Below are 142,004 nucleotides of genomic sequence, written 5' to 3' on the forward strand. Positions count from 1 at the left end.
TCTTTCAGGTCATAGTGCAAATAAAGACCATTTCATGACCTCTTCCCTACTCTAAACCTCCAGATTAATTTAGATTACCCTCTGGTGTTCGGGATTTTTCTTTCTTTTTAAATTAGTGAAATGCTGAACGTTTGGCATTTTGGCGTGGCTGAGCTGGGTTTGATTCTCCCGACCCATCCTCCAAACCTCCAAACATGTTCCCTTCTCTATCTGAGCTGCCTTTTCCTCCCCAGCATGTGAGGCCGGCTTCCAAGCCCTGGAGCAGACCTCCTGGTACTTCTCTCAAATTATTCTTGGGTGTTCGACTCCCATTCTGTTACTTTATATTTGATGCTCGAGATTTTTCTTTCATGCTCGTTTGACTATTTTTCCACATGAGATAATACTTAAGAAAAACACTTTGTCTCATTCACAAAGGTCCAGTCCGTCTGTTTTTTCCGAGCACCAAATCCTTGGAACAACGGTCGTCACTTAGTGAGCAGCAATGAATATTTGATGAGAGAATAAAAGCTTGTTGCTCTCTGCGGTCAGGAGTTACCAGCGCGGTCCCTGGGTCTGGCGCATCGGCTTCGTCTGGGAGCGTCTTAGGAAGGTCATGATCAGGCCTCATTGCAGATGCAGTTTATTACACGCGGGAGTGGCTCTCCCTCCCCTGCTCAGGTCTGTCGTGGGCCACACTCCTGGCTTGCGGGCCGGGCGAACCATAAGGGGCGCTGGGTTCGGACCCTGGGTCGGCCCCTGCAAGGCGAGCGCGCAGGAGCCCTGCCTGCGGTACTACTGCTCCCTTTAGGGATCCTGGGCTGGTTTTTTTTTTAATTAAAGTTACAAAGTTACTCATGATTGCGCTTCAGTCCTACCGCGTTCCAAGACCAACGCCTTCGCCAGTAACCACTTACTTCCTCCCACCCAAGCCCCCAGTGTCCCGCGGGCCCAGCCTCCCGCCTCGATGCCTGCTTTTCAGCTTTCCGTCCCCCCCCCGAGTGTCCCTTCCCCGGCCGATGCCCAGGCGGCGGCCAGGCTCTGTGGCAGGGGCGGCAGCCACGGCCTCCCTGCCCGGCTCCGCGTCGGGCAAACCGGGCTGGGGGGAGGGGCAACTCCGGGCTGGGGGGCCCGGCCGGGACTCGGGCTTCGCTTCCCACCTTCACCCCCACCACAGCAGGGCCGGCACGGACGCCCCCGCGAGGGCTGGGCGCGGCGTCCGCCAGACGCGCGCAGCGAAGAACCGAAACAGAAAGCGCCGCTCGGACGCACGCGGAAGCCCCGTCCGCGCCCGAGCCAACATGGCGGCGGGGGCGGGGCCGGGCGGGCGGGGCGGGGCCCGGCGGCAGCCGTCACGGAGGCCCCGCCCCTCCCCGCCTCTGCCCCCGCCCCCCGCCCGGCTCGATTCCGGATTGGTCCGGTTCCAGCGCCGCAGCCCGGGCGGCCGCGCCGGCGCTCGCCACTTCCGGCGCGTTGGGGCTGTTGGGTGGGGGCGGCCGCGAGGCGCGAGCTGGAGGCTCCGGGCGGGCGGGCGGGCGGCGCGCAGGATGCTCCGGGGGGCGGCGGCCGTGCGGGCTGAGGCGGCGAGGACGGCGCGGGCCCGCGGGCCTCTTCCCTGAGCGCGCCCCGCTGCCCTCCTGCTCCGCGCCCTCGGCCCCGGGCCCGCCGGCGCTGCGGAGCGCGGAGGCCGGGGATCCCCTGCCTGGGCCCGTCGCCTCCCTCGGGGGTCGGGCCCGGGCGGGGGACCCCCGCGCCGCAGCCCCTCCTCGGCCGAGCCCCGCTTCCTGTTCTTTTTTCCCCCTTTTTATAAATTCATTTTCCGGGGAGAGCGGCGGGTGGGTCTGGATGAATCGTTCCGGGGGTCCCCGATGAGGCGGCCCGGGGGCCCGCGCTCGTGTTAGAGGGTCCCCGCGGGGCCCGGCGGGGGAGCGGTTGTCGGGGCCTGGGCGGGGGGCTTGGCGAGCCCGCGGGGACCATGGCCTGAAGCGTGCGAGCGGGACGCGTCCGCCGAGCCGCCCCCTCCCCGGCCAGCATGGTAAGTGTCGCCGTCGGGGCCCGGCCGGACCCGGGCGGGCTGGCGGCGGGGCGCGGGAGGCGCGTGCCGGGCCGGCCGTGACACTTGCGTGCGGCGCTCCCTCCCCTCCCCTCCCCTCCCCTCCCCTCCCCTCCCCCCCGGAGCCAGGCCCGGACGCCGTGCCCGCGAGGCCCCGGCCGGTGCGCGTGCCGCGGCGGCCTCCCAACGGGCGCCCCGGCTCGGCTCTCGGGACCCCCGAGGCGGGGCGAGCGATCGAGGCGCGCAGCCAGGGGCCGCCCAGGTCAAGGTCACTTCTTGGGCGGGTGGGTGGCCCGGAGGGACCAGGGGCGCGCGTTTGAGGTCGCGCAGGGTGGGGGAGCCCGGGGAGAGAGAGAGACGCGGGGCCTGATTTGCAGAAGTCGCCGGATCTGGAGCTCGGTGGGGGAGGCAGGGCCGGCAGGCAGGAAGGGGTCTTGTTCCGCGCCCTCCCGGCCCTGCTTTTCTTCCTGCGACGTGGGCTTCTGGCCTCCCCCACCCCGCTCGGACCTGGAACGTGGACCTTCTGTTCCACTTCCAGCTCTGACGGTTCTTAACGCAGTTGCCCCGGACAGGTCTTCCTGCGGACTTGGGTGCCCACCGCCTGTTTTGAAGTGTCCGTCTTGTCGCTGTAATTGCCTCTGAACCCCATCTGTCTACTGCTGTAGAGACCCTCGAAGATGAACCGGTCTGAACCTGTATCAGTTCCTACTCTTAGCACATGGCCAGCCCTTGGGGATTGGGTGATTTCCCCAAGTCTGTATTTCAGCGCCTCCGCCGACAACTTTTCTGGTTATCTATTTTACAAACCCCGGCCGAAAGGGACACGCTGCTGTGTTCTGTGATGCAGCACTTCACACCGGTGATTTTGATTTATTTTTAATTATGATTTCCAAAAAATTAGAGAGGCCTGTGAGCTCCTGATTTCTGAGCAGAAGCAGCCCGTGTCCTCTCTGGTTCATGGCCAGATAAAACATCAGGGCCCTGGTTTGGCTTTTGCAGTTTCAGTTTTGTGGTCAGTGGTGGTCCTTAAATATTACAAGCAAGGTATTTTGAGAGAAGCACCGTATTCACCCAACTTTTGATAGTTATGATTGTTAATCTGTGGTGCCTATTTATGAATTAGCCTTTATCATTGGCACATATGGGTATATACGGTTTGGTAGACTATACCTCTAGGGATCCTGGATTGTGCTTGGTGGAATTGCGGGTAACCAATCTGCAGCAACAGATAGGATAAACTCCTGGAGTTACAGTTGCTTCTGTAACATGTGGAGATGGGAATTCTCTAATGAGTCATTCAAGGTATCAGAAACAGTATTCAGTGAGTGATGAAAGTAGTACTTAGAAATTATTCTTCGTTGATTAAAAAATTTGAAAAGCAGATTTACATAAAAGGACTGGAGAGAAAGCAGAGGGGTTAAGGTGTTTGTCGGGCATGGGCTAATCCTGGTTCCACCCCTGCCCCCCGCCCGCAAAATGTACCTTTTTAATAATTTGTAAGTGTGGTTCGGTAGCATTGAGTACTTCTACATTGTTTTGCAGCTAGCCAGCCCAGGGAGCTTTTATCATTTACAAAAAATGGAAACTATCCATTGAACAGCAATCTGGTGTTACCACTTGATTTTATGAATCTAAGTTCGATCTAGGTGTGTTCTTTTGTAAGGGGATTATTTCACCCAGCAGTTTTCCAGTTTTATCCATTGTGTACCATATGTTAGAATTTCCCTCTCTTTTGAAGGCTGAATAATACTCCATTGTGTGTGCTGTCTATGCCAAGTCTGCTTATTCATCTGTTGGTGAACATCTCCGTGATGGCCGCTGTTCGCCTGTTCTGGGCTGTGCTCTGTGAACATGGAAGTATGAATCTCCCACTGAGTTTTTCACTCACCGCTGCTCTAGGCCAGACTTTAGGCAGTGCAGAAGTGAACCAGACAGTCTTCCCGTGAGGAGTTCCCGGGAGCCTCAGCTAGAACTTCAGTGCTTATCAATTAAGCTGGCTCAGCGCTTACTTGTTCAGGTTTCATTCATTTGTAGTTTTATGTGGTGCTGGGGACTGGGCCCCACACGTGCAAGGGGTGTGTGCTACCACTCTGCCCAGGTTTCATTTTAATTGGCAATCAGCATTCTGAAAATGACAACCGCCGAGCAGTTTAAAAGTGCCTTGATCATTATGTATGTTTTTTTTTTTTTTTTTTGTAGCCTAGTGTAGACTTAATTGGAGCATGTAGGGAGTGGCTGCCTGAGAGTGAGGCGAATTCTTCCTGCTTGCGTGACGCCATCCTTTCCTGTAGGTGTCCCAGGTTGGTTCTCAGAATGCAAAGAAAACAAAGTCTGTCTGTATCTTTCCCACCCAACCCTCTATTTCTTGCTGACTTAACATTTTTTGGTGTTTGTTTTGGGGCCACCCCTGGTAGTGCACAGAGCTTACTCGGGGCTCGGGTCAGGGATCACTCCTGGTGGTGCTCAGGGGACTGACCATAGGGGTGTGTTGGGGGATCCAGCCAGCATCAGCCACATACAAGGCCAGATGCTTTACTCCCCATACTGTCTTTCTGGGTCATGACTTTTTTTTTTTTTTTTTTTTTTTGGTGGGGAAGGCATGGGGAGCACATCCAGCGAGGCTTAAGGAATTACTCCTGGCTCTGAGCTCAGGAATAACTCCCGGTGGTGCATGGAGGACCATATGGGATGCTGGAGATTGAACCCAGGTTGGCTGCTTGTAAGGCAAGGACCCTCCCTACTGTATTATCTCTCCAGCCTCTGACTTCACATTATTTTTTCTCTTTTTGGGTCACACCCAGCGATGCACAGGGGTTACTCCTGGCTCTGCACTCAGGAATTACCCCTAGCGGTGCTCAGGGGACCATATGGGATGCTGGGAATCGAACCTGGGTCAGCTACGTGCAAGGCAAACTATGGGATGCTGGGAATCAAACCCGGGTCTGCCACGTGCAAGGCTATTGCTTCAGCCCTGACTTTACATTTTTAAGAATATAGCACAGCGGTAGGGCATTTGCTTTGCCCGTGGCCGGCCTGGCTGAGCCGGGTTTGATTCTTCCGCCCCTCTCAGAGAGCCCGGCAAACTACTGAGAGTATCTCGCCCGCTCAGTGAAGCCTGGCAAGCTACCCGTGACGTATTCAGTATGCCAAACACAGTAACAAGAAGTCTCACAATGGAGATGTTACTGGGCCCGCTCGAGCAAATCGATGAACAACGGGAGGACAGTGCTACAGTGCTAGTCGGTATATAAAGATTATAACAGTCTTTTAAAACTAAAACTCTATTATGAGCATGGTATAATAGGATAAAACTAGTATTTATTGAGTGCCTGTTATAAGCAAGCTATTTTTCTTTTAGTCTCAGTTAAGTACATCAGCCCTGCCAGGTTTCATTATTAGTATTACTGTGAGAGGGGGAGATTAATGGGGCCAGTAGTGGGATTTTTTTTTTTGGGTCACACCCAGCGATGCTCAGGGGTTACTCCTGGCTCTGCACTCAGGAATTACACCTGGCAGTGCTTGGGGGGCCATATGGAATACTGGGAATCGAACCCTGGTTGGCCATGTGAAATACCCTCCTGCTGTTCCCTCACTTTGGTCCCAGCGGTGGGATTCTTTATTGACAAGTGCTGGAACGTGTTCCCTGGCCCCCAGGTGCTGCTGTACTCCAGAGCTTAGGCTCTGCAGTCTTCACGTGGCAGGTAATTAAGAACGTATTCAACAGTCTTTGGTTTTGAGAGAGTGAAGGAGGTTAGGAGAAAGTGGGAATTTCCTTTAAACTGCCCTTCTTAGAAGCAGGATCTTGTAACCTCACACCATTTAACAGTTTTGTGCTTGCAGTCCAGAACAGCTGGATTAGTTTTGCTGTCACTACATTAGGTCGACTCAATTTGGGTTGAGAACTCCCATGAGTTCCTAAATGGGGCAGTACCTAGGAGGTTCTCTCTCAGAAAAGTTGGTACTTAAGAGTGAATAAGCTGTTGCTTATTATGGAAATTTTGTATGAAATAGAATTTCTCATTTGAGGGTGGGCTCCCAAGCAAGCCCTGCTCAGGAGGCTCAGGGGCACTTCCTGAAGACCAGTGGTTCAATGTGCATCCTCAGACGAGGCGCTGCTTGGGTCCTACAGTGTCAGGGATCAGCTGTGCCACCCCAGAGCTGCTTGGGACCACTAGTGCCCCTTGCAGCCGTGCTTGGGGCTTCCGGGGCTGTTCTGGAGATTCTCAGGGAACATGTGGTCCTGGAGATTGAAGTGGTGGGTTGGCCACAAGTGGGGCATGTACTTTAACCCCTGTACTTTCTCTTTGACCCCCATCTGACATTTCTTCAGTCATCAGAAACTTGGTTTGCTTGTCAAGATTTTTTTTGGGGGGGGGGTTGGGGGTGAGGGCCACAGCCTGAAATGTTCAGGAGTTACTCCTGACTCTGCGCTCAGGAGTCATGCCTGGTGAGGATCAGGGGACCACTTGGGATGCTGGGGATTGAACCTGGGTCGGCTGTGTGCAAGGTGAGCACCTGACCCACTGCACTATCTCTCTGGCATTGCTCTTGCCCATGACTTCTTATTTTTGAATGTCCTCTTTTGTGAGTAGCTCTTGTAGTGGAGGCAAAACCAATCCTTAACTTAAACTACTCTTGTGGGGTGTCACCCACTTGGCGTGGCATAGGGAGATGACAGTGAAAGGTTCAGTAATTCTCAGAGGACTGTAGCATTGGTAGCACTGTCCTCCCGATGTTCATCTATTTGCTCGAGCGGGCACCAGTAACGTCTCCGTTGTGAGACTTGTTACTGTTTTTGGCAAAGCGAATACATCACGGATATCTTGCCAGGCTTTGCAGTGCAGGCAGAATACTCAGTAGCTTGCCAGGCTCTCCAAGGGGCGGAGGAATTGAAACCGGGTCGGCCGCATGCAAGGCAGACACCCTACCCGCTATTCTATTGCTCCAGCCCTCAGAGAACTGTAGTCTCCGTAAATTGGGGTAGCTGGGGAGACAGATTACATATCAAGAAATGACTTTAACAGTACTTTAAAGAATTAGTTCATGACTTGGTTCAAATGATGAGATTACTGGATAAAGTAAAACAAAAAAAAAACTTTAAAAAACCTTTCCGGGGTTTGGGTGGCATCCAGCAGTTCTCAGGAACTATTCCTGGCTCAGTACTCAGGGGATGCTAAGTGATGGTGGGGATTTGAACCTGGGTCAGTAGAAGGCAAGCACCTTAATATCTGCACAGTCTCTCCGGCCCCAAACCAAAAAACTATTAGTGTAATTGAGAGAAGTAATTCTCTACAATAAGCTAGAGCTTTTTTTTTTTGATTTTTGGATCACACCTGGCAATGCGCAGGGGTTACTCCTGGCTCTGCACTCAGGAATTGCTGCCGATGGTGCTCAGGGGACCATTATGGGATGCTGGGAATCAAACCCGGGTTGGCCACGTGCAAGGCAAACGCCCTACCTGCGGTGCTATCGCTCCAGCCCCAAGCTAGAGCTTTTTAGTACCTTGGTTGGGGAAATATGAAAACTTCCTGCAATAAGATTAAAAATCCCAGGGCTATGGATATGAGGCTTAGTGTAGCACTAGTATAGCATACATGCTGGATTCTTTACATGTATTCTGTATCACTTGAATCTCTGTCATCCTGCTCATTGATTTGCTCGAGCGGGTGCCAGTAACGTCTCCATTTGTCCCAGCCCTGAGATTTTAGCAGCCTCTCTTTACTCGTCCTTCCCAACGGTGCCATATTGGAGGCTCTTTTAGGGTCAGGGGAATGAGACCCATTATTGTTACTGTTTTTGGCATAGCGTATATGCCACAGGGAGCTTGCCATGTATTCTAACAATTCTAAATGTCGGCGGGAGATAGAAATTAATTTAATTTTCCATTTTATAGATGAGAACAATCAGGGCAAGAGAATAAGGCATCGCTTCTCATGGTCACACTGCAGCCCAGTGATAGAACAGGGACTTAAATCCAGCTGGCTCCAGAGTTGGTGCTTCTTGGTTTCTTTTTGGGCCACACCTTGGGCCAGCAGTGCCCACTTCTGGCTCTACTGGTGGTGCTCAGGGGATCCTGTGGTATTGGTAATTGAACTCGGACTCCTGCTTGTGAAGCTTTCAGCCAGCTCGTTTGGCTCACCACACCAAGAAAATTAGTGCTTTAACTGTTGTTATTTTCGTCCCTTAAGAGTGTGTAATGCTCCTGCTTCTAGGAGTCAGTTTGGTGATGAAGGTACGCCATCTCACGAAAGAGTCAGGGTAGAAATAGAACACTTGACTACAAGCAGTCTGCTGGAGCGAGGGGAACTGAGGAGGGGCCAAGGAAGACCAAGGAATACTTCCCAGGAGGAGTGCTTCACGACGGAAGGTTAAGGGAGAATTTGACAGATGGAGGGAAGGAGGCCCAAGGGCCGAAAGGCTTGCTGGGAGAGGTACTGCTAACCAAGTAAAACAACTGAGAACCAATGGATTCTGGGGTGGGGTGAGAGGTGCCTTGGGAAACAAGCATGAAGGGCCGGGCAGAGTACAGCATTTAGGCTTTCGTGCCCAGCATGTGCCCAGCCTGGCTTTGATTTTGTTGTTGTTTTGTTTGGAGGCCACACAGGATTGTGCTTAGAGCTTACTCCTGGCTCTGCTCAGGAATCACTCCTGGCAGGATTCAGGGCACCCGAGATTGAGCCTGGGTCAGCCATGTGCAAGGCAAACATCTTACCCACTGTGCTGCCTTAGGTCTCCGGGTGATGTGACACTCAGCACCCCTTATCCCCACAGCATCTGGGTTGCAGCCCTGGAGGCCCCTGAGCACTGCCTACTTCTTCATCCGCAGTGGTGCTGGCCCGCACGGGGGGAAAGGTTGGACACCCCTGGTCTGACACCTTGGCCGTAGTTGCTGGTCAGGGGCTGACAAGCAGGCCAGGTGGGGCCTGCAGGTGTGAAGAGATTGAAGGGCACAGCTCTGCATTTCCCTTGAGGACGGCTCCATTCTTCTATTGCTTATGCCAAGACCTTAGGGGTCAACTGTGACCTTTTCTCTCACATCCTCTTTAGATCATTAGCAGGGAAGCAAGTTGTTTTTCTCTTTCTGGTTTTTGAGCCACACCTAGAAGTGCTTGGGAGCTGCTCCTAGCCCAGTGCGCAGGGCTTTGAGGGGGCCATATTTGGTACCGGGGAACGAACTGATTGTGTACATGAGGCTTCACCCCTGTACTATTACTCTCTGGCTACTATTAAGACTTTCTATATGCTCAGCGTTATTTATAAGGTCCATTTTTTGTTGACTCTTTCTGGTAAAATATTAACTCCTTCATGCTCTGGATCTTTGGTTTGTGCAAAGTGGGCCGTTGCTGCTGTGTTTGCGATAGCCATTGGCATTGGTCAGAATAACAGGATCTTGACGATTTTTGATATTTGGATTTTAGGCTGTGCATACACGGCAGGAAAGAGGGAGAGCACAGCTGGGGGTGAAGAGGAGGGCAGTTCCTGACAGTACTGCTTTGCTCAGTCTCTGCTTAGCCAGGAGATTCTCTCCCTGCCAGGCACCCCTCCTCCCCCCATTAGTCCCAGGCCAGCCACCAGTTGACTTTTTGTCCTCTTCAGAGATCACCTTTAATCTCTGTGCTGCATTCAGCTTTACTAGCCCTTCTGGCCCTTCCTTCTGCTGCTGGCTTCTCTTTTGACAGCTGCTGTGCTCCTTTTTTTCTCCCCCTGAAACCTTTTTTCTTCAGCTCCCTTAGCTTCCACAGTATTGGCTAGTTCAGTCTTCCCTTTTACTGTTTTTGTCATTCTTTGGTTTTGTTTTGGGGCCTCACTTGGTGGGACTCGGCGGGGGGGGGGTGGTTCCTTTCCAGTGTGGCTGTGTTTAGGGACTACTCCTACTTGGTGCTGGTAGGGTGTTGCTGCCCAGTGGCGCTTGGGGGACGCTGTGGAGCTGGGGTTGGACCCCGGCTTTTGGCATGTGAAGCATGCACTGCAGCCCTTTGAACCCTCCCCCTTTTATTTCTCATGGCTTCGACTGTGACCTGTGTACTGGGGAACCTTCCTCTCCAGCTTGGACGTCAAATAAGGGAGCAGTTTTGTTGATGACTTTATCTGCACCCGGATGATAAACCTGCCTTCACTTGCGCTTCCTCCTCTTCAGCCTCCTACTTCTAAAACTGTTGGTGTTTGTGGTTTCCTCTCCATTCCCCTGTTTTTCTCAGCAAGTTCTGGTCCTTTGCTTTCATCATCAGTATCGCGACAGCTTCGAGATACCTTACTAGCCTGTGGTCTAGATTCCTCCTGGAGTTGCTTTGTGGAATTCAGGTGCTGCTTGATCCCAAATAATTCCTAGTGGAGGGTCTCCATTGTTGTTGGGCCCGAGTTTCTATCCTGTTAGAGTTGGAGAAAGCACACGGATCCCGGATTTCCAATGTCACTCTGCAGATGATTTGGGACATACTTTCAAGACTTCTCAAGTTATACCTTGTTCTTGAGCCACAACCAAATACTTGTCATTTGTGGAACAACGGGTATGTTTTCATATCTCTATGCAGCAGGCTCTTTCTCTGCCTGAAAATCTTTTTCTTTACTTTTGCACAATTTCAAGGTTTTCAAAAACCAGTCTCTTTGGGATTTTCAGGTCACTGGTTTGACAATTTCTTTGCTTGTGTATAGGGTTTTAGAATTTTCTCTCCCTTGTTTTTGACAATTTCTTTGTTTATAGCTAGGGTTTTAAAACTTTTTCCCCCTTGCTTTTGGGCCACACAGCTGTTTCTCAGGGCTTATTCCTGGCTCTGTGCTCAGGAATAAGCCCGGAGGACTTGCATGCAGTACTTTATAGCTCCAGGATTACAGCACAGAAATTTAAAGAGCAGAAAGTGAAAGTCTCCCTTCCATCAGCTCCCACTCCTCTATTCCCACCCTCTAATGCTACTCCAAGTGGGTGGATTAATTCTCTCTTATGAGTTCATATTGGGGATGAGTGTTACTCTTTGCCTAGTAAGGTTTCGGAGATGTTTAGGTGTAGCCAAGAGTCAGGTATGAAAATCTAAGAAGGGTAAGGAGCACCCTTGAGGTTAGTAAATGATAGGCTCTGGCTCTGGGGGGGAAAGTGGTGAGATTGAAGTAGGGTATGAATACAGAAAGTACCCTGTGTTTCCAAAGTCCTCAAGCCAGTATTTTCTCAAAGAACAGTATTTACTTGGTTTTGTTTTTGGTCTTTGGGCCAGACCGTGTTTTCCCCTTGGGCAGAAGTGGGAAGCAGATGAACCTAAGGAGTTGTTAGAACAGATGCTCTCCACTTGCGGGGAGGCTCTAAAAATTAATTACTATTGGAGAACTTCTGGGGACACCTGGGAGTCAGATGGGGTGGGGAATGAGGTGAAGGAGTCGGGGCTGTTATCTGCAGAAACCCCCACAGCAGAGAAGGGAGGGATGGGAAAGGCAGCTGGGTGACTGACAGGGTTTTGTTTCCTGATTACCCTCTGCCTGCTCTGGACTGCTGATAGTATCTTGTTTTATCTCTTACAGACACCTGTAGGGAAGGTATTAACATCTGTTTCCATGGTAGACTTGAGTTCCCAGTTCCCATGGCATACTGGGATTTAGGGAGCATAATGTTAGTGGCTTGTTTAAAGTTCTGTAGCAAATTGTTAAACCCAAGGTTTTAACTTCTACTTTTTTCTATGTCTTGAATTTTCTTCTCAGCCTGTGTGTGCTTATACAGAGGCAGATTTATTGAAATGTAACCCAGCTGGGGTCTGGGATTACCCAGGTCTGCCGTTTCCGGGAACACGCCTGGCTATGCTAGGAGGGTCCCCAGGACTTTCCCTAGTAATGCTCAGAATGAAGATGGAATCAGGGTCTGCTACATTCACCCCTAAGCCTCTGCTCTTTCTGGCACCTCTAACTTTACAAAACTTAACCTCGTGTTGAATGGGGCAAGGTGGTAAAAGTTTATTGATAACAAATACAGAAACTGAGTATCTGTACGGATCCTCTGGTGTGATAGAAAAGCGGGACTATTGGGCACAGTGGTGACTCGACCACACTATGGGACTGCAACAGGAAGGAAGGTGGTTTGATTTCTTTGTGTACTTCAATTCATATAAACCCTTTATGATTTAACAGCCTTAACCTAGGCAGTACTTCATTTATTAGAGTATGCACTGCTGTCTTAGCAGGAAGTTGTAATGAAAAAGATCCGTGATCTCATATTCCCTTAAAAGGTAAAGTTATTTTATGAGCTAACTGCAGCTGAAAAAAAATGGTCTCAATTTTCTAAATCAATTCTGGAAGAAACAGCTGGATAAATACTTTTTCTTTCTTTTTGGGACACACTTGGCGTTGTACAGGGGTTACTCCTGGCTCATGCACTCAGGAATCACTCCTGGCGGTTCTCTGGGGACCATATGGGATGCTGGGAATTTAACCCGGGTCGGCCACATGCAAGGCAAATGCCCTACCCGTTGTGCTATCACTCCAGCCCCACAGCTGGATAATTTTTATAAAATTACATGCTCGTTGAAAGGAACTGAGGAGCAGGGGAGTCCGTACAGTGGGTAAGGCGCTTGCCTTGCATATGCCCTGCCTGGCACCCCGATGGCCCCCCTACTCTCCCATGAGTGATTCCATGAGTGATTAAGTGCAGAGCCAATAGTAAGCCTGAGTACTGCTGGTATGGCTGAAACCCCCTACCCCACAAATGTTAGAAGGATCTTAAGCGTTAACAAAAATTACATAGAATATGGCAAAAAAGTCATCTCAAATCACACTGTTTCTATTTATGGAGCTGTGGATGGAACCCAGGGCTTCATGCATGCAAGGAAAGTATGATGGTACTGCTGAGCCATACTTCCATCCTGAAGTTAGGCCAAACTGTGATAAACATTTCATAAGTTTGTGTGTGTGATTACATACATTTTATTAATATACACATTGATAACGTGGGTTTGTACTTAAAATTGAATACTTCCATTAAAGTGTAAGATTCTTTGGGTCTTATTTTAAAAATAAAAAACAATTTATTATTTACATTAAAAGAATGTTTTGAAATAATTGTAAGCATACACTTTGTTGTAGAACAAGTACAGGAAGTCCCAGTGTACCTTAACCCAATATTCCTCCAGCGGAGGCTTCATATAACTAATATCAAAACCAGGAAATTGCTACTGGTACATGTTAGTTATGGACCAGACTATGTGCATGTTCAGCTTTAACTTTTTAAAAGCATTTCAATCTTTTCATTTTTTTTGAGGGAGTGGGCACATCAGTGTGCTTAGAGTTTATTCCTGGCTCTGCACTCAAGGGGTCACTCCTGGTGGGGTTTGGAACCATATGGGGTGCCTGGAATTAAACCCGGGTCAGCCATGTGGAAGGCAAATGCCCTGTCCACTGTACTATTGTTCTGGCCCCCAAGACATTTTATTTTATATATTCATTCTGGTGACAACACCCAGCAATGCCAAGGAATTTACTCCTGACTCTGTGCTTTGGAATTACTTCTGGTGGTACTCAGGGGACCATATGAGATGCTGGAGATTGAACCTCGGTTTGCAGAGTTCAAGACAAGTGCCTTATCAGTTGTAATTTCTTCACTCGTTCCACCCCCCGCCCCCCAAAAAACCCCCAAATTTTAGTATTTAAATTTATAAACCTGTAGATTCCTGGGTGGTGTGGGAGAAGAACCTGGTAACACCAGGTGACACCAGAAGAGCTTGGCAATGATTCCTTGGTGACACTAGCTTATGGACTGCCAGTGCTGGGGGTGGAGGTGAGAAGGTAACTGGGATTGAACACAGTGCCTTGAACACATGTAAGGCATGTGCTGTGTATCACTTTAGCCACATCCTTGGCCCCAGTTTTTACCACATTTTTTTTTTTGCTATACCCGACAGTGCTCAGAGCTTACTCCTGGCTCTTTGCTCAGGGATCACTCTTGGTGAATTTGGAGGACAATTTGGGTGCCTGGAATTGAACCCGGGTTGGCCTCTTGCAAGGCAAGTGCCCTACAGAGGTGGTATTTTTCCAGCCCTGAGTTTTCGCCACTTTTTAACTTGTGCTGCTTATGTCTCTGCACTCTTTCCTGTATTGAGTCATGTAACTGCCACCACAGTTGAGGTACAGAGCTAGCTGTCCATTCACCACAAAAGAACTCCTTCATACCTAGTACTTTTTGTATTTGTACTTTTCCTTCCTTTTCTCCTAGCAACCGCTAATCTGTTCTCCATCTCTATAATTTTGTCATTTTGGAATTGGAATATGAATGTAATTGGCAGCATGTGACTTTTTTTCGCTAAGCATAATGCCTTTGTGCACTATCCATTTCACTTGATCATAATAACAGAAAAAGAAATAAGTGAGACTGCAAGATGAAATTGTCAGATTTCAAGTACATTTTTTGGTTCAGTAATTATTTTTGATAAATCTCCACAGGTTAAAAGGAAAAATATGAAAGAATTAAATTTTTATTAGTGAAACACCATGAAGTACAGTTGTAGACTTACAAATTTTTGTGCTTGGGTTTCAGTTATACAATGATCGAATACCCATCCCTCCACCAGTGCCCATTCTCCACCACCACCAGTCCCAGTATCCCTCCCTCCCCCCATCCCACCCTACTTCTGTGGCAGGGCATTCCCTTTTGAGTGCTGTGGTTTGCAAAAGAGACATTGGGTGGCAATCTTGTTCGGTCTATAATCTACTCTCATCACGCATTTCCCATCCTGGGAGGAACCTCCCAACACCCTTTATTTGGTGCTCCCTTCTCTATCTGAGCTGTCTTTTCCCCTAGTGTGTGCGGCTGTCCTCAAAGCCATGGAGTAATCCTCCTGGTACTTATCTCGGCTATTCTTGGGTGTTAGTCTTCTATTTTGTTACTTTATGTTCCCTATCCATTGGTTCTTTTAGCCACGGTTGTTTTAAAAAATTTTTTTGCATTCCTGAAGTCTTTTTTTTTTTTTGCCTGAAGTTTTTGATTCATTTCTCTATTTTATTGCCAGATTTGAAAAAGGATGTCTTATTTGAGGGTATTAACTGTCTGCCTTTAAAATCGAAGGATATCTTTGCTAGGAGTGAAGTTGCACTATTTGTCCAATCTTGTAGACTTTATTGTCTGGGATTGAATGTTGTTGATTCTTTTAATCCCCTCAGTAGTGATTAGCTGATCATCTTTTTCCAAAATGTTAATACTTATGGGCTCCCTGTTTCCTTAGGAACACGGTAAAGACAACTAGGAAAACCCAAAAGAACTCCTGCTTGCGTTGTTCCTTGAATCTTTTCACATTTTATAGGGTCCGTTTTATCATATTCATAAACAGTAACCTGACTGAGTATAATTCATGCTTTCCTCAAAAATTTGAGAGGGGACCTGGGCGATAGCGGAAAGGACTGGGGCACATGCCTGACGCGCAGAGGATCCCGTTTTGATCCCCTTCCTGGGGTCGTCTGCACTGAGTGGTCAGGCCCGAGCAGGAGGTATCTGGTCTAGACAGGTGTGCTGAGTCTCTCCAGGAGTCTTTCCCTGAGACCCTGTCCCGCCAAACCCATCAAATTCTGTAGCTATTTCTCTATTGCTATTTCTCTGTTATTTAAACATTAAATAATGTTTACAAATACATGTTCTTTCTCTTTGTACCTCTTGTCTTTCTTTATTCACCCCAGACTTTAAGAAATTAAAGATCTAGGGCTGAAGAGACAGTACAGGCATGAAAATGTTTGCCTTGCATGTGACCAGCCTGATTCAGTCTCCAGTATGCGCTGACTCCCCCAAGTATCACCAGGAGTGGTTACCGAGCACCGTGGGTGAGGCCCAACCTGTCCTCTGTCTGAAAGAAATCAGGCTCGTATGCTTAATCTTTGAGGAATACCTGATGCTCTTCCTCTATCTCATTTTGCTGTGGGCCTGGGGTGGGTTGTGTGTGTATGTGTCCATGTCTCCAGAACTTTGCAGAAAGACTTTTCTAAGAAATTACCTTCTCAAAGGACACTTTGCATGAAGAGGAGAAAATCTGAAGTCTTTGGAAAAAAACTCAAAGACACAGAAGGAAAACATACTGCTTTCCCTGTACCTCATGGTGTTTCACTGATAAAAATCTAAATTAAAAAAAAAAAATACTGCTTTCCTACCTGAGAAGCGAACAGGTAGAAAGCGAAAGGACTTTGAATTCACAGCTTTTATTCACAGGCTCAGTAGACTTAGCACTCGTGTTGTTTGATAATTTTCCAGTTACCTCCACAGCCTTTGGTAAATAACCGTTACTGTAAAACTAGCAGTGTCTTCAATTTGGGGCTTTCGGGAATTATATAAGCCTTCATGACTTTTTGGAGGTTAATCCCCCAAGAAAATTCAACTAGTGGAGTGGTGATGCAAATGAAAGCTACGAGGAAATGAAAGTTATATGTAAACTGAGCAGTAAAATGTTAAAATGTGGTGTCTCGGATCCTTCTAGGTGTAGAGAGAAGGGCGAGTGGTCCTGCTGCTGGCTGGCTGCTGGCCCATGGCACACCTTTACAGAAAGCTGAAAAGTCGCCTTGCCCTGCCTGTCTGTGACGGAATTGAATGTGTGTCACTAGTAACCTTTTGCTGAAATGAAAACTCAGCGGCCTGGAGAAAGCTTTGTTGAATTTTGTGTCTTCACTTGCAGTACAGTTGCAGAGTAATTAAAAATTCATTTGGTTTATGGCTAAGAAGTATTGACGAAGTTCTTGTTATATTTATTAATTTTCTCAACTTCAGCAGAGCATCCAGAAGTTTAATCCAGGTTGAGGATGGGTCCCTCATTCAGCAAGTGATTGTGGTTGTGGGCATACTGAAATAGCACCTTGAAGAGGAACAGCTGTACTTAAACCAGCCTGGTGGAGTTGGTGGTTGTGAGTGGTTGTACTCAGGAAGGCTTTGTGAAGGAAGTGACAACTGAGCTGGGTTTCCAAGTAGAGTAGAAGTCACTGGACAAAGAGTTTGGGATCACGGTAGTCAGGGGAAATAGCTCAACGGACTGGCAATATGCTTTGCAAGCGGGAGCCCTAATTTGGTACTCTGCACTCTGGATTCGTTCCCCAGTACTGCACGGTCCCGAGCATTGCTTCACCCTCCCTCCCCCCGAAAAAAAAAAACAACCCAAAAAGCACCTGGTAGTAGCCCCAGAGGACTGCTGGGAGTGACCCAAAAACTAAACCAAAAAAACCCAAGAAAAAGATTTTGGAACCTGAGGTGAAGAAGCAAAGGGGTGTTCTACGATAGACATGGAAAGGTGAAGAAAGCTCCGTGTGTTAGTTGGGTTGATGAAGACAAAAACTGTGTTGAAGAAAAAGCACAGATGGGTTCTGGTCCAGGAAGGACTTTTATTTAGTTCGTGAGGAGAGGAGAAGCCTTGTGTTTTAATTATCATCTTTCTGCTTTTTTTTCCTTAGAAAATGACAAATTAAGTGTTCTCTCAAGGATTTATTTAATTTAAACATTGTTTTTGGATATTAGACTTGCAGAAGAGTTGCAAAAATAGTAAAGGGATTTCCTGTATATTCTTCTAGCATTCAGATTTGTCAGAACACTCCCCCCCACCTTCCCAAGCAAAACTGCAGTAGCCAAGTGTTTGAAATTTTTTGATGACCATTGTTTCAGCTGTTTCTGTATCATCTTCATCCTACATTGTTTGGTCACGGAATCTCTGCTGCTTTTCAATTTTGGTTATTTTCCTTATAGTGAAAAGCATTTTGAACTCTAGAATATTTAATGTATATGAAAAAAGACAAAAAATTGCCATCTGATTAAACTCTAATAACATTTTGTTCTGGTTCTTCTAGTCTTTTTTTTTCCTCTATCTACTCTTAAGAATGTAGTTGAGATCGCACTGTAAATGTACATTTTTTTCTTTTGCCTTTTCCAGTTAACGTTGTCACATAAGTGGTTTTCCAACCATTAAATACTTTATGAATTATTACAATGGCTGCATAATAAATTGCATGGATTCTTCAGAAGTTAGATTTTTTTCTATTTGCCGTTTCTGCATTTGCCATTGTAAATAATATGTGATTAATGTTTTTGCAAAAAGCTTTTTCTGTGTCTCAAAAATTGCCTTAGGCTAGATTCCCAGAATGACCCAAGGGTATGAACTTTTATTTTCTTTTTAAAAAATCACATTTTTAATTTTAGAATGGGTTTAGATTTAGTATGAATATTTTAGAGTCTCATAAATTCTAGATGTCTCATAAATTGTAGGTTACCTTTTGTAACTTTGTGCTTATTACCTTACTTGAAAGCTTTCAGGTGATATTAAAAAAATAGCTGATGACTGGATAGATAGTACAGCAGGTAAGGTGCAGTACAACTGACCTGGGTTCAATTCCCTGGTACCATGTATGGTTCCCTGAGCACAGAGCCAGGAGTAAGTCCTGAACACTGCCAGGTGTGTCCCCAAACCAAAACCCCAGCAGGACTGGGGAAGATAGCTCAAAGGTTGGGAGCATGCCTTGTATGCCTGTGGCCCCAAATTGTGTTGTTACTACCACATGGGATGCCCTAGCATCTCTGGGTAGGGCACTAGTGAACCGCAGGACATTGACTGGCCTTAGCATCGAACCGTCTGGCCAGGTTGCCAAGCATCACTGGGGATTGGTTCCTGGCCCCTTGAGCACTGCTTACGAGTCCCTGTCCTTTCTTGTTCATCCCCTTAAAAAGAAAAAAAAAAGCCTAAGAACTAAGGAATGTTTTGTTGTAATGGTATCTAATACAATAGAACTTAAGGAAAGGGTTTTATTTGCTTAAGGATGTGATGGTGTGGGGTTAAGGGCAGCTAGAGGGGGTTTGAGGTGTCTCAGTTTGATATCATCTCTAGGGGTCCTGGATGGTGGGCCGGTAATGTATTTCCAGATGAATTGTTTTCATTTTTAAGTGAGAATGAGTCCTTCAGAGACTGACAAGGCATCTTCCTAGATGCAGGGCTTGATGTAGCAGGAGCATTTATGGAACCCAGTATAGCTTCTATGGTAAAGTCGTAGGTGGGAATGCCAGTCTTGATCAGTCTGTTACTCATTTTCCTGGGGCCTGACGCTCTTGAAAAGGGCTGTGATGCAGAGCCGTGATCAATCCCCACGTAAGTAGTGGCCTTACTTATTTCTTTCAGCAGTAATTTGTGATTAAGCAATGCTGCATGGGAAGAATTCGCAGCAAGTCATTAGTAAGCCGTCCACAGCGGTGCTCACTGATTTCAGTGTATTCAACGTGTGGTTGAAGGAGAAGGACAATACGGCCTTATGTGAAGGGCATCAGAGTGTGGGTCCTGTCATTTACAACAGTGCGCCTGGTTTACAAGGGTCTGCCTGCGCTTCCCCTCCAGGCAGTGGGATTGCTGGGAGGATTAAAGGAGCCAGTTTTTAAATGGTCAAGTTTTGGGCATTCCTTCCAGTGTTAAGTAGATGCTGGCCCTTTAAATGCCACCACGGAGACACTAGTGTACAGCCTCACTTGCTAGAGGATGATTGCTGCAATAAACAAACGAAGTGCCTGCTGTGCCTTCTACTCTGGGAAGGCAGAGGAGCCTCGGAAGCAGTTTGTGCCTAGGCATTCCCAGCTGCTTGGGGATACCAGAGTATTCCCTTACGGATGATGAACACTTTTCTGTAGGCCTGTTATTTTTTTGAGGCAGTGTGATTTACAGTTTACACGTGTACTTGATGATAGGGTTTCCCTCATACCATGTTCCAGTTCCGTGCTCTCCACCAGAAGCTCTTGTCTCTCTCCCCACTGTTTGAGGTTTTGGGTTCCCTTCCTGTCCTGCCCTCCCACCCTTCGGAAGTTCAGGACTATAGACTAGTTCTTAGGTTCAGTTGCCTTTGCTCCCTTGTCACTCCCTTACTATGTGTCTTCCTATTGCACACGAGAGATCGTTTTGTACCTGACTTCTCTCAGCACGGTGCCCTCTAGTTCCCTCCACGGAGCAGCATGATTTCATCTAGAGCTGGGCAGTATTCCCGGTGTGCACACTCGACAGTTCCTTTGACCATCTCTATGTCTTATTTGAGAGTCTGTTTTTCAGTTGCAGAGTTTTGAATGCTTTGTGTATTTTTTAGATGTTAGCCTGATGTATGGTGTGGGGATATTTTCTCTCCATTCAGCGGAACTTCTTTGCAGTTTTAACCAGGTACAAAAACTTTCCTTGTCCAAAAACTTGATGTAATCCCAGTTGTTTATTTTTGGCCAGTGGTGTTGGTTCTTTGAAGACATCTGTTGTAAGTGTCTTGGATATGTTTTTCTAGTCAGGAGATTGTGTGTGTGTGTGTGTGTGCGCGCGCGAGCGTGTGTGTGTGTGTATGTGTGTATGTGTGTATGTCTTTAGACCCATGGAGGTGTCATAGTGCTGGTCCTATTCCCACCTCCCGTAGTTGAACTGTTTTTGAGTCTCTGCTGCACTTAGGGCTCCAGGAAATTCAAATTTCCTTCCTTACATCCTCCCTCCCTCTGAAACAAATCCTAAACCCGTTTTCCTGAATACAAACAAGCTTGGAAGACTTGTGTCAGGCTTACATTCTTTGCTTTACTAATAAGTATGTATAAGAAACTATTAAAAAAAAATGAGTGAGGACAGTTGGCAATTCTTAGGATTTTGTTTTTTGTTTTAGAATTTAGTTGACTTATATGGGATTTTGGTTTATGACAGTGCTGTTGACTCACCAGTGAAATAGATAACAGTGTAGTAATTTTGCTGATTTATGGCTAAGGGCACCAAGTGATTAACATACGTATGTCATTTACTTTCATTACTGACTTATAGGGCGTTTGCCTTTGCATGCGTCCAACCCGGGTTTGATTTTTCTGTCCCTCTCAGAGAGCCCGGCACACTACCGAGAGTATCCCACCCACACAGCAGAGCCTGGTAAGCTCCCCATGGCGTATTCGATATGCCAGAAAGAGTAACAACAAATCTCACGATGGAGACGTTACTGGTGCCCGCTTGAGCAAATTCATGAACAGTGGGAGGACAGTGCTACAGTGCTACTGACTTATAAGTGCATTTTGCAAGGGAAGATCCTTGAGGCCCTGAGACATTGAGCAATTTACTCTGGATAAGGCAAATGTGAGTGTGAAGTAGGACGTTGCTGACCTGTGACTGACTCCAGAGATGTCTACCTTTGAGGAACACACATGGGGCATGTGAGTGGTCCTAGGTGGATTGTAGTCCTTGCCTGTGGCCCAGAGGGGAGGAGCGTAGCAGGGATAATCAGAAGCAGTGCTTCTCCTTCCTTTGTCCTGGGGCAGGGTTGGTGGGAGGGCGAAGCCGTGCCCCAGTGTTTCCTGGGTGGGGGTAGGGGGCCAGTGTTGCACTGCATCATCCAGGTGCGTTGGCAAGGCTAGGATTCTGGACAGGACGGGGAGTGGGGCAGGGGCCAAGATCCATTTCCACCTCTTCAGAAAAGCCAAAACAATACCTTGTACTGTATTGCTTTTTATTTATAGTTCCCATGCCAGGAGTGACTGACCCTAGAGTGCTGTTGGGTGTGCCCCCCCCCCCCCCCCCATGTTGCTGTAGCACTGTCCTCCCGTTGTTCATCCATTTGCTCGAGCAGGCCCAGTAATGTCTCCATTGTGAGACTTGTTGTTACTGTGTTTGGCATATGGAATACGTCACGGGTAGCTTGCCAGGCTTTGCCATGCGGGTGAGATACTCTCAGTAGCTTGCTGGGCTCTCTGAGAGGGGCAGAGGAATTGAACCCGGTCGGCCAGGCAGGTTGCATGCAAGGCAAAGGCCCTACCGCTCTGCTATTGCTCCAGCCCCCCAATGTTAAAGTTTTTTAAAAATCATAGTTTTGACTGGGCTGGAGCGATAGCACAGTAGGTAGGGCTTGCCTTGCACGCAGCCCACATGGCTGACCCAAGTTTGATTCCTCCGCCCCTCTCGGAGAGCCCGGCAAACTACCGAGAGTATCTCGCCCGCACAGCAATCTGGCAAACTACCCGTGACGTACTCGATATGCCAAACACAGTAACAACAAAGTCTCCAATGGAGACGTTACTGGGCCCGCTCGAGCAAATCGATGAACAACGGGAGGACAGTGACAGTGACAGTTTTGACTACCAAGCATACTATTGAAAATTGTCCTGACTAGTTGTGCTGTGTAGTCCCTCGCTGGACAGAGTTGGCCTCCCCAGGAGCGGTCGTGTTTTCTTCCTCTTTGATGTTGGGAGAAGCACTTTGAACCTCCCAGATGAGTAAGAATTTCTTCCAGTGGACGGAACACAGATCTCTGTCCGTTTACAGAGCATCTTTCTGCTTCCTCTGTAGTGTAACCCCTTGCAGGACCCTTGGGATACTGGCCTGGACATGGTTTTTGTATTGGGAGAAGTACATTAGCCCTACTCAGCAGTTGATCATGATACTTAAGAGAACCTGATCATGGGGCTGGAGCGATAGCACAGTGGGTAGGGCGTTGGCCTTGCACGCAGCCGACCTGGGTTCGATTCCCAGCATCCCCTGTGGTCTCCTGAAGATCGCCAGGAGTAACCCCTGTGCATGGCCCAGTGTGACCCAAAAAGGAAAAAAAAAAAGAGAGCCTGATTGTGAATTAAAAAATATTAAGGTGGTGGTGGGTGCGTTGAGAGAGATACTGTTTATGGTTTAGGGGACTTTATAATAGCCAAGCCAAGCATGCAGTTCAGGTAACAGAAACTTGGAGTATGGGAGGAATGATGCTAAAATCAAGGTGGAGTGTACTTATACCTGATTGCTTTTAGAACAGAGATGTGCTAAGAGCTGGCAGAACTTGAGTGAGGTTCCCCAGGCTAGACTCAGTGATGTAGGACCGAGTCTAATCTGGGATGTTCTCTGTCTGCCAGGCTGTGGCCTGGAACTTCTCTGGTAGGTAGCCCTGGCCCCCACGAAGCCTGTTTGTTCTCTCATTGCTGGTGTAGAGAGCTCCCTTTCTGTGTGTTTTGATTTCTGCCTTGGCAGACATGGGGAGGGTGTCATGTACCCTAAAAAGGGAGCCGTGTTGAAGTCCATTCTTTCAGACTTTGTCTTTCCCCTCTCATATCTTCTACCCACAAGTGACTTGCTTCCTGTTGTAGGCTGATGGGTGCATTGGGGAGGCCTAACGCTACTGGCTCTCTTCTCTCAGGGCAAAGTTGCTGCGTCAGAATGCTGCTTTGTCTGGACTTAAATCCTCACCTGTTTTTCCTCAAGAGAGACTTGTGCTCCTCTGTCCTACTGTCACTGGCTCAGCCTTTCTCCCGATGCCTGGGAGGGTGGGGCCTGTGCAAGATGGGAAGAGGAGGTTGGCAGCTTTGCCAGTCATGAAGGGGAACTAGACCTTCATCTGCACTTGGTTTTGTTGCCTGAGTCTGCGTAGCAAGCGCCTATAACATGGAGGAAGGCGTCAAACATGCCCAGATCCCAGCAGTCTGTGATGCAGTCCAAAATTTTTGCCAAAATCAGACCAATATTATTTTAACTTGTTTTTTAAAATGCCAGTTCTCTCTGGGAATATTCAGGAAGAGGAGGAGTTTGGGTTTACACTAGGCTTGCTTTTAAACAGTGTTGGTGGCACTGTCACTGTAGCACTGTCCTCCTGTTGTTCATCGATTTGCTCAAGCGGGCACCAGTAACGTCTCTCAACAAATTGTGAGACTTGTAGTATTGGTGGCAATAACAATTATTTACATATAGGCTGTAGTGTTAATCGAGATTTTTAAAAGGCACCTCCTCTCCTCCCCCCTTCCCTTGGTTGTTGTTGAAGTGGGGGTTGGGGGCTGCACATGGGCTCCCTCCCTCCCTCCCTCCTTCCTTCCTTCCTTCCTTCCTTCCTTCCTTCCTTCCTTCCTTCCTTCCTTCCCTTCTTTCCTTCTCTTTTTTTTTAATTGAGCCAAACATTTTTATTGGAATGTATCTGGATTTACAAGTACCATGGTTCCCTTAAGGCACAAGCCCTCTTTCTCAGAACACAAGGTTGGGTGGAGGTGATGGGGCAGGAGTTGTGAATTGAGGAAGGACTTTGGAGCCAGAGGAGAAAGTGGATCCTGCCCTGTGACATGAAACCTTTGGCACCACTCACATCAGCTTGTCCAGGTTAGTGGCAAGTCTGGGCCCAGGTACGTGGTGTTCCTCCGGCGGAACGGCAGCAGTCCTGTGCTAGCCCCTCCCCCAACATGGCCAGGGCAGAGTGGGCGTTGTAGGTCATGAGGGTCAGCATGAGCCCATAGCTCAGGAGCACCTGGAGGACACATGTAGCCAGGTGCGGCCAGCTCAGCAGCTGCTGCTGGTGGCCATACTCTGCCCTGCATAGAAATTTCTCTCGAGTCAGCTTGAGTCCTTCATAGTGGAGCGCCCGGATGAACATCACCAGGACAGCGAGGACCACATAAGTGGGGCTGTTTACCACCAAGCCTGGGAATAGCAGTTTCACGTTCTGGAGCCAGAGTAGAAGGTGGTGGACATCATCATGTTGCCGCGTGTACCCTGCTCTCAGAGTGTAGGGGCCCAGGCGTTAGAGGGGTGGTGAACTCGGAGGTCTCTGGGGCCCATGAGATGGCAGTCACCTCCATGAGGTGATGTAGATGACTTGAGGTAGCAGAAGGGGTGTCTTCTGAAGCCAGAAAAGCGGTTGGTTCCTGTCTGGTGCTCAGGTCTCCTAGATGCCTTGTTCAGTCCGGCCCTGTGTTTCTGCAGGGGAAGAGAACCCTGGCTGAGCGAGAGCTCTTGTATTGCTCATGGCTTGGCTTGGCCAGTAGCTGTTTGGCTTTGGGGCAAGTTTCATTTTCTTCCTCTGTAAAATGAACTTGGACTTGATGTTCTCTGGGTTTGTTTATTTTTGTCTTCGGATTCTGTGATTCTGTTTTAGGATTTCTTGGTAGCTTGCCTTGTGTTAATGTGCTCAGTAAGTGTCTTCTGAGTTTAATTGACTAGGCACGCCGATAAAAACATTCATCCTCGGGGGATGTGTACCTGGGAAAGCAGCAGATGGGTTGTGAGGAGAGCTCCTATTCTTGGCTGGCTTCATTTACTGTAGATGCTTTCGTACAGAAGAACTATTTTTACCACATTTTTTGGCTGTCTAATTAAAGCCTTCTTGAGTATAAATAAGCATGAAACATATATGTGTTTTAGCTTCTAGTGGTTATTGCCCAGTGAGAAGTTGCAAACACTTTAGTGTCTAGACTGTGTAATATCTCTTCTCAAAAGCAGTTTGATGATAATCTAGAGAAAAGTTAATTTCTTTTTTAGTGTGTTCTTTTCTCCTTTTCTCTTTTTTCTTTGCCTAGCCTCTCTTGGAACAGTGAGGAGAAATCAGATGAGATGTTATAAAAATTTTTATTTGGAAGTAATTTTAAGCTGAGATTGCCAGGAATGAGCATTATAAAGAATACTCTTAATATTTCTACTTATCCATAGTTAATGTTGTGCCCTCTCTATTTTATTATCTGTACTTAGAATTTCTCTGTGTACAGAGAACAAATAATTTTTTTTTCTTTTTGTTTCTGGATCACAGCCAGGGGTATTTGGGGAACTACTCCTGGCTCTGTGCTTGCAGGTTACTCCTGGCAGTGCTTAGGGGACCATGCAGTTCTGAGGCTCAAACCCAGGACTCCCAAAGTCCAAGCATGTGTTCCAGACCCTGAACCATCTTTCTGACCCAATGCAGTGTGTTTTTTTTCTTTTTCTTTTTTTTAAGAGAAAGTAAGTTGCTTTTGTCACAGTTCATTTCTCCTATAGGATATGTTTCCTAGTAGGTATATTCTTCCACAGTGGTCAACTTCAGGTCAGTGTAACATGTATTCTGTGCTTTTGTCATATTTGCTGCCTGCTGGTGAGCCAGTTTGGTTACTTGACCCTTTTGTGTTCTTTAGACACAGTTGATAATTTGGTTTATCTTTTACTTGTCATGACTAATCTTAGATCTTTTTAAGAATCTTGAAGCCTTGTGCTAGTCCATTAGTAGCTAAGTGGCACTGAATAGGTTACTATCTTTTGTGTACTAGATGTTTTCTCTAATTGGTCCCCATGGGGTCAGATACATTGTCTCAACCTATCACTATCACAGGGGGACCCTAGGGACTTTCTGGCCCAGACACCTGGCACTCATCCTGCTTCTCATCCATGTTCCCAGCAGTAAACAGATCCCTTTTGTTGGTGGAAGGGACAGAATCTGACTGGGCACTTTGTGCAAACCCAGGAAATACTGTGGGAGTGGTTTGCCATTGGTCAGCTTTATGGGAGTTTTATACTAATGCAGGAAAGTGCCTCTTAATGACTGGAATTAGGTTCAGGTGTAGCCAGAGTATACATTTTCATCAAAAATAAGTGCATGATAATACTGTCGTGTGTTTTTTTCCCAAAGGGCACGTATTGTTCAATATTGAGCTAAAGTCAATATGAGGAGTCCTTCAGAGGCAAATGTATCGCTTCATGTCCAGACATGTTCCTAGAGATGGCCAGGTGGAACTGCCCTACTTTGGACCAACGTGTGCTCTGTTTTGTCGCTCAGTAGATTTTTTTTTCTGTGCCTTTTGTACCTAACTTTTATTTATATTATTTTTAATAGTTTCGTCATTTTATTTTATTCATTTATTTTTGGGTCACATCCCGAGATGCTCAGGGGACCATATGAGATGCTGGGTTGGCCGCATGCAAGGTAGATACCTACTCAGTGTACTGTTGCTCCAGCTCCTGTACCTAACATTTATTTATTTATTTTTACTTTTTTGGGTCACACCTGGCGATGCACGGGGGTTAGTCCTGACTCTGCATGCAGGAGTTACTCCTGGTGGTACTCAGGGGACCATATGGGATGCTGGGAATCGAACCCTGTCGGCCACGTGCAAGGCAAACACCCTACCTGCTGTGCTATCTCTCCAGCCCTGTACCTAACTTTTTGAGTTCCTGGTTTTTTCTCTGTCTCTGCCTCCAGTGCACCTTGCCTCTCCTGATGTGAGAAACAGGCAGAAACCGAGAGGTGAGTGTGGAGGGGTTGCGTGCTTGGCGCCCCAAGTTGCCTGCACCTTCACAGCTGGACTTGGAAGGCTCCTCTGGCCTCACCAGTTTGCTTTTAGAGAAAGTGAGATGAGATTTCTGCCCAGTGGTGATGTGTTACTAGGTGCTTTCTGCAGTTTGAAACACAAAAGAGCAGTCACAGGAAAGGTGGGAAAACTCATCTTGAATGTTGGACCTGGGCTTCCTGTTTGCTTTCTAGCTTTTTGAGCTGACTTAGGGGGCAGATAGATGTTCCTTTGCTTACTTTATTTCCCCTTTTGTTTCCCTTGTATACTGCTACTTTAAGCTTAGCACGCCATCTATACAGACCCACAGACCTGAATTTTCTCCCTCTTTTTTTGCTTTGCAGTGGAAAAAAGGGTAAGGAAGAGTGATTGTTCTTTTGGGTTTTGATACCTGTGACAATCCCTTAAGATTCTGAGGAGGTTGATTTTCTTTGCCAATGTCATCAGTTCTAACACCAAGGATGTTTTGATACTTTGTTTTTGTTTCTTGGGCTACTAACACCCCTCCCCCCTTACTCTTGGCTCTGTGCCCAGGAGTCACTCCTGCAGGTTAGGGGGGACCATATGATCAGACATGAGTTAGTGCTGTGCTGTTTCTCCAGCTCCCGTTTGACACTTTCGTTAACCTGGTCTACAGCTAATGTGGGATCACTGTTAGCAGTAAAGCAATACAACTTTTTACATGCCACAACTGCAGCGTTGAATTGGTACTCTGGATTCTAGTTCTCTCTCTCTCTCTCTCTCTCTATCTCTCTCTCTCTCTCTCTCTCTCTCTTTAATGAGGGAACAAGCTCACAACCTGTTTTATTCAGCTTGATATAGGATCCATTTGTGGAATAGATGATTGATTTAGACATGTGACTGAAACTCAGCTGAGGAGCCCGGCGAGTGTGGTCTCCCTTGCATAGTCCTCATTTTTAAAGGACGTTGTGGAGGTCATGGCCTGAATATGGGAGTCTGAAGGATTTGCCAGTTCCTTGTAGGTTATAGAAAATGTTGCTCCTGGAAAAGAGAGCAAAAATGCTTGCTAAATGCTTTTAAAAGAAGTAATTTTCTTTCTAATACTAGTTTTATAAAAAGTTTACGTGTGTGTGTGCGCGCGCGCGCACGTGTATATGTCAACATGGGTTTGGTGGGGTGGGGTGGGGTGGGTGTTGTAGAGACAATTTGGTAGCATAGCACCGTTTCTGGTGTGTGTATCAGGGATCAAACCCAGGGACCTACACATGGAAGGCAGCCTGCATTCCCAGCCCCACAAAGCACCATATTATTCAACTTAAGTCTGTGTTTTTTTTTTAAGATAAATTATTAGCAGGCCCCTGGTTTTTATTTTTATTTATTTATTTTTTTTAAATTTATTTTTTATTTTTATTTTTTGTTTTTTTTTTTTTTGGTCACAGCCGGCGATGCTCAGGGGTTACTCCTGGTTCTGCACTCAGGAATCACTCCTGGTGGTGCTCAGGGGACCATATGGGATGCTGGGAATCGAACCCGGGTTGGCCACGTGCAAGGCAAACGCCCTACCCGCTCTGCTATCACTCCAGCCCCCGGCCCCTAGTTTTTTAAAAAATTAAACATTTATTTTTTAATTTTGAAGCATTTTTATTGAGTGTCTGTGAGCAAAGGTCATTACGATTAGAACTCTTGAAAGGGGAAATTTAAACAGAGTCATGTGTGTCTTGAATTGGAGGAACTCCCAGTATTCCTGAAAAACTAAGTGATGTTAACAGTCTTCTTGTTCCTTTTACTCTGGTGACTTCAGTCTGCCAAATGTCTGGGTACCAGACCCCTGATGACTGATATAGAAAATGCAAACCTCTTCGACAGGGCGTCTTTCTAGGCAGGGCTTGTTCTGGATAGGAAGAGAGGCCTATGTCCATGGTGTCCTAGCGGTTTACTGACTCTCACCCTTTCCTTTATTCCTGGCACTGTGTTTACTATAGGCTTTGGATTTATTTAACCCTCAGACCACACTGTTAGATCTTATCCTTAGGTATGAATAAGAGGAAAAAAAGAGCAACACATTAAGTCACTAGACAGCAGAGGGGGAAACATTGTGATTCAAACCCAAGCAACCTGACACCACTGCCTGTGCCATTTGATTGTGTTTTTGTGAAATGACCAGCACAATGCCTTGGGCATTTAGTAATGGAAGATAAAACTAAAGATGAAAACAAGAAGGAATCCAGACTGTAAATGCAGTGAGAAGTTTCTAAGTTAACTAAAGTGAAAGTTAAAGGGGTACAGGCTTTTTTTTTAACGATGGCCAATTGTGTATTTTAAAAGAATTTATAAAATTATGAATTTCACAGTTATATAAATTGGAAACAATTTTTTTTAATGTAGGAGTACTGCTATTTATTCAGCCACTGATTAGCTGATTGAATTGGGCATGAACTCCACCTTACTTTTTTTTTTCCCATTTTTTTATAATTTTATTTATTGAATCACCGTGAGAGCAGTCACAAAGCTTTCTCTCGGAGAGAGAAAGCGAGAGAGAGATTGAGTGTACAGGTCTGGTTGATCTAGCAGCAGCTCCTTAGTAAGGAAGGGCGTCAGCAGTGCCAATGCTGTAAGAGCCAAGACACCCACAGGAGGGTGTCTTCTGCTCTGCAAATTTTTAACTCTTTCTGAAACAGGAAATGGGTTTCTTTTAGGTAAATGCATATTTTCTAGAGTGTATCTGAGCCAGGTTAATTCATTTCCTGTCCCAAGGATTTTAATTTGCTGTTGAGGTGAGCCAAATTTCCCCAAACTCCTGGGGGAAATCATAGACTTACGGGATTGTAGTACTTGGTGTTGCCACGCTGGTACTTGTGTAAGCAAGTACGTGCTGGTGTCTAGAAAGGCAGGCCTCGTGCACTCAGACTTTGCCTGCACCAGAGCAGCAGGCTCTCCACCTTACTCTTATAATAGTTGGCCTAAGGCAGGAAAAACAACGACAAATTTGCTGTTTGGAAATAATGAATAAATGTTAAAAGTAAGTATAACTGTAAGCTTAGGCAATTGTCTCTGTACAGAGAAATGTCACTATCACTGTCCTCCCGTTGTTTATCGATTTGCTTGAGCGGGCCCAGTAACACTGTGAGACGTGTTACTGTGTTTGGCATATCAGATAGGTCACAGGGAGCTTGCCAGGCTTTGCTGTGCAGGCGAGATACTCTCCGTAGCTTGCTGGACTCTCCGAGAGGGGCATAGGAATTCGAACTCAGGTCGGCTGGGTCGGCCGCGTGCAAGGCAAACGCCCTACCCACTGTGAGAGAAATATACACATTCTAATGTACACATGCTCATGTAAAGTGGTCATCTTTGTATAACTCATGAATTCAATAGAGTATTGCCAGCACCCCTCAGACTCCCTTCTCTCTAAAGACAACGACTGATAACGTCATAGATCTGTATAGCTTATTGTGTTTTTAAACAACCCCCCCCCCCCCCCCCAGTTCTTCAGGTCATACCTTGCAGAGATCAAGATCTATTCCTGGTTCTGTGTTTAGTAATGATGTCTGTGGGGCCATTTGTGTTACTGGGGATTTGAACTAGGGTTTCATTGCATGCAAGGCAAGACCTAACACTGCTATCTCGTCTGCCCTGTTTAGCTTATTTATAAAGAGTGCCATGAAAATGAGAAAGGGAAGATGTGCTTTGGTTTCCTTTATTTTCTAATTTATTATAGTTAGGCTAATGTATTTACAGGGTTGTGGAGGCTTCTTTTAACTCAACATTTGTGAGCTTCATTTGTGTTGTTCCTTGTAGCTAGATTTATTTTTGCTTCTTGTAATATTTTCTCTTGAATAAACTGATGATGATGATGATGGTGGTGATGATGGTGGTCATTTAGGCTCTTTGGCCTTTCTTGGGATATTATGAATAATGGTGCGGTGAAACTTTGTGTGCAGTTTTGGGGTATAGATTTACAGATTTTCACTGGCTCTCTGATCAAGGAGTAGAATTGCAGGGTTCTACATGAAGTATGTATACATACAGCTACCAGATGGTCTTCCAAAATGCTTCTACTCGTCTCTGCCCCTTGCAGGGGTGTATTGTGCATGTCTCAGATGCTCTGTATCCTCTTCACTTCTTACTATTGCTTTTTTTTTGAATTTTTTTTTTTGTGAAGGCAGATAGTTTTTATTGAAACTTATTTAGAAAGATGTGAGAGTTGAGGAAGGGAGAAGTGTGTTCAAGAGAGAACACAGGCTTCTCCAAAGTGGAAATTAGGCAAGCAAAGAAACACAGACAAGCACAATCATGAGATTAATGTTCAAGGAAGAATATGGCCTGATGAACGAGCTTGTTACTCTCTTTTGGAGACTGCTTTTGTTTTTCTGGGCCATAACTAGTGGTGCTCAGAAACTACTCTGGCCTGTGCTCAGAGCTCAACTTTAATCCTCAGCTCTGGGTTCTTAATGATTTCTTTATTGTTCATCACATTTGCCTCCCTGTTCTTCAGGGGCTCTGGTGGTTTGTATATTCCTGTTGTACTAATCCAGATGTTCTCTGGTATGCTGTTCATTTCTTTTCAGACTGTGTACGGCTGCTTATGTGGCCGCATACTTCAGGAGCTGGGGTGTGGGTGCTTCAGCATGGTGCAGGTAGGGTAGGGAGGGGCTCTACCTCCCAGTCAGTGGAATAGGTCCATTGATGTCAGCGGGAGGCAAGCCTCACCTGGGACTGTGATTAGCAAGCAGGCCAGGTTCATGAGCTTTATTTTATTTATTAACTTTTTTATTAGTGAAACACTATGAGGTACAGTTGTAGATTTACAAATTTTTGTGCTTGGGTTTCGGTTATCACTTATCACTTAATCCCCGTTATTCATTGATTTACTCGAGCGGGTGCCAGTAACGTCTCCATTCATCCTGGTTGCGTGCTAGCGTAGCCCAATGGTATCTGTTCGTTCTAGGAACATGCAGAGCCTCAAACCGATCATTCAGGGTCTTGACGAAGAAGTCTGACCATCTTGTAGGTGGGCGTCCACGTGATCTTTTGATGTCCCGTGGAATCCAATCAGTAATGGCTCTAGTCCAGCGGTTGTCTGTAAACCTCATTACGTGTCCAGCCCATCTGATTTTTGATGTCTTGGCAAATGAGACAGCGTCCCTGATTCTTGAGCGTTGACGAAGATCAGAACTCCGGATTCTATCTCTCATTTGAGTGAATCATGGTATTCCAAGCATAGCTCTTTCGATTCCTCTTTGAGAGACCCCAATAGCGTTCTCATCCTGTTTTCGTAGGGTCCAGGTCTCTGAGGCATATGTTAATGTAGGAAGAACAGTGGAATCAAAGAGATGTGCTCGTAGCTGGAGGTTCTTTGTCCTTTTAGTTATTTCTTCAATGCTCTTGAAGGCATTCCAAGCTGCTCTCTTCCTCCTGCGCAACTCAGGTGCCAGGTCATTCATCATGTTGAGTTCTCGACCTAGGTATATATAACTGTTGCATTCGGAGATGGTGGTTCTGTTGAGAGCGAATGGAGTGTCAGGAACAACAGAAACAGGGTTTCGGTTATACAATGATCAAATACCCATCCCTCCACCAGTGCCCATTTTCCACCACCATGGGTAATATCCCCCCCCACCCCCATGAGCTTTAAAGAATGCTTTTTAGTTGTAGTTTAACAGGTTACAATGATATTAGTGTTGTGACTTTTTAAAAATACAAATTTACGTTCACCATCGTTAACCTGTCCAAGATCTGTTGACTTCTTCCCTATCCCTGGTCTGGTTTTGGGGCCACACCTACTGGTACTCAGAGCAGCTTTTAGCTGGGCTGCTCCTTTGGTGCTCTGGAGACCCTGTGGGGTTGGGATCAAACCTGGACCTCTTGTATGCAAAGCATGTGCTCCAGACTGTTGATCTAGCTACCAGCCTCTGTAAGGGTTTTTAAAAATTAAAAAATATTTTCTTAAATTGCAGTATTAGTTATTATAGTTTACAGTACTATTAAAGTCGTATAGGTACAGAGCTATTACACCAGACTCTTCTTCAGTGTTTCAAGATCTCTAATTTGCCAGTTGAAACGTTACATCTTTTGTTTTTACTGATTTGAGGAAATTATCTTACATTCTCTCTCTTTTTTTTTTTTTTGGTGGGGGCACACCCAGTTGTGCTCAGAGACCTCTCTTGGTGGGGCACAGGGTACCGCATGTGGTGTTGAGGATCAGACCCTGGTCAGCTGTGTTATTTGCTGTAATATGTCTCCAGCCTCAGCATTTTGTATTCTGATATCAGTTCTTTGTTCTCACTTTTGGAAATGACCTTTTCCCATTTTGTGGCTTGTTTCTTTATTCTCATCGTGCCATCTGTTGGTCATTCTAATTTATCAGTGTTTTCCTTCCTGTTGAATGCTTTCATATATCCTCTTTAAGAAAGCCTTCTCTCTTCTGTGGTCATGAAGATCTTTTAGCTATCTTCTAGATGCTTAATTATTTTTACCTTTCTGGGTCGACACTCCCTTGGGATTTGATTTGTGTGAATGTCGTTCACCTAGTTTAAGACTAATCTCCCTCCTTTGCTCCCGAAGGTGTGAGCTGTGAATCCCAAGCACCAGGTCAGAAGCTGTCACGTGTGTATCTGAGTCCTGAGAGTTTTTCATAAATTAGCGCAGTGCTTGGAGTGCCTTTGGGAATTAACATCTTCTCTCCCTGCCACACCATGGTATGAGGTTTTTGTTGTTTTATGTTCTTGGTTCTTTGATTGATTGAGAGTGTTGTCTGTCACCACGTCCTCACTTGCCATTCGTTCCTAATCCTATTGCTGTCTGGATTCTGTTTCACTGCCTGCTTCAATAAGTTGACAGAGGTTCCAGTGGCTTTCTTGTTCAAATCAGGGACAATTCATCAAAGTTCTCCTCAGGTCGCCTCAACACACACACATACACACAAACCACACACACATTTACACACACACAAACGTATGTTTATGTGTTTATGTAATTTTCTTTTATGTCTCTACATCTTTGTATGACCATGGCAAACTCTCAGCTTTCTTTACTTCTGTAATCTTGCATGGTTTCATTTCAAAATCCAATTGGAAAAGCCCCACTATATTTGTTTGGGACAGAGCCCTTAGGCCTTGAGAGCAAGAATCTCCGGTTTCAAAGGAGGTCTGACCACTTCTGTTGTTTTGCTTAGGCCTGTTTTCTTTCAGTATTCAGGTCCAAACACAAATAATAGCAGCTGTAACTTAGAATCAGATAATTCAGTAGAGTCTTTATGGCAGCTTTATGATTTTATTTGTTCCTCAAATATGTTAATACAGAATTATGTATGTTAGTATCGCATTTATAGAACTGATGAACGTGGTTTTTCCTCAGGAGAGACACCCGCTGATGCCACAGATTAGATTGGGAATTCTTTTTCACAAGGCGTTTGGTGAGCGCATCCATCCATCCTGTGATCCTTGTGGATACTTTTTATCTGTTGGAATGCTTCCTTCTCAGCTGGAGCTGGAGGGAAAGGTGGATGGGACTAGTGATAGGGCTAGAGTAAATTCTTTGGGGAGATTGTCATCAGCTTGCCCAGAGGCTTTAAAGCCTGACCTGGACGCTGGAGCGAAAGTATAGTGGGTAGGGTGTTTGCCTTGCAGCCTTGCATGTGGCCTGGATTCGATCCCCAGCATTCCATATGGTCCCCTAAGCATTGCCAGAAATGATTCCTGAGCACAGAGCCAGAAGTAACCCCGAGTATTGCTGGGTGTGACCCAAAACCTTTAATCAATAAATCAATAAAGCCTGACCTGTAAGTAAGCTCATAGGCTTCAGTGTCCAGTGTCCTCTCCCATTGGGAGTTGGTGATCTGAGCATGAGGAGCCCAGGGCTTTGCTTTCTAGGCTAAGGAGATTGGCTACCAGAAAAAACAGTGGGTGACCTGACAGATCCTTGGTTTTTCAGGGACTCATTTTGACTTTGGAAGAGTTAGTGATTTATTTTTACCAAATAGCTGACCCAAATTCAACACATTACTCTTGATTTCTTTGTAATTTTTGCCAGTAAGTTACTTGAACATGAGATTTTGCTTTGATTCTTAGTATGTCCCAACAAAGTTCTTTCTATTTTATTTTTTGGATCTTTCAAGTTGTGCCTAGGAGTCCCGGCTGGTTCAGTCTGAGAGGGCTGAGCCTGCAGTGCTGAGGATTCCCAGGCCCACATCTGGGGAAGTCTCGAGGCTGTACCTGACAATGCTCAGACTATGCGATGCACAGCGTTCACCTTGACCTCTGTACTATTTTCTTTGGCCCCCCAATGTTTTCTTTTTTTTTTTTTTGGTGGGGGCCACACCTGGTGATGCTCAAGGGTTATTCTTGGCTCTGCATTCAGGGATACTCCTGATGGTGCTGGGGAACCCTGTAGGGTGCTGGGGATTGAACCCGAGTTGGCGTCTTGCAAGGCAAGAGCCCTAATCACTGTACTATTGCTCTGGTCCCCAAACTTATTTTTAAAACAGCAAATTCTTTTTTTTGGGGGGGGCAGCTCTTGAGGAGTGCTTGGGGTTGGGGGTGACTCTGGTGATCCTTGATCTACTGGTCAGCTGGTTGAATGCTAGGGCCTAAGAATGTGATGACTCTTAGGGACCATGGGACCACAAGGGCCACACCTGGTGGAGCCCAGAGACTTCTAGGGTTACTTGCACCTGTGCTTGGAGCACCATCCTGCACGAATAAAGCATATTCCTGATCCTGTGCTGTCTCCCTGGTTCATGTAGTATAAGTCGGTCCTTTTTACAAATGGTGTACTGAGTGAGTTTATGAAGCAGACCAAAACATTCTCATATTTAACAAGCCCCTTAAAAATTTGAATTCATAGCATTTACTTAGAAAGTTCTTCAGTGAGAACAGTGAGTCTCGATTAAGGCAAGCACTGAAAGCAGGGTAAATGAGACGGCAACGCTGGGCTGGGAGATGGTACAGATGCTGTTTCTGGGATACCCAAGATCCATCCTGGGCACTGCATGATCCCTGGGACACATCCAGGTATGGTCCCTAAACCAAACCAAAAACCAAACTGCAGCCTTTATTCTTTCATTCCAGTGATTTCTGTATTTGAAAAAATGGTCTCTCTCTCTCTCTCTCTCTCTCTCACTCACTGAAACAGCTTAACTGTGTTTTTCAGTTGAGTTCAAAAAGGTGTTGGTTTGAAAAAGGAGTAGTGAGCTTGTTTTTGTTATAAGATTTAGACACAACCTCACACTCAAGTGCTCAAGCACTCTCTGTGTTAGAGCTTAGCCATCACAGTTGCCATTGTGCTGTGCCTGACACTGCTTGAATATGGTGCCCATATGCCTTGGGGTGGATATGTGCATCCACAAGTTGATGTTGATGGGTTTGTGCAAGCCTGATTCGACCTCTGTAGCTAGTGTCAGTGCCAAGAAGTACGGGTTCCCCACTGAGATAGCCTAGTGCCCAGTTTCCTCACAGTCACCAGGCAAGTCTGGTGGTGTAGTTTGGTACATAATGCATTGGAGCATGGCATGGCTGTGTTTTACGATGCCGTTTTCATAGTGCGCTGTTGCCTTGGGGAGAGTAGAGAGGATGTGGGGAGGGAAGCAAGGAATGAATAGTGATGAGAAGCAGGACTTGTATAGACTCTTCCTTGACTCTGGGTAGTAGGTTGATGGCAGTGACGATTCCACAGTGCTTGGGGGATACTCACTGTTTCCGCAAGTGGGTGTGCGAAGGGAGTTTTGAAGCAAACTCATTGCTGCAACTGCTGTCTGCCACTGCAGTGAGAGAAGAGGAAGTGAGTCTGGGGACTCCTGTGGAAGAGGGACTGCGACTGTTCTCTCTTCAGGGAACTTACGCTCAGAGTTTGGTTCTCTGTGGGCCTGTGGTGGGAGGTGCTGTCGAACTCTGAGTTTTTGCTCAACTTGGCTATTAGCTCCATCGGCCAAAAATGCCTGTTTGTCTCCTGAAGCATCATCAGTAACCCTAAGAATCTTCTTAGCAGTCTAAAATGACTCTGGATTAGACTAATTGAGACATGGAGGCCAGTATTGTTGATGACTAGGAGCCTAATCCCTCCCTGATTTCTCCATTCTGTCTGACTCAGGGTCAGAACCTTCCTGTTCCTTTGCTTTTGGAATGCTTCCAAAATGAATTTTAAATTATCTGCCCCCATTTCTTAGTATAAATAATTGAAAATCAGTTGCACGGCAGCCTATAGTTAATAGAATATAAGGACATGTAGATTTTGAGTCAGCCGGAAAAAATCCCTTTGTGTTTTCTGGCTTATACATATGTATCTGAAGAATGTCAAAGTTGTTTTTGAGGAAGTACTATTACTGTTCAGTGTGACCTGGAAGGAACTGAGAAACAGTAGAAATGAGGACACACTTTATTAATTTTTTTCCCCTTTCAAATTCTTTTGTTAGGCATCTGAAGAAGCCTCCCTCAGGGCACTGGAAAGTCTGATGACAGAATTTTTCCATGATTGTACAACGAATGAAAGAAAACGTGAGATAGGTAAGTGAGGTGTTGTGTTCTAAAAGTCATGATCACCGAAAGGCCCCACCTGGGAGGACGGACTTGGGAAGTTTGGCTCATGCAGCTTGTGTCCTTGAATTCTTGCTCATTTTTGCCCAGGTACTGGTGGTTGGTGGTTGATGAGGTCTGAAAGTCTAACTACAAGGGCTCTAGCCCATAGCCCTTGAAGCCCATTCTGATCTGTGGTGATGAGTTTTCTTTTGACTAGGGTGGAAGTTCTTTCCCCTGCTTCCTTCTCAGTTCTGAAGTTGATAAAAGTTGATAAGAAGTCTGTGGCTGTTAACTTCAAACCAAAAACCAAAAAAAAAAAAAAGACAGCTCATGATAATGTTTAAATGAGCCTGGTACTTTGGTGTGTAATCTGAACTCATGTGGTGCCCAGGATTCTTCTCCCTGCCATTTCCTTTGTATCCTCTTGCTGCTGATGAATAAAAGCTGCAAACAGCCCAGAGATGTATTTGTAAGCACAGTAGGTCTTCTGGGAACTTCATCACCTTCTAGAACTGTCTTCTGGATTTTCTATAAATTTGCAGGAATTTTTTAATTTTATTTTATTTTATTTTTTGCTTTTTGGGTCACACCCGGCGATGCACTCAGAAATCACTCCTGGCGGTGCTCAGGGGACCATATGAGATGCTGGGAATTGAACCTGGGTTGGCTGCGTGCAAGGCAAACGCCCTACCCACTGTGCCATCTCTCCAGCCCCTGCAGGAATATTTTTAAAACATACTTTAAATTAGAAAAGATATTCGAATGTCGGAGTTCTGCCTCTGGGGCTATGGCTGGGGGCTCTAGTTGAGTCATATTTTTCCTCTTGAGTTGTCCTCACTCATCTCCTTGAGAATAAAAACTTGAGCATAGAAACTGCTTCTCTCTCTCTCACCTTGATAATGAAAATTGTTTCTCTCTAAACCTATAAATCTGCCACGACTTTGCATTTATCACCTCTGAGGCCGTTTTCTTTACCTCCGGGATGCTGGAGTTCCATGTCTCTGTCATGTTGGTCAGTTACATGTTACAGCTGATCTCTGCCTTTGGTCCAAAGTTTGATTGCTGCTTAAATTTCCTGGTGGCAGGTTTGGCTGAAGCCCATTTTCCCTTGTATACTTGGAGTTCAAATTGACTCCTGGTAAATGCTAATAATTTCCTTGCTCTTCTGATGTTAAATGTGGGGGAGGGGGGCGCTGCCCTACATGCTTTTCTGAGGGAGTGTGCTCTTGAGAACAGCATCGATCAGTTACGGATAGCTTATACTGTGCCCACAGATAGGCAGGCTTCAGACTGAGCGGGGCCTTGGGTTTTTTCCCTAGGTTCTTTCCTATTCCTCTATGGGTTTCAGTGCTCCTGTTCCCAGAGAATATTCCCCCACCCTTGGCCAGTTTTATGAAGTCTTTATCTTATGTCGTAAAATATCACAAATGATTTTGTTGTTTTTGGTTTTCAGGCCAACTTATTGGTGCTGAGGGGCTACCCCTGAGTCAGTGCTCAGGACATATACTACTGGCTACTGGTGGTGCTCAGGGGATCATGCTATGCTGGGGATTGAACCTGGGCCCCCAGTATACAAAGCATATGCTTCAGAGGCCACTCACTAGAGTTTTTTTTTTTTTTTTTTTTTAAGTGGGGGAAATCCACCTAGTAGTACTCAGGGTTACTCCTAGCTCTGCTCAGGGATCACTCCTGGTGCGATACAGGAAATCATATGGGGTGTCAGGAATTGTAGATTGTAGCATGGTTGGTTGCATGCATTGCTATACTACCTCTCCAGTTCCAGGTGACTATTTTATTATTATTATTATAATTAAACCAAAGGTGCGGGCTGGAGCAATAGCACAGCGGGTAGGGCATTTGCCTTGCATGTGGCTGACCCGGGTTCGATTCCCAGCATCCCATATGGTCCCCCAAGCTTTGCCAGGAGTAATTCCCGAGTGCAGAGCCAGGAGTAACTCCTGAGCATTGCTGGGTGTGACCTAAAAAACAAAACAAAACAAAAAACCCAAAGGTGGAGAAAGATCTCTTCTTTCAGGGTATTGTATTTCAGCCTAATTTTCTTGGTTATTCTTTCTTTTTTAGCCTGTAATTAACATACTTTTGTTTTGGCTCTTAATTTTTCCTTTGCAAAGCAGATACTTGCTTACCTTAAGCATTCATGAATCAAAAGTAGAATCTTCCAAATGTGTTTGTTTTCGAATCTTATTAAAGTAACTTTCAATAACCAGCTGTCTAAGAGGAATCTGCTAGCGTGGTTCCCTGCAGTGGGTGGGTGTGTCTTATTTCCATTCTTTGTTTTATCTAGTCTCGTTAACTTCATTTGAATGTGTGGGCTAGAACCACTTTTTTTTTTATCTCCCCCCCCCCTCCAGTTGTCTCAGGGTAAGCTGAAGATTTTCCTAGTTATGTCATTGAAAATATGGCAGTAGAGATAGGGGTGGGGCTCTCATTATTGGGGTTCCATCCACCCTCCACCAAAGATGTTATTTGTGCTCTGAATTTAGGACTGTTGGCAAGGACCCCGAGAGAGAATGTGACCATTTTAATAGTGGAGGAAGCTGCAGCACGTAGGAGCAGTGATTTGCTCAGGATCAGGCTAAATGAATTGACGGCAAAGTCTACAGAGGAGTGCCGAGTTCCTCACTTCCAGTCGAAGCTTTTCTCTCCAGTTTGATTGTCCTCTGGGACTCACAGTAGTTTGTCCGTACTCCTAAGCCCATGCCACCAGCTTCCTTTGGAGTTTTAAAAGAGGCTGCCTTTAGCCCAAGTGGTAGCGTGCTGATGGGGCGGTGGTTGTAGGAGGATGTGAGCAGTGACGGGGGTGGCCTGCTGTGCTCCCTGCTTTTCCATGGACGTAGTAGAGTCTTGCAGGGTCGGTACCTGTGAATTTGGATTCTTTTGCTGTTGTTTTTGCTGAGGTGCCTCATTCAGGTCAGGGTGTGTCCCTCCTCCAGCAGGGCTGCAGGGTGGGCAGAGGGAAGATGGTGCAGGTGGCTGGATGCGGCTGAGGCTGCATTTGTCAGCTTCCGTGGCTGCCCTTCTTCTGACAGGGGTGCTGCGTGGTATGTTAAGACAAAAACAACACAGATGAAGTGAAGTAGTTGCATTGAATGCTCTTGCATGTTTCTTTTTCTTCCCCCCCCCATTCTGTATTGCTAAAGGCTAGTCTTAACCTAATCATTGGACACTATTAAAAGGAGAAAAGTGTGCTTTAAACTTGTATTAATTTCTTGTATTTTCATAGCTTGTTTTGTTTTTTAATTTTTCCAGAAGAACTTCTTAACAACTTTGCCCAGCAAATAGGAGCCTGGAGATTCTGCCTGTACTTTCTCTCCAGCACCAGGAACGACTATGTAATGATGTACAGCTTGACAGTTTTTGAGGTGAGGTGTCAGTTAACGGAATACTGTTCTGAAAAGCACTTTGTGGTTATAGTGCCGTGTTTTGGTGCTAGCCTTTAGCTTTGTTGTACAGGGGGGTGGGAAGCAGGGTGAACTCAGGGTTCTGGGGACCTGAAGCCCTTTTTTATATTTGATCCCGGAAAGGTAAGTTGGGCTTAGACAGAAAGCTGTTTATGGTAACAGGTAATTTTCCCGTCCATGTTATTAAGAAAAAAAGATTACTAAAGCAGTTTGGGAGGAAGAATGATACTCATAATACCATCGTACCAAGAACCCCCCCCCCAAAAAAAAAAGTCATTTTCAACCTATGTTATCTATGCACACTTTAAAAAAAAAAACACTGTAACATAGCCATATTGCTCATGCCATTTATATTCTCTCCAGAGAACAAATGGCAATACCCTGCCACAGAGGCAGGGGGTGATGGGGGGACGGGGGTTGGGAGGGATACTGGTGGTGGTGGAAAATGGGCACTGGTGGAGGGATGGGTGTTTGATCATTGTATAACTGAAACCCAAGCACAAAAATTTGTAAGTCTACAACTGTACCTCATGGTGTTTCACTAATAAAAATTAATAAAGTGTATATACTTCTCTCCAAACTTCCCTTTATGTTATATTCTTGTAAATGGTTGTACTTTTATTCACCAAACCAGTCTTTTCATATTTGAGCATTACGGTTGCTTCTCTCATTTTTTTTTGCAGCCTTCAGAAGTAGTGTTGTAATACGAAGCTTTTGCAAAGTACAGGCTAGTGTTTCTATTAAATCACATCTTCTTAGAAATGTATCAGAGGGTCTCAATATTCTTGCTCATTGCCCAGTAGCTGTAAACCTTTGTTTAAAAGCAGGTTTGTCTGTTTGCTTGTTTGAGGTGATGAAAACCACTGAAAAGTTACACATTTATTTTTCAGAATCTCATCAATAAAATGTGGCTTGGGGTCCCATCTCAGGATAAGATGGAAATCCGGAGCTGCCTGCCCAAACTCCTCTTGGCTCACCACAAAACTTTCCCTTACTTTATTCGGAATAAGCTCTGCAAAGTTATTGTTGATATTGGCCGTCAAGATTGGCCCATGTTCTACCATGATTTTTTTACTAACATCTTACAGGTAAGGATATACCCAAGGAAAATTTATTTTGTAAGTAGTTTGTTTGTAGAAGTGATTATTTGCTTTCTTAAAGAGGAGTGTTTTTTTTTTAAGATTAATGTTTTAGAAGTGCATTAGTAATTGCATTAGTGCATTGTGGGATAGATTATCTCATGCTCTTAACTTTTTATTCTTGAGTTACTGTGCTTTTGTGCAGTAGAAAAGGTGTGAGGGGAGAACTTAGTTCCTTTGTTAATCTCTTGTGAAATTTTGTTAGCAAATATTTGAAAGCCTGTTAGGTATGGCTCCAGGTGTTAGGTCCTAATGATGAGCCTGGCCTTCAAGCCTAAGGTTACCGGGGAGTTAGCTCTGTAGTCAGAGATACCCAGTAGCTGTGAATTACTGTAGACAGTGTGATTGGAGGGCGGAGGCGGCTCTTCAGATTCAGGGAGCTGAAATGTTTTCAGTGTTGGTGGTGAGACGTGAGGTGATGGAGTAAGAGAGTAAGAGCCGTATTGAGGGGCAGGGCCAGACCAGGAACAGGAAAGCCCTTGATCTTTCAGGGGGCCTTTAGTATTTAATTCGTAGTCCTTGGGAATTAATGAGAAGTTTGGAGAAAGGAGAAAACATAGCCCAATTACTATGTTGGGATGACGACAACTCTTTTTTTTGGGGGGGGGGGGGGCGACACCTGGCGATGCAAGAGGGTTACTCGTGGCTCAGGCACTCAGGAATTACTCCTGGTGGTGCTCGGAGGACCATATGGGATGCTTGGAGTTGAACCTGGGTCGCTGCTTTCCAGGCAGAAGCCCTACCTGCTGTGCTATCGCTCCAGCCCTGGGAGGACAACTCTTGCATCGTTGTAGAATTTGGGTTACAGAGGGCCAAGGCTGGAGTGAAACACCCTGACTGGTATGGCTGCTGTTGGTGAAGATTGAGGGAGACAGGAGGTTGGGGATGGGGGTGACATGTAGGAGACAGAATCAGGAATGGTGGGAATTCCGAGATAGGGCAGAAGGGAAGAAGAAATCTAGAATGCCTTTCAGGGCTCCTACTCAGGCACTGGGTTTTCTATTCCAGGGATGAAGGAAGAGGAAATTGATTTGGGTAGTACTTGGTGAAAATACATTTGGCAGAAATGCATTTAAGATTTGTCTATTCTTTGAGGAAGTGGAAAAATATGGAAAAGTGAATCTGGATTTCAGCAAAGTGATCTGATTACAGGTCAGGGTTTGGAAGCCTTGGGGGATGAGCGTGTGAGTGCGATCTATAAGCAAAAACGAGAGGCATGCTGCAGTTATGTGGTAAACTTGGAAACTTTCAGGTTGAGGCAGTTTTGGATAGTCAGGAATTAGGTATTAGGTTATAGAAATGAAACTCTTTGAAGATTGGTTAGTCTGTCTCAGTGACTGTAGGTTTAGGATTTCCAGAATAATACTACTTTTTAGTGCTGACCTGTTCTTTCTGCAGATTAAAGCAGCAGTTGGAAAAAAAAAAAACTGCATCCAGCTCTAGGGAGATGGTATAAAGGACTGGAGCACAGGCCCCAAATTCGATGCACAGAACTCTCAGAGCAGCGCTGGGTGTTGTCCAGGGCCCCGCCCCCCAGAGTGCTGCTGTGTCCAAGCTTTGAACCACCTGGCCTGGTTGGTGTGGCTCCCAGGTCATGCGGCCTGGCGCTCAGGGTCCCTGAGCATGGCTTGGGAGGCAATCCTCCGTCCTCCGTCCTCCCTGCTGCTCCTTCTCCCCGTCACCACCCCTTCCCAATTCAGAATTCCAACTGCTGCTCTCGGGTTTCTCAAAAGACACAAAAACTGTTCATTCAGACTTGTTTTGTTTCTCTGGTGACTCATTTATCTGGAGATTATTGAATTGATATTGCAAGAAGAGTCATGTAATTATTCAGTAAATTATTTGTCGAACAGAAACAATGTGCTAACTAAACAAGTGATGAACGAATGTAATGCCTTCTGCTTTCATGGAGGTAATAATCTCTGGGGAGAGGCATCTACAAACAGAGCCAATAAATCCTCTCTGGTAGTTTTATCACAGAGAAAACTACATCTGAGGTCGGGAGAAGACTGTGAGATGTTATCCTAGTGGGGATGGTGATAGCCAGTTTTCCGAGCAGAGGTTTGGCAGAAACCTGGTTAGACATGATGGCGTGAGCCACATGGGTTGCCCGTGAGAGAAGTGCCTTCAGCAGAAGGCTTAGCAAAGGCAAAGAACAAGAGAGGAGTAGAGGCCGGCAAGCCTGGTGGTGTGCGGCCAGAGGTGAGAGGGTTTCCCTTTACGCTTGCTGCCATTCCAAGCTGGGGACAGTGGGAGTCAGTCTGTGACTCTGAGAGGGAGCCAGGAAGTCCACCGGCAATGGATAAGACCAGGAGCTGGGGAGGGAGTCCCTGTTTCTTCATCCCTGACTGAGTTAGATGTCACACCTGTGAGGAGAGCAGTGGGCCGAGTCCGAGCACTGTGATCCTGTCCTCAGCAAGTGAGGCGCCGTGGTTTCCTTCACCTTTTACCAGGAATGACATTCACGCAGAACAGACATTCCCGTGTTCCCGTGTGTACCGTGAAAATATTAGTGCTGATCTCGAAGAGCATTTTCAGGCGAAGTGCTCATGGAGATTTAAAAAGGCTGATTGTCTTCCTGTTCTCCACCATTTTCCACTTCCCACCCTTCAAAAATGATTCCTTTGACCTCAGCAACCTTTATGACTCTCAGACAGCCCCTGTTGAAAAGAGCACTGAACCCGGAGGCAGCAGGCTTGAGGTCTCCTATCATTTTTTTCACAGATACCTGAGTTTAGCAACTCCAGCCACATTTGTGAACTCCTCATTTGCTTTGTAAGAATGAAGGGGTTGCACTAAGACAAAGTGGCCGGTGCAGGCCATGACAGTAGCCTCAGTGCGGGTGGGTGCACTTTATTTTGGTTCAGGTAAAGAAGGTAGATTTCCTGGGCGTTACTGAATAATTTTTTCCCTGAAAAGTGGGATGCGGCGGGTAGGTAGGTCAAATCACTTTGGGAACCCCTGGACTGAATCTTTAAAAATCCTTTCCACCGGTAATAGCTTCTTAATCCAGGAGAGCCAGCCAGCAGCTGAAGGCTTGAAGGGCAAGAATGATTGGCGGTCAGTTACTGTCATTTGCTAGGTAATGCCTGGAGGGAGCTCGGCAGGCTGGCGGACAGGCCTCGCTCGCACGCAGGAGCCCACTGCCATCCCCAGCACCTCTTGGTTCGGAGAGCAGAGCCGTGAGTCATCCCTTGAGCACTGCTGGATGTGGCCCCCAGGTCTCAAATAAGCAAAATACAGATTGACAACTCAAGGTCTCTGAATCAAAGAAGTGTTTATGAATGGCCTGCTCTACCCTATTGTGTTAAAAAGTTGTTAAGGGAGGAAGTTTTCTGGTTTCTTCATACTGCACTACCTGAATTTATTCTTAGAAATACTCCCAAGCTTGTAGATAGAATGGAAGAATTTTGGAGTACGTACTTCTCATTTAAGCTGCTTTAAGAAAGGGCTTAAAGGAAAGTGCCCAATAAGCTGAGCACTTACTTTGCATGTCCTATGGTCCCACCCCTGGAACTAACTGAAAACACTTTTACATTGCTATGAATGACTGGATGACTGGTTTTATATGCTGTTATGTTCTGCATAGGGCATTTGAATTTAGCGTGTTTCCATTTTTCAGCACTTTGCTTTCTCCTAGGGAGAGAACTTTCCTAGGGTCTGAAAGGGGAAGAATTGTTTTGGACAGAAAGGAAACTACCCTAGGTTTCTTCTTTTTTCTGGGGGGTGATGTTGATGTAATTGGGGATCACACACAGCAGTGCTTGGGGGGGTACTCCTAGCTCCGTGCTCAGGTTCTGGTAGTGCTTGGGGGACCATGTGGTACTGAACTGGGGTGGCCATATGCCATACAGCTCCTTATCCCATACTCTCTTTAACCTGGAAGTATCTTGTGTTTCTTGAAGAACACATTCTGCCTGGGTGTAGTTTCTGGTATCCTGCCCAAAGGTTTATAGGCTCAGGGATAAACTACATTTAAAATTGGTTTATGAAAATCACAAATCACAAATCATCCCGTTAATCGTCGATTGCCTCGAGCAGGCCCCAGTAACGTCTCCTTCATCCTAGCCCTGAGATTATATTCAAGGCTCTTTAGGAGAATGAGACCCATCATTGTTACTGGTATTTGGCATATTGGGTACGACACAGGGAGTTTGCCAGACTCTGCCGATTTATGGTTTATGAAATGGTTCAATATTCCTCAAATTGGTTTTTCTTTCATAAGTCAGAATGTATAACTCATATAAAACTTGTGTACGTGTGTATATAATATACACATATATAAAACACATGTATGTATAGCTCAATAAAGAACTTTAGTAGCAGAATTTCCTTTTCCCTGGCAGTTAATCCAGTCCCCCGTGACTACCCCTCTCGGGCTGATCATGTTGAAGACAACTTCGGAAGAGCTGGCTTGCCCCCGTGAGGACCTCAGCGTGGCTCGGAAGGAGGAGCTGCGGAAGCTGCTGCTGGACCAGGTGCAGACAGTGCTCGGGCTGCTGACAGGTGAGACGGACTGCCTGCAGGCCCACAGGCAGCATCTTAGAGCAGCTGGGGTGGCCATGTGCTCAGCAGTCAGCAGTGTGCCCGACACTGCTAAGCACATACATGGAGAGCTCGGGCATGGCTCGCACCCACCCAGTCACTCCCATAGCTCAGGGCTTCAGTGCTTGTCTGCCACTTTCCTCGTGGTCTCATTATTTGGGCGTCACTCTGATTGGTGAGGTCTAAACTAGATCACGAGGGTGATGAAGCGCGGTTCACTCCATGCTCGATGTGGTGGGCAGCATGCACTTTGTTCAGACAGTTGGGGTTTAAGATCTGGAGAGGGTGGAGGTGGAGGAAGTTGAGGAAGTTTGAAATTCTGCCTAGGGAAGCGAGGCAGGGTATGGTGTCAGCCCTCCGTGCAGCATTTGCTTTTCATCTTGAGTGCTTTATTAGAGCCTCATGATAGTGTGTGGAGAGAGCGGAGAGCAAGCAAAGCCCAGAGCAGGATGGGTGTGCCGGGGAGAGTTGAGGCACCCTGCATCACGGGGCAGGGAGCCGCTGGTTGGGATATGCAGGTGCGGTCCAGGCACTGAGGCTTGCTCCTGCAGTGAGAGGAGTGCATTTATTTCCAGTTCCTCAGCCCAGTTTCTTGGTGGTCTGGAAACTTCTGTGCTTTTTATGTCATTTAGTGCATGGCATGTACTGGTAAGATTGGCTTTAACTTAAAAACTTCTGAAATTAATATGGAGCAATAAATCTTCACAAATAGCTAAAGCAATACTGGGGGGAAAAGGATAGGAGGCATTACCTTCCCCAACTTCAAACCGTACTACAAAGTGGTGGTAATTAAAACAGCATGGCATTGGAATAAAGATGGACCTACAAAATAGGGATAAAGAAGCAAAAAATATGAAGCGGCGTAAGGAAAGCCTCTTCAGCAAGTGGTGCTGGGAAAACTGGGCAGCTGTGTGTAAAAAAAAGAACTGAGATCTCTATTCAATGTCACGCACAAAAGTCAGTTCAAAATGGACCAGAGACTTCAGATCAGACCTGAATTGATAAGAAACATGGAGAAAAACAAAAATGAATAAAAAAATGAATAAAAAATCTATGGTACTTCTACACAATGGATTACTCAGTAGCCAGAAAGAAAAATGAAGTCATGAAATTTGCCTATAAATGAATAAACATGGAGAGTACCATGCTGATTAAAGTGAGTCAGGAGGAGAGGGGCAGGCATAGAATGACTATTCATTTATAGGATGTTAAAAAACATAGTATGAGACTAATACCCAAATACAGAGGAAGCAGGCAGGAGGACTGGTCAGCGGTTGGAAGCTTGCCACAAGTGTGTGGGGTGTGGAGGGTACTTAGGATAGAGAAGGGAGTGCTATGACCATGCTAGTTGGAAACGATCATCCTGGACGAGAACTGAGTGCTGAAAGTTGGTAAAGGGATGACACATGATAAACTCTCAGTGCCTGTATTATAAACCATAATGCCCAGAAGGAAAGCGCAAGAGAAGAGGGTGCTTGCCCTCGAGGTGGGGTGGGGTGTGGGGGAAGAGGCGGGAGGGAAGCTGGGGACACTGGTGATGGGGAGTGTGTACTGGTGAAGGGATGGGGGTTGCATCTTCATATGAGTGAAACCCAATCATGAGCAACTTCGTAACTGTGTATCATCCAGTGACTCAATTAGAAAAAAATTGGCTCTAACGGCATTATCCGATTATAGCCCACTTTTATTACCCCTGAACCCTGGCAGCCATTAAATCTCAATTTCTCCGTAGGTTTTCCTGTTTTGAACTTGTGATCTTTGTGTCTTGACACCCCCCTCCCAGCCCCCCAGTATTATTTATATCTCCAAGGTTTATCCAGGTTGTAATACTAAATATTCCGGGAGCAAAATATTTTCAGGAACTTTTTATAACCATGTGCCAAAGTTTTATAAGGAGCTACAAAGAAGAGTAAAACCAAGTGCTTGCCCTATTCCAGTAAGGGAAAGTCCCTATTTTGGTTGGGAAGAAAGACCATTTAAAAACTGAGAGGTGTAAAATTAGAAGACTTCCTGGAGGAGGTGATACACTAACAGAGTTCTGAGGGACAAGCTGTCAGTTTGTTGGAAAATTGGGATTAGGGGAGGAAAGCAGGTCAGAGGTTGGAAAGTGGTCGTTTGTAAAAGGACTGACTCTTAATTCAGTGTGTGAAGAAGCCTTTGTGAGTTGGGTCATACTGGGAGGGAGGCTGGGCCTGTGGGTGCAGAGCCATTTGCTTATATCACTGGGCTGGAACAGTTACTGGGTGGGGGATACAGAGGGTTAGTGGCAGGTGTGTGAGGGGAGAGAAGTTGTGTGTGGAATACCTGGGCCACCGTGTCCAGGAAGCAAGTGGGCTGAGGTTTGAGAAAGAGGTCAAGTGTAAGTACTGATGTCTGATCCAGGTACCAGTGTGATTCTCCTTTTTTGATAGGCATCTTGGAAACTGTCTGGGACAAGCACAGTGTCACTGCTGCCACCCCACCACCATCTCCGACCTCAGCAGAAAGTGGTATGGATTGCCCACCATACGTGGTGTTCTTTTTATTTATTCTGATTTTGGCCACACCTGGCAACCTGGGGGGCTTATCCTAACTCTCTGTAAGGCTTACTCCTGCCATCGTTGGGGCATCTAGGGCAGGGAGACTGGGTTTTGACGCAGGCCTCCTGTGTGCAGCCCAGGCCCTCGGCCCATTGGGACATCTCTCAGGCTCTGTTCCTCTTTTCAAATGCATTGGGGCATTTCAGGAGCATAGCGATTGCTTATCTGGGCCAGATAGTTGCTGATTCTTCCGTAATCTATTTTTGGACCCATGAGTAGCTAACTTTTCTAGTTCCTTGTAAGAACTTGCACTTTCTAGCATAATATTTTGAACAAGATATTTTGCTTGAAAGATGTGATTGTTTTCTTTTGTCATCTACCTTCATCCCCTTCGTGTAATTGATTTTGGGCCATGCCTGGTGGTGCTCATGGCTTACTCTTGGCTTTGTGCACAGGTTTTGTCCACCCCTGGTGGTGCCTGTGAGGACCACACAGTACTGCAGTATTGGGAATTGGACCCCAGACAGGGTGAAGGGTTGGCCACATGTAAGGCCAATGCCTTATGCCTGTTCTGTTTCTCTGTCCCTATTCCCTTCGTCTGAAAACATCCCCACTGGTATGTTTTTTACCTTATCCCCCCCGTGCCCCCGGTTTTCTGGTTGTCTCATACGTACTGTACTGAGGTAGGTATGAACTGGTGAACCGACTGGGTCTGCTTTGCAGTCTGTAGGGGCTGAGGGCGGTGGGTTGGCGACCTGCAGGAGGAGGCATGGGAATGTGGATTTCTTTTCTCAGTGGACTCAGGAAGAAGTCACATTGGCTTGGGAAGATGGGGACCAGTGTGAAGTTGTCATTTTTAACTTGTATCATTCAGAATAATTTGGTAGGCCCAGGGAGATGCAGCTTTATGGGAGACCCACCCCAGCACTGTGCTGGTAGGAGCTCCTGAACACTTTGGGTGTGCCCCCCAAAAAACCTCTGGTTACTTAATGATCCCATAATACTTAATGGTATTTTTAGGGGCCATTAAATCGCTCACTTATGTCTTCGTTATGTTCATGGTTGATAACTGTCTCAGAAGTCAGAGTGCCATTCACCTAAAATAGCTACTTTTAAGGATAGGTGAAAAGAGGAAATTGTGTCCGAGCAGGAACTTTTAGTTTCTAAATGCTGTTTACACTAAATGATCACAGATGCTTTTCAAGTTGAGGACATCCTGTGAATCAGCACATGGTTCTTCCTTTATTGTAAAGGTGATGTGACTGATGAGAAGTATTTCTACAATTTTCTCCTGTACCCTAAGGAAAAAGGCTGTTGAAATCAGACCCATCTCTAAAGCTGAGCTGCTTCATGTAGCCTCTTGTTAGGAAGTTGAAATTCTTTCAGAGTTATTGTTGAACTCTTGGGGTGTCGTTTCTCATACTAAGAAGATTAAAAACTATCATAGAGTTCTGGCATGTCTTGTAAAAGACCCACAGAAAATTAACTTTCTGCTTGGTGGCAAGCCTTGATTTTTAAGGTGGATTTTCTAGGAGGCTTAGGTTTCTATTTTGCAGAATCAAAATGATCAAAGAAAATACTGTCCAGAAATTGGTGCAGAAACTTGATTCTGTGAGTGTATACCTGGAATCTTTTGTAATTTAATTCATTTAAAAATTTTATGTTTTAGGGACTGGAGCAATAGCACTGTGGGTCGGGCATTTGCCTTGAACACGGCTGACCCAGGTTCGATTCCCAGCATCCCATAGGGTCCCCTGAGCACCTCCAGGAGTGATTCCTGAGTGCAGAGCCAGGAGTAACCCCTGTGCATCTCCAGGTGTGACCCAAAAGGCCAAAAAAAAAAATTAGGTTTTAGAGATGGAGCACATGCTTTGACCCAGGTTTCATCCCTAGCACTACGTGGCCCCCAGGAACCCCCACGGAGCTGGGTGTAGCCCTGAGCACTTCGGGGTGTGACCCCAAAACAAACCAGTTGCATTTTGGAGGCTGGGGAATGTGACTCAGTGGTGGACCCTGGGTATTGTGTGCCCCTGGGTTTAATCCCTCGCACCCAGCATGTGCCCCCCACTGCCGGCAGTGCCAGATGTGACCTTGATGGTCCCTAGCACTGCTGAATGAAGTCCCCACAACAACTTTTTCCCCATTTAATTTAAACAGTAATTTGCCAAGAATAATTCTTTTCTTTGTTTTGATTTAGGGCCACACCTGACACAAGGGCTCAGGGTTGATATTTCTTGGAGCAGGGCTTCCAGGGCTGGGTGTTGTCGGGAATCACAGGAACTGTTCTTTCGACTGGGTTTGTTTGGCGAGTGAATGCTAACTTAGCTTTGGCTTAGGCTAGTAGTAGCAGTTTATGTTAGTGAAACCTATTTTTTTCTATGAAATCACATTTCAGTACCAAAAGTTGTGCATTTCAGATGACTTTGGTCCCCCAAGTATCACTGGGAGTGGCCCCCAACCTCTGAATGGGTAAAGTTCCCGAGTGCCAGTGATTGTAGCCCAGAACACAAATGGGCTAGATTTTCTCATCCACACTCCATGTTTGTTAGTGGGCATTTCCCAGGGTGAAGATCTGTTAGAGACCTCCAGTTGGTTAAGACCCATTTATGTCTTTCTGTTCTCTCCCAAACCCTTTAGAGATTGGATTGCATATCTTGCAGCATTTGCGAATCACTTCCTGTATTCCTGTCAGTCACTTCTATGGGGACTTGTGAAAGTCATTCTTGTCATCTGTCTTTGTTTTCCTGCGATTAGAAGAGAGGCCCTGTGTGGGGGCCTGAAGCGTAGTTACCTGAGCCGTTCTCAGTTGGGGTGACACTCAACTTTACAAGCTGTTTGGCAGACTTTTTGTGAAGACTTTCTGTTGTTGTTTTTTGGGGTCCCACACCCAGGGGTACTCAGGGGTTACTCATGGCTCTGCACTTAAGTATCACTCCCGGAAGGCTTGGGATGCCAGGGATCAAATCCAGGTCAGCTTCATGCAAGGCAAGTGCTTTACTTGCTGTACTGTCACATTCCGGCCCCAGTGCGGAGACTTTTTTTAACATGGTAATTTTTTTTTTCCGTGAGTGGAGAAAGGAGTGAGCACTATAATGTTGGATCAGTGGAGCCCAGGGGGGCTGCCCAGTATCGGACATCCTGCAGTGCACTGTCAGGCCCCGTTTCACTACGTTGAGGCTAAGAAACTTGGAACCATAAATACAGAGATGAAGAGGCATAAAGGGGAAAATAAAAGACTAGGGACAGTTGCCGGAAAGCCCATTCATTACAGGCATTCCTGATGTGCCTGAATTCTCCCGGGTCGGTAGTGCACGCAGACACCTGGGCTCCTCAGGCCTGGCTCTGTGATGCTGCCCTAGTGTAGCCCAGGGGACGTGCAGTCATGCTCAGGGTTAGGACCAAGGTGTCCCCTTCCATAGGGCCCACGAAGCTTCTGTCCAGTTGCTTGGGGCCCGCTGCAGCCAGCAGCAGGCTGCCTCACGGCAGCCCCTCACTCTGCTTGGTGGCCTTTCTGTGATGGGCTGCACGGGGCCTAGGATGTCAGAGCTTGTCCTCACAACCTTGGACCCTTCTCTAGAAGCCCCTTGAAAAAATGGTTTGATCTCTGGCATCCCATGAAATTTTTGGAATTTCTATAATCTACCTCAAATAACCTCAGAATATTTTAGGTTGAGTAATTTTTATTAAACAGAACAGAGATTTTGATGGGGGAAATACGAACCATAGTCAGCAAAGAAAGCTATTTTAGTACGACTTTAGTTCATAGATACTTAACTGAATTTTAGCCTTCTCTCCTCCCTACCCCCTACCCCTGATTTTTATTTTGTAGCCACACCTGGCAGTACTCCTGACTCTGCTCAGGGGTCACTCCTGGTGGGTTCAGGAGACCATATGTGGTGCTGGGCATGGAACCCGGCTTGGCCATGTACAAGGCAAATGGCTCCCTGCTTACTGTCACCCTAGCATCATTCTTAGTCATTTTTAAGACCATAATGAAATCTGAGACCCAATGCCATTATGAAAGGCACAGAATACCATGTAAGTTTTTCCCGTATTCTATTATTATGAAGGCACAGAATTAGATGTAACAGTTTCCCCAGTATTCAGTTATTATAAAGGCACAGAGTGAGTTAGTGTAACAGTTTCCCCACACTGTCACAAACACTGTCCTCCCGTTGTTCATCAGTTTGCTCAAGGGGGCCCAGTAACATCTCCATTTTGAGACTTGTTGTTACTGTGTTTGGCATATCGACCACTTCTCGGGTAGCTTGCCAGGCTTTGCCATGCGGGCGAGATACTCTCGGTATCTTGCTGGGCTCTCCAAGAGGGGCGGAGGAATCGAACCCGGCTCGGCCAGGCCGGCCACGGGCAAAGCCAACGCTCTACCACCGTGCTATCGCTCCAGCCCTGCAATTTCCACAGTATTCAGTTGTTTTAAAGGCACAGGATTAGATGTAGCAATTTTCCCAGCATTCTACTCAGTGGAGGAGTGCCCGCTGTGCAGTCCTGAGCAAGGCTTGAGTTTTGTTCCCCAGTACTGCCCCACATCTCTTAATGCCATCTCTGGTGCCCTGCAGCCAACTGTGTAGCCAAAGTTGTGAGCTTCACAGCAGAATCATACAGCCCTCAGCACTGGAAAAGTGCGGCAGCCCCACAACCAAGTGTGTGCTGCAGCAACAGAGGAGACGAGGAAAGCTTCTGCCCCCTGCTTCTGGCTGCAGCAGGCCCGGAGCACATTGGATGTCAGAACCGCCCGTGGGCCCTGTGGAAGGGGGTGCCTTGAGGAAGGGGAAGGAGCAAGAAGGAGTAAGAGAAACATCATCATTGCGGACCTCTATACAGAGAGAGGCGGATTAAAATAAAGAAAAAGGCACATAGTTTTATTAGAAACTGTTTTAGTTTTACTTGAATTTAGCAGAAGTTATTAAACTGAAGGAATTGTTGGCCTTGTACTGCATTTTTGTGTCTGTGTGTGGTGCCAGGTGTGGATCCCAGACCAAGCCTCACCCATGTATTATCTCTGTTCCACCACTGAACTGGTCCTGAGATGCTTTTCCACAAACAATGGGTTATTAGGATACCATCAAATCTAAAGCAAGAAAAGGAGGATGAAAACCAATTTCGTACTACATGTGTTATTTTTAGACTGTGTGTGTGTGTGTGTGTATTATGTATGTACTTTTGGTGGAGGGCAGGAAGAGTTTATTGAAAAGTAGAAGAGAAAGAAGCTCCACCCAGGGAAGAAGTTAGAGGAATGATAGACCATAGATTTTGAGATTTCTTGTTTGTGTGGAAGATGAGAAAGTTAGCCAGCATCCTCCTTTAATTTCTACATGTGTCTCGTCTTGATTCTATATTTGACTCAAAGGTTGCATTAGTCTCTTTGCTGCAGCATCCTCATTCCTTCCCCATTCACATTTTATTTACTTATTTTTGTTTTGGCTCCATACCTGGTGTTTTGGGCCTCTACTCCTGTCTCCGTGCTTGGAGGTTGCTCCTGGTGGTGCCCAGGGACCGTGTGGTGCTGGGGATTGAACCCAGATCTCATACATGGCACACATGTGCACAGCTCACTGCCCGATTTTTCTTTTAAGTTTTTATTTGCAGTGTCATTGTTCAGTATCTTCCATAACAAGAATTTGTGGTGTGTATATTGTCTGAGCTTTTGCATGTTTGAAAAAAATTCCCTTTCTTCTTCATATTTATCTATTTATTTATTTTTTAATGTAGGAGTACTGCTATTTATTCAGCTGATTGAATTGGGCATGAACTCCACCTTTTTTTTTCATTTTTTATAATTTAATTTATTGAATCACCGTGAGAGCAGTTACAAAGCTTTTGGGTTTAAGTCTCGGTCATACAATGAAACACCCGTACCTTCACTAGTGCCCATTTTCCACACCCAAAAACCCCATTATACTCCCATCCCACATCCTCCCCCTACCTGTGGGGCAGATGATTTCCACATTACTCTGTCTCTACTTTGATTATATTCAATATTTTGACACCAGACCCACCATTATTATTTGGGATTTTACCCCAACACTCAGATTTGCTGAAAGGGCAACCGTAGACAATTTGTTTTCTATTGCTGGTTATGAATAACATATGATGTTGCGTGTCTGCAGTAGTGGCCATGTGATTTTGAAATTCCTAAATTTTAACAATTAAATCTGGAGGGATTTCTGTTAAAACCTGCTGGGTTCCGAGATTTGTTCCTGAGTCTCTTGGATCATTGCCGTTAAGCAGCTTGATCAGGAGCCAGAAAGGCCATTTGTGGGCAGCGAATCAGGGTCTCATTGGGATGGGAGGAAAGAGCCAGCTCCACCCCCATCCCATGAGGCAACACGTGTCTCATCACTGAGGGCCCAAACCTGACTGTGCAATGGCCTCTGGAGGATGGCGGCCACCGAACCACCTAGGGGGAGCAGGCGGAGGGGCAGCACCCTTTCCCCCCTGGGGTGGCCTGGCGACAATAACCTATTGCGGGTTCTGAACGCATTTCTGCCAAAAGGCACTGGGTTCCGAGATTTGTTTCTGAGTCTCTGGGATCATGCCATTAGGCAGCTTGATCAGGAGCCAGAGAGGCTGTTCGTGGATGGGAACTCCCGTGAGGCCCCATGTGTCTCGTCACTGCGGGTCCAAATCTCTCTATCCAGTGGCCTCTGAAAGATGGTGGCCACCAGGCCACCAAGGGGGAGCAGGCGGAGGGGCAGCACCCTTTCCCCCCTGGGGTGGCCTGGCGACAGTAACCTACTGTGCGGTCCAGACGCACTTCTGCCAAAAGCTGCTGGGTTTCGAGATATGTTTCTGAGTCCCTGGGATCATGGCTGTTAAGCAGCTCCATCAGGAGCCAGAGAGGCCGTTCGTGGGCAGCGACTCGAGGTCTCATTGGCACGGGGAGGAAAGGGCCAGCTTCACCTCCATCCTGTGAGGCCCCACGTGTCTCATCACTGCGGGCCCAAACCTGACTGTCCAGTGGCCTCTGGAGGATGACGGCCACCGGGCCGCCAGGAGGAACAGGCCAAGGCACAAAACCTATTCCCACCTGGGGTGGCCCAGCACTGGTAGCCTACTGCAGGGACCAGACTCATTTCTGCCAAAAGCTGTTGGGTTTCGAGATTTGTTTCTGAGTCTCCGGCATCATGGCCGTTAAGCAGTTCAGTCAGGAACCAGAGGCCATGCCTCCAATTATCTAGCTGAGCCAGAGGTGGTTTGTGGGTGAGTCTCCCACATACCTACCTTTTGGCCCGTTTACTTTCTTGGTAAACTTTGCCCCAGGTTTTTGGGGTCTGGCCAAAGGCAGCAATTTTGGGGTATCTGGAAGTCTGAAGGCGCCATGAGGCTGCTGATGCACTCGCCTCACAGGTACAGATTGACCTGCTGGCGGCACCATACCCCCTTAGTCTGTTTTTTTTTTTTTTCTCTTTTGTTAATACTTGTCCCCTTCCCTGTCCTCTTGCTGTGGTGGTGCTGAGTGGGGCTCTCACAGATGTCTGCCACGCCCAGGGTTCTTTCTCAGATTACACTGTGCTACACACGTTTTCTGTTTTTGAGCTTTGGTTTCACTGCTTGTGGACTTCCTAGTGTGCATTGCACAGTGCTCCATGGTGGTTGGTCACCTATTTCAGTTGTGCCTGCTGAGGGTCATGTGTCGTCTCTATCTGACCGTGGTGCCAGGGGTTCTAGACTGTTGAGCTGCTAAGGTCAGTGCTTAGCAGTGCTGGGGATTGACCCATAACCTTCTGCTGGCACGGCTAGCGCCCTAAGCCACTGACCTGTCTTTCAGGTTTCTTGATAAGAACTTTAATGATCCGTTCTCGTGTGTGTGAACACAGCTGTGAACTGCAGTGTTGTAACTGCAGTCTTCATGTTCTGCATCACACACCCAGGACTTCACATCGTGGAGCTGGAAGCTTTTGACCCCCTTGCTCCATTTTATATAGAATTCCTTTGCTGTTAAAAATATACCAAGGCCTCCAGAAAGTTTTGTGACATGGCATACAGAGTTTAGATGAAATGGCATACAGAGATTTCATGGAAAAATAACTGGTGAGTTCACTCTATTTTGGTTTTTGGATCAAACCTGGTAGTGCTCAGGGCAATTCCTGAGGTGCTTGCTGCAAATCCAACTCAGACCTCCTGCTGGCAACGCCGGTGTTGAGTGTGCTTAGCTGTTGAGCTGTCTCTCTGACCCTGGAAAAATATTTTACTGAGAAATGGCCATTTTCCAAAAAAAATAATGTACCTAGCAGAGGAGCAGTGTTTTCCATTTGTGCAAATTCCTACAGTATGTAGTCTCCAGAAGGCTCTGTTTGCACTTGTCCTTAAAAAATTGAATCACTGTGGAATACAGTGACAAAGTTGTTCATGATTGAGTCTTTAGTGCTACAATGTTTCAATACCCATCACTTCACCAGTGCACATTTTCTGCCACCAGTGTCCCCAATTTCCAGCACCCCCAGCCTAGCCTGCCCCTATGGCATATTTTCTCTCTCTCCCCCCACCCCCAGCCTCCTTTCCTCTCCTACTCTTTTTAGGACTGTGGTTTGTAATACTGTTACCAAAAGCGTATCAAGCATATCAGTTTCCCTCTTTCCTTCCAGCACCCAGTTCTTGAACAGAGTGATCACTTCCAACTATCGTTGTCATAGTGGTCCCTTCTCTGTCCTAACTGCACTCCCCCCTCACCCTTTTTTGGCAGGCTTCCTACCATGGACTTGTCCTTCTGGCCCTCATTTCTACTGTGTTTAGGTTTTATTCTCATACTTTTTTTTTTAACATCCTACTAATGAGAGCAGTAATTCTGTGTCTCCTTTGACTGATTTCACACAGCATGATACTCTCCATGTCCATACATTTATAAGCAAATTTCATGAGTTCATTTTTCCTAGCAGATAGGTAGTAATCCATTGGTGTTGTACCATATTTTCTTGATCTGCTCAACTGTTCTCAAGCACTTGGGTAGTTTCCAGATTCTGACTATTGTGAATAGTGCTTCAGTGAACATAGGAGTACAGATACCTTTTTTGCATTGTGTTATTTGGGTCGCTAGGGTATATTTCCAGGAATGGTATTACTCATTTTCTAGTTTTCTGAGGAATGTCCATATTGTTTTCCAAAAAAAAAAGGCTAGACTAGTCTCATTCCCACCAGCTGTGAATGAGAATCCCTTTGTCCCCACATCCATGCCAGAACTGATTGTTCTCATTCTTTTCGATATGGGTCAGTCTCTGTGTGATACCTCATTGTTGTTTTGATTTCCATCTCCCTGATGATTAGTGATATAGAGCATTTCTTTTTTTAAATTTTATTTTTATAAAGTTGTTCACGATTTATTGCATTCAATATTCCAACACCAATATCACCCCATTACACCTTTTCACCACCATTATTTCCAAGTTTTCCAGCCACCACTGGAGCCTGCCCCAATAGCAGACACTAAATAACTTATTTTATGTTGCTTGTTAATAATAACACGCTAAAAATGATCAAGAAAGATTTCCTTAGAAGAAACTGTGTGAAGATTGTTGCATCTCATCCTGGAGCTGTTAAGCCCTTCTGTAAGAGATTATTTACATGTTGTTAACAGGTTAAGCCTTGTGTGTTAATATTTTCTTAATCAGGATTGATTGCCTTTTACTTTACATCCCATCCAATGTGGTGTGCTACTCTTGGTATATCAGTGGTGTAGACTTTGCGATGTCACTCCAGGAATTTTAAAATTTTGAATGTGATGCTATGGCTGGGATTAAATTTTTAACTGGATGGTGACTTTGCGGTCCAGAAGTATCTCTGTGGCTTGTTGATCTCTTTCAAGATTTAATTATGAGTCTCTGGCCAGTTAATGAGCTGATATGGCAGAGGTCATTCATGGGCATTACTGCCAGACTGCCAGAAGAATAGGGGGATGGGGGCAGATAGCCCATCCCTGACTCTGAGGGCCTGGAGATTTCGGTCACAAAACCTGCATACCTGAGTTTTTCCACAGATTCATTCCTGGGTGAGGCTGTAGAGCATTTCTTCATACGGTTTTTGGTCGTTTGCATTTCTTCTTTGAGGAAGTTTCTACCTATTTTTTGATGGGATTGAATTATTTTTTTTCTTATAAAGTTTCTATTGATGCCTCATATATCTTGGATATTAACCCCTTATCATATGCGTGTCGGGTAAATAGTTTTTCCTGGTCTGTGGGCTGTCTTTGTTTTCTGGTTATTGTTTCTTTGAGGAATGGAAGCTTCTTAGTTTAATATGGTCCCATTTGTTTATCTTTGCTTCTGCTTGCTTGGTAAGTAGTGTTTCATCCTTGAAGACGCTGTTAGCTTCAATGTCAAGGGAAGTTCTGTGTATGTTTTCCTCTATGTACCTTATGAATTCAGGTCTGGTATCAAGATCTTTCATCCATTTTGATTTGACTTTTGTCCTATGTCATTAGAAAGAGATCTGAGTTCATTTTTTTGCATGTCGCTGACCAGTTTTCCCAGCACTACTAGTTGAAGGGGCTTTCCTTGTTCCACATATTTTTTTGCTCCTTTGTCGAGGACTAACTGATCATGTGCCTGAGGGTCTATTTCAAGATGTTCGACTCTATTGCATTGCTCTGAATACCATGCTGTTTTAATTACTACTGCTTTGTGGTACAGTTTAAAGCTGGGGAAAGGGATGCCTTCTGTCCTCTTCTTTCCAAGGATTGCTTTAGCTATTCTGGGGATGGAGAAGATCCTATAGAATTTCAGGCATGTCTGATCTATTTCTTTGAAAAATGTAATGTAATAGGTATCCTCACATGGACTGCATTGATCCATACAGTTCTTTGGGGGAGTATTACCATTTTAATGATATTAGTCCTCCCAGTCCATGAGCAGGGGATTTCACTGTGGGATACTAAAATTGAGACGGGAAAATAGCATCTTAAAAGATACACTAGTTTTTTAAAAAATAGTTTTTAATTTGTGAATTCCTAAAAGAGTCTTGGAAGTTTTTGCTTTGGAAGGAGAATTATTTGAATTGTTTTTGTCAGAGATTTGATTCTGTGCATCTTAAAAGTCTTGTATGTTTTCAGGTGACTTACTGAGTAACCTGTTGCAGAGCCCTAGTACAGCTAAACTCCTAAACCAGCCAATCCCCATTCTCGATGCGGAGAGTGAGTATGTTTGTTCCCTGGCGTTGGAGTGCCTGGCCCATCTCTTCAGTTGGATTCCTCTGTCTGCCAGCATCACCCCGTCCCTCCTTACCACCATCTTCCACTTTGCACGCTTCGGTTGTGACATCCGGGCCAGAAAGATGGCGTCAGTGAACGGCAGCAGCCAAAACTGTGTGTTGGGTCAGGAGCGAGGCCGGCTTGGCATCCTGGCCATGGCCTGCATCAATGAACTCATGTCCAAGAACTGTGTGCCTATGGAATTTGAGGAGTACTTACTGCGTATGTTCCAGCAGACTTTCTACCTCCTGCAGAAAATCACCAAGGATAGCAACGCCCACACGGTGAAGAGCAGGCTAGAAGAGCTCGATGAGAGGTAATGAGAACAGGTGGAGTTGGCAGGGCCCTGAGACGGGCTTGACCGTTTATCACATTGTGCTGCCTAGAGTCGATAATCCTCTTTGGTTTCAGAATTTGGGCTCCTGGTGAGGAATGAAAAGGTAGGTGTGTACCTGTACATGGAAGATTAGCTGGAGGGGCTAGGGTGGTCAGGGGAAGTGAGCTGTGTTTGAAAAGCGATTATGGATTGTGTAGGTTTGTTGTCTCTTCCCCCACCCTGCTCGCCCCATCGTCTCCTGTCTACCCTCCCTCCCCTCCTCCCTCTTCCTCACTGTTTGCCTGCAGGTCTGAGATGGTTCAGGAGCTGAGATGCTGCCCATGCGTAGCCAGGAACAGAGGAGGTTCGTGGAGGTACAGGAGTTAAATCACCCTTTCTTGCTTGGCGTTGCTTGTCAGTTTTTTGCTGTTTGACTTTTCCCAATCGAACAGAGAGCAGAGTATACACGCTGCTCTGAGTTTTTCACAGGTGGTTAGTTTTCCTTGAAGAAAGGAGGGCTGTTAATGTGGGTTCATGCTAATAGAGCACACCCCTGTGTTTCTGTGATATGGCCCTTGGGCTGGACCTCAGCTTTCTTAAATGCTCCTTCATAGAACAAGGCCTGGTCTCGGTATTGATGTCCGTGCAGGTGCTGATGTCGACTTCATTTCCAGCTCCCACTCATGTGCTGCTAGATGTCTCTGGAGAAATAAGGGAAAATTGGAAATGTGCTAATAGATCGTGCTGGCTGTTCAGAAACTTTCAAACCGTGAATTGTATTGAACAAAATATTTCTAGATGCCTGGCAGCAGAAATTTGTTAGTATTTTAATCTAACTTCCTTGACTTGTTTTTTCTTAAACTATATAGAGTTAAGCTATTCCTTTTCTTTAAAGTAAGTGAAAGTATATAGTGAGACAGTTTTGGTGCTTTTAAATATAGTCATTGATTAATTCTAAGTTGAAAATGTTGATCCATGATAATTTTGGTTTGTTTTATTGTAAATAAGGTTTGTATGATATTTTTTGTTTTATCTGAAGTACTTAAACTCTGGTATATTAATGTGTTGATTTTATTTTTCATTATTTGGAAGTAGTTCTTGTATGAAGTAAAGAATCACAATTAAAAGAATTTTATACCTTTTTAGCTTTGGTTAAAGTCGTATTTTCCTATGTTAAAAAAATTCTAGCCTCTAGTACGAACCATCAGATACAATGGTTTCCACTTTTATTCATGGCATATTGTTGTTACGGTTAGAGTTGGGTGGCAGAGGAATGTCTATGTACTGATTTTGTTGCGTGTAACTTTTGTGCTCTTGGTTTTATATTTCAACCCTATGCTTCCTATTGCCCTGTGAAAGCTGAGAGGTCCTGGAAGCAGAAAGGTGACATGAACAATGACTGTGTGCTTGCTTCCTGGCTCTTGGGCCCCTTCCCACTAATTCTAAACAGCTAAGTTTCTTCTCAGTTGTTTAGGAGCTACTTACCCAGGTCCTTTGCTTCTCTTTTCCTCTCCTGCCTTTCCCCCCCTAACTTTCTGCTGCTCATTAGCTCCTGTACCAGAAGGTGGGCAAGGGGAAGAAAATGAGGTGAAATAAAATCTGTAATTTTAGCTACCACACAGACTTGTATACTGGTAATTTTTTTAAGGGACTACCGAGATAGTAGGGTAAGGATCGAGGGTAAGGCACTTGCCTTGCATGTGGTTGACCTGGGCTCAGTCCCTGGCCCCACATATGGTCCAATTCCTGGTGCCTGGTGCCCGGAGCACCTCTAAGAGTGGTCCTTGAGCACAGCCGGATGTGGCCCAAAAGCAAACAAAAAATTTGGGGTTGCAGATGAAAGTAAAATTGAGATTGTATGATAATTTTCCATGACTCCTTTTTACTATTTTGTGGGTGATGGGGAGTTGAGTGCATCTTGAAGAGCAGTAAGCTGGTTGGTGACTTTGGATATTGATGTCAAATCAGGATGGATCAACTGAGTGAAGAGCACTTCCTGCTCTCGTTAGTGATTGAGACATCAGTGTCTCTGTTCTCATATCTGAGAGCAGTTGGGTCTGGTTTTTCATGTGCTTGGCCTTACGGTGCACTGATGAAACACCCATTTCCTTTATCAAGCAGGCTAAGGTTTTTTGTTTTTTGTTTTTTAAAGCTGCAAATAAACTTACTTATAGAGGACCATATGGGGCAAAGCAGAAGCCAGATGGCCGGATTGTGCACCCCCAGGACTATAGGACCCAGTAGCAACATGGGACGCTGTATTTATAGGCCAGTGTGCTCTTTGGAATGGTAGTCCTCTGCCCTTTTGTATTTCACATATCTTTGCCGTTTTAAAAGGTGCTTTGTAGTCAGGAATGTCACAGTTGCTTTTAGCCATTATTTCTTTTTGGCTTAATGTTAGTGTCTTTGTATTTTTAAAAGACCTCATTTGGGGGCAGAGCTATAATACAGCAGGTTGGGCATTTGGCTTGCACTTAGCCAACCTGGGTTTAGTCCCTGGCATCCCATGTGGTCCTGGGATCCCTGCCAGGAGTGATCCCTGAGCACAGTCAGTAGTAAGCCCCGAGCACCACCGGGTGTGGCCCAGAAACAAAAAACAAACAAGAAACATGCAAAAAAGTAAAATTTGAAAAAGAGAGAATATCCGCAACTCTTATCTCTGAAATTATGGTTTGTGGAGGTGTGCCCATCTCATTTTCTCATCACCTTTTGGTATTTAGGGGCTTAAAATGAGAGTTTCTGATATGTGAGAGTGATGTTTTTGCTGTGTATTTAATAACAAAAGTCTCTTATCCTTGCAGCTTTGACCCACACTCTTCTGTGAAATGGTTTTGTGAATACAAATGAATTGGGGATTCACTGTGATGTAAAAAGAAAGAGCACTGGATTGGGAGTGGATGTCCTCCCATTCTGCCCTGAGCTGGCTGCGTTCCTTTGGGCTGGTTACCTTCTCTCTGGGCCTCGTCTGTTAAATGAAGCATCAGACTAGCCTTGTTCCGTTCTGACAGCCGTCCGCCCTCACTTGAAGTCACTTTTAGAGATGAATGGAATGTGTCATGTTTCATTAGCACCAGGAGCCAGAGAGTGGGAAAAAATGCACAGTAGATTATGATCCTGAATATGTCTTACTTGAATGCCAAGCTTTTTGTGTGGCCTTGGTTTGTTTTTGTATTTTTAGCAAGTTAATTTCAACATATTGGCCTTCCAGGCAAAAATCAAACAACAGCAATGATTAGTAGCCCCTAAACCCAGCCTTCCAGACTTGCCACCTTCACATTCAGACACACGACCTGCCCATATACTTTTAGTACCATTTCTTTTTACTGTAATTGGGTCATAAGACTAATAAGGTAGGAAATATGAGAGCTCTAGCTTTTAAGATGCCTAGTTGATAGTGTCTGAGGATTAAAGTTGCTTTTCTGCTATGTTTCAGGTGGTAATGGAATGAAGGGTTGCCTGTCCTGTAGGTAATTGTTACAGGCCTTTATGTTTTTAACTGAACATACATTATAAATCTGTGTAGTCCTGTATTGAAAGAAATTTGCATTGAATTTCAGTTCTCTTCTAAAGGTGGCTGGGTTTCTTAGTGTCACTCTTTTTTTCTTCTTCTATTTAGCTACATTGAGAAGTTTACTGACTTTCTGCGGCTCTTTGTAAGTGTGCACCTGAGAAGAATTGAGTCATATTCCCAGTTTCCCGTGGTGGAGTTTTTAACACTTTTGTTCAAGTACACATTTCATCAGGTAAGGTGCCAGTCACCCATTCCTTACCCCCTGCCCCCCACCCCCAGTCTACGTTGTTACTTTTAGGTGAAGGAGTCTCTCCATTTTTTTCCCCCAAACATTTATATCATACACTTGTGAAGATTAACGTAATCTTCAGAGAATTGTATGAGGGTAAGTAGTCTTACTCCGCTTTACTCATACAGAAACGGATGCACAAAAGAACAACTTGATTAGGGTCATACTGTGTCTATGTCCCCAACAATCGTGTTGGAGAAGTGAAATACAGAAAAAGTCTAAACTTAGAGCCTTTGGTTTTATTCTGTAACTATTGTTAAAACTTTCACAGGGAGACTAGAGGGAAGTTCTTAGTAGTTACATTGAGTGGTTTTGGGGATTCGAATCTTCGCCCCTCCCGCATTAAGCAGATACTCTCGGAACCCCTTTCAGGAGTCAGGCATACTTTCATAAGCAGAGTGGTTTCACATTCTTGTGACCAGTATTTTTATTAACATGTATTTTAAAAGTGTGTTGAGGTAGAACATTTGTTTCTTGGAACTCTCTCACTGAAATGTCATTGAGAACTGTTCAGTGACATGCAGACTTGTGCTTTACTGTCTTTAATTAGGTATTAGACTCATGTCACACCTTGGGTGCCCTCCGGAATGAACAAGCTTTTTACTAAAGTGTTTGTGTGTGAAGCACTCTTGTGTGACATGGTGCATTTGTCTACTTTTTCACTTGGTTTGATGGATTTTTACCATGGTGAAACACCGTGTAGCCACAGCCCAACTCAAGAAAACATGACTGGTGCCCACAGAACTCCCTTCATACCCCTCCTCGTTTCTCCAAGGGAACCCAGTTTCTAACATAAGCATCCCAGGATTGTCCCTGTTTTGCAACTTCTGTGATTGGGGTCGGAGACATAGTACATTAAGGGATGCCTGTTACCCACTCTGGTTTAATCCCTGATCCTAACTTTGGTCTCCTGAGCAACACCAGGGATCACTCCTAAGCACAGAGTCAGGAATAACCCCTGAGCACAGCCCTCCCCCAAAGCAAAACAAATCATAAAACCCAACAACCAAGTTACAAAAGCTTTGGGCCAGAGAAATAGTGCTGGTGGTCAGGTGCTTACCTGTGTGCAGTAGTGACCCTGCTTGAATCCCCAGAACCACATATGGTCCCCTGAGCACACAGAGCCAGAATAATCCCTTGGCACTACTGTTGAACGCATGCCATGTATATTTGTTTTGTCTGACTTCTCTCTATTGATTATAGTTGGTGGGATTTGTCTGTGTTGGCACATAGTTCATTTTCATAGCTTTAAGTCGTCATGTGCAAAACCATTTTGATTTAGGTCGCTGCTTTTGGTGTTCTTGAATATGCCGCAGTGAATATTTTTGCATGTGCCTTTTGGTGTGCGTTTGTAATGCTTGCTGTAGGCTTATACACGAGGGACACAATGCTGCGTCAGTGAGAGCATCTGGACCTATTAATAGACTCTGTTTGTTGAAGTCATTGATAATACAGTCAATGAAGTTAGAGCAGATGTTGCCCAACTTGATTGGTCTGCTGTTACAGGAAACAAAGTTACTCAGAGGAGCAAACAGAGAGTGCCCCTCATTTGCACCCTCTTACATTGTCCCAGCAACCCCCAGGTAGTGACGGTTTTGAGAAATACTGAGCTAGAGAAGAGGCCAGGGCTAGACTGGGAAGGATACTGTATATGATGGGGATTCAACCTGTCTGGTTGAGAGCTGGCCTTTCTCAAAGAGGGGTTTGAGGGTGAAGCGTCCCCGATGAATGGCTCCGGGGGACAGGGACAGGGCACAAGTGGAGGTGGAGGGGCCAACGGCGGATCACAGTTAAGGCGTCTGAGCAAGGAGAGGGGCCCTGAATGCAGAGCAAACAGGTGGACATGCAGAGCTCGGCTCACCAGACCCAGGAAGGGGAAGAGACGTGAGGAGAGGTGGGGAGAAGCATCAGAGATGGGAACCTTTTCAGATCAATCCAGAGGACTCTTAAGGAGACTAGAACGGAGAAGGCATGAAGTGCTTTTGCTTTTTGATGAGGATGAGGCACAAAAAAGAATGGTTTGATTTGGGAATGAAAAGATCCAGAAAACCGGTGCCCATTTAAATGGGATCATTTAGCATATATGCTGAGAAAAGGTTGCAGGCATACATGTCTTTTTTTGTTTGTTTTTGGGCCACACCTGATGATACTCAGGTTTTATTCCTCACTCTGCGTTCAGGAATCACTCCTGATGGGTTTGGGGGACCATATGTGGTGCCAGGATTGAGCCTGGGTCGGCTGCATCCTAGGCAAGTGCCCTCCCCGCTGTACGTTGCTCCAGCTGCAGGTATACATGTCTTCTACTTTATATCCCATCCAATGTGGTGTGCTACTCTAGGTATATCAGTGTGAAGAGTTGGAGATGTTGTATAGTGCAGATGCCGCACAGTTTAACGTTTTTCTTTAGTTTCGTTTTCCTCACATAAATTATTATGAATTGCTGCAGTACCTTTCAGCATCTTTCTCATTGTTCTTTTTGTTTCGTTCTCTACACTTCTGTGTTAGTTTTCCATGGACCTGAAAGTGGTGATTTTGTGTATTTAAGTTACCAGGAAGAGTAGTTGGGGTCTTGAAGCGAGCAGCAAGCACCATCCTTCCTCGCTTTACCTCTAGGTTACTCTTGGTGTAGTTCCCACCTGCTCTTTTGGCCTCTAAGTGAGGATTGTCCATTCTAGGTGCAGCGCTTAGACTTTGGAAGGTTCACCGGTGGTCCATGCAGATGCACATTCTGAGCATCAGGCAGAGGGGTACCCAGGTCAGGAGTGGTAGGGTTCTTTGGGATAAGATTCAAGAATAGGGGCTGTAGAGATGGCTCAGTGGGCCTGAGCAAAGAGCCACGAATAACCCTTGAACTCCACAAGCTGTAGTCCCCAACACCTCATGAGAAAGTGGAAAGATTGGAAAAATGAGAGAGAACTCTCAGTTCTCATCTGTTCCTTGACAGGGTGTGTTCACTTCATTGTAGTTTGCCTGTAAAGTGAGAAAATGTGTTAAGTCTTGTCTAGAGGATTATTCGGGGTGTACTTAATACTTGCCTTTTCTTAAAGTTAATAGAGATTTTCGTGGCAGTAAAGATATTTTTAAAATGCCAGTGTAAACTGATAACTCACTGATTCAGCAGACTTTTAAAAAGCCAATAATGAGACCAAGGTAACATTAGTATTTTCCTTTAACCATTCTCCACCTTCCTCCCTCACCCACTGGCCCCTCCAAACATAAACAGTACTGGGTGTGGGTGTTTGCCTGGACCATTGTTTTACTTGGCTTGCAGAAGTGACTGATTTTGATGTGCTTTCTGGTTTTCTGCTCATACTGTCAGCAGTTCTTCTTGGACTTGTATTTTTCATTTTATCTTCCCAAACAGTGCCAGGTATGGTTTGACGCAGGGCAAAGAACTTGGACTGGGAGGCTCAGACCTACTTTCTTTTTTTGTTTCGGACTTTGGGGCCAAACCTGGTTGTGCTCAGGGGTTCCTCCTGAATCTTGCACTCAGGAATTCCTCCTGGTGGTGCTCAGGGGACTGTATGGGATGCCGCAGATTGCATGTCGACTGCATGTAAGGCAAGTGCCCTACGCGGTGTACTGTTGCTCCGGCCCTAACACCCACATTCTAGCTCTGCTTTGGCTCCTTATTATCAGATTGCCTTCAGAAGTGACTTCTGAGCTTTGGCCTTTAACCTGTTTTGTTTGTTTTTGCAGGAAAGGGGCTGGGGCACGGTGTTAAAAATAGGACTGCCCCTGGCAGTGCTAGGGAGGCCATGTGGTGCCAGGGGTTGAACCAGGCCTCTTTTCTGAAATGCCCTTTCTCCCGGGCCTTCTCAGCTTTTGTTTCTTTTATCTATGAACTAGAAAGGGGGATAGTGTCCATCTACTTTAGAATCTTGTGACAATCACACAGATGATTGTAAGAATAACCACTGTTGACTGCCTTGGAGATGCGAGCAGTATCACTAGTTTCTTTAAAACCTTGGTAGGATCTTCAGTCTTCACTGGAATCTGAAGTAAATTTGTATACAGGTACATTTAAACAATGTATTTGTGGGGCCAGAGAGATAGTATGGGGGGTGAGGTGCTTGCCTGGTACACAACAGGATCCTGTTCGATTCCTCGACCAATAATGATCCCCTGAGCACAAGGCCAAGATTGGGCTAAACCGCCAGGTGTATCCCCCAAACAATAGCAACTTCAGAAGAATTTGTGAGGGTTCTGACTGCCCTGACCTGCGGGACCAGTCAACATGGATAACCGGGAGAGCGTGCGCGAGTGGGAAAAAAGAGATGGAAGAATGGGAGCAAGTCAAGACTCTGATCAAGCTCCAGATTTATTTCTCCCAAGCTAGCCTTTTATAATTGATTACATGAGAAAGTGGGCAAAATGGGGAATTAGCAAAGCATGCAGATTTTCAATAAATCATGATGTGATCCCTAACGGTGGTCTCATGGCACTTATCCCGGGCATAGCTCAGAAACGTACACAATGTATTTCAACATTTTTCCAAGAAGAGATTAGTTCCTAACTCGCAGGTTAGGCTGTACTGACATTTTGGCTCCTGGCATCTGACAAAGTGAAGAACTCCAAAAGTATAAGTCAACCTACCACGCTTATGACCTTATGATCTGTGCCCACGAAAGACCAGATTGTGGGCAGCCTGTGGGCAGCATATCAGACTCAGAGGCCCTGCAGAGGGAACCGTGATGGTGGAGTTCACCTCTGCACCTGAGGTGTAGAGGTCTGTCACCCTTGTTCTCCATGTTTGAGCAGGGGAAATTCTCCGTTCAAAGTCACGGGGAAGGTACGCATGATTGGAAGGTACTTTGGCGTAACCAGTCAGCAGCCTAGATTTATGTGGTGACTTTTCTCAAGAGTATTTCCGTGTGTGTGGTCAGTGAGGTTCTCTGGAGAGGCATGTGGGAGCTTTCAAACAAAGGAAGGATAACTGGGTGCAGAATTAATGGCAGTGCAGGTCGGTGGAGCCTGGACCAGGAAGACTGTCTCATGGTGGTGCAGGATGTCTGCCAGCATCCCATCTCGTTTCCTCAGGGCTTGTGAATTCTTTTTCTTGCTACTCTCATGGTGTCAGGGACATCCTAGGTTTTGCTGTGTAGTGAAGCCAGAAAGTGGTCTTGTTTTTTTCGTTTCTTTCCTTCCTTAGGAGGTCTTGTCAGTGTCTTGTTGATTGTCAGGGTCTAGTCCTCAGGCAGATTTGCGTATGGGTTGTGAGGTTGGAATCTGCTTCCTTTCTTGTTTGTTTGGTTTTTTGTTTGGGGGCCACATCTGGCCTTGCTCAGGACCTACTCCTGACTCTTGGCTCAGGAATCACTACTGAAGGTTCGTGGGGGACCATACAGGATGCTGAGATCAGCGGTTGCAAGTCAAGTGCCTTAACCTCTATCAGTTTTAAGTTTTTGTAGACTCTGCCTGGGTTCAGAACTTCACTGTTTGCTCCCCACCAATGTTAGATAGTCCTTGGGCAGATTCCATATTGTAAGCTCAGTGATTTCTGGAAACTGATTCAAGAACATGGTTTCTTTCGATTTGTGATCTTGCCATTGTTTGATTCAATAAGACAGTTACAAGTGAAACTAGAGAGTTCTTATAGCTACAAAGAAATTGAGTATTCCTTTGTGACATGGCTTCGGGCCAGGCATGGGGCATAGGGCCAAAAAAAAAGAAAAAGAAAAAAGAAACTGAGTGAATGCTTAAAGAGATTGAGGGGGAGCTAGAAGTTGGAACCCTGCTAGGTTGTAACCCATGGGGGGTTACAACACCTGGATTTTGTATAAAATGGGATCTCAAGGCTTTTGAGCAAGTTCTGAGTGCGTTGGTCCAGGCCCTGGGATACTACAGAGACTCGTTCTTCTCATTTTGTCCTCATTAGCATTTGGTTAGAGGTTGCTGTTTGCCTGTTTGACACCCCTGCTTTTGCAGATGAGTTAATAACCAAGAGTTTTTAGCACGCTTATTTTCAGGCTGTTATATAAAGATAACAGTTGTTATTCTTAATGCTAAAATGTGTAAATTTGTCACCTTTGGAGCCTCTGGAACTTGTTTTTATAATGACATATAGTGGAAAGATCACTCATTCACTGGGGCAAAGAATAGAAAATATGGAAGAAAATGTTGACAAAACTCTAGGAAATGGACTGCAGAGGTGTCTTCAACAGGACGACCCTACAGGCAAAGGACAACAAGAACAATAAATAAATGGGGCTACATCAAATTAAAATACTTTGTACAGCAGAAGAAACCCACGCTGTAATAAAAAGACACTCAACTGAATGGGAGAAAATATTTGCACACAATGCATCCCAGATCTATAAAGCACTCACAAAATTGAACAACAAAAAATACAGTGACGCCATCCAAATAGATAGGGCAAGAATGAACAGAGAATTCCCCAAATAAGATACACAGACGGCCAGTGGGTATATGAAAAAGTGCTCATTGTCACTCCTGATTAGGAAATGTCAGTCGAAACATCGTTAAGATCACCTCACACCAGAGAGAATGGCATGTATTAGAATGTCTAGGAACAAGTAGTGTTGGTGGGTTATGGTGAGAAGGGAGCCATCATCTGCTGTTGGTGGAATGTTGTTTGTCTAGCCTCTCTGAGAAGCAATCTCCAGATTTCTCAAAAAATGAGGAATAGAACTCTGATACGATCCAGTGATACCGCTTCTTGGCATCTAGTACCCAAACACAAAGATGTTAAGTCGGAAGGGTACACGCGCACTCCATTCATTGCAGTGCTTACTCCAATAGCCAAGATATGGAAACAACCCAGTGCCCAGCTGTGGATTACTATTCCAAGCAGCTGGGGGGTACTGTGGGGGACACCGTGGGATACTGTGTGGCTCGAAGAGGAAAACAAAACCCTGCTGTTTGCAGTATCTTGGTTGCAGCTAGAGGATATTGAGCTGAGTGGAGTCAGAAGGAAAGGGGCAGATAGGGCATGATCTCTCAGAAGTGGAGCCACAAAGAGCCAAAGGCGAGGCGGCGTAACAGCTGAACTGAGCCACATGACCGGGTGTGTGTTGTGTGTGGTGGGGGAGGGGGTTTGATAGGGCCTTGGGCTCCTTTGGGGGAGGGGGGTGGGTGTACTGGTGATGGGTTTTGGAATTACTTGCACAGGAAACAGTCACCGAACCGCAGTCAGTTAAGAGTCAAAAATAAAGAGGGCGTGCTCCTAGCAACTGACCTGAACATCTGGATTTTGATTTCCTGCTCTTAGATTGGAATTGGGTGAACTATTGGAATTGGGTGACTTCTTCTCACCAGTCTCGTACTGTAAGATGGGTGTTCACCTTGCTTGTTGTGTAACTCAGTGTGTTCTGCCTGTGTGGATGTGCTACATAGTACCTTAACTTACACCTTTCAACTGAGTAGATTTGGAGACGACTGAACCATGCTTTCAGCCTTCTTTATACCTGTGGCCCACCAACATAGAAGTTCTCTGTTGACTGCTGGGGAAGAAATTAAAAAAAAATGTATGCTAAGAATACTCACTGAAATTTATAATGCTATCACTGTATGATCTGGGCATACCACATGTTAAATGGCAGCAATTTTCAACAACTGGAAGGAATATTTTTGTGAAGTGGCAGTTGAGAACCCCTAGGCTAAAAGACATCGATTGTGGTTATCAAGAAGCTGGGGGACTCTAGCTTATTTTTTGTTGTTTGTTTTTGTTTTGAACGTCACCTGGTGTTATTAAGGCTGGCTCTGTGCTCAGGGATCACTCCTGGCACGGCTTCCGGGACTGTATGGGATGCTAGGGGTCAAACTTTTGCTCTGGCCCCTTGGTTCATGGTTTTTACATTTTGATTGAATTAAACAGTGGTGCTTGTGTATCTGAGGAGTAAGATGCATTAAGTAATTTTATTGTCTCATTTCTTTTGCATCACAGCCTACTCATGAAGGTTATTTCTCTTGTTTGGACATCTGGACCCTCTTTCTAGACTATCTGACAAGTAAAATTAAAAGTCGTCTGGGAGACAAAGAAGCAGTTCTTAACAGGTAAAACCAAAGAGATGCTGGTAACTGGAAACAGACATTTATTTTGGCCAGTTTGTCTTGTGTCCTAAAGGGCAACTGTGCAGCCCGATCTCATAAAGCTGAGGCCATACTAATGCCATTTTCTCCTTTTTCCTTAATTTTTTTTTTTGAATGCATTTTTGGTTGAAAGAGCAATCTTTAGTATTAACTTTTAGTTTTAAAGTAAAATTTTCTGGACCTCGGGATTTGAGGGCGATTCCTGAACTAGACGGGTGATTCAGTACTCAGATCCTGCCATGCTGGGGGCTCCTAAGGCCACACCCAGGGGAATTTAGGGATCTGGAGGGTGATGCTGAGGGCAGGGGTTATAGTAATCAAACTGGAGTCTTGCATGCGTGAAGTATGCTCCCCTGGCCCCTGTGCTGTTGTTTGGTTTCTAAGGTATGTCTGTGTGTTTTATGGCCTTTATGTTAGATATACCAACTGAAATATTTACTGGGTGAAATGACACTTGAAAATGGCTCACTAGTAAGAGAAGTGGGTTAGCCCTGTAGATGAAAGAGGGTTGACTGTGTGGTGGTAATTGATGTGAAACAGTTAATGGGAACTTGCTACACATTATGTTCTTACTCCTTTTGTAGGTGTTCGAAAATTTCATAAGGTAAAAGTGCTTGTCATAAATTTTTTTTAACTAGAAAAAGCTGAAAAATAAAAAGAGGCTAATTTATCCATAGCTCCCAAATCCAGAAGTAATTACCTTTGTACTTTTGATATACTTCAAAATAGAAGTGGGGAGGAGGGGATGAGAGCGACAGTATAGTGGGTAGGATGTTTGCCTTGCATGCAGCTGACCCGGGTTAGGTCCCTGGTACCCCAGATGGTCTCCTGAGCCCACCAAGAATAATCCCTGAGCACAGAGCCAGGAGTAAGCCCTGAGCACCACCTGGATTGGCCCCAAGAGAAAAGAAAACAGGGAGAATTTTTTCTTCTAGTATATTCTTAGATCCTGTCCTCCCCACTTCCACTCTGGTTTTTTGCATGTAAGAAGTATTTTCCCTGTACTTCGTTATTATATATCAGATATATAATATATATACATTATATATATTATATATCAGAAACCTTATTATACAACAGTAGATCCTCTTTTGGGGGAATTTGCCAACTTAAAACAATCGTTTTAAATGAGATTCTTTTTTTTTTAATTTTATTTTTATTTATTTATTTATTTATTTATTGAATCACCGTGGGAAAGGTTACAAAGCTTTCAGGTTTAGGTCTCAGTCATGCAAATATCAAACACATTTCCCTTTACCAATACTTATTTTTTACCATGAGGAACCCCAATAAAACCCCACCCCCCACCCCCCACCCCTCCCAGTCCCTGTGGGGCAGATGAATTCTAGTTAACACTCTATCTGCTTTGATTAGATTCATTGTTTCAATAAAAGATTCACCACTATTATTTAGAGTTTACCCCCCCCCCCAAATCAGACATGCTGAAAAAGCATTGTGAAGTGATTTGCTTTCTACAGCTGGGTTCAAGAATTAAATGTTGGTTTTGGATTTCTGCTATTTTACTTATTGACCCTAGAAGTATTTCTACTGAAAGTCAGATAGTTAAGAAATTGGTTTCTGTGCTCTGGAGTCATGGCCGTGCTGGAGAGCCGCTAGTGGGGGGCAACTGGTGGCCTCGGTAGGGCGTGAAGGGCAGACCGAAACGCCCCCTTTCCCATGAGGTTTTAGTCGCCCCCACTCCCCCGGCTCATACCTGCTGTCCACAAGGCTTCCATGCGGCCGCCATCTTTCTTTCCAGAGAGGAGAAGGCGACTGGGGCAACACCCTTTCCCCTCCGGACAGACATGATGGCCTGGATTAACGCATAGTCCTTTCACTTTTCTGCTCCAAGCTGCCAGGTTCTGCATTAAGTCCTTGTGCTTCTGGGGCCGTGGCTGTGCTGGAGAGCCGCTTGTGGGGGGCAACTGGTGACCTCGGTAGGGCGTGAAGGACGGACTGGAACGCCCCCCCTTCCCATGAGGTTTTAGTCGCCCCCACACCCCCGGCTCATACCTGCTGTCCACAAGGCTCCCATGTGGCCACCATCTTTCTTTCCAGAGGGAGGAGGGCGGAAGGGAGCAACACCCTTTCCCCTCTGGGCAGACATGATGGCCTGGATTAACGCATAGTCCTTTCACTTTTCTGCTCCAAGCTGCTGGGTTCTGCATTAAGTCCTTGTGCTTCTGGGGCTGTGGCCGTGCTGGAGAGCCGCTCGTGGGGGGCAACTGGTGACCTCGGTAGGGCGTGAAGGACGGACTGGAACGCCCCCCTTCCCATGAGGTTTTAGTCGCCCCCACACCCCCGGCTCATACCTGCTGTCCACAAGGCTCCCATGCGGCCGCCATCCTTCTTTCCAGAGAAGAGAGAGCGAATGCGGCAACACCCTTTCCCCTCTGGCAGACTTGATGGCCTGGATTAACGCATAGTCCTTTCACTTTTCTGCTCCAAGCTGCTGGGTTCTGCATTAAGTCCTTGTGCTTCTGGGGCTGTGGCCGTGCTGGAGAGCCGCTCGTGGGGGGCAACTGGTGACCTCGGTAGGGCGTGAAGGACGGACTGGAACACCCCCCTACCCATGAGGTTTTAGTCGCCCCCACACCCCCGGCTCATGCCTGCTGTCCACAAGGCTCCCATGTGGCCGCCATCTTTCTTTCCAGAGAGGAGAGGGCGAATGTTAAATGAGATTCTTTAAAGAAAAATTAGTTATGAAAGATTTTTTTATGTCTAACAGTTGCATCTTTTGATTTGAGGACTGTGCTTGATTTTGCTGTATTTAGCAGCTGATATTCCTTCACATCTCTCAGACTTGTTTGAATATTAACTGAGGAAATGGTTTCTATAAAAAGCAAAGTATGAATGTGCTTTAGGAATGGAGGAAATAATTCCAATGAGGACATATGTTGGTTGGTTACCAGTGTTAAAAATGTACTTATCCAGATTATTTCAGAGGGAGCAGTGGTAGTTTCATTCCTCTTTTGTTTCCTGGTCATTGTTAATTTCACCTGGCTTGTTTGCTAGTCACATTTCCTCCTGAAAAGTGAGCCTACAAATCTTCTCTGGGAGGATGGTCCTCACCATCCTCAAGGCAGTTCATCACCTGGTACTTGCATATGCACCCACTGAGTGGTCACAGACCTGGCACAGCAGCAGTAAATAGTGAAGATGGTGTTGCCCTTTTCCTTTGCTCAGGGCCCTAGACAACCTGATGACCCTCTGCCGTCTGCCCAGCCATTGGATTTCCCATTTGCCTGGCTTTGGCTTTCTTATCAATAAGAATACCCCCTGTGGACTCTTAAGAAGCATCACACTGAAAGTTGGACTTCAACTTCTTTATTTTTCCTGTCACTTTTCACACTCTATATTTATTCAAGTGTGTTTCCCCAAAAGTTTTCAAATCCGAGCTTTGAAAGCTTGTCAGCCACTGCTCTGGGTTCTAAAAGACCCCGGCATGGTGCACTAGAGATGATGTAGAAGCAATTAACTAGGAACACCGGTTACTGGTGATACTGTGATGATTTGAACTCAGTCATGAAAATGTGATTAAAAGCATTTCAGCTGCTAAAATATATCTGAAAGAAAGTTGGGGTGCTTTCGGAATCATGTTTGAGACAGCTTCAGTAGCAATTGATCTTGCAGGAAGTAATCAAGAATGTTTTCTTGGTGTCTTCAATGGAAAACGTAGGTGTGGTTAAGTCGAAGAGGCAGCGCTTAGTTCCTGTCCTGTGGTTTAAAGGGTTTGCATCATTCATCACAACAAAGTGGTTGGCAACGTAGGCTACGAATTTAGAAGCACAAATGTACATGGATTTATTTTTGGTTCTAGAAGTTTGGAAATTGAAGCTCTGCATGTTCTTTGCTTAGTGAGAATGTTCAAGAGCTTGTTGATCAGAGCTGGTAGGATGGTAGAGAACTTGAGTCTCAGTGCCAATTGTTCTTTTGTAACATACCCTGCTGAACAGAATCGCTGATGAGCTCATCGTCCCAGTTTGCCACTTTGAGGGGGTGAAGGACCTGGATTTCAGCCTCCTTTTCCATATTTGTATTTTGTGCCCACCTCACATGTCTTCAGGAAAATGAAATGACCCAGGCAGCGGGTGCTTAGTAAACAAGTTCTGGCTTTCTTCCTTTTTTCTCTTTCCCTCATTTCTCTTTGTTCTTGCCCATCAAAAGGGTCCATCTGTGTAGAAACTTATTTTTCACGGTAAGATGAGGAAGCCTAGTTGAGTTAAGCAACCCAGAGTCATTGAGTCACGTCCTGTGAGCTCCTTTGTTGGGAGGATTCTGGCAAGTGCTGGCCACTGACTGGCATAGGGGTTCCAGTGACATTCACTGGTCCGTAAACATGTGGGTAAGCGTGAGAAACATCGCTGGGAGGGAGTTTCTGTGCTTAATAAAGAGGAAGTGCCTGTTGACACATGGCATTTTGATACAGTCAAAAAAAGTGTTAACTAAGTTCATATCAGGACTCCGATTGCTTCCTGGCTCTTTCTCTAATACTCTGAGAAGTTCACGCAGTTGGCTGACAGAGAGCAAATGGGTTCTTTGATTTGGGGGCCACACCAGTGGCTGTCAGAAGCTGCTCGCTGCTTTATATGTTAGACAGTCCATGTTAGACGCAGCAGTGCCCCAAATGGAAACCAGGCCTCCTGTATGCGTGCTCTCAGCTTGTGCGTGCTCTCTCACCCTTGTTTGTTTTACTGAGTTGAAAAGCTGTCCAGCAATATGCTACAGTCCTTCGTCGTTTTCTGACTTGGGATTTTGTCATGTTTCTGCTAATTTGTTCTTCCTCATATCATCATGCGTTTATAGGGCGCCCGTGTTGCTTACATGCTGAACCTTCAGTTAGGAGGTCTGTAGGTTTAACCCCTGTTACATATTTTAGCACTTAATGCTGTAAGTTTGCTTTTAAGTACTGCTTTCTCTTAATCAGCACATTTAAATTCCTTGTATTTTCCTTGTCATTCAGTTTAAAATGCATTATATTTTGTTTTGGGGCCATACCTGACTGTGCTTAGGGCTTACTCCTGGCTCTGCTTAGGGATCACGCCTGGAGGGACTCAGGGGACCGTATGGGGTGCTGGGTATCAAACCCAGGTCAGCCCTGGGCAAGGCAGATGTCTTCTCTGCTGCCATCATTCTGGTCCCTCGAAATATTGGCATACTGGGTGGGGTTCAATCTTGAACATAGGAATTTTGAGGAGGCAATTAAGTTTGTAACACCTATCTGAAGAACCATGTGGAAACAAGCCATTATTGCTGTGGTGAAAGTCTTTGATGATTCCAGCATCTATTCATCTTGAGGTAGACATATATTGATGGTTTTTTCTTTCGAGAAGTGGTTGGAGTCTCTTCATTCTTTATGGACTGACTTTAAAAAATATTCTTTTGGGTCACACCCAGTGATGCTGAGAATAACCTGGCTCTGCACTCAGGAGTTAATCCTGGTGGTGCTTGGGGACCCTTTGGGACTCCAGGGATTGAACTCAGGTTGGCCATGTGCAAAGCAAACGCCTTACTATCAATGCAGCCCCACTTTAAAAAAATTTTTAAATCTGTTTATTCTGGAGCTGGAGAGATAGTATAGCAGTTAAGACTTGTATACAGCTCAGAGAAAGCTGTATATGCCTCTCCCAAAAAGCAACCAAAAATATGTTTATTCTGCTAGTTATAGACGTGGCTTTTACCTCCCCAGTCATGTCTGGCTAGGGTTGGATACTGAGCTGACAGGCTCCACCATGATGTAGACTGCACTAGGAGAAGGAAGAGAGGTTGGGGCAGGCACTTGCCCAGAAGCCCCACCTTGTGCCTTCTTTTGGTTGTCTTTGGGAAATGTAGTCTGTCTGTTGCCCTCAGTGCTTGCTATTGTGAAGAATAGGTATTGGGCAAGTTCTCACCCTGCTCATACGTTCTCCTCACTCTCACCAGACACTTTTGGAAGCCAGTTTTCTAAGTGAATGCTTGTTTCCTGGTTGAGTTTATTATTATAAGCCCAACTGATAGTACTCACTCCTAACTTCCTACCTTCCTTTTTTTCATCCGTCTATCCACCATTATGAGATGAATGGTTATCAAGTTGTTTATGGCTGGGTTTCAGTCATAGTGTTATATAGTCTTACAGTGTTCCAATACCCGTCTTTCCACCAGTGTACATTTCCTACCACCAGTGTCCCCAGTTACCCTCCTGCTCCCTTCGCCCTGTCCCCCCTTTGCCTCCATGGCAGGCATTTTTCTTCTTTCTCTTGCTCTCCTTTTTGCAGTACAGGTACTGAGAGGTTATCATGTTTGTAACTTTACCTACTTTCAACGTGCAGTTCATACCCAAGAGTGATCATTTTCAACTATCATTGTCATAGTGGTAGGACTTTTTTAAAAATAGCTTTTTGTAACCAGAATTGCTGACTGCCAGTAAGGATTCCGGGTTTAATTTAGCATTATCATTTGCATACAGTCTTTAATTTCCCTTTTTATCAGCAGAACAATTTATAGATTTCATCTCTTCCTAGTCTGAAGTGGATGTTCTTTTCTAGTAAGATTGTATTTTGAACAATAGCAATGTGTGTATGAAACTTCTATACCTTTAGGAATTTATGTCTTGAATAAATGGCAAACAGAAAGTCTAGGCTTAAGTGTTTGGTCTACCTTTCTTTGAAGATTACTGAAGTGGGTTATTAGCTCTGTTGGCAGTTTTCCCCACAAATGTTGCTTATTTTATTAGCAATAGCTTCTGCCAATGTTCTGTTCTGGGCCATGCCCAGTGGCCAGTCTAGTCTGGGTTGTTAGGTCATTTGCAGGCACCAAGAGACTTACTGTTTGGGGATGGGGTGGCATTGTCATTGTCTCTAGTAGCTCTAAACTCTGACATGGGACATTTACGGGGATTTTGATAATTGATTTATTTTTTTAAAAAATAGGAATTTCACCTAGTGGTGCTGGGGTGAAATGCTCTACCCAGCGATGTGAGTCTGGTGCCTCACTTTGTGGTGCTTGGGAGCCACCAGGCCACACTTGGTGGTGCCGTGGCAGGGAGGAGTGTGGCATCAGGCCCTTGGCCGTGCTAGATGTGGCCTGTAACTGAGCCGTATTTATGGCTCCTTGAATACTTCACAGATTGTCTGTTCATAGTCCTCCCACCTTGGGCATCACTCTCAAGACAAGGTGGACTGTTCTTGGTCTTGGCATTTTTGTTTTTATTTTTGTTTTGGGGCCACACTCATGGTGCTCGGGGCTCACTCCTGGCTCTGCACTCAGGAATCACTCCTGGCGGGGCTCGGGGATCAGGCGAGGATCAGTCACATGCAAGTCAGGTCCCCTACCCACTGTAATCTCTTTCTGGCCCCTCGGTGACTTAGTAACCTTTTATCTTGGATTATCTTGTTCTTGGAGGATTCATTTACATTAGCTTAAGTGGTTTATTAAGAGACCTGTCAGGGAACAGACTCCACAATTACTATTTTACGAATTCAGTGTAGGAAATTGGTGAAAAAGATTTTAGATGACTTTCTGAGTCGTAATCCTTGTAGGAAGCAGCCCCTCCCCCCCCTCCCCCCCAGGGTGAGGGTTTGAAAGAAAGCAGTTGAGTTATTAAAATACAGAGGATGTGAGGGTGGCATGTTCATGTGTGCTGTGTGGCCAGGGTTCAGATCTCTGAGGAGAGGACATCAACCACCTCAGGAGAGGTGCCCCAGGGAGCGCAGGAGCCTGGCCCACTACTGGCAGAGCCTGGAACTGGCATTGGTGAACTGTGTGAGGGTGCACTTCTGGGACAGCAAGCCCACAGGGAAGAATTGAGCCCGCCCCCCTGCCCCAGTGTTCCTCCAGGGCCCTGGCCAGAGCCTGATGGGCAGGGAGAGAGGTGCTCTGAGTGGTCTCAGGCGTGCATCAGCCATAGTGACGGAGGTTGGCATTGAGTGAGCTGCGTATATGGTATGGATAGTTTATTCTTAGAACTGTTTTAGAACTAGATGATCTGTCCTTGGGAGTTAGTGATGCTTTGGCCCTGGTGACATTACCATGGCATATATAACTTGGAGATGTTGAATTAAGTTTTTTCCTTTTTTTTGGATGGTGGGAGTTTTGAGCTGCATTTGACTATCCTCAGGGCTGATTCCTGGCAGTGCTTGGGGGAACCACACACAGTGTCAGATGTTGAACCAAGTTTGACCGCATGGAAGAACAGGTTCCTCCATCCCTATACTATCTCTTCAGCCACTGAGTTGGGTTACTATCACAGGGGAGAAATTGCCAGGCTCTGGTGTTCCTTTGAGAAATCATTAGAAAGAGAGCAAAAGGACCAGGGCTTTCCCTAGGCCTTTTCTGCGTCTTCTTTTTAGGTTTTTAAGTCTCCTTAAAGTTCACTAAGGATTCAGTTTGGAGAGTGACTTCTAAAACCTGCAGTAAGTTCATTGTATGTAGAGAAAACATCGCAGGTGGATGGTTGGGCGCCCTGGGCAGTCAAATTATGCTAACTGTAGTTTCCTTATCTGGAGTATACTGATATTGATATTGCCGCCTATTCTTTTTTTTTTTTTTTTGCTTTTTGGGTCACATCCAGTGATGCACAGGGGTTACTCCTGGCTCTTTGCTCAGGGGAACACACGGGACACTGGGAATCGAACCTGGGTCAGCCGCGTGCCAGGCAAACGCCCTCCCTGCTGTGCTATCGCTCTATCCCCACCACCTATTCTCTTAATTGTTACAAAAGATCAAGTCATTGAGTTAGCAATTATTTTTGTTTTGTTTTGGGTCACGTGCGGCAGTGCTCTGGGGCTACTCCTACTCAGGGGACCATGGGGTGCCAGTGTCCGAACCCTGGGCTCTCCTGTGTGCCCAGCCCTTTGGGCTGTCTCCTTGGCCCCTTTAGGTGGTATTTATTTAATAGTTCCTGTTATTCTCCTGGCAACCAACTGAGAAAATAACTACAAAGTAATGTAATAATATGTACATGTTGTGTATGTGTGTGTGTGTGTATAAATATATAAAGGCAAAAGAATTAAAATGGTATACTAAACAATAATCTGTTTCACCTAAAAGAATATGAGGAATTGAGGACAAGAGAGATGACATACAAAATGACAGAAATAAGTCCTTATCAGTAATTAAATGTAATTAGGGTCTAAGTTTTCCAGTTGAAAAGCAGAGATCCGGTAGAATGGATTAAAAACAACTACATGTAATACTGGCCAAAAGAAATGTAACTGAATTCAATATTAGAAGTCGAACAGCTGGAGGTCTGAGAGATAGTACAGGGTTTCAGGCATATGCTTTGCCTGTGGCCAGCCCCATCACTGCATATGGGCCTCTGTGTTCCTTACCTCTGCCCACTCCCCAGCACCCCCAAATCAGAAAACTTCTCTGGGCAGGGGTGGTTGAAAGTGTCAAGAATGTTCCATATCTTGTCCTATAGGGTAAAAGAACAGAAACCAAACTCAGAACTCCTTATTTGCGGTTAATATCAATAGTAGTGTGACTCGGGATCAGCCTGTGAGGGTCTTAATTGATCACAGTGGTGCCCATTAGTCTACAGCCCACGCTTCTTAAAAGCGTGTTTCCCTGTTCTCTTTTTCTGTGAAAACTGCGTTTTGTCACCTTGCGGGCAGGATGGTTACTTGAGGGACATGAGTTCGTCATCTTGCGACTTGCTGGCTTGTTGCCAGCAAAGCTCTTTCTCTGCCTGTCACCATGTCTCTTGAGTGATGAATGGCCCCTAAGTGACATGGAATTGGACCTACATGGTTACATTTGTCCCAAAGAGACTCAGGGCAGTGACACAGGCTGAAGGATGTAAAAAGATCATCTGTGTGAACTGTAATCAAGAGAGAACCAGGGTAGTGATATCTCAGAGACCGGAGACCGGGGACTCTTATACAGTGATAAAATAAAGGTGCCTGGGACAGAGTTAAGAATCACTTGTGCAGCTGTTGCTGTCTCTTATACACATTGTGCCAGTTGTTGAAATGCTTCTGTGGTAATTCCTCATGGGTACATTACCCTGATGGTGCAGGGTAGCCTTTCAAGAGGCTAAAAGCCTGCTTTCACTTGGTGTCGAATTTCTCCCTGCTGTACAGGTACGAAGATGCCTTGGTCCTCTTGCTCACGGAGGTATTGAATCGAATCCAGTTCAGATACAACCAGGCCCAGTTGGAGGAGTTGGATGATGAAACTCTGGATGATGATGTAAGGAGCACGGGTTTTTTTTTTACTTTTAAAATTTCATTTGATTTTTAGCCACACTTGGCAGTGCTCAGAGGTGGCTTGAGTGGCACTCAGGGGGTCCACCCAGCGGTGCCAAGAATTGAACCTGGGCCTCTTGCATGCAAATACGCTCTCATCTCAATCATGCTGTCTCTAGCCCGGGGGTACCTGTTAATCTTTGTCATGTTGTGGTCTGAATCCAAATAGAGACTGGCAATCTATAAGCCTCCTTTTTTTTTTTTTTTTTTAAATTAGTGAAACACCATGAGGTACAGTTGTAGACTTAGAAACTTTTGTGCTTGGGTTTCAGTTATACAATGATTGAGTACCCATCCTTCCACCAGTGCCCATTCTTCACCACCACTGATCCCAGTAGTCCTCCCACCCCCCCAACCAAACCCCTCCCCACCGCACCCCACCTCTGTGGCAGGGCATTCCCTTTTGCTCACTCTTTCCTTTAGGATCTTATAATTTGCAAAAGAGGTATTGAGTGCGTAAGCCTCTCTTCTGAGGTCATATTTAAACCAGCATTGTCTTATAATTGGAGCTTTCATTTGAAATTTGTTTCTGGGTTTATTAGCTGCTTGTTTTTTTTTTTTAAGATCTTATAGATGTATTTATCTACATGGCCTAGGGTTTAAGTCAAGAAATCATGTGTTCAGGAAAAGTAGTATGAACGTCCGGAAAAATCTCCTTAAGGACACAAATCTGCCATGCACTTTAAAGTTCTCAAGTCATGGGGCTGGAGCAATGCTGCAGTGGGGATTGGCGCTTGCCTTGTGCATGGCCAACCTGGATTCGATCCCAAGCCCACCAGAAGTGATCCCTGAGTGCAGAGCCAAGAGTAACTCCTGAACACCATCAGGTGTGGCTCCAAAACAGATCGAATAGATAAAATCCTCAAGTCATTTATAGGACTCTCCAAATAATAGGGACTATGGTGTGGTTCTGGACTTGAGGGTATCTGTGTTTGGATTAGAAAGTGCTCTGTACTTGGAACAGGATGGCCTGGGCTTAACTCTCGGTGACCCTGTGCACCAAGGAGGTGAATATCCAGACATTACATTTCTCTGTTTTAATTTTCTCATCTCCCAAATGGGGGATGATATGTCTGACCTTGTTTGGAAGGACTGTCTGGTGCATGGGAGGTATTTAGTAAACCTGGGCTTCACCTCCTGTTAACTGCATTGGCGTCTCATATCTTAGCTTGCCGGGGTAAGAATCACTGGGACGGTTTGTTGGACACACTGACTCAGGAGGTAGGGGAGGGGCCACAAGAACTGCGTCACCGACAGGCCCTCAGTGCCATCCCAGTGACTGTAAAAGCTGTACCTGTACCTGGTAGTTGGCTTTCTGGGAAGGAGATGAGTGACCTAGCTGCCTGGGTCACGTAAAGGGGACCTCCATTTTACAGAACCTTTTTAGGGAGTTGTAGTGGTGCTCGAGGGTCACTCCTGACGGGGCTCGGTACCAAATTGTGTTAGGGACTGAACCTAGGAGTCTCACATGTATAGGAACGTCCTCGGGCCCCTTGGGTCCACCTTTCAGAGACCACACACGGGGCCTTTTTAATCACTGCTTTCCTTTGACCAATAGAGGGAAAGTAGGCTGTTCTGTGTGGCTCACTCTGCTGTTTGAGGAAATAGTGTTGTTATCATTGCTTTTTGAAATTTATGGTCTTTCTAGATTTTGTAATTCGGGGTGTGGGGCCACACTCAGGGCTTATTCGGCTCTCTGTGCTCAGTGGACCATATGCAGGGCTGGGGATGGAGCTGGGTCAGCCACAAGCAAGGTGAGCGCCCCTGCCTACTGTACCGTCTCTCCAGCCCACAAGGAAAGAGGTGGTTTTTTGTTGTTTTGTTTTTTGGTAATAAAGTGAATTAGCTGTATTTAAATATTATACCTTTGCCCTTTTAAAGAAGCAGGTAATCTGGTTTCTTGGTTTTTCACTCCTTTAAAGTTTTGTGTCTGTGAGTGGCTCTGGCAGGGAAGGTGACCAGCATGCTGACCCTTCTGTGTTCCCCCCGCAGCAGCAGACAGAGTGGCAGCGGTACTTACGGCAGAGTTTGGAAGTAGTGGCCAAAGTGATGGAGCTCCTTCCCACACATGCCTTCTCGACACTGGTAACTGATCTCGGGAGGGGAACGAAGACCCTGCTTAGTTGCATGTCGCATGAGTAGTAAGGCTTTCTGGCTCTCATTATATAATATATGTATATGTGTAGCAATAATTATCACACTTAACCCTTACATTTAACACATGTTAACCTTTTCCCCAAATATTTAAAATTAGCTTTCGAAAGCCCTGTTTCTCTTTTCTAAACTCTTGGATATAATATGAACTTTCCATGCCGTCTTCAGTAACTTGAAAGAGGCCAGGCCAAGTAGAGTTTATTTCTAAATATATTGCTCAGTAGCTAGCCTTTGTAAGACTCACTTTCATCAACTTGCTGCTCTCTGCCCACACTGTTTATGTGCTAGTCAGGGGGGGCTGATTTACTCACCAAAGGGGGCTTGTTATTTGAGGAGAGACTGTTAAGTCTGTCTCTTCTCCAAAGGCCAGGTAATTTATTGGAATCAACTTTGCATTGTACAGCCCAGCTCTGTCTTGTGATCTCTTATGAAAAGTGCCATTTTTGCCATCTGCCATTCTTAGGAACCTGTCACCTTAAAGTCTGAATTACGTTTTATATTAATGGTGAGCTAATACAGACATAAGTAAGGACGCCGACTAACTTGGCCTGTCTTTTCCCTTTGCTGTGCACTTTAATAAGGCGCCTCTGCTATCTCGCAAGGGTAGTGTTTTTCCTTGGATTTGAAGAGACGGGCTTGTCTCAGAGCTCTAGAAGGTGTTAATTTTTGGGGGACTTGTCCTCTTTATAAACCCAGTCTTTGTACCCACTATCTGTTGCTTTCTTTAGGAAAACGGGCATCATACCGATAGGCAGTTTTCTTTCTTATTCTGAATATTAGTTGGTTTCTACTGTGGACATTGCTGGGTGCAGAGTGGGGAATCCGTGAAGGGAACCGCCTCATCCTAGCTGTAGGGAAGGTTCCCAGGGCAAGTTCCTGATCCTTTCCCTCTCACCCAGAGGGCCTTGTCATGTTTTAATGATAAGATGATATAAAACTCATATTTATGGTTTTTTTTTATTTTTATCTGTTTCTTTGTTTTCAGTTCCCAGTTCTTCAGGACAATTTAGAAGTTTACCTGGGTTTACAGCAGTTTGTAGTTACTTCAGGGTCAGGTAAACTGGTTTTTATTTTCTAATTTTAATGTTAAGATTAAAATGAACATTTGATTATTATCCCCCTCCTTTTTTATTTTTATTTTTGCTGTAAAAACATGATTTCTCTATTGCCACTGCCCCACTGCTGCATTTCTCTTCACTTCTGAACAGGGAAAGTTAGAAAAGAATTACCTGGAAGAGGCTGAGGGGGCAGCTCAGCCCGAGGCTCACAGTGTGTTCCAACGAGGGTTTTCTTTTCTTCTTTTTTAATATTTGAAAGTTGATTTAAACACTGTGATTTACAGAGTTGCTTCAGTGTTTATTCAGTGTTCCTACACCAGTCCCATCACCAGTGTGACCTTCCCTCCGCCAGTGTTCCAGTTTCCCACCCACTTCCCAAGTCTGCCCTCATTGCAGGCACAAAATAATTGACTTTATCTTTCTTGTTACAACATATATCTCATAAACGGTGTTATTGAAGTCATTGTCTGAGGATGTCCTGAGCTAGTTGAGCCTTCTGTGTTACTTTCATCGTATATTGAGCTGGTGGGCTTCTACACAACTTTCCCATCTCATTTGCTGTGCTCCTACTGGGCTGTCAGTACAGTGAAATTAGGAGGTGTTGCATGACCACGTATGCAGCCGTGGGCTCCATGGAACTGGAAGGATTCAGTGACTTGGCTTCTCTTCAGGATCAGTCTCGGACCTGTGGAGCTGGGCCATTTGTGTGCTGGAGGGTGGGGTAGGGGTGGGGGTTTTTAAGCTGGGGTGCTGGGCCTCTCAGGAGGGCACTGACTGGACCTGCCCCCATTCTGAGAAGGCTCCATAGTTGTCAGACCGGAGACCGGACTAACCTGGGACAGTTAGACCGGGCTAACCTGGGACAATTCAGTGACGGCAAAATCAGTCCCCAAGAAGGGTTTCCTGTGTGTGGGAGAGGGCCATTTTGGAGCAGTGAGGTAGGACCTCCTGAAAACCCTCACATTTAGACAAGGCCTGGCTTAGGGGGACAGGCCCTGGCCTTTCCTTTGATGTGTCCTTTGAATCAGAAGGAAATAGGAGCAGCTCCAGACCAGACGATATCATGAGTGTGTGTGTGTGTATGTGTGTGTGTGTGTTTGGTGTATTCTTAGGACACATCTCGTGGTGCTCAGGGCTTACTCCTGCCTCTGAATTTAGGGGTCACTCCGTTGGCGGGGAGGAACTATATGGGGTGCTGGGGATCAAGCCTAGGCAGACTGCATGCAAGGAAAGCACCTTCCCTGCCGTAGCATCTCTCTGGCCCCTCTTTTTGGAGGGGAGTGCATGCCTGGTGGTGCTTAGGGGCTAGTCCTGGCTCTGTGCTCAGAAATGACCCCGAGCTGTGCTCCGGGATCATGTGTGGTGCCGGATTCAGACCAGAGCCATAGCAGAGGAGCCATTTGCAAGGCAAGAGCCTTTGCTTCCTGCATTGTCCCTGTGTCCCCTCCCTCTGCTGTTCAGCCCCAGGCATCGCATCTATCGTCTTTCACACTGCCCTTACACAGTTTTTTTTCTGAGGGGATTGTGAGCCCAGCCAGCTTGCGGCCTCACGGCCTCACATTGGGGAGCTCGGAGATGCAGCCAGTCTCTTGGATGAGCTCATTATTCGTGGAAGGACCTCTGAGGGAGGTTCTGCTGACTCTGCCTTCTTGGTGCACATGACAACATGTTTCCGTGACTATCTTCACTTCCAAATAATCCAGTGGGCCCCAGGAGGCTGATGGAACTTGGCATGGTCCAAGTACAGGCCTCGATTTTGTACAGAGAATAAGGAAAACTTAAAACAGGACTTTAGAGAGCAGATACACCTGTGAAATACACCACGGGTGCTACTGAAAATTCACTTGCCTTTCTACGCGTTCTACAGATGTTACCAAAACTCTCCGGATAAGTCATGGAAGTATCCCGATCTTTAAGATATTATGCTTACGTTTTTGTTTGTTTTTCTTTTTTAAAATCAAGCATATCTTTCCTTTTCCGAAGATTAGCCCCTAGGTTTCCTTTTTAATGCTGTAGCTGATATTTTCATTTTTTAACAACGTGTCAACTTTATGCTCTGGGAATACAAAATTACTACACCCCTAGTACTATTACTGCATCTCCCCCTCCCCCATCCCCCCCCCCCCCCGGCCCCCTTTATACTTAAGTCACATCTACCCCGTACCCGCTGTTGGAAACTTCAGTGTAGGTGGCTTTTTTATGTTTCCTGGAGCCTGTTTTTAAGGGTGACATTTTCAGTGATTCTTAATTTCTTTTTCTTGGAGAGATAGCTGCCATTCGGGTCTTCCCGTTCCAGGAGGGTGGCAGGTGTGTTTCTCATGTGGGAAATGCCATCAGCTATTCTTGGTGGCACTTCAGTGTGCCTGGTTCTTCCAGATCGTTCTTCGAGCTCATCCGCAGTGTGTAACCTCGAGGCCAGAGAAAGGCTTGTTTCCTGTTGTAGAACAAGCTTTCTAATCTGCGAGGAAGCGTCCCCATCCCTTGTTGACTCAAAAGCCAAGTTTCGAATGCAGTGGCTGTTAAAATGGAAACTCTGAGGACATTCTCTTCCCCGGCTCCCGTGACCACTTAGCCCCTTGAGTAACCTCCGTGCTCTGTGAGTCAGCCTCGCTGCCTGCAGGCAGAAGCCACTTAGCTTTCCCCTGGCAGTTGCGGCAGCTTCCTTTCACGGGCTTTGGCCTTCCCCGGCCCTGATGGGTTGGGTCCCTGCTGGAGTCCGTCTCCATCGCGATTCTCGTCCTCTTTGGTTTGGGGACTGTTGGTAATGGTAAAAGCGACATGGTTGTCACCCAGCCAAAAGTGCTGTGACTGGCTTTATTATTGTATACAAGCCCTGTGGGGTCTGCCCGCGACCCACCATTCGTTCTCCTGCTGCCTCTCTGTCGGCTTCCATTTACTCAGCCAGTCAGATCTGGGGCAGGGGCCACATGCTGCTCTGTCAAGTAGCAGAAAACTGGATGGATCTGAACAGCCTCTTCGGGGAACCTTAGCCTTGCCCCTTCAAGGTCAGGTGCTGCCATGCATGGTTTGGCGATGGTGGGAATAGGGCTCTAGGCTAGGGAGCAGGGCAGAGACCTTAATACGGGGGTTATTGCCTGTTTGTGTTTATCCTTCGGACAGCAGGGAAGGCTCAGTTGGAATGATGGTATGTCTGTGTGAAGCGTGTGCTGCTGCAGTTTCAGGGTAGAAACAATCCAGTATCAGCAGTTTCATACTCAGACAGAAAGGTCTAAGACCCACACACATTTCTTACCTGTTTTCATTCTAGACACCGTACTTTGTTCTATAAATTAAGGCATGGTTGGAGGGGAATACTCAGGATTCTCAGAGGGAAGATGACTTGATTGATGAAAAAGACCCACCATACATCCCAGGGAAGATCTGTGATTATGTTCCCCTTGTCTCCTTCTTTCCCATCTCCCTAAGATCATCAGGTGCAGCGGGCTTGGCCTTGTTTGTGTTCTGCCTCCCGGGAGTAGGACAGGAATAATGAGGAATTGAGGGAGACCAGTAGATTGCCCCAGTAGTTCCAGCCAAACAGTTGGGGCTCCCTCTGGAGGCATCAGATTTGCTTGCATTTAGTCAAGGTGTGTCGGAGGAAGTGGTCAAAGGGCAGGTGAGAAGGGGCCGTGCGAGGGAGACCACAGGTCAGAGGGATTGTGTGGATTTGGTACAGAAGGACAGGGGAAGGGCCTGCTCAAATGGACACTTGGTTCAGGATGGGGTTTGGGCTTATATTTTAAAAGAAAAACACAGAACTTTTTGTTATATATCAAAAATCTGGTGCTTGGACACACTAAGGACACTGGCCATAAGGATAATGAAAATGCTGAGGCGTGTTCAGGCAGAGAGTGGGGGAAGGAATGGAAGATAAGGATGGGGGCGCAGATGGGTCGGGTGGGGCCTTGCGATGCTTCAAGCCTGTCTCTCTCCTGGGGTCTAGACAGACTGGCTTCACAGTTTCTCGGATCTAGTCTTTCTTTAGCGTTTATTTCACCACAGAGCCCTAAAACCTGGTTAACGTGCAAAGGACCAAGTTTTAGAACTTGACCCCGGGAAGTCCACTCCATGGAAGGGCCAGTGATGCAGCTTGGTGTTGGGACTTCGCACATGGCTTTGGTCCTGGTCTGGGGCCTGGCACCACACAAAGTTGGAGAATGGTGGCAGTCTAGCTGGAGAGGAGACGCTTCCTCTCACCTGTGCAGAACCATGTCAGGGTTCTTGGTGGCACTCCTGGCTGCCTCCTGATGCCCAGGTCCCTGGCCGTGCTGGGCCGCTGCAGCCCATGAGTCCTGCTCCCGGCACCACCAGCTCCTCCAGGCGGCATCAGAGGAGCAGGTGCTCTGGGCGTCCAGCCGCCTTTGGCACCGGCTCACCGCTTGTTACTTTTCCCATTTCTCCTGCTTTTTGGAGTGTGCCCCACTGTCCCAGTGCCCTGGTCACGGCGTGTCTTTCCAAACTCCTGCCCTCTCCTGGCTCTCTGGGACCTCATCCTGGCATCCTCATATGGATGTCAGGCCTAAGACACAAAACCTGCTGCTGCCTCTGCCACTTTCTCCCTAGCTGCCCACATTGGCTTGCTTCCCCTCCACAGGGGGTTCATGTTCACCTTTAAAGATAGAAACGAATATTTTCAAGGGCAGTGTAAGGAACCGCAGCCCCCTGGGACACCCGCTCCTGCTCAGCCACACATTTATGGCCATGGGCTGGTTCCAAGGTGCACTGCGCGGCGACCCTGAGGTCCAGAGCCCTTGAAGAGAAAGTGGAGGATTGTGAGCGGTCCTCGTGTGGAGGGGAGGGGGCTGTGTCCCAAGGGGAGAGGGGAGACGGGACACTGGAGGAGGCGGGCTGGAGGGAAATGTAAGCAGAGCGCAGGGAGGAGGCTGTCAAGAGAGACGCGGGGCGGGTGGCAAGTGACGCCTCTCCCCACTGTGTCAGACAGACAGGAGGGGCTCGCACCTCGCTGAAGGTGAGATCTAAGCAGTGTTGTGCTTTAGATCTGGGATCCGGCAAGATGCTTGAGCTTGTGGAAGGAGGGGAGGTGGGCTGTCTCCTGATAAGGTCTGAGGTGATAGAGAAGCTGGCAGGGGCGGGGGGGGGGGGGGCGCAGGGGCTGCTGGCAGTGATTTTGCCTGGCACCTCCCACTTCTCAACTCCCACTGGGCCTGTTAGCCCTAGTGCACTCCCGCCTCAGACTCAGCAGTGCTTGTTGATTGGTGTTTCTGTGGCTGTCATCATTGTTGTTGCCGGCTGGTGGCGGGAGGGGGGGGGGTTCTGTGCCTGGCAATTGGGGTAACATGCATGCGGTACCCAGGACAAAATCCTGAGCCTCACACACCCAAGGAGAATTTTGGTGAGACTTCCAAGGGAGAAGCAAATCGAATAGAGTCAACATCTGAAGAGGTTACCGGGAGCAGGGCCAGAGAAGTAGGGCAGTGGGTAGGGCGTTTGCCTTACACGCAGCTGAACTGGGTTCAAACCCCAATACCCCATATGGCCCCCTGAGCACCACATAGCGCAAAGCAAGGAGTAAGCCCTGAGCACCACCGGGTGTGGTCCAAAAGTGGTGGTCCCACCCCCAGATGTTACTACTGAAAGCTGCTGTTTTATGTAGTTACGTTTGCTTCAAAAAATTATGTTCATAGATTGGATAAAACCTAGATTTAAGCACCAGTCCCTTAAGCACTCCAGTCCTTTTTAGTTTTTGCTTATATACAATTCTTAAAAAAAAAAATAAATAAACAAGAGCAGGGGCCCGGAGAGATACTACAGTGGCTAATGCACACGTCTTGCATGTGGCTGACCTAGGTTTGATCCCTGACACCCCATATGGTTCTCCCAAGCATTGCCAGAAGTGATTCCTGAGTGCAGAGCCAGGCGTAACCTGAGCATTTCCAGGTGTGGGCCCCCTCCACTCCCCCCCCCCCCCCAAAAAAAAAAAAAACCACACCCAGCTGTATACAATTAATTCTTTGTAGATAATTAAGCTGAGAAAACCTGGGAAGAGAGTTTGAAACAAAAGGTAATATAATTCTTTACAGTTATTAACAGCTTCACTGAGTCACAGAGCCAGGAAGTGGTAGGCTGTGCCCAGCTGTGTCTCCTGAGTCCCTGTCGTCCTCCTTGATTCCAGACTGTGGGTAGAGTGCCAGAGCACCGTGCATTGAGCAGGGTGGGTGATGCCTTGTGGCCCGCTGCGATTCCAGCATGTGACAGGGCCGTGTGCAGAAGGCAAGGCAGGTTTGGAATCCCATAGGCTTAGCCGAGGACACCGTGTGCCCAGAAACGCGGCCCCCACAGCCCAGTCATCCTCCAAGATGTGGGGAGAGTCCAGGCCCGCAGGGTCAGGAGCAGTTAGACTGGTGCCCGCTTCCTGCCCATGCACCCCCACCCCACTTGCCCTGCTTGGCACTGAGGGTTTCTGGCTTGATTTTCTTGAAAATGTCACGTGGCTTGACTGCAGAGTGCAGCTGGTCTCCTGGCGCGGTGAGCTGGAGCACTCGCCACTGTGTGTTTCCTCCCGTGATGACCAGAGGTGTCATGTTGCAGGCCACAGGTTGAATATCACCGCGGAAAATGACTGCCGGAGGCTGCACTGCTCCCTGAGAGACCTGAGCTCCCTACTGCAGGCCGTGGGCCGGCTGGCCGAGTACTTCATCGGAGACGTGTTTGCTGCGCGCTTCAACGATGCCCTCACAGTGGTGGAGAGGTGGGTAGGTGTGGCGCCTCCTTCCTGGGCTGGGGCGGTCTGCTGCTCGAGCTTCTGCTCTAACCAGTGTACTGTCTCCCAGCTCTAAACATCCTTCCTCTCTCTTAAAGGTTGGATAGTATTCATTGCATGTACATAAAACCATTTGACTCACTCATCTTTCCATTCATTGATGGGCATATGGATTGCTTCTTTGTTTTAGCTATTATAAATAGTTCTGCTATGCTTGTTGATATACTGATACCTCCTTGACATCCTGTTTCTAATTATTTTGCCTTTATATTCGAAAGCAAAATTTACTTTTGTTTGGGCGGGAGGGGGCGCACCATACTTGGTGCCCAGGGCTTACTCCTGATTCTGTGCTCAGGCATCACTCCTGGCAGACTCTGGATGGGGTCTCAGGGATCAAACCCAGGTGGACCACATGCAAGGCAAATGCCCTACTTCCTGTACTGTTACTCTGCCCCCTAGAATTCTCGATTAAATGGCAATTTTGTTTGTGACTTTTTTATAATTGTTTTCAGTGCCATTTTTCAGTACCACTTTATGTTGTTTTTTCCGCATTCTTACCCACTCTTGTTTTCTTCTGGCAGACCTCCTGATGGATATGAAGTATTACCTTACTGTAGATTTTTTTTGAGGGGGGAGGCATCCATCAGTGCTCAGGGCGTACTCTTGTCTCTGTGCTCAGGAATAATTCTTGATGGTGCTAGGGAACCCTAGGGGGATGCCAGGAATTGAACCCAGGTTGGCAGGCAAATGTCCTACCTGCTGTACTATCACTCTGGCCCCATCAGCCCCAGATTTTTTTTAACATGCTTTTTTGCCAACAGGTTGGTTAAAGTCACTCTGTATGGATCTCAGATAAAATTGTACAACATTGAAACGGCTGTGCCGTCAGTACTGAAGCCTGATCTCATCGATGTGTAAGTATGGAGTTGGGTGACTGTGTTGTCAGGAAACACCTTATTCTACAGCGCCTGGTTGTTTCATAGGTAAAAATGAGTCATGGCGACTGCATGAGGAGGTGCAAAACTCCTAACTGTAAAGTGAGGAGAAAGGTGGATTTGGGGCAGGGGTAGCTGGGGTCACTTGATGAGAGCTAGTCACACAGAGACTGTGGAGATCCAGTTCCGGGAGGAAAAACACACAGACGGAGATGCAGAAATCTTGCAAAGTCACATGCCAAGAAGTTGTTCTGGGGTGCTTGGGGAGGCTGGGGGTTGTGTCGAGATTACAGTGTGGAGCCACCCAGCCAGGGCCAGTCCAGACCCTCTCCAGTAGACAGCGACTCACAGTAGGGGCTGAAAAATGACTTGAACACATTCCCTCAGAGAGTCTGATGGCATAGGCTCAGATATAAAGGCAGAACTGTAGTGGATTTTGAAACACAGGTACCCGGGGACCACACTGCCCCAACTTGCCATTGGGAAAGGAGCAGGAAGGTGACACAGGGAAGGGAGGAAGGAGCGGAGCCTGAGAACGGGGCCCTGTCCTGAGCCCACCCTGCTAGGCGGCTTCCGCAGGGCTGGCCGGCCAGCACCCTCCTGTGCCAGGCTGGGCCCATTGTTGTGCCCGTTTATCCACATTGTTGTCTGAGGTCATGTTGGTATTCTAATGGCAAGGTCGAATGACTGTGACAGAGTATATGGACTGCGAAGCCTGAGATAGTTAACAGTCTAGTTTTTGCAAAAAAGCATTTTGCTGAGCTGTTCTGGAGCAGTGGCTGGAAACGACAGGTCCACCATGGTGATCCTAACTGGTGTGGAAAGGTTGTTCCAGAGTGCTTTTGACTGTTAAACGGATCACGTGCACTGTGTGGCTTAAATTACTTATCTGTGTGACTTCCTTCTTAAGAATTCAAAGAAAGCAAGCTGTGGAGAGAGATGCTCATTTGTGTGTAGCAACATGCCTTGCACATAATTGCAGGAATTTGAAAACCCCTGCTTTCAGTCTGAGTCCCCTTTTGACAAAGTTGAAATTCATTTTTTGGGGGGTGTTTGGTTTTGGGTCCCACCTGCTGTGCTCAAGGCTTACCCCGCTCTGTGGTTACTCCTGGCGGGCTCCAGGGATCATATAGGGTGATATCTCTCACACAAATGTGTATATTCGCCACATTTGATTTAGTTTCTTATGTTTTTTTCTCACTTGTATCTATGTATGCATTCAGTTTTTCTTTTCCTTTGGTGAACTGTTTGAAAATGAATGGTAGACAGCTTGTCCCTTTACTTACACGTTCCTAAGCATATGTTTCCTGGGAAAGTCTTTCCCTGTGACCACAATATATTATCAACATGGAAGATTTTTTTATGGAGGCTGGGGTGGAGGGGAGAGACGAATAGACATGCCTTTGCATGACCCAGATTCCTCCTTAAGAGAGTTTAACTTGATTTGTCAGCTTGTTTTCTCCTGCGTTAGGCTGAGGCTGACATTTTCAGCAGGAATGCTACATTGGCCTGGCATGTCCTTTTTTTTTGCATTCTCCTTGGAGCCACCTGAGTCAGTTTGCACAATAATTGTCAGTGCTTGGCTCATTTTTATTTATTTTTTTGGAGCGGGGGCACACTCAGTGATGCCCAGGGGTTACTTGGCTCTGTACTCGAGAATTACTCCTGGGGGTGCTCAGGAGACCATACGGGATGTCAGGGATCAAACCTGGTTTGGCAGCCTGCAATGCAAACGTCCAACCCTTTGGTTTGCTTTTAAAGTGACATCTGCCTAGCTCAGTTCACCAAAAGATCTTAGGAGTTACAGTACTCTCTTGGCTTCCTAAACATACTCTCCCGACAAGGAACATAGCTCCTTGGAGAAGTGCTCTAACTTTGGGGCCGGGTGATCAATTCTGTAGAATTTCTTGCTCAGGAATATTGGGGACATTTGGAAAGAACTCTGACTAGCTTGCAGGTCAAGCTCAACAGTTTGACCTCAGGGTCCAGAGCAGTAGTACAGTGGGTTGGGCTTTTGCCTTGCATGCAGCCAACCCAGTTCTATCCCCAGCATCCGTATGGTCCTTGGAGTACCACCAGGAGTAATTCCTGAGTGTAGAGCCAGGAGTAACCCCTGAGCATCACCAGGTATGACCCAAAATGCAAAATAACAACAACAGCAACAGCAAATCAGCAGTTCAACAATTTGGCCATCAAGAATGAAGGGGGAAAGTGAATTATGATATTGAAAGTGAAGAATCTTTGTGTTCATAATGATTCCCAAAATGATAAGGGAAGATGGGAAAGTCTTTAAAATAGCAGAATGCTAAGGAACAGACAAGGAAAGAATAGAAAAATGATCAGTTTTCAATCCCGAAGGCAACTGTGATATCGGCAGGGATGCTCGTCAAGTGTGGAGCTCCCAGGTGTTTGTGTAGTCAGATGTCTAACTCTTACTTAGGTTAATCAGACAAGTGACTCACTTCGCTTCAAGATACTTGTCTTGGATGGAATGCATGTATTTATGCTGAAAATTATGTCTCATATATGTACATATGTAAATATATATAAAATAGAGTACAAGGTGGGTGGAAACCATGTTCAGTATTGGTCACATCAAGCTTTATCTTCCAGCCATGTATGTAACTTATAGTGTGATGGGCACTGAAACTTGAGATTTTGTGTGTTTTATTGGTTTGGGGGACAAATCTGGTGGTGCTCAAAGCTTTCTCCTGGCTTCATACTCACGGGTCACTCCTGGATATGTTACGGAGATTGAAACTGGGACAGCTTTGTGCAAGGCAGATGCCTTAACCGCTGTACAGTCTCTCCAGCCCCAAATTTGAGATTGTTTTAACAGAGTTGAATCCTTTTCTGCAGCTACGGTTGTGAAGTTTTTACTGATTTGCAAAATCAACACATTATCACTCAGGTTTTCAGAGTGTTGTTATTTTCTATCTTCCAGTGAGCTTGCAGAGAAACAGTAAGCTCTAATGAACATTTGCCATCAGATTTCCGTGCTCTAAGCTGCGGTAACAATATTTGGGGGTGAGTTTTCAGGCCCTTCTGATCAAGATGAATGAGGTCCACACCGTGGCATGTCTCCTGGAGCAGTAAGCACGGTGGATGCAGTCATAGCTTCCTGCGGAAATAAGCTGGTTTGACCTCACCCTCGAAAATCACATCATCTTTTCCTTTTGCAGGCATGCTCAGTCGCTGGCCGCGCTGCAGGCATATTCTCACTGGCTGGCGCAGTACTGCAGCGAAGCCCACCGGCAGAACACGCAGCAGTTCGTCACACTCATCTCCACTACCCTGGACGCAGTTACACCTCTGATCAGCACCAAGGTCTTGAAAGAACGAAATCTAGACTTTCACCTAGCTCTGTCTTTCTGCCTCTGTGTTACAAAGTCAGAATACTGCATAGCATAACATTCGGCCCACCTTTCTCTTCGTGTTGTTGCTGACCTTTGGGCCATAACCACTGGTGTTTAGGATGCTGCGTTTAGAGACAGTGCGTGCTGGGGATCAGACTCAGAGCAATACTCTTCTACCACATGAACTGTCTCCCTGTAGACCTGTGATTCTTAACAGCTGTGGTACAAGGAACTCTTGCCAGTTCATGCTCCTTTTTTGCTGTAGTTCACCTAAATTCAGATGTAATTATTGATGTATTGCGGTGTTAGCATTGAGGCCTGATCTCATGCATACAAGACTTGTGCTTTACCTCTGAGCCACATAATTTTATTCATTTTCCTGAACACCACATGAACACTTGATTATTGTGGAATACGATAATAGATCATCCAGACTTGGAGGCTGCAGAGTTACAGTACTCCTCGTTTCCTTCCTCGGTGTTTTCCTTTCTTTCCAAGATAGGTATTGTCAACAATTTTTTGTATGTCTTTCAGACCTTCGATTTTTCATAAGAGTTAAAGTTAGTAGATGGCTGGCTCCTTGACTTTTTTTGGGGGAAAGGGGTCGTGGGACTGTCACACTAGGTTGTGCTCAGCGCTTGCCCCTGGCACCGCACTTGGGGTTCAGGGGACCATTTTTGGTGCCAGGGATCGAACCTGGATCAGCTGCAAGCGAGACAAATCCCTGTCCTCTGTGCTATCTCTTTGGCTCCCTTTTGCTTAATTGTTTGCCTGGAAAACTTTGAATGTGTAGAGCAACTTCAGTTTTTGAAATTGCTCAGTGCTGTCTTGTAGTGGGGATACATTTTTATTACTGATGGAAATTCAGTCCTTATGTATATCTTAGTAGGATTTATTCTTAGATGTGGAATTGCAGGTTGAAGGTCATAGCTCAATAAAATGTGATGTCTATTAATTGTTCTCTAAGAAGATCACTAAAAGTACTCCACAGTAGCACTGTCCTCCACTGTCATCGAATTTACTCGAGCGGGCACCAGTAACATCTCCATTGTGAGACTTGTTGTTACTGATTTTGGCATATCAAATATGCCATGGGGAGCTTGCCAGGCTCTGCCGTGCAGGTGGGATACTCTTGGTAGCTTGCCGGTCTTTCCAAGAGGGACGGAGGAATCGAACCCGGGTCGGCCGCGTGTAAGGCAAACGCCCTACCCGCTGTGCTATCGCTCCAGCCCCACTAAAAGTACTAGAGCGTGTAATTTTTTCATAGTTTCAGTCATACCTAGCTTTCTCTACCATGATTTGTAAAACCGTGCATTAGTTTCTGTAAATTTTTGTTGTTGTCCTTAATAATTGGAAAGGAGTTACGATACCCAATTGGGCCTGGAGGGATGCTTTATAATTTATCTAGCTGTTGCTGAGATTTTTATGTTGCCTCCATTTGGTAAAAAGTAATCATTGTTAATTCTTAAATTCATGCAACTTTAGCCTTTTAAATAGTTTTCTTAGAAAAAGTGGGATTATTTTATAGATTTAAAAATTGTGGTTTGTGGTTTTTGCAAATTATATTACCCTCTTAACTCTGAGATCCTTGAATCTGTGGTATGCTTTGCCCCCTAAGTCACACCAATATTGGGGCCACTAGTGTTACATCCTGTCTAAAGGGGAAATTTCTTTAAAAAAACTAGATTTAAACAAAGAAAAATGCTTTTTTAATTGAAGTGTATTGGATTATAACAATGTGTATTGTTTTGGTATTGGTTTCAGATCTGTATCATTGAGTCAGTATCTGTATATTATACACGGTTTCCCACTAAGAGTATAATTCCGTCTTCACCATCATTGGCCATCACCTTCCCCTTCCCTTTTGGTAACCACTGATTTGCTCTAAGTAGTCCAAAGGTTTATTTTTCTTCCATTGGTTGGGTTTGTTTCGTGGACCCTGGATGAGCAGTGTTTGTCTTTTTGACTTATTTCGCTGAGTATGACCATCTCTGTTGTTGCCAGTGGAGAATGGGATCCTTTCTTGTAGCTGAGTAGTACTGTTCCATTCAGTATCTGTACTGCAGCCTCTTACCACTCATCTTTCGGGAAGCAGAAGCACTTAGGTTGTTTCCAACTCTTTGCTTTTTTTTTTAAAACAGATTTTATTTAATTTTTTTTGCTTTTTGGGTCACACCCGGCAATGTGCAGGGGTTACTCCTGGCTCTGCACTCAGAAATCACCCCTGGAGTTGCTCAGGGGACCATATGGGATGCTGGGAATCGAACCCCGGTCAGCTGCATGCAAGGCAAATGCCCTACCCGCTGTGCTATAGCTCCAGCCCCCATCTCTTTGCTTTTGTGAGTAATACTGCAAGGAACATGGAACTCCCTGAATTGGTGCTTTTGTGTTCTGGTAAATGCCTTAATCGAACTGTAAGAATCTTCCTCTGCTCTCTGTCCTGAGCACGGTGTGTCGGGGAGCGCCCAGCTTTTGAAGGGCATGTTGAGCTTCCTGCAGGGCCATTCTTGACTTGGTTGCAAGAAGAGGAATAGGATGAATGATCCTAAGTTGCTGGGCTGGTTTACCTGTGACTTACAAGACTTCGAAGTGGTTCAGAGAAGTCAGTGTCTGAGCAGGGTGAAGTGGACCTGGCAGTTCTGGCCCATGTCCGGGAGGCTGGTGTCTGGTTGCCAGGACTTACTGTGGAAGATGTCTCTGGGATGAGCCGAGGCAGTACCTTTTGGCAGCCAGGAGCCGTCTTTAGCTTAGTGAAGTTCGTCTCACACTTGTCCTGGCGGGGCTGTCATGAACTGACACGTCCCCTTCTCTTTCCAGGTTCAAGACAAGTTGCTGCTGTCCGCGTGTCACCTCCTGGTCTCTCTGGCCACCACTGTGCGACCTGTCTTTCTGATCAGTATCCCTGCAGTGCAGAAAGTATTCAATCGAATCACGGATGCCTCCGCGCAGCGGCTCATCGATAAGGTGAGCACCAGGACTCCCTGGGGCCCCCTCGGCCCCCTCGCTGCTCGTGGAGCTTCAGCCCCAGCAGCCCCACAGGCTGCCCTGGCTGCTCGCAGGTGCTGCCTCTTTGAAAGCCGGGGTGAGAATCTTTGTGTTCTTCTTGGAAGTCTGCTTTGCTGTTGACTATTCTGTTTGTTTTAGGGTTGAGATGCTCCAGACAGCAGAATTCTTCTAAGACTAAGGGTAGATGTTCAAACCCAAAAGGGACTAGGTCAGATGAGAGTCAGGTCAGTTTCTAAGATGAGTTCTATGGCTTCTGGCCCAGCCCCAAGGGCACATTGATTGATCATAAGAGATCCTCTGAGCACCCTGTTCTTTTTCTTGTTGGTTTTGGGGCCACACCCAAAGCTGCTCAGCGCTGACTCCTGCTGCATTTAGGAATTACTCCTGGTGGTGCTTGGGAGACCAGGTGGGATGGTGAGGTTTGAGCCTGTGGGTTGGCCACATACAAGGCAAGTGCCCTCTCCTGTATTGTTAATAGCTCTGGCTTGAGTGGCCCTGTTCTGAGGGGCATGGGGGGGCGGATTTGAGGGGGGAGAGGTGTTCTGGAGCGGGGGTCAGGAGTCAAGGTGCTCGTTCAGTGTCTGCGGTATGATTTCTCCTTCGTTGGTTTCAAGTGCCAGATTTGGGGTGGGGGTGACAGCACTGGGAGCAGTTGATGAAGCTGGCCAGGGGCTGTGCCAGTCCCACTTGGGGGGCGGGGGGGCAGTTGCTTCCGTTCTGCCTTCTCAGGCGCAGGTGGTTAGAAGGTGCTGCTGGGCTTGAGCTCAGCCTGGCCGTGCGGCTCTGCCCCAACCCGCTCATGGATGTGTCTGGGCTCTCTGCAGGCTCAGGTGCTGGTGTGCAGAGCACTCTCTAACATCCTGCTCCTCCCGTGGCCAAACCTCCCAGAGAATGAGCAGCAGTGGCCGGTGCGCTCCATCAACCACGCCAGCCTCATCTCTGCACTCTCCCGAGACTACCGCAACCTGAAACCCAATGCTGTCTCCTCCCACAGGAAGCCGCCCCTGGATGACAGTAAGTGACCCATGGCAGGGACAGCCCAGGGAAACAGGAGGATGTGTTCCTTTCTTGTTGGCATGTGGAAGTTGCACCCGGGGCTTTCGGGTCGAGTTCATCTTCCCATTGTTGCTCAGCTGCTCCGCAGAAGAGTCCGAATCATGTATTTATGGAACTCTGGGAACGTGTCAGCTGCACTCGTTTCTTGAGTGCAAGCTGGCCCTTATTTAAGAAAATAATAAGAAAAAAAGTCCCATGATGGCACCACTAATGGTGCCTCCTGCCAATTAAAAAAACTGCAGTGATTAGAAGTGCCCAGAGCAGCTCACCCTTCTGCACAGTGGGAAAAATTAATATATGAATTATGTTTTAAAACCATTTGGGAGTTAGTGTTGCAGTTGCCTTATGTATACAAGACTCAGGGTTTGATCCCCAGCACGCCAAAAAAAAAAAGGTGAAGCTTTCTTATTTTTTGTTTTGGGTAACACCCAGCTCCTGGCGAGGTTCTGGGATCATAGGCAGTGCCAGGGGTCAAACCCAGGCTTCCAAGAGGCAAGTCACTGTACTGTTTCTCTGGTCCAAAAGTCAACATTTTCAAACCTTCCTCTGAATACATAAATCTCAGAGGATTTGATAGAGCATGATACCTTCACAAGCAGCTCTTCAAGTTTGACTTTTCTACTAAAGATGGAGGGGAAAAGCTAGTCGAAAACTCAATGTTCTCTACCCAGTTCTATGAAAAGAGATGAGACTTCTTTGACAAATCTTACTGAAATAACCTATTACAAAGATAATTTTAAAATACAGTCTGTAGGGGGCTGGTGGTGGTGGGAGCAAGCAGAGAAGCTCTGTCCCTGGGTCCGCCGAGCCTGGAGTCCAAGGTCTCAGAGTTCCGCTTATCTTGTTCTGTGGGTCTTCAGTGGTGCGTGGGTCTCGGCCGGAGCTGCCACGCGGGTCCGGAAAGCGTCCTGGAGTGTGGCGACGGCTGGGTAGTGGAAGTAGTGTCGACCAAGACCATTCATGGTAACTCACAGTTCCAGAAGGCAGAATCTAAACGATGGACATGGGAGTCTCCCGGTGGACGATTCCACAACAAAATAGACCACATCATATTCAATCGACGGTTTTGCCTGACTGATGTCGCTGTTGTCCCAAAATTTCGAACGGGATCGGACCACCGTCTCCTTCGTGCAAAATTCTACTTCACAGAGCGGAGAGAAAGGGCTGCAAAGTTCCAAAAGAGAACTCCCAGAATGACCACCAACTGGGAACTCTTTGGTACTATTGCGGCAACATGGGAAGATGCCATTGTTGACAACACTGACGAGGAATACGATCGACTGGTTCAGCACCTCCATGAATGTGCGAGGAACGCCAAGAGAGAGACAACCACAAAAAATCGCCTATCTTCGAAAACTCTTGAGCTAAATCGCCAGCGTGGTTTGGCGCATGCCTCAGGCAACCGCAAGCTAACGTCCGAGCTCGCAAAGCAGTGCAGAGGTGCGATCAAGGAAGACCTCAAAGAGAGAAGAGCAGAAGTACTGGGAGATGTGGCAGAAGCCGGGAAAAGTATTCGTAACGCCCGCCTGTCCTTCGCCAACTATAAGACCAAGATGACTGCCCTCCGACGTCCTGATGGATCCATCACATCCTCCAGAACGGCAATGGAGAAGATTATCCATGACTTCTACTCAAATCTCTTCGATAGCCATGTCCACTTGCCGACATACCAAATTCCACAGGGTGGATATGTCGTTCCCAACGTTCTCCCTTCCAAAATCCGACACGCCATTTCGTCGGTAAAGAAACAAACAGCACCCGGCCCAGACAAGGTCAGACCTGAACACCTGAAGAACCTGCCGTCAGTACTCATCAATACACTGGCTCGGCTCTTCACTCGCTACCTATCTGAATGCAAGGTTCCGTCCCAATGGAAAACCAGCAGGACCGTACTACTGTTCAAGAAGGGAGACATCCATGACATTGGCAACTATCGCCCGATCTGCCTATTGTCTGTCATCTACAAGTTGTTCACTCGAGTCATCCTAAATAGGATTGGCAGAACACTAGATGAAGGACAACCATGCGAGCAAGCCGGGTTCCGCAAAGGATTCAGCACCATCGACCATATCCACACGATAACCAAGCTCATTGAGGTTTCTCGGGAGTTCAAGATGCCGCTCTGTTTAACGTTCATTGATTTAAAGAAGGCCTTTGATTCTGTTGAGACGGAAGCGGTCATTGAAGCCCTAGCCAATCAGGGCATTCAAGCCCAATACATCAGGATCCTCCGTGAGCCGTATTGCGGATTCACTACCAGGATCTCACCATTCTACAAAGAAGTGATCGTTGATGTCAAGAGAGGGGTGCGGCAGGGTGATACCATTTCACCGAAACTCTTCAGTGCCACCCTCGAGAACATCATGCGACAACTGGAATGGGAAGGAATGGGAGTGAAGATAGATGGTCGGCAACTACACCACCTCCGCTTTGCTGATGACATTGTTTTAATAACACCAGACATCAGCCAAGCGGCACAAATGCTGGCCGACTTTGACTGTGAGTGTGGAAAGGTAGGACTACAGCTGAATCTTACGAAGACAATGTTTATGAGAAACAGCCTTGTTCCTGACGCCCCATTCGCTCTCAATGGAACGACCATCTCCGAATGCAACAGCTATGTCTACCTAGGTCGAGAGGTCAACATGACAAATGACCTGGCACCTGAGCTGCGCAGGAGGAAGAGAGCGGCTTGGAACGCCTTCAAGAACATCGAAGAAATAGCTAAGAGGACGAAGAACCTCCGGCTCTGGGCACATCTCTTTGATTCCACTGTTCTTCTTGCATTAACATATGCCTCAGAGACCTGGGCCCTACGCAAACAAGATGAGAACGCTATTCAGGTCTCCCAAAGAAGAATAGAAAGAGCTATGCTTGGAATATCACGTTTCACTCAAAGAGAGAAAGAATCCGGAGTTCTGACATCCGTCGACGATCAAGGATCAGGGACGCTGTCTCATTTGCCAAGTTGTCGAAAATCAGATGGGCTGGTCACGTAATGAGATTTAAAGACGACCGTTGGACTAGAGCTGTTACTGACTGGATTCCACGGGATGTCAAAAGACCGCGTGGCCGCCCACCTACCAGATGGTCAGACTTCTTCGTGAAGATCATGAACGATCGGTTTGAGGCCCTTCATGTTCCCGGAGCGAACAGATGCCATTGGGCTACACTAGCTTGCGACAGGGACAAATGGAGACGTTACTGGCGCCCGCTCGAGCAAATCGACGACTAACGGGAACTTAAGTGATAAGTGATAAGTGATAAGGGGGCTGGAGCGATAGCACAGCGGATAGGGCTTTTGCCTTGCACGCAGCCAACATGGCCGACCCAGGTTCCCAGCATCTCATATGGTCCCCCGAGCACCGCCAGGAGTAATTCCTGAGTACATGAGCCAGGAGTAACCCCTGAGCACCACCGGGTGTGACCCAAAAAGAAAAAAAAATACAGTCTGTATCACAATTAATGTACATTATTGGATAATTTGTAGAATGTCAGCCAAAAAAAAGCTCTATAAGGTGCCTGGTGTAAATATTTGATAGTCTTTTTAAGAACTCAGGAACATGTTTGTGGTTAAAAAAGTTTATTTGGAAAAAAGAAACTTAAATCTCACCAGGTTTGCTACTCTAGAAATAACCTTCAGTTCCTGTTTCTCCTGGCTCCTGTTTTGCCATAGACTCTCCCTTCTCCTGTGTGACATGGTTGTCTGTTGTATTAGAATGACTGGCTCATTCAGGGCACACTATGTCCTAGATGATTGTTTTTGTGCCCTCACATCTGTCACCAAGTTCCTGGCTAGACCAACATCAATCTTCAAATGTGGCGTTTGTGTCTGATTCTCATTCTAAGCGTTTACCATTTAGTAATTCATTACTTATTACACCAGCCTTATGGACTAATACTGTTAATTTTCCTAATTTTATCTTTGAGGGAACTAAGGTATAAGAAGATGAACTTGCCCAGGGATTATGTATAAACTTGATTCCACAGTAATAAAGCTCAGTGGTCTCTTCCCAGGTTACCTTACATGTAATTGTATTAGTTTGTACGGGCTAAGTTTGTGACTAATGCTGTCTAGTAGCTAACAATCCCCAGTTTAGTGGCTTCATGGAGAGTAAAAATTTATGTCTTGCACATGCTCTAGGCCTATGTTAAAGGTAAAGGTAAAGGCCCTCCCGTTGATCGTCGATTTGCTCGAGCGGGCCCAGTAACGTCTCCATTGGAGACTTTGTTGTTACTGTGTTTGGCGTATCGAATGCGTCACGGGGAGCTTGCCAGGCTCTGCCGTGAGGGCGAGATACTCTCGGTAGCTTGCCGGGCTCTCCGAGAGGGGCGGAGGAATCGAACTCGGGTCGGCCATGTTGGCTGCATGCAAGGCAAACGCCCTACCGCTGTGCTATCGCTCCAGCCCTAGGCCTATGTTAGGTCCAGGGAATTGAGGAAATCCTGCTTGCCCCAGGCTCCATTTTCTTGGGTTTCATTGTGACCCTTGTCCTCACACTCACTTTCTGTTGAGTAGCTCTGATGTGGCCATGCTGACCTTGCACAGCACTGGGAGTGTGATGGTGCCGTGTCCTGGAAACAGTGGCTACAAGCACTGATGATCTCCCAGTTGCCTTGATCACAAACCCAGTGACCTGGGCCAAGATGTCCTTCCCTTAAAGTCTGGAACCTTGTGAGATGTGGCTTCTCATGTAGAACTAAGGCTTGCAAAGTTTTCCAATCCACACTTTGTTCTGAAAAAGTTTCAAACCTATAGAATAACAGAATTTAAAGAAGAGCTGGAGCAGTAGTTCAGCAGTGGGGCAGTTGCCTTGCACACAGCTCATCTGGGTACCAAAGGGTTCCCCAGATGGGTCCCTGGAGTGATGGGTCCCTCAGCTCTGCCAGGAGTGATCCTGAACACTGAGCCAGGAGTAACCCCTGAAAACCGCGAGGTATGGCCCAACTCCCGCCGCCCCCCCACCCCCCCAAATAAATCAACAAAGGAAGAAAAAACATGCACCCAAAAAAAGCGAAAGAAATTGAGGCACTGAGTGCCTCAGCAGGCTCAGCAGTTACTTCTATTTCCTTTGAATCCTCGAAGGAAGGTTGTTGACATTGACTCATTACCCCTGAGTGCTTAACCCTGTTGCTTTCAGAACACGGGATTCTGCTACAAAACCGAAACACCACTAACAGTGATGCCCAATAACATATAAACATATTCCTGAGTTGTTACCAAAATATTCTTCTGCTTCTTAAAGGATCTAAGCTGTAGGAGCTAGGGGATAGTACAGTGATTAGGGGGTGTGCCTGCCCATGCTCCACCCAACTTTAGTTACTGGCACCCCACGCTCCCTGACCTGTGCTGGGTGCAGTCCTGAAGGCCCCTGAGCCCCTGGGTGTCCCTGGTGGCCTGGGCTCGAGCAGTACCACATCCTTGGGCCCTTGCGTTGGACCACTGGGCTCAGTTGGCTGAGAGTTGCTGGTGGGGCCTGGTCCTCGTGAGCTCCAGGAGAGACGGTTGGGAGCCTCCAAACCCACTCCCACCCCCGCTCCAAGTCAGGACATTGGGTGCATGCCTGGCATGTGGTGTATGTGGGTTCAAGTCCATGTTACCATACCGTCCACCAAGCACCAGTGGGTTGGTATGGCCCGGTGGCCCCGTGTACTGTGGGGGTGGTCTGGTGACCCCCCAGCACTCAGAGCCCCAGCAGTGCCGCATCCTAAGGTTCCCACGGAACTGCCAGTCTGGTGGACCAAAAATGGGCCCTGGGTCCCCAGAGCACTGTTGTGATCATGACCCCAAGACTGGGCTAGACATGTGTCTGAATGGCTCAGATCCGGTGTTCTTCACGTCGCCCTTGTCTTTAATGGTTTATGACATCCTGTGTGGAAATGTGTCTCCTATTGGCCGCAGTGGTGCGTTCAGCTCTTCACTTGGGTGCATTGTACGTAAGTGCCGATTGTTGTTGCCGTTTCCTCTGGTCAGAGGGAGTGTTCAGCCTGTCCTCCCTGAGCTCTGCCGGTGCCTTGAGTGTTGGGGTGCGTCACCGGTCCTGAGGGCAGTCTCCAGACTTGGGCGATGGCTCTGTGCTACCAGCTGCGCCTTTTTCGAACTCCCCAGTATCTCCATGAATGGGCCTCAGTAGGGCACTAGCTTCTTCCGTCCATGGCCTCCGAGCACGGTGAGGTGGGCTGGCCGGCCATGTTCCCAGGACACGGAATCTCCTGATTGCATCCACTCCAGAGCAAGGCTTCTTGCACCAGCTCCAGAAGACACTGACCAGCAGGGGGCTGGGAAGGAGAGTGCCTGGGGAATGGGGACGGCTTTCCTCTCTGGGGCCTTCTGTGTGCCAGGCCCTTTGCTAGATGCTTCTGAACTGTCTTTGCCCTCCAGGCGATTCGGGAAGGAGATGGCGGGTGGGGGCAGCATTGGTATATGTGGTAAAGAGCCAGGCCCTGCTTTGTCCTCTCTGCCTCTGCTTGCTTGATGGCCGCCATGTCTGTCTGCCCTCTGTGCTGCGTTGAGTCCTAAGTGAGCCCAGCATCGATAGCTCAAAACATAGGAGGTGCTAAGGGCATGTTCCCTGCTGTCCAGCTGCAGGCCCGACAGGCCACACACGCATCGGGCGGTTGGTCCTATGCACATGTGGCTCTGGGAGGCCGGGAGAGGTGGTTCTGGGGTGGACATGTGACTTGTGCCCGGGCCTGTGGCCTGGGGGATTCAGCTCTGTGGTCCTCACCATCAGCCCCCAGCCCAGAGGGTGCAGTTTATCCTCCTTTTTTGTTCCTGGTAGACAGAGGTAAAATGAAGCAAGAAGTTGGATGAGCAGGCAGGTAATTGGATTCTTGATAGTAATAAGGGGAGGTAGAAAGGAAGAAAAAGATAAGGCAAGGGGTTGGAACCCCGTCAGGAGCGCCCGTTTTTCTTGAGTGAGATTTCCGTGTGATTTCTGTATATCTGTATAATGTTTTGTCATCTCTTCGAGATTCCCTTTACTATGCTCTGACCTCAAGTCCTCACGTGTAACTTAATGTTGATTTGCAGCTAAAGTGATTATCCACCAGACGCTTAGTGTCTTAGAAGATATCGTGGAGAATATCTCTGGGGAGTCCACCAAGTCCCGGCAGATCTGCTACCAGTCACTTCAGGAGTGCGTCCAGGTCTCGCTGGCCCTCTTTCCAGCTTTCATCCACCAGTCAGGTAGGAGCCTGTCACTGCTCAGCCTGCAGTGCTTGCCGAGTTGCTGCGCAGCACTGACAAAGGCAAGGCCGTTGCTTTATGTGGGGGGCACTGACTGGGTTGCAGCCCCTGGCATGTCATGTGTGAGTCACTGAAGGCCTCTGGCCTCGCTTTGCCCTCTCCTGCTGAGGGACGCAACTGGGCAGGAGAAGCAGCATTACCTGGCGAGGAATGAGAGTGTCCCCAGCCTGTGCCCATTCATGTGTCAGTGAAGCAAGATGGGCCCCTCGTCACAGCCGGTGACCACCTTCGTCCCCAGCACTGATAGAGGGCGTGCTCTGGCTCTCCAGATGAACTCGGTCGACTCTCTGAGAGCGTTTCTTGTAGGCTTGTCTTATGTGCAAAGTGGCAGGGACTTGCTCCCAGGAGCCTCTTGTCTGCAGACTGTTTTCATTTGGGGCCAGAACACGCTGTGTGATAGGATGTTTAGGTCTGGCCGTGGAATGGCACCCAAGGTAACCGGTGTTTTTTGTGGTTGATCCATTGGTTGGCCTCAGCACACTGTTCCCATCCACGCTGGCCAGTTAGCCTCGGGCTTTGCGGCAGGGAGTATTGACTACAGACACAATCTGACATTGACTCAGGATTGGGACAGCTGCATCACAGGACACTGGGCAGCGAGGGGCCTTCAGGGTGGCCTTCGCTCCCTCTAGAGAGCCAGCAAACAGAGGCCTGTTGTCCTCTAGCTGTGTCCTCAGCATGCCCTTGGTCATCTCCCGCTTCCCATCATGGACTCTGGCGGCGGGCGGAGTTTCTCTCAGCATGCAGCCTTCCAGAGAGGTGACCGTGCAGCTGCAGAGAGGGGCAGAGGGCGGAGGGTTCTGTTTAGCACCACACGCGGGCTCTGACCGCTTGCTTTGTCCTTCCTCTAGATGTGACCGATGAGATGCTGAGCTTCTTCCTCACTCTGTTTCGAGGCCTTAGAGTACAGATGGGCGTGCCTTTCACTGAACAGATCATCCAGACTTTCCTCAGTATGTTCACCAGGTAACTCAGCCCTGCTGTCCGGTGTTTGCAGACCCCAAGAGAGAACTTGGACCTGCTCTGAAGCCAGGACTTCAGGTCCTTTGCTTTCTTGCCCCGAGTCGTCCCAGTGTTTAGTCTGTGTGCTGCTGGAGTGAACACAGCTGCACTTGCTCCTGTGTTTGCTTTTTGTTGCTGTTTTGGGGCCATGCCCGACAGTACTCAGGGCTTACTCCTGGCTCTGTACTCCGGGATCACTCTTGGCGGTGCCACGGGGACCTTCCGTGTTGCCGGGATCAAACCTGGCTCGGCTGTGTGCAAGACAAGCGCCTTACCTGCTGTGCTATTGCTCTGGCCCTGTGTCAGCTTTTTCTCTGGTCCCAGAGAGACATTTCCTCACCTGTACTGTGTGTTTCCTTTTGTGTTCAGAGAACAGCTGGCAGAGAGCATTCTCCACGAGGGCAGTACGGGCTGCCGGGTGGTTGAGAAGTTCCTGAAGATCCTGCAGGTGGTGGTTCAGGAGCCTGGCCAGGCGTTCAAGCCCTTCCTCCCGAGCATCATCGCCCTGTGCATGGAGCAGGTGTATCCCATCATTGCCGAGGTAGGAGGGATCTGAAGGGAATGCATTGTTTCTGCGGGGGTCAAACCCAAAGTCTCACCCGTGTAGCATGGGTGCTCTGCCTTCGAGCCAGGCCCCTAGATCTAAATGCACCATTGGTGTTTCGAAGCTAGCTCGTTACCTTTTTTGTAGAATACATATATGTAAACCTTCAGCTTGGTACAGCCTTTCTATATTGATCGAGTTTATTGTAATTGATCTGGTATGGTTAATCGCAGATTACTTGTCACAAACTTGATTGGTAAGATCAAGCTTGTCTTGGAAAATTATTTGTGACTTCTGGCGAATGTGTGGTTTACAGAAAATAACCTGTGACGAGAGTAATGCTAACGGATGACTTTCCTGTGAAGAATGCTCATGCTTTCAGGGGGTCGGGCATGTCCTTGGAACCATTCCAGGAAAGTTGTTGTCTTAGAGAACAGATAGTGTTCTCTTCCAGAATAAGTATGGATTTAACTTACGTTTTATGTGACAGTTTCACTTTGAAAATTGTGTACATAACTGCAAGCTGCAGTGAGCATGGCCAGTAGACACACACAGGCCCGTGAGGACTCCTGCGTCCTGAGTGCCTGTTTCAGCTCCATCAGGGCTGCATCTTGTGTACGGGGCCTTGTCACTTTGAGTTCTGCAGAAGTCACATGGAGTTCTGTGCCTGTCGTGCCCTCAGTGCCGTGGAGATTCTCGGTTAGCCCCTGGGCTGTGCGTGGCCTCCCGTCTTGCCGCCTCCCTGTCCCACAGCTCCTTTCACGCTGCTCAGCACTTCCCTGGGCTCTGAGGCGCTGCTTCTGTCGGACCCGTGGCCGCCCGATGCCGCCTCCTTTGTCTTCAGCATCAGAGGCTGCCGGAAAATAAGGTCCCTGGCACCCAAGCAGCGGCCTGACCCGGGTGTCAGCTGCTGTGGGAAAAGAACGCCCCCGTTCCCCACTGTTCCTCCCTAAGGGGCCTCTCCCCCAGTTCATCTAACAGGTGCTTCTCTCAGGAGGAGCCCCCTTGGCACCACCCGAGGCAGTGCCCGTCTCTGGGCCCGCTGGCTGCTGGGGACTGGCTTCATGCTGAAGGCGGCTCCCAGGCCTCAGGCTCAGGGAGGGGCAGGCGCGAGTCCCGTGTGTGTCTCCACAGCGCCCCTCCCCGGATGTGAAGGCAGAACTCTTTGAGCTCCTTTTCCGGACCCTCCATCACAATTGGAGGTACTTCTTCAAGTCCACTGTCCTGGCCAGTGTCCAGAGGGGGATCGCCGAGGAGCAGATGGAGAACGAGCCTCAGTTCAGTGCCATCATGCAGGTAACAAGGAGTCGCGGGGAGGCTGCTGTGCCGCCCTGGGGTATACTGGTCTCATTCTGCACACTCCTGGCCACTGGGTTTGTTTTCGTGCTGGGTTGTCTCCCGTTCTCTGCTGTGTGTGAAGCCTGGTAGTTGTGGTCATGACACTCAGGTCGTCTTCATCGGCGAAGGGGAATGTGGTGCTGCCTGCTCCCCGGGTGTGCTGTGAGGGGTCATAATCCGCCTGGGGCCGCCTTCCCTGGAAGCCGGACTCTCCCCGCAGTGGCGCTTGCACCGTTGCATTGCGTGTGCGGGGCTGGCCCAGGCCACCAGGATTCAATTATTGGGGCTTGGGTCACAGTAGATGTGGGGACTGGACTGTGAAGCTCCTTCAGCTCTGTGCTGAGAAGCGTTTTCTATTTTATTTATAGTCTTTATCTTGAGGATCAATGTTTATATATCATTTGCTGTATAAAAAAAATTTAAGTGTAGGCGCTATGATTTGCAAAGTTGCTTACAGTGGGGTTTCACCTCTTAATCCCACGGTTCCCAAGGAACTTTTTTCAAAACCACTTGAGATTCCTCACGGGGGCAGAAGCATGGCCCTGGTCATGGGCACTGCCCCCAGTGGGCCAGGAGAGTCCCCAGGAGGCCCGGCTGGTTTGTGGCACTTTCAGGCCTCTCCCTCCCTTGTTCTTATGGTCCATCCTTGCTCTTTATTTAGTTTTGTTAGGGGCAAAAAGTAAAGAATTTACACATCCCCTCACCCAGGCGCCATTAGGGTTGCGCCTCCGCCCACTTGCACGGCCCGCCCTCCCGCTGCAGGGGGAGCAGGAGCAGACGGGCACCGCCCGAGGCGTGGGGACTGCATTCGGGGCCTTCTGTGCCGGGTAGGCCGGAGCCTGGCGTCGGGGCTTTGCTTTCTTTGTGAGACGAGTAAGAGGCACCCAGTGTCCAGGAAAGCCCTCGTCAGCCAGAGGGACCGGCCAGCAGCACTCTGCTCTAAGCCCGGTCTGAAGTGAGAGTCTCTCAGCCTCTTCGTGCTGTGCTCAAGGCTGGGGCTCAGCCGGCACGCTCAGGCACCTCCACATGCACGCCCTTGCGCATGCTCCCTGGGGCGGCTCCCCTGGACAGCCTGCCAACCGCTCTCCAAGCCTCTGCCCTGCACACCTGCGCCCCACAGTAGGGGCCTGGGGTTGGCCCTCCCATATTTCAGAGCATGAAAACGTGGATTCCCACCATTGGTACACAGTGTTTCTGGGCTTTTCTCATAATTGTCCCAAGCTGGGCGCAAGGCCGCTTACCCGGGTGGTGAGTGGTGAGTGTGGGCATGTGCTGTGAGGCCACAGCCTCTCCCTCTGATCAGGGGTTCCCTCCCGCCTATTCCATTCCACTTCCGCACAGGTGCAGCTACAGGGACAGAAGGCACAGTGTCCACCTCAGGGTTGGCCGAGGGGATGTGTGTGTGTGTGGGGGGGGGTCCACAAGTGCTCTGGGTCTCTGTTGCTGTGTCTGTGTGATCTCTGGGCTGAATGGCAGACCTTAAAATAGTGATCTTACTGCAACACTTAATAGCCCAACTTTGACCCCGTGATAAATGAAAGCCATTGGTCCTCATGGAGATAGCTTCTCTGCCCAGGCAAGACAGGACTCCCTTAAAGGCTCCAGGGCGTTAGGGACCTAATGCCAAGGCCCGGTGTGTTCTGTGGAGGCTCCCTGCATGCCCTGTCTGTGCTCAGGGTTTACTCCTGGCTCTTTGCTCAGGGCTTGCTTACTCCAGCCTCTGTGCTCAGAGGTCACTCCTGGTTGGCTCAGAGAACCATCTGGGATGCTGGGGATTGAACTTGTGTTGGCAGCCAGCAAGGCAAATGCCTGCCATCTGCTGCACTTTTGCTGACGCCAAGGGCATTTCTTTTTACCCTTATCTGTAACTTTGTCAACCCAGAAATTTAAAAATTACCTGCTGGCTTGCCCTTCAAGCCCGTGTTCTCTTTGAACACTGTCTCCCTTCCTTGTCTGTAAGTTTCTTTGCTTGCCTACTTCCACTCTTGTTCTCTTGCCCTCTCCCTTTCTTCCTCTCCTTTTACGTTTCTCAAAGCACATTTCACTGAATAAAAGCTACCTTGCTTCACTAAAACAGAATAAATAAAAACAATCTCTTGCTTCTTTTTTGGTTTGCTTGTTTGGGGGCTGCACTTGCAGTGCTCGGGGCTCTTGTGACTGTGCTAAGAGATCAATCCCGGTGGGGTCTGGGGAACATAATGTGGTACCGAAGATCAAAGCAGGGTTGGCTGCATGTCCTTGCTGTGCTGTCTGCCCACCCCCCAAATTAGGTATTGCGTACTCCAGGATAGAGGCAGCTGCCTGGGAGGCGCCCTCTAAGTTGTGGTCTCCGAACCCCGGGATGCCCAGGAGCAGATGATGTCTGTGTACAGGTGGCTGCTTTGGGGGTGGGGCGGACAGCCTCCATCTGCTCACATCTTGCTCCCGGGGTCAATCCCATGAAAGTACAGAACTTTGCTCCCAAAGGACAAGGTGTGCCCCGACGACCCAGGTTCGATCCCCAGAGCCACATAGGGTCACCCGAGTACCAGTTGCAACCCAGACCCAACCCTCCAAAGGTGCAAGATCCCCACAGGGAGCAGAGAGGAGCCAGTAGAGACCCTTCCCCTGTCCTGGGCCATGCAGGGGGCCGGTCACTCTCCGGAAGGTTGGGGTCACAGAAGGGCTTGCTCTCCATGCTGCTTCTCAGGGCTGGTCTCCTTTCTCAGGCGTTTGGGCAGTCCTTTCTCCAGCCTGACATCCACCTGTTTAAGCAAAACCTCTTCTACTTGGAGACGCTCAACTCCAAGCAGAAGCTGTACCACAAGGTAAGCGTCCGCTCCTGGGGACACCCCCTCCTAGGGGCTGCGGGTGTCCCCGCCATGGCTCACGCCGCTCTCGCTGCCCGTAGAAGCTCTTCCGCACGGCCATGCTGTTCCAGTTCGTGAGCGTGCTGCTGCAGGTGCTGGTGCACAAGTCTCACGACCTGCTGCAGGAGGAGATCGCCATCGCCATCTACAACATGGCCTCCGTGGACTTCGATGGCTTCTTCGCCGCCTTCCTCCCCGAGTTCCTGACCAGCTGCGATGGTGTGGACGCCAACCAGAAGAGCGTCCTGGGCCGGAACTTCAAGATGGATCGGGTGAGCAGAGAAGGGCTGGGCCGCAGGGAGGAGGGCAGGCAGACGGTCACCTCTGGGCCAGCGCGGCCAGCAGCTCGGCATCCCCCCACGTCTCCTGGCGTTCCCCTCACTGCACAGGCGTGTGGTGGCCTTGCTGCGTGCTGCTTGTCTGGGCACTGGCGAGGCCTCCCCGCCCCCTTGCCTGCTTTCTCCTGAGCCGCTTCAGCCTGCTGGTTGCTTGTTCCTTTTGTCTGGAGGCCAGATCCTCACCTGTAACTAGCCATTTGCACGCAGCCATTGTCCATCAGCTTCTTGATTTAAAGCATGGAGGTTTTTCAGACCAATCTAGTTATGCGTCAAAGCACCTGGCTTCTTATTAAAAATTCAGAAATGTACTCCTGGATTCCACCAGGAAATACTTGGCACATGGGAGCCACCGATTGAAAAGACATCTCAGTTTCTTTTCTTGAGGAGGGAATAAATCAGGCAATCAGCGCTTCATTCATTCTTTGAAGCCGACTGCATCTCGGGGGCCCTGTGCAGGTGTGGGGCCCGGTCCCTGCCTTCCTGGCATTTTGCTGGAAGGCAGACAACAGCACCCTCTGCAGGCCATGCTGGGCCAAGCATGTGCCAGACTCTGACTGGGTGAAGCCTGCCTGCAGCCCCCAGTGCCGGCCCTGGGGTTAACCCTAATGGCTGCTCGGAAAGGTCAGCAACTGGTTGGCAGTGCCAGGGCTTGGAGACGCAGTTCCAGAAAGTGGGCTCTGTGCCAAGAGCCTGGAGCTAGAGGTGGCAGGGCCAGGAAATGGGAGTGTCCTGGGCTTTGAGCCGAAGCTGGGGAGACTGGAGCGCCTTGAGCAGGCCTCGCCCTGCCAGCTGGAGTTTCAGAGGGATGATGGCCTTGGTGCCAGCCCCCAGCAGGGGTTGGCTCACTCTGTGCCCGGTGCTCTGCATGTGGGCCCAGACTGCAGTCAGCCCTCCCTCCTGTCTGTGGCATGCATGGGACGCTGCTTCCTCTCAGTGCCTGGCTTCTCTGTCCCACTCATGGCCTGGCGAGGTTCTCAGAGGCCGGGTACACCTGCGGGCACCTGTGTGGCTGTCCCTCTCTCCTGACGCAGTGACGGCTCTGGTGAGGTGGGGGCTGAGCAGCCCCAGGGCTGGGCGCTGGGCTCAGCTGCTCCCCTGTTTTACAGGACCTGCCGTCGTTCACGCAGAATGTGCACAGGCTGGTCAACGACCTGCGCTACTACAGACTCTGCAACGGCAGCCTGCCAGCCGGCACTGTCAAGCTCTGACTCTCTGAGCCATTCCAGGACCGTGGGTGTGTGTCAGCGCTGGTGGCAGCAGGACCCGGGCCCTGGTGGGGGCCATGCAACGCAAGCACCGGTCAGGAGGCGGCAGGCCACTATCACAGCCTCCTCTCGCCCGCCCGCCGGCTGAGGACAGTGCTGGGGCAACGGCCTGGCGGGCCCCACTATCTCCAGCTCTCCAATTCCTGTCAAACACGGATTCTGGGCGTTTGTTCTCGTTTCCTCATCATTCCATGTGATACTAAGAGACTAAGAGGCTTAATGGGAAAATAAAATAAAATGCTATGTTGTTGTTATAGAAAAGTAAGGGCTTCCTCCCACTCCCCACCCTGCCCTTGGATCAGGTGGGGCCCGGTCGGGCAGCGGGGGGGTTGCCCCCTCCAAGGATACAGCCGTGCAGGCCTGTTGGAAGTGGCCTTGGAGTCCAGCGTGTCGTGTCCCCCCACCTCCAATAGTGCGACTGAGACTCCTGGGCAGAGGCCTGCTGAAGGGCTGTGGATGGAGCATCCAAGAAGGGGCTTGGACAAGGAGGGCAGTGGGCCACTGACTGGTGTGTCCGAGATGGGCCTTACCCTGTGCCCAGTGTTAGGTGGGAGAACAGTACTGGCCCCCGAGGCGGACAACAGGGACTGGACAGAGCTGTGGAGCAGAGGGGGTGGCATACCTGGAAGTGACGACCCTTAGTGGGCAGGGGCGTGGCTGGAGCGCTGATGACCTCGGCTGAGCGCCAGTTACAGGAATCACTGTGGCGGCAGGGTTGGGGGACCCTGCGCGTTGCAGACCCCCCGCCACAGCCTGCCCCACACCAGAGCGCCAGTCTTGGCGTCTGCAGTGAGATGCACGTCCAGGCACTCCGGGAGAGTGCCCAGAGCATGGCCCTCGGGGCCCACGGGCAGAAGCGCTTCTGTGTGCCTGGAGTGGTGGGCTGGGGATGCTGAGTGTCTGCGGTGACCCATCCCCATGATCCCAGGACCACTGGCTGGGACTGGGGGTAGGAGAGTGGCGGTGGCGGCGGCGGCCTGGGAGGGGTCGGACACGTTGCCCCATTCTCTGCGAGGTGGAGCGGAGTCCTCAGGCACTGCTCCTGCCGTGAAGTTATCTTATCTGCAGAGGGGGTGGGGAAGGAGACCGGCATGGTGGTGACCCTTATGTTCTTGTGGGCTGGGGACAGAAGTGGCTAAAGAGAATTTGCTTGTCTTTCCCGCCGGCTGAGAGTGAAGAGGCTGCGGCGCTGTACCTGGCACCACACCTGCCCGTGGGGGACGGGGCACGACAAGGACAATGGACACACAGTTGGTCTCTCACGTTCACAGCTTTTCCCTCCACGGGTGTCACTTGGTAGGGTGGGGCTGACTTTTCCCAGTAGCAGCTCTTCCTCCTGACTGAAATGCAGACTATGAGGGTCAGCCTTCCTGGCACGCTACTCAGGTTTGTCCCCGGGAAGTGATCCCAGAGCACAGAGCCAGGAGTAAGGCCAGAGCCCCTCGAAAAACGATCACAAGAAACAAAAGGAATATATGAAAGACGCAGAAAACTTCAGGGTAAGTTCATCTGATCTCACATTCCGGTGAACTTTCCATCTTTCCCTCAAAGGGTTCTGCAACCCGACCCCCCCACCCACCCCACTTACACTGAGCTCAGCTTCTGTTCTGTCATTTCCTTTAAGAATCACTTAAAATGCGGAGGCCATGTTTTCCCGTCCTGTTCGCCACACCCAGCCGTGCTCAGGCCTCCTGCGACTGAACTCGGGCCTCGGCGCCCACACCCACCCCAGTTCCCCCTCTGGCTGCAGAACCTGGGCCTCATCCTGCTGGGCCTTCCCCCGCCTAGACATTTTCAGTGGCTGCAGGAGTTCCCACACATGGATGTGCCCTGGTTTGTTGGCAGCTTTTCAGTATCCTAAATGCCCAGGCACAGAAATCTCGGTGCCAGTCTGTTGATTGTGCCCTCAGCTTCACGTCCAGCACTTGGAAATGGCTGGGTCGAAAGTGGCTCAAGGAGAGTGGATTTCTGCTCTGAGGAAGGATGAAAGGAGTGAACTTAGCCTTCAGAACCCCCCCAGCCGTGAACTCCATGGGAAGCTCTCCGGGTCAGCCTGGGTGTCCTGGGTGTCAGCCTTGGGGACACAGAGCCCCCTGCCTGCTCCCGAGCATGCGGGCAGGTCACGTCTCCCTGGGAACCACCGTGGCTGGCGGTGCCAAAATCTCACGTCGTTTCCTGATGCCTGTGCGAGCCGGGTGGGGCCGTGCGCAGATGCGGAGGCTGGTGAGACATGGGCTGCCTGCCGGGAGGCTCACGGGGGTAGGAGCTATGCAACCAGGACAGACTCACGGGGCACGGACAGACCAAGACCTGATGCAGCAGGATGGAACAGATGGGCCCAGGAAAGGACGCGGCCTGGACAGGTGGTCCTGTGGAGGGAGTGAGGAGAGGACCGGGAGGCCTCGTGTCTAAGGGAGCTCTGGGAGATGGAGGGCCATTGGGGGCGGGGGGCAGTATCTCAGGCCAGCAGGCGGGGCAGACAGACATTTGGTGATGGGTCATGAAGGGCATGTGTGTCTGTGCCTATGTATGCGTGTGTATTTGTATGCGCGTGTGTGCACCAGGGATTGAGCTCACCGTACGGCTTCCACAGAGCCATGTGTCCGACCTTGGCCAGGAAGGCCCGAGAGAGGGTTTACTCATTCTCCCAGATCAGGTACGTTGAGGACAGTGATGTCCAGTGATTCTGGAACAAGAGCGGGACTTCTAGTCTCTGTGTCAGACGACGGAAACTCACGTCACGGAAGAAGGAGCAGACAAGGCCTCCCATATGCTTCCTCCGTGATGCCCTTTGGGAAAGCCGGGAGGGACACCTTCCTGGGGTGGGACTTCATTACCACCACCCCACAGCCATGCCAGGCTGGGCCGGGGCGTGCCCTGAGAAGTTCTCAGAGGGAGAAGCCCGGAATCACCATGAGGCAGCTCCTGACATTTTCCTGCGATGAGGCCGCAGCCCTCCATCCTGGGGGTCCGGGAGAGCAGTCATGAGTGGCTCTTCAGTGAAGCCTGATTGAGCTAAGGGCCCCCTTTCCGCTCCCGTCGCCTCCTGCGTGAGTGTTGTGGAGAAGTCATGCTAATCAGTTGGCCCGGGTGGCGGGGTGCAGAGAGGCTGTGGGGTGCAGCTTCCCAGCTGCAGGAGCCGCCGAAGGCACGAGCAGCTCTTCGCGGGGCTCCCAGGCCTCAGCCATCAGGTTGGAAAAGGGCTTCGCACAGTTTCTGCCCGCGCGGCCGGGAGTGCAGGCTTTCTCCACCGGAGCCCCCATTCCGTCTGCACCTCATGATCTGAGCACTAGGAGGGAACCTCCAAGTGCTGCACACTATAGCTCCCAAACCAAAATATTTAGTATATGCTTCCTTTTTAAATTATAGGGTTCTCTGCTGTTCAGCCAAGAACGCCCGTTTGCTGTGATTTGGGGGCCTGGGAGTGCTGTACCACTCGGACGGAGGGCAGCCTGCCCCCAAATCACACATGCTCCCTGCAGGTGAATGCAAGGAAAACCAGTTTTCTACCTCTTGGCGTCACTGGGTGACTTCCCCTGTATCCTGCACACGTTCCTGTGCGCGTCCCTGCTCCCAGCAGCAGTGAGATCCTGGCATACGTGGGGTGACTCATGCCCCCTTGGTTCTCTGCGCACACACTTTTGGGTGGAGACCCCTGCATTCCTGACCCGAGCAGAGACCAGGCCGAGGAGGTGGGGCTCTATGGAGGAGCCACTGAGGAAGCAGAGCCCCTCCCTGCTGCGACCCGCCAGGGCCCTGCAGCCCACTTGCTCCCTCTGCGGGGAGCTGGCTTCCTGCTGGTGCTGGGAGTGGGCGCAGCGGCGACCTTGTTCCCGCCTCTGAAGGGCACCTGAGTGAAAGTGATTCCCACTCAGATATGCACAGCGGCTCCATCCTCCCGCACCCCGCCTGCCGGTGAGCCACTGACATGTTTCTCAGCTCATCTCAGTTTACCCTCGGAACTGAAGCTTTAAACATCCCTTAAAAACGCTTGCCAATTTATTGAAGCTTTTCTTTTTTAATTGAGCTTCTGTGGCCTACAGTACTGATGAATGGTTTCTCATGCACAGCCTCCCAATAGCACCCCCTCCCCAGCGCACCCCTCCGTCCCCCAGGGACTCCTGCGATCGTCCCTTCCAGACCCCCCCCCCCACCAGCTCAGTTGTGTGGTTGTGTTGCCTTTGACCCTTTGTTGCTGCCTTGCTGAAAACATACGCGGATTAAACTGCTCTTTTTCTAGTCTGAAACGGCCTCCGTTCTGACGGGCCTCCAGCGGATTTCCTGAGGAGCCTGTTTGTGGTTGGGAGTGGCCACACCTCAGCAGGAAAGTCTGTGTGTGTGTGTGTGTGTGTGTGTGTGTGTGTGTGTGTGTGTGTTTGCGGGAGTCTCAGCCATGTCCACACGCATCCCCAGAACTCCTTCCTCTAGAGACCCAGCTGGTATAGAGAATAGAAAGAATCTATCCCATCCCTGCAACCGCTGACCTTGGTTAAATTTCAGGGTGAGGATAGGGCAGAGGGAGAAGAGAGGTGGGCTTGCCCCACTCCCTTCCCGGCCCCGCCCCTTTCTGCTTCGGCCCCGCCCCTTCCCTCCCAGCCACGCCCCCTTCTGTCCTGGCCCCGCCCTTCCACCCCAGCCACGCCCCTCACTTCAGTGAGAGCAGCTTTTTCCCAGGCTCATGGGTCCCAAGGGTGGCATTGTACTCATGGGGGGAATGACCCTTAGTGGCATCACCGGCCATTCGGCCGTTCATGCCATGCTAAAGAGGGGGTGTGGGTGCCCAGGGGGGCTTTCTGCGTGGAGCCTGGGGAAGGCTGCAGGAGGCAGCACTCCGTGAGGGCAGAAGGAGTCCAGGTAAGGGTTAGAGGCCACTCTGGCTGGTGTCGCACCAAACCTCCCCCTCCCCCACCCCACTCCCACTTTCCCCACTCTCCTTCGTGTTGTTGCTCTTCCTGAGATGGCCCTGGAGTCACACATGCTTGGATGAGGCCCTAGAGGGGGGTCACACCTTGCTGAGCTCTGGGATCCCAGAGAGCAGATTCACCGGGATTGAGGACCCAACTCTTGGCATCAGGCCCCAGACGGGTGTTTCCGGCATGTTCCCCCCACCAGCGGTGCTCAGGTTCATAGAGACTCTGCCGCCGCCACATGCGGAACGGACCAGCAGGCTGTTTGCAGCGGCAGGTTCAGTAATGTGAAGCCCACCCCCCTGCCCCCCATCAGGAGATCCCCTCCGCCCCAGGCCCCCTTTCCATTCAGCATAGAAACCCTTCACTTGCCCCATTTATTCCAGATTTTACAGCCATGGAAATTCTCCGTGCGTATGTAATTAAATATGCTCCTTTCTCCCACTAATCTCTCTGATGTTAATTTGTCTGCTCCACCAACCTGAGAAGAACCCAGAGCGCTGCCAGAATTTTCCCTTGCGCCCTGACATTATAAATGGGTCCGTGCTTTATTTTGATAGGAACGCAAAATAGTAATTGGAAGCCAACCATGCCGCTTGCCCACCCCCCACGCTGCCCCGAGTCCCCAGCCCCTCCCTGCCGCAGGCTTTGCCAAGGCCCCTCCCAGGGCACAGACCCCAGGGCACATTGATGACGTGGGGCACTGCCCGGCTAGGGGGTATTCTTGAACTGACCTCCCTGAATTGACCTCCCTGAAGGTAGGCCCGGCGAGGCCAAGGGGGCGGTGGTACTTTACAGCCCTGCCGTGTTTGCTGGGAAGCGCCTGGGCTCTGCCATCTGTGCCCGTCTAGCGCTCCGCACTCCACACTCCTGCGCCTTCTGCCTTCCCACAGGGCTGCAGTGAGGACGCTCGTTCCGGGGCCGGGGCCGGGGGCTGAGGAACTCGGGTATAGTTGTGTTGTGACCTCACCTGGTCACCTCAGCTGGCACCACAAAAACAGGGCAGGCACTGGTCACTTCAGTCCCACCAGGGGTGGCCCACGCTTTCAAGGAAGCCCAGGTGTCTGAGCACGGAGCCAGCGGGTGTGAGCCAAAAGCAACCCTCTCCCCGCGCCCCACCCAAAAAAAAAAGCAGGATTCTTCCTTTGATTTTTCCTAGCCATTAAAAACATAGAATCCGTTCTGAGCCCATGGGGGCTGGTTTGACCTGTAGAGCCCGGGTGCAGGGCGGTGTGGGGGAAACGGAGGAGAATCCAGGGCAGCCCAGGGTCCCTGAGGCCCTGGTGGTGGATTACAGAGAAAAGAGGCACTGTAGCACTGTCCTCTCGTTGTTCATCAACTTTGCTCGAACAGGCACCAGTAACGTCTCCATTGTGAGACTTGTTGTTACTGTTTTTGGCATATCGAAGACGCCACGGGGAGCTTGCCAGGCTCTGAGTGTGGGCAAGATACTCTCAGTAGCTTGCTGGGCTCTCCGAGAGGGAAGGAGGAATCGAACCTGGGTTGGCCGCGTGCAAGGCAAACACCCTACCTGCTGTGCTGAACTAGAATTGATGTGGTCCCAGGGACTGCGCACAGTGCAAGGCAGATGCAGCAGGGCTGTAGGTTTAGGGATTCCTGGGCCCAAGGCCCTTCCACATGGAGTCCTGAGGGCCTGGACGTGAGGCAGCCCAGAAAAGCCCAGCCACACTGGGCTAGGTGCACAGGCGGGAGGCGAGAGGGCAAGGCGGGGACTGTGGCGAAGGGGGGAGCCCGCTCCAGCCCAAAGGAATCACTCAGCTGCGTCTGCCCCTGGAGAGGCTGCAGATTCCAATGGTTTGCCTGGAATTTCCTGATTTAAAATCTTTTGGTGTTTTTGGCCACCCCTCATAATGCTCAGGGGTTTCTCCTGGCTCTGCACTCAGGAATCATTCCTGGCAGTGGTCTGGCAACCGTAGGGGGTGCTGAAGATCGAACTCTGGTCAGTCAAGGTAAGACAAGCACCCTACCTGCTGTGTTATCACTCCGGCCCCTGATTTAAATTTTTTAAAAATTTTTTGCTATTTTGGGTCACAACCAGCAATACTCAGGGGTTACTCCTGGTTCTGCTCTTGGGAATTACTCCTGGCAGTGCTCCTGGTGGTAGGTACATAATGGGACGCCAGGGATCGAAACTGGGTTCGACTGCGTGCAAGGCAAACGCCCTCCCTGCTGTACTATCGCTCCAGCCCCTGATTTAGAATCTTGACTCAGATCATTTATAAAAGTTTGTCCTGTCCAGGAGTTTCCACATGGCCAGCAGATATTGTCACCACCCGCCGCCCATGAACAGCTAGGGTGGGGGTCAGCAGCTCTCTGCTGTAAGAGGCGTGGGAGGCTCTCAAAGGGGACACTGGAGGGGCTCAGAGGACACCTCTGCACGGGGAGGAAGAGGCCCCTGACCTGGCCAGCAGCGAGAGGGGGACCGGCCTCCCTGTCCCCTCCCTGACCCCTGCAATCCCATCAGAATCGGGCGAGGCAGGTGGCAGTGTCGGCTTCGAATGCGACAGCGCCCTGTGTACTAGGCGCTGACACCAATGGCCCCTCATAAAAGTTTCATGACTCCACTAGCCAGGGAGCTGCTTGCCACCAGCCCTCCGCCCCGAGCAGGGACCATCTGTGGGGGTTGGTGGGCGGAACAGTGGGGTCTGCGGGACCACTGGACTCTGGGGTGGTTTCAGAATTCACTTTCCCTGTGCCACGGGCCCCACCCGTGCCCCTTGCCCGCAGGCCGCTTACTAGGTCATTCACCTTCTGGTCCCGAGAATAAGGACCAAGGACTCGTTCGGCATGAAGTGCCACGTTTGTCACCAAAGCTGTGCCCAATTGCTTCAGCTTCTGGGCAAGAAAACACGAGCCCATTGTGAAGTCCTGTGGGGCACGTAGCTCAGCTGCGAGCGCTTGCTTTGCCTGTGTGAGCCTTGAGTTCAAGCCAGGCACTGGCTGGAATCAAGCTTGGAAACGCCCAGACCAGAAACCTAATGGTTCTTTTTCCCCTTTTGGGTTTTGGGCCACTCTCGGTAGTGCTCCGGGCACCTCCTCCTGGTAGGGCTTCCAGGGCGATCATGGTGCGGGAGATCGAACAGCGTCAGCCATGGGCAAGCCAAGTGCCCTACCTGCCATGCTATCGCTCGGACCCTGGAGGTTTTGAATCTAATGTCCCTTTCCAAGGCCCATTCCGTGGGGCAGGCCGCAGAGCCCAAGTCCTAGGCACGCAATCCAGCCCCATCTCAGCGAGGACATGCTCTTTGGAAGCCCGCACGTTGCCGTCTGAGCCAGTGGCCAACTTGGTGCCCTGGTGCCAATGTCCCAGCACTCCTTGGCTCAGAGAAAGAAAACTGGGCTTTCCCGTAGCCCAGCTTGACTGTGTACATTTTTTTTTCATCAAGAGCAAGAATCCACTAGCCATGGAAATCTCCCTACAGACAGCAGCTCAGAAGTAGCAGAAAGTCTACCTCCAGATGCCAAGCTTAGTCTGTCTGTCTCCCTCCCTCCCTCCCTTCCTTCCTTCCTTCCTTCCTTCCTTCCTTCCTTCCTTCCTTCCTACCCTTTTCCCCCTCCCTCCTTCCCTCCCTCCCTCCTCCCTTCCCTCTTTCCTCCCTCCCTCCCTCCCTCCCTCCCTCCCTCCTTCCTTTCTTCCTTCCTCCCTCCCTGCCCTCCGTCCTCCCCTTCCTCCTCCCTCCTCCCCTTCTCCCCTCCCTCCCTCCCTCCCTCCTCCCTCCCTTCCTGCCCTTTTCCCTCTCCCTCCTCCCCTTTCTCCTTCCCTCCCTCCCTCCCTCCCTTCTTCCTTTCTTCCTCCCTGTCCCCCGTCCTCCCCTCCCTCCTTCCCCCTCCCTCTCTCCCTCCCTCCCTCCCTCCCTCCCTCCCTTCCTTCCTTCCTTCCTTCCTTCCTTCCTTCCTTCCTTCCTTCCTCCTTTCTTCCCAAATCTGGGGCTCAAAGCTATGCAGCTCATGCTTGGCATATGTGAGGCCCTGGGTTGGGTCCCTGGTATGATGTGCCCGCCTGAGCTTGGCCCAAAGAAGTCCCGCTGGTCCCCAGTCTCTCTGGGTCTGAGCAGTACCACATCATTGGGCCCTGCACTGTCCCCCAAGGTTGAGGAGTGAGCCCTGGGCTGAGGGACAGGTGAGGCCCCCTGTATGGAGCAACTTTCCGAAGATGCACATTGAAAGGATTTGAAAGCAAGCTGGGGCAATGGTCCAACGGGCCTCGGTGCATGTTCCATGTGGAAGGCCTGGGCTCAACCCCTGGGACCTCTTGGTCTCCCGAGCAACTTGGGAATAGATCCCGGGCACTGCTGGGTGTATCCCCCAATAGAAATGAGCTTGAAGACAGAAATTTCCAAATAATTTCAAAATCATCTGAAACTTTTAGGGACTTTTGAATCCCAGACACAGATCTCCACCTTTTCATTTACTTGCAAGAGTAAGTAACGAGCAGCAAAGAAGTCAGACATATATAGCTGACATTCCCTGAAATGGCTCCCGGTTTTGAAAATGAGGCTAAATACAAAAATCGTGATGGGTATTTAAAAGAATATATATATTTGGAAAGATCAGCATATCAATAATAGCTGGATAAATGCTTAATATTTGGAAATCATAGCCATGCTCTGCCATCTGGATTTCTACCAAAATCTTTGTATAAATCCAAACTTCCGTGTTGTTTTCAGTCCTAACAGCCAACCATGGAACTAACCTTACCCAGAATGACTCATATCTCTGAGGAGAGCTAACGCGTGCATTTCAAATAATGCGAAAACATGCCATTACACTGATCCCTAAAACTATTAACAAACAGAATTTAAAGCTAGTGTTTGTTTGATCCTTGTCCTTAAAAAGTCTTTACTTTGGGGGCCAGAGAGCTCGTGTGGAGGGTGAGGCATTTCCTTTGCACCTGGCCAACCCGCTTCCAATCCCTGGCACGACATATGGTCCCCCGAGCCTCTAGGAGTGATCTCTGAGCGCAGATGGGTGTGGCCCCAAAACCAAAACTTTTTTTCCTAACTTTTTTTGAGGGGAACAAGTGGACCTCCCAGGGGCATTTGGCCAGGGGCATTTGGGGGCCACTCCCAGTGATATTCGGCCAAATGGACAGATTCGTGGCCAGGCAGAGGATGCAGAGCCTCTCAGGCTGGCTGTTGAAGGGGAGTCCAGGGCCCCTGTGGTGCGGGGGTGTCCAGCACTGGCCAGTGGTGCTCTGGGCACGAATTGTGGGGTTGGGACGCCAGAACTCTGAGGCGTTCTCAACTACAGCTTCTGGTTCTTATTTCTACTTTTTACTGCTGTTCAGAGTGTATTTGTACATCCTTATGTCACTTACGAACATTTCTGCTCAGGTGAGGACGTTCGCTCTCATCACTTAACCCCCCAGTTTCCCCCTGACTTGGTAGCTTTTATTTTTGCTTTTTGGGTCACATCCAGCCGATGCTCAGGGGTTACTCCTGACTCTGCACTTAGGAATCACTCCTGGCGGTGCTTGGGGGACCATATGGGGTGCTGGGAATCGAACCCGGGTCGGCCGTGTGCAAGGCAAATGCCCTACCCGCTGTGCTATTGCTCCAGCCCGGACTTGGTAGCTTTTAGGAGGCTGGTGGGACGGGTATTTTCTGGGGGTCCTTACAGCAGAGTCTGCACCTCCGCTCTCGGCCCCAAGGGGGCAGCAGAGGGACGCAAACGGCGGCTTGGACACCAGCGGGGAGAGAGCAGAGAGGGGCAGACAGACAGACTGCTCCCCCCTGCTCCCCCAAGCCTTCCTCGCTCCCTTCTTCCTGGCGGGAGGCCACACCTGGCGATGCTCAGGAGTTACTTCTGGCTCTGCATGAGGGGCCATATGGGTGCAGGGACTGAACACTGGCCTGCCCAATGCGAGCTCCCTACCTGTTGTGCGGGCTGCCGGGTCTGGGGGTCAGGGTGCGGCTGTTGAGTCCCTCCGTCCTCTGTGGACCCAGTTGGTGACACGTGCAGACTCCGGGCTGGGATGGACCATGACAGGGCCCCGACAGCCCCCAAGTGCCTCCCTTCCACTTAAGCCTCAGACACAGTGTGCGTGTGTGTGTGTGGGGGGGGAGGGTGTGATTGTCCCGGGTCACTGGGCAGGAGCCCCTGCTCATTCCCCTGCCATCCCACTGGTTTGTGCTTCCAGACTCAGTTTCCCCATCTGGAGGCAATGAGTGGCTGGCAGGGCCAAGAGTGACAGGAGATGGGGACAGGGATGGGGAACTCCCACACCGAGGACACCCTCCTCCCAGTCAGCCACCAGACAGGCCAGATGGCCAAGGGACCACGTGCAGCAGCACCAGGACCCAGACCGCTCCCTAGCTGGGACACTGACCACCTCCCCCTCCGATTCTGCTCCTCCAGACCCTGGTCTTGCTTCTGCCACTGAAGGACGGGCTGTTCAGTGCCAACTCGATCCCCAGAGACAGGAGCTGGTCCCCAAATGTGCCACAGAGTGGGGCTCAGTCATCGCCGAATAGTTGGAGCCAAGACTGGGGTGTCCCCCGGGGTCACTTCTGTGCACCAACACCTCCCACCCCGCTCTGCCCTGCTCCCTGGAACGTCACCTGGAAACACACCAGCCCCAGGGCACGCCGCACACCCAAAGCCCTACAGCTCCTGGGGTAGCTGAGCCAGTGGGCCGATCCTGACTGGGTTCAGGAGGGTGTTTCTGTTGGGGGGCGACACCCGGTGGGCTTATTCCTAGCTCTGTAGTCAGGAGTCACACCTGATGGTGCTCGGGGACCATCTGGGGTGCTGACATTAGGGTTTTCCTGCGTGCTCTGCCATCCTCTGAGCCTGGGGGAGGGGGCTGCTGCCGAATGATTACGGCGCCCAAAAATTGGGCTAACCCGGGGAGGGGTTATTAGGAGACTTGCCGGCCTGGTCTTTGTGTTCCCAGGCTCTGCTCTGGAAGGTGTGGAAACAGGAGGTGATGCAGGAGGCTCACAAGTTCATAAGATCTGTGGAACCCACAAGACAGGTCGAAAGCAAAATGGATTCGAGTCTCTTGGAAACTAGGAATTCTGTTGTCCATTGCAATAGCTTTTAGGCTAGATCTTATGGTCTATAAAAAGTGCAAAATTCCCACCTTCAGACTCCACGTGCTTTTGTACATAACCCCCACCCCACCCCCCCAGCCCACCTCGGTAGCCTTCAACCAGAATGGTCAGTACTTGAGGATGGTTGAGCACAACTGTTTGGACTCTTGAATAGAGGTTCTCACAGTAGAATGTCCCTGGGGGCCCCTGGCAGGCAGGGAGCCCTAGTGAGGGAGAGTCCCAGGGCGCTGTGGCACTGAAGCCCAGTAGAGGCGAGGGCAGGACAAAGCTCAGCCCAGGGTCTGGCCAGTCTCTGCTCTCCCACCACAGGGAGCTCAGACCTCAGTGCAGTCTCCTGACCTTTGAATGAGGCAACTCATAAGACGCAACAGGCTTGGGGACCGGTCGTGCAGACACGGTAAGAAGCCAGGCCAGCAGGCTGTCAGGGGGTGGCCAGGAGCCCGTGCCCGTGCAAGGGGAACAGGTGTGAACACAGACACCCCAGACGGGGGCGGCAGCTGTGGTGGAGAATGTTTAAGCAGCTCGTGAAGGACACACAAGGTGACCAGCAGAGGCAGGGGCGGCCGGAGGCCTGCGGGTGTGGGCAGAGACAGCACAAGCACTGGTCAGATGTAGCCAAGAGTGGGCAGTGCAGAGAGCAGGGCCAGCAGGGCAGGGGGCGGAGCTGGGCACAGGAGGCCCACGACTCTGGGTGCAGAGGAGGGAAGGACTCCGGTCCCCAGAGACCTTGTCACTCCCCGCTCCTGCACCGGCTCCTCTTGGCCTCTACACCCAGGCCATGACCTTGGCTCTGTCCTTGGCCCACAGAGCCACTCTCTGCATGATGCCATGCAAGTTCCGAGAGAGCCATCACCCAGAGGTCGGCTCAGCTTCCTGCCCCTCATTCCTGAGTGCCCCCGCCCAGCTCTCTTCACCAAGGGGCCTGAACAGTTGCTTTAACTGGGACCTGGCCTCCTGCTTCCTCGAGAGTCCCTGCCCTCGCCCCCGCCCGCACTTGGTTGAACAACACCCCCCCACCCCCGCCATCCCCATCCTCGCAGTTAGGAGTCCAATGGCCTCACAGCCTCTTAACAAGTGTCACTTAACAAGTGTCATGCCCATTTATTCCAGCATCCGTCTACACCCGAGGTAATTCCAACCAGGTCATGATTGGTAGGTAGAAACAGCCAATGAGGGCCGAGATAGTACAGCAGGTGGGCTGTTAGCCTTGTACACAGCCGACTTGGGGGCCATCCCTGGCGTCCCATTATGGCCCCACCAGCACGTCAGGAGTGACCCTCCCGAGTTCGGAGTTAAGAGTAACCCCTGAGCACCGCCAAGTGTGGCCCCCAAACAAAACAAAATAAAAAAAAATACCCAGTGAGTTCGAGTTCATTTCAGGGAGGCTGTGAGGACCAGACTTGGGGGTGGGGATGGGGCATGAGGGGTGAACCCCCCCCCCCCCAATTTCACAGCTTTTGCTTGGCCCTGTGGGAGCCCGGACTCACCCTGCCCCCCCAACCTCCTCTCAGTGACCCTGTGACTGTCTCCACACCCTCCCTGATCAGACCCGGGGGTTAATCTTGTCATCCCCGTGGTATTAGTATTAGTCTGTGTTTTAGTTGGTATTAGTCTTTATCTGTGTTTTCAAACTAATTGCTTGTTTAAAATGTCTGTGGGCCACTCTGGGTGCTGCAGTGCTGAGGCCGGTCCGAACTCCCGGACCCGTGTCCCCTGGCTGCGTCTGTCTCTCCGATTGTGCCTGGGCTCTCCAGCCCTCGCTGCCCTTCTGGTCCGAGTCTCCCTTGCTGGAGTTCCCTCACGAGCCCCAGCGGGCCTGTGCCCCCTCACACCACCGCCTTTGCTCAAAGGGTCTCCTCCGAAGGCGGGGAAGGCCTTGCCCAGGGCCAGAGAGATGCCCCGTTAAGCCTGGAGGCCCTGGCCACCCTCCCTGGGTTGCCTGCGAGGGGAACCCCCCGGGACTCTCCTGCCCTCAGCAGAGGGGCAGAGCTGGCAGGGACAGAGCTCACCCAGCGGCCGAGGGGGATCGTCACCCGTTCACCTTGAATCCTGCAAGCCCGCCGCTCTCCAGGCTGGGCAGAATTCAAATGAGCTCTTGCAATCAAATGCAATTAATTGTCGCTCACGCTGGGCCTCCTGGCACCAGGCGCAGCGGAGGGTGGGGGGTGGGGGGTCTGGGAGAACAGGCAGCTCTGGGAGGGAAGGGGGTGGCAGGGGTCTGCACCGGGCTGTTCTGCTTCACAAGAGAGCTGGGCAGGGCTCCCGGGACCTGGTCGCCAGGTGTTGGAGCGGAGGCTAACAGTGGCATCACTTAGAGAGGACATAGCAGACAGTGCTCCCAACAGCCCTGGACGCCACTCCTTTTCCTAGTTCTGGAAGCCAGGCTCAGAGAGGTCAAGAAACTCGTTCAGAGCGCACAGCCGGTCCCAGATGTCGGCCCCCAAATCATATTCTCAAGTTCCGGCCCCCACCCCACCCACCCCACCGTAGGGATTAAGCAGGGGCGCCTCTTAGGGACGGGGGGGGGGGGGGTGTCTGGTGACTGCACCGCTGGGTGCATTTGAGGACCCCGGGGCCAGGCTGTCTCCCTGTCACCCCTCCTGCTCCCACTCAGGCGGGGGGGTCCAGGTACAGCAGTACCCCTTGCTGGGGGGGTCCGTGGCGCCGCACCCCTGCGCGGAAGCGCGAGCTCTGGGACCCCGCAAGCTCTCCTTCCCGGGGCGGGCGGCCCCCTCCTGAGCATTCCCGCAGCCCCAGGTCGGTGCAAGTGTCCGTCCCTCGAGGTCCCCGGACCCCGGGCTGCAGGGGCCGGGCAAAGCGTCAGCCCCGACCTCTGGGGCGCTCGGGCCTCCCCCCTAGCGGGGTCCCGCGGGCCGAGCCGGGCTGTGCGCAGGACGCCCCTCCCGGCGGCTTTCGCGCCGCACCCCGAGGCTCCCCTCCCGGCGGAGCGTCTGGTCCGGCCGCCCGCCCGCCCGTCCGTCCGTCCGTCCGAGCCCTCTCCCGGCGGGCGCGGGGCGCCCCCTCTCCGGCGAGGGCGGGCGCGGGAGCCGCGTCGCCGGCCGCCTGCAGGCGTGTCCCCGCCGAGGGGCGCGCGTCCCTGCGCCGCGGCCGCTCCCCGCCGAGGCGCACTCGCGCTCGGGGCTCCGGGCGCGCCGAGCCGCTCCGCCGCCCCCCGCGCCCCCCGCCGGCGCCCCCCGCGGGAAGGGGCCATGGGCTCGCGGGCGCCCGAGCCGCGGGGCGCGGCGGGCAGCGGCCACTGACGCGGGGCGCCGGCTGCCAACTTCGCGCGCGCCGAGCGGCCCGGCGGCATGAAGACCAGCCGCCGCGGCCGAGCGCTCCTGGCCGTGGCCCTGAACCTGCTGGCGCTGCTCTTCGCCACCACCGCCTTCCTCACCACGCACTGGTGCCAGGGCACGCAGCGGGTGCCCAAGCCGGGCTGCGGCCAGGGCGGCCCCGCCGGCTGCCCCAACTCGGGCGCCAACGCCACGGCCAACGGCACGGCCGCCCCCGCCGCCGCCGCCGCCGCCGCCCCGCTCTACAGCTGGGAGACGGGCGACGACCGCTTCCAGCTGCGCCGCTTCCACACCGGCATCTGGTACTCGTGCGAGGAGCAGCTCGGCGGCCCGGGTGAGTCCCGACCCCGCGCGGCCCCGCGCGCCCCCCGCCCCGGGCGCGCTTCTGCGGGCGCCCAGCCTCGGCCCGGCTCCGCGCGCGCGCTCCGGACGGACCCGCACCCCGCGCCGCCCACCCATTCGCCCCCAGTGCCCGCCCGCCTCCTTCCCCGCCCGCCCGCCCCCAGAAGGGGCTCGGGGGGCCCAGGAATGGGGGTGGGGGAGTTCGGGGCGGCTGCCCGGCCTCCCGGGGAGGGGGCGCGGGGGTGCGCCGTGGCCCGGCAGCCCCCCGGGAGCTCCCACCCGAAGCGGGCGTGGGTTGACTTTTCAGGAGGCGGCAAAACTGCTGCCCCTGCCTCGTCCCCGGTCCGGGCGCATCGCCCCCCCCACGCAGGCTGGGTGCCCCCAGAGTCGAGCCCCTGCTCAGGGCCGGGGACTTCAGGGTGACGCTGGGCCCCGGGGTTCCCCGAGTGCGCTGCCCGGTGCCCCGGGGTCCGCGTCTGTTGCTGCAGACCTCCTGGCCAGGCTGCGCAGGGCACGTGGAGGGAGGTCTCGGCGTGTGCTGGGCGCTGGCCCTGGCGGGGACTCGGGTCAGGGACCAGGGGTGAAGCGGGGAGCTTCACGGGCACTGTGCCCCTCCCCCGCCGCTGCCCCGTCCCCACTCTAGTGCCGCCCTGGCCACAGTGGCAGGCAGGGACCGCGCTGCCCCTTGGAGGTGGAGACGCTTCTGCCACCTCATCATCTCCATCTCACCGGGCACAGCCCACAGTCTGCTGGACCTGCTCTTGGTCACCAGCAAGCTGGCCCTTGCCCCCCCCCCCATGCCCCCAGGAGAGACTGGGGTAGGGGTGGGGCTCCTCCGTGCCAGCAGTCCCCAGCCCCTCAGCACAAATTTGCGAGATGAGCCAGAGACAAACTCTGGGGCACTGCCTATCCCATCTTGCCTCTGGGGGTGCCTCAGGGAACTTTGCTGTGACCACCTGCGCCAGGCTGGCTGCTCCCCGTTTGGGATTGGGGCTCACCCCACAAGCTCCCTGGGTAGACCCACGTCTGCAGAGTACTCTGGGTTCTGGCGTAGGATCGTAAAAAAAAAAAAAAATGATTTCAAACAGCATTTTGACAAAAATTTTGAGTTCCACTCCGCCAGCCGCCCCTACCCCCAGCGAGGTCCTGGGACACCAGCTCCCCCCACTGCAGAGGCCCCCCTGAGTCCCAGCGTAGGGACTTGTTCTCCTGTCCCTTCCGGGCTGGTGGCTCCCGCCCTGAAGGTCAAGGCCCTGATCTTGCCTATCTGTGCCTGTCACTTGCCCAGGGCTCCACTCGGGCCAGTGAGACGAGAACCTTAAAAAAAAATTAATTTAAAAACAATGTGCGCCCTGCGTGTGCACCAGGCTCTGTGCAACTTCTCACTTGCTGGATCTTGTTGGACCCTTGCCAGCCCCCTGCAGGCGGGCAGCCCAGGGCGCCCACCCGCCAGATGAGGCATGGGAGGATCGCAGGGATTCGTGCCGGCCTCAGAGCTGGCTGTGGTCCAGATGGCTTTCCCGGGGGTAGAGAGAAATCAGGGGGAAGTGGGGATGGAAGAGAAACCTGGAGTGAGGGGCTGGAGGATGGGATGACATCGGGTGGGGGCCTGGGGGCCTCAGACCCCACTGTCCCTCTATCCCTTGGGCCCTGTTAGTAGAACCTGGACTGGCTGGGCTGGGTTGGTGGTTCGGCGGTTGAGCACTGGCCTTGCATGTGTGAGAGCTTGAGATTGGTCCTCAGCATCATTAAAAAAGAAAAAAGCCACAGGATGGGTTGTCCGTTGGGTAAATAAAACAGTTTTCTCCTGTCTCTGGAACCCCGTTGGCTAGAGGTTACCCGTCGCAGGAAATCACAATCTTCCTCGCTGGGAGCCTGGGAAACAGTTATCAGCTTGTGTGGGTTTGCGTGAGGCATTTGAGAGCTCTGAGCTGGGTACCTCCCTGGCCCACCGCCTAGCACCCCAGTCACTCCAGGCGTCAGTAAGTACCTCCTGGTCTCAAACTTTTGTTACTATGACAACCTTTCCTCTAGGGACTGAGATAATATTTTTATGTTTCCCTTGAATAGAAAAAAAAACCCACCATCCTAATAACTCCTGACCAGGACCCTGCCTCCTGCCCATCCCACCCCGAGACCCCTTCCAGGATCCACTTCCATCCCTCCAGTCTGCAGAACCCCAGTAAAGAAAGGTTCTAGGTCCTTTCCTGCATTGCCTTCCAGCCTCAAGGCAGTGCCAGCCCTGAGTCTCTCCCGAGAAAGGGAGTGGCTGGTCATTTCTGAACTCAGGAAATCTTCTCCCCTCTCAGGGAAAGCCGCAGGGAAATCTAACGAGCTCTCCACCTCCACCACCACTGAGAATCAAGGGCATGTAGCAAGCGGGTTGCAGACCACCAAAATCCTCTCACCACCAGCTCAGGGCAGGAGAGCGCTCTCCCAGCGAGGGCCCGGGGAAAGGCAAGGAGGCCTGGCAGGGAACACCCCGTCCTGCAGGCAAACTGGGATTCTCTTCTGGTTCAGGTGCTGACAGGGGCATCCGGCAGGTGTGTGGCAGTGTGGCAGGCCAGGCTTTGTGACCACAGCAGTACAGGTGACATGGAACTGGATCTTTGTGTGTGTGTGTGTGTAGTTAGGGAATTGGTGTCCGGGGGCCTGTCCGAGCCAAGACCCTCTCTCCCCATGCCCAGTCTTTCTGGGTGGAGGGGGAACTTCCCCGGCGCCAGGCCAGCTCTGTCCCGGTCCTGAGAAGAGACTCAGGGGTGCAGGTGCAGTCGAGGTGCCTGGTGGGCATGTGTGCGCCTAGCTCTGAGCAGCCCCCCGTTTCCCCCTGGCATATCTGTGCGTCTCCCCCTGCTGCTGCCTCTTCACTTAGAGGCAGGGCCGTGTCATCCCCGGGCCCCAGGCCCCTGCCTGGCCATGCTGCCCCTTGCCCCCGCGCCGGCCTCTGCGCTGGCCCTTCCTTCTAGAACACTCTTCTGGGGGTTGCCACCAGGTGACTTTGGGGAGCTTTGCCAGGTCACTGCTGATCTGAGCTCCCTCCAAACACTAGATTCATAACTGAGACCCGTGGGCTGGGGCCAGGGTTCAGTCACGGCACCTTGTCAGGGTCCCCTGAGCACTGAGCTGGGAGTAGACCCTGAGCACTTGGGCTGCAGGTCCCAACCCAAAATGTTAACCCCCTCCCCGTCCAGTCATCCTGCCTGATCTTTCCTTTGACCCTGGCCCATACTTGCCCTCCACTGTTGAAGTGGGGGAAATACTCCACTGCCTGCGTTTCTCCCGCTGCCAACGTCTCTCGCTGCCCGTGTTTCTCTCGCTGCCCCTCTTCTGGTGGCACAAGAGTGGTGAGGGCACCCCCTACTCCAGGCCAACTGGGACTCTGCCAGCTTTCATCCTCGCCCCGAGCTGGCCTGCCTCACCCACCTCCTTCCTGTGTGGCAGGAAGGACTTCTTGTCCAGATGAGGAAACCAAGACCCGGAGAGATCAGGCAACTCCCCCTGGGGTCAGGCAGCTGCCACGTGCAGGCTGGGAGGTGTGCATAGGTAGAAAGTTCCAGAACTTCCTATGCCCTCCAATTCATCCAGGATCCAGGTCCTGGGACTCCTAGGTGAAATTGCAGGTGATTGGGACAGTCACCAACACCCCTCCCCCATGCCCTTTTCTGTGCCTGTGAAATGCAGGCTTGTGGGAACAGTGGAAGTAGCAAAGCACCTTGCGGGTGCAGGTTTTGGGGGCAGAAAGTGGACACCTGCCTGCTGGGTGATCTTGGGTTGGAACTTGCCCTCTCTGGACCTTTGTTTCCTTGGCTGGATTTTGAAGGGGAGCAGGGCGGGTCTCTCTTTTCTTTCTCTTCCAATTTGCTCTTTTCATATAGGAAAATGTAACAGATTTTTGCCATTGATTTTTGAGCCTACGATTTTGCTGCATTTTGTTTATTGTTTTTTTTTTTAATTGTTACTTAGGGAGTTTTAGGGGAGTTTTTAGTTTTATTTGTTTATTTATTTATATTGTATCATATCATCTGCAAATAGTGATAGTTTTTTTCCCCCTCCAATTCGGATCCCCTTGATTTATTTTTCTTGCCTGGTGGCTGAGGTGAGAACTTCAAAATCTATATTGAACAATAGTGGGGCTGGTGGGCATCCCTGCCTGCCCCAGATTTCAGGAAAGACTTCAGCTCTTCACCGCTGAGTGTGACGCTTGCTGTGAGTGGTTATAAATGGTCATAACTGTCTCAAGGGTGCCCCTTGATTTTGTTGTGAGATTTTATCATGCACAGATGCTAAATCTTATAGAAAGCTCTTTTGGTTTTAACTTTGAGCCATACCCAGTGGTACTCAGGTTTTATTCCTGGCTCTGTGCTCACTCCTGGCAGACCTGGGGAGTCACGTGGGATGGCAGGGATCGAACCTAGGTCAGTCTCACGCCAGGCAAGCACCTTACCCGCTTATCTCTCCAGCATGAATCTTGTAAAAAGCCTTCTCTGCGTCAGTTGTTACTAGCACGTGCTCTTCATCTTTCCTCTTGTGACATGGTGTATTACATTCATTGACTTGCACACATCGAACCATCCTTGTATCCCTGGGATGAATCCTACTTGATCCTGGTATGTGATCCTTTTGATGTATCGTTGGATTTGGCTCTCTTGGATTCTGTTGAATCTTTTTGCATCAATGTTCATTAGGCATATCGGGCTGTAGATTTTTCTTTTGTAATTTTTAGGCTCTGTGATTTATAATGCTGTTAATGGAGGTTTCATGCATGCAATGTTCCAATGCCACACCTGCGAGTCCCCCCGCCCCGTAACCTTCTCCCCATTGTATTGCTTTTAGTGTTGTTGTGATGTCTGTTTTATAGAAGCTACTAGGATGCGCTCCTGTTTGATATTTTGGAAGAGCTTAAGGAGTAGGGGAGTAAGACTTCTCGGAAGCATAGGTAGAACTCACCAGTGAACCCATCTGGCCCTGGATGTTTGTTCTTGGGGAGGTTTTAAATTAGCATCACTTTCCTTTCTTGTGATTGCTCTTTTAAGGTTTTCTACTTCCTCCTATTTCAATCTTGGGAGTTTGTATGGTTCTAAGAATTGCTGCATTTCTTCCAGATTCTCTAGCACAGGGGCATGGAATTGTTCCCGGAACCTTTAAGACCTTTTGTATTTCTTTTTATTGGGGTGAGGGGTGCCCATACCTGGCAATGCTCAGGAGTTACTCTGCACTCAGGAATCACTCCTGGCGGCATTTGGGGGGACCATATGGGATGCTGGAGATCGAGTTCCTGCAGTGTGGGTGGGCCCCTGAGAGCCCCTGGGAGGGGTGGGCAGGCACCAGGACCAGCAGCTCCAGGGCTGCAGCCCATGTGGGATTTGTTGAACCCCCAGGTTTTCACTGATTCATATCTCTTTTTTACCCTTTTGGGTCAAACCCAGTGATGCACAGGGGTTACTCCTGGCTCATGCACTCAGGAATTACTCCTGGAGGTGCTCGGGGTACCATATGGGATGCTGGGAATTGAACCCCCTACCCTCTCCAGCCCTCTCCTTGTTTTCTTGCTGGAGGTTTCGTAGGTGGTGTTCAGGGGACCTGGACGCCGTTTCTGGGGATGCTCACCACCAAGGCCCACAGGTCGGGTCTGGGGTCCCAGGGTGTGGAGGGTGTGGTGCTGCTTGGGCCTTGTTGGGCTGCTACAGTTGTGCTTGGGGGCTTTTCAGGCTGCACCTGTAGTGCTCAGGAGGCCTCGTGATGCCAGAGATGGACCCCAAGTTAGGTGTACTCAGGGCACATGCCCTACCTCCTGTACTGTCTCCTTAGTCCATTATTACTACCACTACTACTACTACTTGCCCGCTTGAGCAAATCGATGAACAACGGGAGGACAGTGCTACAGTGCTACTACTACTACTAATTATTATTAAGCCTGAACCTCAAAATGTGAAGCATGTGCTTGTCTCTGAGCTGTGTGCTCCAAACTCTAGGTTTTTGTATGTAATCTTTTGGCTGTTGAGATCGAACAGTTAAGGTCAAACAATTAAGGGGGTCACAGTGTGCCACCCACGTGCTCCCTGGGGCCACACCCATTTTGGTCTCTGGTCTCACACACACCTGGCTGTGCAGGGTGCTGGGGTCCCCACCTGCAGAGCTCTAGAACAGTGCCCACTGCTTGATGGCATCGCCCGGGATCAAGCTCACAGACTCTCATTTGTCAGGGCTGCTTTCAGCATCGGCTTCTTTGCCCAGTGAACCCCGCCTGGCAGCTCGGAAGTTGCCTCTGTCCTTCCCTGCGCTCCTGCAGGTGCCAACCAGAGCTCCAGAGCAGCTTCTCATTGGACCACTTGGATGTATGTTTCCACCCAGAACCAATCAGTGCGCCCTGGAGGGGAGGGCCCGTGCTGATTGGCCAGGCCGCAGTCACGTGCTCACACCTGGGCACGGTGATGCAGCTGGGTGCTACCAAACCTTGGGACCCTGGTCTAGAAGCTGTGGCTGATGCTCTTGCCACAGTGATGCGTATCATGCCCACAAAACCTCAGTGGCACCCAGGTGGCCAGTGACCTTAAGTGCACAGCTGTGGACTAGGACTGGGCTGGCTGACTCATGTGGTGGCCGCTGGCTGTGGGCTGGTGCGATGCAACCCACCGGGCCGTGGACTTCTTTGCACCCAGCAGTGTATGTAGCCCGGGCACCTGCCCGTGTTGTGTTGGAAAGCCACAGCAGGTCGCTGCTAGCATCGTACTTGTGTCCATTGCCTTGGCACCAGCTGACTCCAGAGCCAGTGTTGATGCCCAGAGTCCAGCGTTAGTATTGGTCGGTGTTGGCACCTAGGGTCTGGGGTCAATGTCTCTGTTTGGGGCCTGGCTCCTGCAGCAGTGACCCCATTTCACATTGCTCCTCAGAACTGGGGCTGGCCCCTGCCACGGGGGCGTTGGGGAAGTGACATGTCCAGGATTCAGCAGCAGCCCGGTTTGGGGAGTGGGGGGTGGGGGCCTGGAGACCACGTGACCAGCAGGGGCAGCTGCAGAGGAAGAGGTGCTGGAGGGAGCCCCAGATCCAAAGGGTGGAGCTGGGGTTAGGGCTCCCCAGCTCTTGGCCAGATGCCCAGCGTGCCTCAGGACACCCCCCTGCCACCCGGTGAAGTCAGGGCGGGTTCCCTAGACCTGGGGAAGCTGCTCTGGTGGGGACAGGGTGGGTGAGGGGCGAGGAGCAGGGGACCCCTTCTGAGTTTCCAGGGGAACGTGGCTCTCGTCCTCCCTGTGGGAAGGCAACATGACGCTGGCTCAAGGCTCAGCTCCCCCTGGGCTCGGCTTCCCGAGATCTCTGCTGGAATCTTCCCCAGCAGCCCTGGGCACACGTCTCAGGAGAGAGATGGGGAGGAGGAGATGGGAGGAGAGACGGGGGAGACAGAGAGGGAAGAGTGGGAGAGACACAAGCACGAACACCCACAGGCCTGCTCAGAAACAAAGGGACAGACATCGGGAAGCGAGAGGGAAGGTGACTTAGAGGGGGAGCCACGGGGACGGCTCACACCTGTACATGCAGTCTCACACAGGCCCATGGCCTGTGCACACACACACATCCCACACACACATGCAAATGCACCCTGTGTGCTCGTACACACAAGGCACCTGGGCACACACGTTCACTCACGCATATATGGACTCCGACACATTTGTGCATGTACACCTGTGCACTCACACACACGGCTCACATACACACAGACACACACAGACACTCACAAGGTACCCACGTGCATGCACACCTAACCGTACACATGCATGTCCACACGCACTCACAAGTACACATGGGCACACCGACGCACGCACACACGCGCAGGCTCCTGGAAGGAGCAGACCGAAGTGCCGCCTCATGTCTCACCCTCTGCCACCGGAGCTGCCCAGGGACTGTGTCCCTGCCGTCCTCCTGCCGCCACTGTCCTGTCCCTCTGGCTCCCTGCTCCTCTCTGTTCCCGGAGGCACAGTCTTCCCAGAGGCTACAGGACACTGTGCTGTCCCCGCGGTCTCCTCCCCACTCCTACTCTGTCTCCCACCCCAGGGCCCTCCGCCTGACCCCACAATGTCCCCTTCTGTGGTCTCGGCCCTGAGCCCGCTTGTTTATTTTATGTCTACTTTTCAGGCCACACCCGGTGATCCTGGCTCTGCACTCAGGAACCACTCCTGGCAGTTCTCAGGGGACCACATGGGACCCGGGGGTGCAACCCAGGTCAGCCACGTGCGAAGCAAACGCCCTCCCTGCCGCACTCTCTCTCCAGCCCCAATCCGCACCCCTCTTCTCCTGTTCAGCTGGGCTTCCTTCTCCAAACCTTCTCCCCTCAGTTTTTCACTGCTGGCTCGACCCCAAAGCTGCAGGCACATGCACCCCAAGGTTCAGAATCAGTGTCCTGGCTGGGAAAGTGACTCCAAGGGCCAGAGTTCACATTTCCATGCAGGTGGCCCAGCCTGATTCCCGGCACTGTGGGGGGTGGCCCTGAGCATCGAGCTGGGGGTGACTCCTGAGCACCCCAGGGGTGGCCCCACACCAGAGACCCCCCTGCAGACAATCCCTGTTGGATCTTACTGCCTTATGGACAGACCACCAGTCTCTGTGAGGGGAGGGGCTCCCCACACCCTGGCCCAGGGTGCGGGGCAGCTCTGTAGCAGGAAAGGGGGCCTGGGCTGACTCGGGGTCTCTGGCCTTCATTTCCCGGGGGGATTGTGGCGCCACGGCTTTCAGTCCTGTGCCTTGGGTTCTTAAAATCCCCCCATCCCTAAAACACCCATTTCCTGGGGTGTAGGAAGTGGACACTCGGAAGAAGGCCTCTCTTCTCCCCCAGGCCTTTGTGCATCCCCACGAACCCTCCTGGATGTGGCTTTGTCTCAGCGCAGGGATTTTTTATTTCATTTTATTTTTATAAAGTTGTTCACAGTAGTTCATCACAGATACTATTCAAACACCAATCCCACCACCATGCACCTTCCCATCACCGTAAGAGGAAAGTGCATGAAGATTATTGTATTTCATCCCAAGCCCTTGTATAAGAGATTACAAGCACGTAGGTTAAGCCCAAACAAATGTGTGCTGCTTTTGGTACATCAGTGGGCAGGAGTATAAGACGTTGCTCAGGACATTCTGTGTTGCTCTCTTCCGGGAGCTTTATTTCATAGTTTCTGGATCTTGGCCACTGATGAGGTTATATGGTGCCAGGGGCAGTTTGTGGGTATGACTGCCAAGCTACTGGAAAATTAGGGAACTGGGGTGAGGAGGCCCAGTCCTATTCCAAGCGTGCTTGGAGATCTCAGCACGGGTCCTGCAATCCTGTTTTTTTCTGCAGGTTCTCTCATAGGTGAGGCTCATCTGAGTCTGTGGAGAGCGGCCTTGAGCAGGGCTTCACAGTTGGGTTCTGGAGGTTTTCGGCTGCCAGGGCTCTGGTGGTGGTGGGGGGGGGGGAGCAGGGAAACTCAACCTGCCCCCTTTCGAGTTGTCCCAGCCTGGCTCGGGCTCAGGACGTTCCAGTGCAGGGATTAAAGCAGTAAACAGTTTTCAAGCTGGAACAGGAAGACAGACAGGAAGTTATGCCTGTATGTGGACTTTCAACCTGGATTTACTCCCAGGGATGCTGTGGCAAGGGCCTGTCCTCACAGAGCTGACCTTTGGGGGCCACAGATGACCCCCAGGATTTATGGATACTTAGGCTTATGCTGTGTCAGATTCAGGCCAGATGATTCGAACGTGCTTGGACCTTTGGTCATGAAGACACTGGGACATCCAAGGTGGGGATGTTGATGGACCTGGTCACTCCTGTGGGGTCTCTGACTGCACACGGGTCATGTCCACATTTCTCTCAGGTGTGATGGAGTGGGATTCTGGGGCCCTTTCATCTCCTTCAGTATTGAATCTATAGCTACCAGTCAAGTAGTTCCCAGTCATCACTAACTTTCTAGAATCATGTTCATCTGGAAATATTTGTTATAAGAGAAGACATGGAAGGATTTTTCTGGAAGCTGTCTTGTTGTCTGTGGTCTACATCCACCCTTCCTTCTATCCTCATTCTGTCATCCGTCAATCATTCATCTGTCCTTCCACATATGTATTCTTCCATCCATTCATCCTTCCGTCATTCTTCTAGTCACCCACCATCTGTTCATCCAGCTATTCATAATCTATCCATTCATTCCAGTCTATCCATCCTTCCACCATGAATCTACCATCCATCCATCCATCCATCCATCCATCCATCCAACCATCCATCCACTCATCTACAATCTGTGTATTCATCCATCACCCATCTACCATCTGTACCCAGTGTCTCCCCCCCCATCCGCCCATCCACTCATCCATCCACCATCCATCCTTCCATTATTCTTGCCCATTCACCATCCATCCTTCCACCCTCCACCTTCCATCCATCCGTCATCCATCCATTCACCCACTCATTCATCCATCACCCAGCCAGCCAGCCAGCCACCACCCACTACCCATTCACCTATCACCCACCCACCCACCCATCCATCATCCATTCATCACCCACCCGTCGCCTTGATGAGCACCCACTCTGCAAGGCACCAGATAAACCTGACGAGCTGGCTCCATACTCCCCGGAGCTCACATTCCAGGGCGAAGGGAGAGAAAATAGTTTAAAAATAATGGATCAGTGATTTCACACAGACGTCATGTTCTAAAACAGGGTCAGGAGGCAGCACTCGAGGGAGGGGATTTTGCGAGGGTGTCACCTTTGAAGGGGGTGCCATTTGAACTGAGCCCTGCAGGGTCAGGGGAGGCACCCCTGAGAAGCCAGGGACAGTGGGCAGCATCACCAGTGGAACCAACCTTCACTTCCTGTTTGGCA

General features: G+C 49.1%; 2 protein-coding genes across 4 annotated transcripts in view; both read left to right on the plus strand.

Moving 5' to 3' along the window:
- Nucleotides 1–1,852: 1,852 nt before the first annotated feature.
- XPO6 (exportin 6) lies at nucleotides 1,853–115,804 on the plus strand. 3 transcript variants are annotated; one of them, XM_056138828.1, is made up of 25 exons: nucleotides 1,853–2,014; nucleotides 33,513–33,646; nucleotides 37,357–37,447; nucleotides 40,730–40,842; nucleotides 41,772–41,969; nucleotides 46,367–46,526; nucleotides 48,977–49,054; nucleotides 60,147–60,600; nucleotides 64,217–64,343; nucleotides 72,307–72,416; nucleotides 82,514–82,622; nucleotides 84,671–84,763; nucleotides 85,818–85,887; nucleotides 92,440–92,599; nucleotides 93,433–93,525; nucleotides 96,729–96,873; nucleotides 99,720–99,866; nucleotides 100,733–100,922; nucleotides 107,998–108,153; nucleotides 109,065–109,179; nucleotides 109,585–109,756; nucleotides 110,894–111,055; nucleotides 113,806–113,904; nucleotides 113,988–114,218; nucleotides 115,391–115,804. In XM_056138828.1, exons 2-25 carry the CDS (start codon nucleotides 33,644–33,646, stop codon nucleotides 115,490–115,492), a joined length of 3,378 nt encoding a protein of 1,125 aa, XP_055994803.1. In that variant the 5' UTR covers nucleotides 1,853–2,014; nucleotides 33,513–33,643; the 3' UTR covers nucleotides 115,493–115,804. The 3 variants fall into 3 exon arrangements, with proteins under 3 accessions (XP_055994803.1, XP_055994802.1, XP_055994804.1); XM_056138827.1 differs by lacking the exon at nucleotides 33,513–33,646; XM_056138829.1 differs by lacking the exon at nucleotides 33,513–33,646 and having other exon boundaries at nucleotides 84,674–84,763.
- Nucleotides 115,805–130,708: 14,904 nt separating this feature from the next.
- GSG1L (GSG1 like) overlaps nucleotides 130,709–142,004 on the plus strand; it is a 157,550-nt gene continuing 146,254 nt past the window's right edge. Inside the window, exon 1 of the mRNA XM_056138858.1 lies at nucleotides 130,709–131,159. Coding sequence (XP_055994833.1) covers nucleotides 130,841–131,159 — 319 coding nt within the window. The 5' untranslated portion in view covers nucleotides 130,709–130,840. The remainder of the gene's footprint in view (nucleotides 131,160–142,004) is intronic.

This window comes from Sorex fumeus, unplaced genomic scaffold, assembly GCF_029834395.1.
Source record: "Sorex fumeus unplaced genomic scaffold, SorFum_2.1 ptg000130l, whole genome shotgun sequence".
In the NCBI taxonomy this organism is placed as follows: domain Eukaryota; kingdom Metazoa; phylum Chordata; class Mammalia; order Eulipotyphla; family Soricidae; genus Sorex; species Sorex fumeus.

Bases quoted from the DNA above. Each gene is read 5' to 3' on its own strand.
- XPO6 (XM_056138828.1), top strand. The intron at 40,843-41,771 runs GTGAGGTGTCAG...TTTATTTTTCAG, and splicing joins ACAGCTTGACAGTTTTTGAG to AATCTCATCAATAAAATGTG. The intron at 109,757-110,893 runs GTAGGAGGGATC...GTGTCTCCACAG, and splicing joins TGTATCCCATCATTGCCGAG to CGCCCCTCCCCGGATGTGAA.